We start from the raw sequence: 144,179 nt of genomic DNA on the forward strand, positions 1-144,179 counted from the left end.
GTGCGAATTTGTCATGCTATAGAATCAAAATCAAGTACTTCTGGTTGCTATGGTCTTGAAGTAGGTGGGTAAAGATATTCTACTTGCTAAGTTTGAACATGTCATTCTCTTTTTTTTTTCTCCTATTTTATCATCTATCGAACTTACATGCCAATGTGCCTCTCGATAATTGTAACTTGATTTTGTCTCTTCTAGTGACCTCACCCATTTTTTTTTTTAAAAAAAACGAGTCTACTTAGCCACACGTCTCCAATTCAAGGTTGTTTTTGGCTAACTACATTGTGTGCCTTCCACTAAGTGGTTAACCATTTCTACTATGTAATCAACTTTCATAGATTTTAACGTGGTATTGAAATCTAGTGGCCTAGTGAAAGGCACGTGGAAAAGAGAAGAGTCTCCTACTAACTTGTTAATCACTTTGGATTGGGTTGTAGTTTCACAAGGTTTAGCATGGCGTTGGTGCAACATGATATCAGTGCCAAATGGTTCAGTAAGCCTTGTTGTGAAAGAGCACTTTCTTAGATATATATCACCAATTTCAAGGATATCTTAGACCTTGAAATACAAGCTGTGGCCTCACTATGTGATTAATTATTTTGGATCATGGTGAGCTATCATCAGTTTTAACACAATCAAAATTTGTCAAATAGAAAGGATAACTTAAAGTTGCAAGTGAATTTTAAAGAGAACTCATTTCCAAGCCGGTAGATCTGTTTCATGATTAAAAGTGTGTTTTTCTCTATGTATAAGAAATAGAACTTCCGAGATGTGAAGTGATAGTGAAGAGATGCCATAATTGGGATTTAAAATAAGACGACCTTTGCACTTTGGATTTTTATCTATTTCATATTTCCAAATATGGAAAAAGTCAAATCAAATACGGGGCATTCTGGCATCGAGCTATTTTTCCGCAGGACCTCCCCTACAGTATCGTCACCGCAGTAGAGTTTAACCATCAAGTTCAGGATGGATTGGTGTAGTTCCTCTATGCCTAGGCCAATAGAATATTGAACCAAACCATGAACTTCCCAAATCTAGTTGTAAGCTGTTTTGTCAAGCCATTCTCAACTTGAATTGGCCAACTGATTTTTCAATTTGTGAAATGCCTTTATTTTAACTGTAGAAATATAAAGCTCAATAATAGCAGCTAAGCAATACAATACAATATTTTAAGATAAAAATAAAGGTTGTGTCTACAACTTTATATTTTAAACATTTTAGATATATAATAAAAAGTATATAATGGGGTAATCCCATGTCAACCTACATATTTCATCTTGTTTGGCCTAAATCTTAAATGAATAAAAATAAAATAAAATAAATGAATATAAAAAGTAAAGTAAGAAAACTCAAATAAGAAACTATAGGTGTATATATAATCAAACATTAAGCATGAATATAATTAATTTCAACTTGGCCAATGTGTTAAACATTTCTACATTCATATCAGCTACCATAAAATAGAAGTGTAACATATCAATACACATAGTCGCCACAAATGATGATCTAATGATGCACCTGATATATACAGTCAATAGATAGTGTACTTAGATTCATCAAAAAAAAAAAAAAGATAGTGTACTTACAGATAGGTGTAAAATATACAGTCTAGTCATAGACAATGTTGTTAACTTCAAGAAGGCTGAGGTGTTATGTATATAGTGAAGGATATAGTCAAACAGTGACAATTGTTAAAAAATTTTCTTTATACCTGTCATTGGCAGAAAGACTGGACACTCTAGGACTATTAAGCTAACACTATTGAAGATTGGGAGACAAAAGGTTTTAGATTTTGCGACTACATTACACATATTCGAAAGTAGAGATATTATACCTTGTTCTTTGCAAGGTCAACTTTGATAAGAAGCTGCCAATGAACAATATCTACTGCTCATTTGACAAAGTAAAAGAGGAAATTATGCAGATGAACAATACCTACAATTGCCAACGATGTGTGGACACTACATTCATGGATCAGGCCCTTGAGAACTGTGCAACAGGTTGCACCTGGCCACATGATGATTCCGGCATGACTTTATTGTCCTCCTCATCATCACGTTCTCTTCTCAAGGGAAAAGAGCTGTTGCACAGCTGATCAGAAGCTGCTTCACATCATTTCTGGGTCCATCAGTTTCTGGAGATTCTCACATTATAGCCAATCGAGGAGTTAATGGACTCTTAGGACAGTTCATGTCTGATGAAGGTGCTAGGCTACCGGTTCCTCCTGGTTTTCTATACCTTCGGACATTTCGGAACTTTCATGATACCCATTTTGTTAATGAGGTGATTTTCAAGCTGGTTATTGAGTGGGCACACAAACTAGCAAACGAATGGGCCTCTGGCGGGCCTGCTTGTCTGAAATCAGGTCGCACATCACTGGCTGCTGCTGCCTCAGGAGTACAAGAAGTGGCAACTCTAGGGGCTAGCCTGTTGTGCATTGCAGGTGGGGTGCAGATGGTTCAGATATTGTACGAAGAGACATTGCCAACCCTGCTTCTATCAACTAGTGAGGAAAAATTAGGTGGTGCCGGACCAGTATCTAACATTCTACAAGGGTATGCTATGGCCTATATGCTAATCTTATGTGGATCCTTTGTTTGGGGAAATGGGAACACGTCCCCAGCATACACATCAGTGTTCTCTTCAAGGCGAACCAGGGTGATCGGTATCCACATGGATTTTATTGCTGGAGCAGTGGGAGGCAACATAATTCTTGGCTGTGATCCAGCTACATGGAAAGCATACGTATCTTGCTTTGTCGGCTTGCTGGTGAAGTTTGCACCGGCATGGGTGGGAGGAGTGAAGCAGGAGACCCTGCAGAAGTTAGCCAGTGGCTTGAGGGGGTGGCATGAGTGTGACTTGGCTATATCATTGCTAGAGAGAGGTGGCCCTTCATCCATGGCGGCGGTGGTGGAATGGATGACGTAAAGTTCGAGTAGTTTTTGTATATTTTGTTAACAGATTGCCGGTGGTTGAAAACATCATGTTTGGATATCGTCTGCCATTCACTAGTAAGGCATTTGGAATTGGGTTCCTGTAGCTGGCAAAAGCGGCCACGGTGCCAGTGATCTGTGACAATGTTTTAACTTTTCTGATGGTGGTGTTGGGCTCGCAAGGATATGAAGGTCTCATATTCTTAAAGGTGTACATGGTTATAGAAATTCTGGATATATACATGAATACAACAATAATCAAGTTTTATTTCACTAAGTGATATGGATCATTATGTGTCATTGGATTCTATCCTACTATATTATCATCTATATTTAAATAAATTTTATTGTTATTAATAAAGTCTTTTTTATCTTGATGTCCAATGTTTAAAATAAATTGAATCCTTCTTAAATTAGGACATATGGTCAAAAAGAAATTTAAAAGGCAGCTGTATATTCTCACAATAAGACCACTTAACGTTGTATCCGATATTTTTTATTTTTGAAAAAAAAACTGTTTTACTAGCAGAAACATTGTCACATAAGTGGTCTTATTCTCAATAAGATCACTAACGGAAATTACAATATTCAATTTTCAGTATTTGTAAAGTGTAGCATCCGTCCTAGGCTTTTGGGGAAAAGGTTCAAACTTCTGTAGTGTTTATATTCATCAGGCATAAAAAAAAATCGACGACGAGAAAGAGAATCAAGAAAGAGAATCGATTCGTGCTGAGTGAGGGAAAGGGTGTTGGATCAAGACATAAGTTAGAAATAACTGAGATAAGAGTTTACTTGATGTTGCAGACTCAATTTACTTCAAATTCAAAGATTTATTCCCTGAAGAGAAGCGTTTACAAATTATTACCAAAGTAGGATTTAAGTATTGTTTGATATTCTGCAATGGCTTACATATCCTCCTTATATAGGATTAGAAATAGGAACCTCGGGTGCTTATTGGACCCCATCGACAAATTCTACTTTTTATCCTGATAAGAGGGAATCTTATGCGCTGTACAACACGACACACAAAAGTTATTCGGTGCTCTTACTATTGCACCTTTACAGCTAGAGCATTATTAGATGCTCATATTATTGCACCACCTTTACAGCTGGTCGTTAGGTGTTGCTACTACTAGGGGTTGTAGTGGTAAGGATCCACCACGTTCACACTTTGAAATTGTCCATCCTTCTGACAGCATCATTGAGCAAGTTTGCTGCTAGCTCAAGTTGGTGGTCCACTTGCAAAGTGGTTGCGGTCCAGTCGGACCACCAATTATCCTTAGTGCTTAGACTTTTACATTCTCGTAATTTGAGTGAATGGATGATCCGTAACTATGGAAGGGCATTTGTGGTTTGAACAGCTGCTTGTCTTTGTAGTTGGTGAAGCTATTCCCTGATGGCTTGATCACCCTCGAGGGTGATTGGCTATTGTCTCTGTAGAAGCCTCTATTATTGTTCAACCAAGTAGAGAGGTTGTCGAGTATCTTGATCATCTCCTGTTGGGCCTCCCCGTTGGGTTTTTACTGAACTTCCTCCAATGCTTGGGGTACTAGCTGCAGTCCTCCGAGGATCTGGGCTGGTCATTCTGAAATTAAGAGATAATTTATTAGTCTTGAAAGTGAATATGCTAATTGATTATCTCAGCCTTCTATGTGTTCAAACTGGATGGTAATGCCAATTCCAGTAATATAGTCCGTGAAGGCGAGTCACCGAACCCTAGAGGGTTTATTTGTAGCAGTCTTCCCGAAAAAGCTTATGATCGCCTAGCAGTCAGTTCTAATAATCATCTCCTTCTTATCTAAATAATATATTTTGAGACCTTCGAGGGAGTTCATGACAACATATATCTCTGCATCAATGGTAGATTTAATAGGAGAGCATTTGCCACTCGCGTATGCACACACCTTCTCTAAGTTTTTAGGGTCATATTTATACCTTTTCCATTTGCATACACTCCCCATCCTTCAAGGCATCTGCCTACTTCAACTATTATAAAACAAATCTTCAGGAGACACTTCTAAATCTGGCAGTTGTTTGACGGTCTCTTTAATTTTCTTTACTAAAGACCAATCCTGAAAATTCATCCTTTTGTCACCAGTAGGGCTGGTTTTTACGTAGAGAGGACTTAATAGTTTTCCAAGGTTAGGGATGTAGTTTCTAGCATAGTTAAGAATACCCAACCAGGAACGCATCCCTTGCTTTGTCATTAAATCTTCTTCCTTGAAATATGTGATTTTTGTAATAATGTGAGGCTGTAGCTTAATTTTTAGATTTCCTAGGACCGCACCTAGGAATTCTATTTCGGGAACAACAATTTTCATCTTAGTTGGGCTTAAAATAAACCTGTATTATTGGCATATGTTGAGCATAATTTTGAGATGCTTCGAGTGCTCTTATTCATTCTTGGAGAAGACTAAGATATCATCAATATAAACAACAATAAAATCACTTGTCCCCTTGAAACAATTATCCATCTTCCTCTGGAATATTGCGGGTGCATTTTTCAGCCCGAATAACATAACAAGTCATTCATATAACCATCAGGTACCCAGAAGGCGGTCCACTCAATGGATTATGGGTGCATTGCCACTTAGTGAAACCCGCTTTTTAAGTCAAATTTAGAGTAAATGGAACTACGGTTTACCTTTTGAGGTATAGTATTTATATATGGTAAGTTGTATTGATCTTTGTTTGTAAGATCATTTAGCCTCTTATAATTGAATATCATTCGTTCTTTTCCTTTTGTTTCCTTTCTACTATTATTCTTGAATTGACTATGATGGCAGTGGTTCGATGCCTGCTTGTACTTGGCCGGATTACTTCAAGCTTTAATAGTGACTGTATATGCTTTGAAAATGCTTCCTTCTGCTTGAGTGTGAGATGCTTTAACAACCTATCTTTGATGGTAAAATCTGGATTCTTAATATCTAGATAACATAGGATTTTATTCTTGGACCAGTGCTGAAGGGGGGGGGGGGGGGTTTCCCAATAAAACCTTGGTCCTTTTATTCTTTGAGTATTGACCCAAATTGTTCTGTAAAATTTTGAGAGGAGCTTCCAATCAAATAAGAAACAATTTCTTTGATTTTGATATACCCATCTTCTTCAAGGTCCAATTCTTCAATTGCTGCTGTAGTATTAATCGTGGGGAGTATATTTATAACAGTTAAATTTTTATAAAAGGTAACTACATTACCTTCTATACGAACTCCGCCGTTCATGGTTCGTATGAAATTACATCCTATAATCATCTAGATCTTGTCTCCTAATGTCATTGGAAATCTGTATGTATAGGGGATCCTGAAATTATTATCTCTTATTGCCATTCGCCCTTGTTTCATCTTGAACTTTATCTTTTGTTGGGAGTTTATACCACTAAAATGGACTATATATATATATATATATATATATATATATATATATATATATATATATATATATATATATATATATATATATATATATATAGTTTGCTGAAATTAGATGCACATAAAATGTGATGAAAAATTCAACAAAAAATTTAAAATATAAAAAGGAAATAATAGTCAAACATCCAAACTAAATCAAGGATTTTCCCTTCTGAAACTCATCAAAATTTTACCCAGCAAAATATTTCATCTTTTATCAGGGAAAGAAGATTCAAAGTTAAAAGTACTATCCAAATATCTTGGGCAGTATTAGTTAATAATAATATACCAGAGGAAGTAATCTCCGCTAAACTAATTAAATAAATTTGATTTACATTTAATTCCTTTTGTTACTGTCAGCTAACATTGCTAGTGTAAGTAATACTGTGACTGAATTACTTAATACCACTATGCTATTTTAACACGTAACAACTACATAAATATTACATGCTATAGTTACTGCATTATAATTACTTTGATAACTTTTGAAAATAAAAATATTTTTACAATAAAAAATATGATGAGAGTTTTTTAAAAAAAAAAAATAAATAAATGCCCTTTATGTGAAAATGGTAATTAAGGGTGCCTTTTGATTTTTACACGAAAGAAATTTAAAAAATGATCTAATAGCAAAAGTAAAAGTAAATGACAAATGAATTCAACTATCAAATGGAATAAGAAAAGTCTGGACAACAAACAACAAATTTTATTAATGATTTATCCAATGTAATAAATAAAAGGGGAGAAATAAAAAATTTACAAAATAAGGCTTCTTCCTAAAGGGAAATAAGATGAATAACGAGATTACCAAACTATCTATAGATTTAAAATTTTTAAAGATATTAACTCATAACATTAATAATTTTAAAAATCTTTCCATTTATTTATTATTGTAGCAGCAATCAAAAGACCTGATTAATTAGGCATAAGCTGAAGGGAGATGATGCGGTAATCACAGTCACAGAGTGGTGGACTGTGGACATCAGTGCAACAACATCATCATCCTCCTTAGTTACAACAACAAAAAAAAAAAAATTAATGGCCCATTTTTTCTTCTTAATGCAACTGCACATCCATCCACAAATTCATCAACTTTGATTTCCATGTGAAGAGCTGCCACCTTAAAATATTGAATGCAATAAGTTTGTAATATTAATCATGTGTAAAAGAGTAGTGATGTAATATTACCAACGTATTATAGATAGATCTCAATAAAAGGAATTTAATAAAAAATATGAAAAATGCTTAAAGCTTCGAATTCCCTGAACAACCATAACACTTGACCAGCAGACAGCTCTACTTAACCATCTAGAATAACAAATTTTGAAGCCGTAAGAGTTCAACATCTAGCTGACTAGCAGTCGTAATATTTAGTTGGAGGGGCTTACATTTACTTGTATGGCTGAGGAACGAAAGTGGTAACGTATTTCAGTTCATCCGCAATGCATTTTGCAGAACTTCGTTGGAACTAACATTTCAACTGGGTCAGAATGTTTTCTCGGACGCAACGAATCATAACCGAGGCATTTGAAATTTGATGTCGAGATTATTGCATACCAAAATTCAAGCACGAAATTCAGCAGGAGACCATTTGAGTTGGACAATAAATGAAAACAAACGAAACACTGGCGTTCTAACCAATTTTTAAAGACTAAAATCATCCTCCAATTCTCACTACCCTTCATGATCAAAATGCCAATGCATACACCATCATGAATTGAAATGGTATATGAAAGTCATAACAAAGTGACTGGAAGATGACATGGAATGGTGAAGCAGTGGTGGAGAAATGATGTCAAAGGAATGACTCCACAAGAACAGGTAGAAAAATAGACTAACGCAAGACAAAATATCAAGATTACCAGAACGGTTGGTGCATTGAATGAATTATACACTATTTTCATAAAATTCTTAACTAATGTTCATACCTGTCAACTGCTTTAGATCTGAAGCTCTGAATACCCTAGTTCTCCTAGGGCCTACCATTTTTAGAAGCCGCAACCGGAATTCCTTGCTCAATACACTGAAATTGAAATTGCCCAAATGAGTTTATAAATATGATTGATGGAGAATGAGGATAAAAAATATATAGTTTGAGAAAACATCATATATCTAGTCAATAAATATTTTTTCCCCAAATAATTGTTTATATGATCAGCTTTAGTATAGGCAGAGATACATCATCCTAAATTACTTCCTAGCATCAGATTGTGTCAAGATTTTATTAAATGTGTCTACTGATGTTATTGCAAGTACCAAAACAGGAAGAAAATCAATTGGCACATTAAAATGAACTAGAGTATCCAATAATCGAAATCACAACATAAGAGTCCATTAACTTTAGTCTATCAGTATCAGTCCATCCTAAAATGTGACATGTCAATTGGTTGTTTGATCTCTGTCAAAATTATGATGTGACTTCTACGTGGAATGTTGTCATATATGCAAAGTGACTATTTTAGATGTGGATGTGGGTGAAACTGGCCTTTTCGAAATTTTCTATTAGGTTTAAATTTGAAAATAGTTTTAATATTTAAATGGGTACTAGAAGTGATAAATCAATGTGGAAATCCATTTAATCCATGTAGGCATCCAAAACAGCAGTTTTGATAAGTTTACAACATCACCTTAGTTTTGATCAAAGAAAAAGAAAAAGAAAAATGAGCTCAAACCAAGCTTGAGACGGACAGTGTTCATACCTAGGACAGATAATGAAATTTTTTTTTTTAAAAAAATGCAGAAAATACCTGAAGAAGATAGCTATGGAGACGGTCCAGAGTTTGAGGGAATGTTGTCGCAGATATGTTCACGACTGTCATTCCCTAACATTGATAAAAAGCTAGCACAATTGAGTGGATAAACATGATTTACATTAGTCATAAATAATAAAGCCCAAGTACATATCTGTCAAAAAAATAAATAGAAACTAAATGATAGATGGTCATATTGATTCTTAGTCACTAGTCAACATCTAGTATTGTGGTCTAAATGATATCTGACTACACTGACATCTGTCAAAAAGGCCAAGTGCATCAAAAAAGGCATTCAATGTTACCAAAGATATGCACTATTACTACACGACCTATGTTCTTTTAGGTGGATCACTCCTTGAATGCACCACTTACTTTTCTCCTTCGTATCAACAACTGGAGGTAGACAAATGTCTTACAATGTCTCTTTACCAGTGTAGAAATAGAGAACAAGAAATCACAAATGAGAGCACAATAAAGAGAAAAAAAAAATGAGTTTAAGCACTTAGAACACACACGAGTTTTCAGGTTATCCGCTTTGTCTTCCAAAGCTACCATAAGCTCATATATATAACCACAGCTTCAAGTTTGAATTCATTCTGTGAAATCAACTTTTTTGGTGATCAACGGATTACACTTACCATCAGTTGACAATCGCTTGGTTAGTTGATTTTAACAACTAATAGTCACATTTGTCAAGTTTATCCGTAATTTGGCTTATTATCGTGAGCATCAATCAACTTGTGCTTTAGACCAATCAATTGATGGTCTAGCAGTCGATTGCTCTCAAAATTTGAAACTTGAGTCAACACCTAATCTCATCCTTTCATCCCTAATGTACATGTACACTCAAACTTTTCCTCTCTTAGAGTTTACCTGCATGCCAAGACTCTCCAAGACTCTATGACTCCCATGCCTAAAAAGCGACTTGCCTTGGAGACTTCATCGTTCCTAGCATTTGGTCTCCCTAAACTTGATGGGACTATGTCATACCTAGAATTTGGTCTCCATAAGTTGTTGAGACTTTTGCCTTGCCTAGCATTTAGTCTCCCTAACTGACTTTATAATTTGCCTAGCATCTAGTCTGCTGGGACTTCATATTGCCAAGTCTTTGGTCCCTAACCTATTTGTTGTTGGTGCATCGACCTCCAGAGTTTTGATGTTCGTTTGACAATATGTTTATTGATATATGGTCAACATTGAACAAGTAATTTGGTCAAGGTTGACTAAGTTAATAGAAGTCTTGCCAGGTCAATGTTGACCGAATGCTTGGCAAGAGAAAAGTCTAGGCATGACAAAGTTGATCGGATGTCTGACAAAGGTAAAATTCAAGCAGGTCAAGGTTGACTGGATGTACGACAAAGGGAAAGTTCACGCAGGTCGAGGATGACCAGATGCAAGGGAAAAACTCAAGCGGGTCAAGGATGACTAAATGCTTGGAAAAAGGAAAATCCTAGGAGAGTAAACACTAGGTAATGAGAAGTCTTAGGAGTGAACTGCAAGCAAGAGTGAGTAGTAGATTCGGGCGACCGAAATAAGGTTTCCGAGACTGCATGTCGATCGGACCAACATAGTTGGTTGACCGAAGTATAGTGTTGCTAATACTATTTTGCATTACTACTTTTGTCTATTGTGCTAATTTGATATGGCAGGAAAGTCTTAATGAATCAGGACGATCAGATACTAAAAAGAAAAGGTCCAAACATGTCAGTTGGACTAGATGTTTGATAAGGTAATTCCTATAGAGGGCGTGTCCCATTTGAAGCAAAGCATTTAGGCGATGATCCGACTCAGAAATCAACTCTGATTTTAAGTCGAGATCACACAATCTTACTGTTAGAATATATATGCATGGATATGACTGTTTTAACTCTATTTTGCAATATTATTATTGCTATATCACTAATTTTGATTTGCAAAAAAATAGAACCTTTAGTTGATTGAAGGGTTTGATTGACCAAACCTCCCATTAGAAGATAAGCACAAGTCCAAAAACAAAATCAAGGATCGGTCAACTGATAACGAGAATTAGTCGACCGAACCTATATGGAAACAGATGATCAGATAAGATCGGATCGGGTTGCCAAGGAAACCCTGACTATCAGTCAACCAATCAAGTAGATTATGCGACGATTTGATCTGATCGGATTAGACAAGCAAGGAAAGTTTGGGTTCAGTCGACCGATCTGGAGGTTCAATTGACAGGAAAAAGACTGGCGATGGCCAACATATAGAGTCAAAATCCTTAGGTCAACCATAAACTTCTAGACCCAGACACATGTATGTCTTCCTTCCTTGTAGTTAACAAGAGTGTCAAATTAAGGGGAAGAACCTATTGAAAGATTGATTTTTAAAAACAATTTTTCAAAATTTATTGTCAAAATTTATCTTCAAAATATCATCAACGATTTTGAACAAGGAATAAGTTGTGTTTTTCCCGAGGACCCCGCATGGCGGGAGCTTCGTGTATCGGACTACATATTTGTAAGAAGTTGTGTTCTTAAGAGTTCAAAATATTGTTATATAATATTTTAAAAATTATGATTGAAAATGATTTTGAAAAAGATGTCGGGAAATATCTTGAAAATTCGTTTAAAATTATTCTTTGAAAATTACTTTGGAAATTCTTTGAAAAACATATTTTGCAAATATATGTTTTCAACAAAGAATTTTTGAAAATATCTTGGAAATTATTTTTGAAAAAAGTTTTTCAAAATAACTTTGAAAATAAATTTGAAATAGATATTTTTTAAAGGTTATTGAAAGAGATTGAAAAGTTTATTGATGATTTTCAAGGAAAAAGATATAAACTTGAACGCATCTATCAAGAAGGTAAGAGAGATGCCTTTTTAACTAAGGATTACCTAATAAACATTATTGGTGCAAAACAAAGGAAGTCCTTAGGATTTAAGAAGTCGAAAAGTAGTTGATATTATTTTTTATGTATGACAAAGGGGGAGAAGAAGAGTTTAAATTAGAAACCTAATTATGTTAATTTTGCATAAGACTTGAAAAGTTGGGTTGAATAATTAGCCTAACTTAAACATATTATCAAATATTAAAAAGGGAAAAATTGTTGGTGGAGACGAACTCGAGAGTTTTGATGTTTGTTTAATAATATATTTATTGAGATACGGTCAATGTTGGCCAAGTAATTTGGTCAAGGTTGACCAAGTTAATAAGAAGTCTTGAGAGGTTAAGGTTGACCTAGGCAAGTGACATGAGTTGATCGGATGTCTGACAAAGGGAAAGTCTAGGTAAGTCAAGATGACCAGATGTCAAGCAAGGAAAAAGTACAAGCAGGTTAAGAATGACTAGATGCTTGGCAAAGGGAAAACTCTAGGGGAGTAAACCCTAGACAGTGAGAAGTTTTGGAGGAGTGAACTCCAAGCAAGAGTGATTAATAGGTTCGAGCGACCGAAACAAGGTTTCCGATCTACCACAAGTCAAACAGACGAGCATATTTAGTCGACCAAAGTATAGTGTTGCAAACAATATTTTTCATTACTACTTGGTGTTAGACACTAAACAAAAGAGGTCCAAATAAATTAGCTGATCGGATATTTGACAGGTAAGTAAGATAAGTTCTGAAAAGACCTTTCATATTGGAAGGCAATGAGGACATCCCATTTAGAACAAAACACTTAGCGATGGTCCAACTCCGAAACCAATTTGGATTTCTAAGTCGAGATCAGACAATTTTACTATCAAAATACAATATGCATGAATACAACTATTTTAATTTTGTTTTGCAAGACTATCATTATTGCTATATCACTAACTTTGTTTTGCAGAAAACCAGAGCCTTCAGTTAACCGAAGGGTTTGGTCGACCGATCATAAGAACATAAGCACAACTTGATATGATCCAAGTCCAAAAGGAAATAAAGGATCGGTCGACCAATAACGATGATTAGTCGACCAAACATATATGGAAACAGAGGATTAGATAAGATGGGATCGGGCTATGAAGGAAACCCTGATTATTAGTTAACCGATCAAGCGAATTACGCGATGATTTGATCTGATCGGATTTGACAAGGAAAGTTTGGGTTCAGTCAAGTCGATTGGAAAACTCAGAAATCAAGCATTGACTTGGTGGGGCAGTGGCCGAACATGGTGTTTGATCGACTGAACAAAGAATATAAAAGAAGCTCGAGATTTGTGGCTCAACATCAATTCAATCACGTTCTTCATTGTTCGACTCTGCGAATCAAAGCCCTACTCATCCGTGCTATGACTACCTCATGCTAATCACATGCTAAGGGCATGATTATATCAATAATCTCCCTCTCTGAATTTGATAATCAAAAGTTAATTTTGAAAAAAAAACAATCACAAAGCAAAACGATCACAACTCAAGAGGTAATCACAAAGTTAAGCAACACTTTACATGATTATAGTGTCTAAAACTCCTTGCTCCTTTTTTTTTCAATTATAGTGACGGTTTCTAATATCTCCCTTTATTACAATGATGGTTTTAACTTATAACTTTCACATCTCCCTCTTTGACACACATCAACAAGAACTTCACCTATACAAGGTGCCTCATGAATCATGATGCAAGGTGCCTTCCTTAAACGATTAAATCATGACACCCCCTTTGAGATAAGTCCAATGCTCAATCTTGAGCTTCAAATCTTATCATGGTGGGAGCCTCTCCCTAGAACAATCTTCCCCTCACATGTCCTTTACTTAGGGAACTCCCTTTCCTCAAGAAAATATTTCCCTCAACTTTGGGAGTTAATAACATAAGGAAGATTAGTGCTACAAATATCCTTCCTATATCCTATCAACATGTTCATATCAAACTCCTTGTTTTTTACCAAGCAATAAGTTGAGTGAAACTCAATCTTGTACCCAACATCACACAATTGGCTTACACTTAACAAATTGAATTTTAAGCCCATTACTAACAAAACCTTCTTAATGATGAAATTTGAAGTTAGTTTAATGCTATCTAGTTATACCTTGAGCTCCCCACTATTGCTATGATACATTCCCTTCTTTTTTTATGCTGGAAAGTGAACTTTCTTAAGTTTTTAGTCGTGTTTTAAACACCTGTTATCAACCAACCATTCATCTGAATGTTCTTTCATAGCATGTACCTATTTAAAAATGAAAGATGAAAGATTTTGGAACCATACATTGGGTCTAGAGGAGTTAACCAAAGATTGCTGAGGAAGCCAAGCCTTAACTACTCTAGTGTTTCTATAAATGGCTCAATGGCTCCCAGGTATTATGTCTAAATACTTGGACTGCAACATAACAATTCCAAACTAGCCTTCATCCCATCCTCTTGTAGTCTCAAGTGCATTTTCTTGAGTTCCTCAACTTTACTCTTGGTATCTACAGGTGGAGGATGAGGCTTTTTATTCCTTACAAGTTTTGAGTTCCTTTTGGAGCAACTTGATTTTCTCCTTGAACTTCGCTAATGAATTTGTTAGGCATGCAATAATCTCATAAAATCTATCTAGTTTGGGAGAGTTTACATGATCATCATCATCATCATCATCATCATCATCATCATCATCATCACTTGATGATAATCCTTACTTGCATGAAGAGGATGCCTCTCCACAAGATAAGGCCTCCTTGTTGTCATCACTTCAACTCTTCTATGCCATCATCTATCACCATGAAGGCTATGTGCCAAGTCACTTTGCATAACTCTTCTTCGCCTGAAAAGACCGATGAGGAAGAGTCACACTTTTAGTGTCATTCTAGTTAGTGTATCTCCAGGTACTTTAATTTATAGTGACCTTTCCTAATACATCCGAAGCAAATTACAAGAGACTTGAGTTTAGATATATCTTTCCTTTAAGGACCCTTGAACATTTTCTTTACATCCTTCTTGTCAAACTTCTTGCTCCTCATTATCCTTTTGACAAAGTGAGCCATTTCGCTTGACGATATGTCATCCTTATGATTTCATGTTTTGAGTTACATGAGACTATCTTCTTTTTTGCTTCTTGACATTATGCCTCTTCTTATTTGCAACCAAAGTCAAACCCTTCTCATTGGGAACAAGGTTAGCATGTTTATGAAGCTCAAATTCACAAAATAATTCATCTAATTTTACCGTTGAAAGGTCCTTAGACAATCCACAAGAATTTATCATGGATGACCACAAAGTTGTAGAGGGAAGACCTTCAACGTGTGCCTTATAGGGTCGTGGTTGTCTACATTTTCCCTTAGTGCATGGAGTCCATTTAAGATGTCCTCGATTATACCATAGAGGTGACTCCCCATTTCTCCTTTCATGGCACAATTCTACAATTGACTTAAAAATAAATCTTTTTTAACAATTTACGAGTCATGAGTATTTATGAAGCTTTATGAGCTTCTCCCAAGGTTCTTTGGTGCTCTTGAAGAGTCCTACTTTATTGAGTTGGTATGGTGCCAACCCACATTGCAAGGTTATGGTGACTTTCACATTGGCTTGCACCTCCTCCTTCAACTTCGTGGTTGATTTACTTGACTCACAACTTTTCTAATCTCATCGATAGGTATCTTAAAACCTTCATTTATACTAAATCAATTTTCTATGCCTATGATCAAAGATTGCTCTATCCTACCTTTCTAGTAGGCGAAGTTTATACCATTGAAAAATGGAGATATCCCTCTTGAGCTATCATCTCCTTAAAAATTTGCTCCTTTGGGCAGTCTGATACCAATTGTTTGACCGTCTAAAGAGTTATAGCTTCGAAATTAGATTTTTCTAGTGATGAGATTGTTGCTTTCTTACCATCAATCAATTGGCTAGCTGATTTTGACAACTAATGGTCACATCTGTCAACTTGACATTAGTAATTCGGCTAGTTACCATTGAGCATTAGTCAATTGGAGTTTTAGACAAGCTGATTGATAACCCAATAGTCAATTGATAAAACAACAGTTAACTGATGCTCCAGAATCAAAATAATTTTCTGTTTGATTTTTGAGCTTAGTCGATTGACCAATCAATTAACTGAATTCCCAAATAAGTAGTTAGTACTTTGATTCCAGCAGTTTCCAAGGCTAAGTCCATACCTAAGTCTAATCCCTTCATCCCTAGTTTAGATGTACACTCAATTCCTCAAAGAGTTTACCTGTGTGCAAAGAGGCTCTCCAAGCCTATGAAACTTGTCATGACTAGTATCTGATTTCCTAACCTACTTGAACTTGTCTAGCATCTGATCTTTCTGATGGATTTCATTTCTTGCCTAGTATTCAGTATCTTTGACCTACTTGACTTTATACCTTCCAAGCATCTCCCTATCCTACAAGACCTTCATATGCCAAGTCTTTGGTTCCTAAATTACTTTGGTTTTCCACACACCAAGTATCTAGTCCTTGTTGACCTAATTAGACTTCCGTCGTTGCACCTGCAGCACATGTCAAATTTCCTACACTTGTAGATACACATGAGATTAACAATATCTCTAATTTGAACTTTGTCCAAATATCAAAACCACATGTCAATCACATGCTTCGGACATGATTACTCCAACAGTAAGAAGTTGCAAGGTTGCATCTACCTTTTGTAAAGCAAAGTTTCCATGGCCAACACCTACATTTTGTGCAAAACTTCTCTTTATCCCTGATCTTCTTTTAAGGTTGGCATGCCTATTGGCACTAACATGCCTAATATATCTTCTTTCGGCTAAGGATTGAAACTATAGCTTGGAATGAGATTTCAAACCTCACTCTCAATTTGATAATTTGTTGTCATATGAAATTCAGTATGATATTTTGTGTTAACTGCAATTTTCAAAAGTCACATATTTATATATTCAAAATAACTGCATATGTTGCAAGACTCATGGCTTTATGTTCCCTAACTTGAAATCTAAGTTATGTTCTAAATAAATATGATTTATTGATTAACCCATATTGTGACAAAAAATTCCATATTTATTCATTGATAGGAATACAAAAAGTTTAAGAATTTATTTTTAAGGCATGGACTGTGGTTTGTGAAGTTCATATATTTTTGCTCTTATCTTATATAAATTAAGATCTCTCACTGAAAAAACATACATTACATTACTCAAAAGCTTCACTCAAAATCTCGTCATGCCTTATGGAGCAGTTGATAGACTAGTTCTTAATTGTTGATATAATAACATAACTAATAATTCAAGTAACATAACAGTAATGTTATTTTATATGGTAATAACATTTCGAATGTTAGTTTTGATAATTTATTATAAATATTAAAGATATTAAACAATTAAAAATCTTATTTATATAGTATAGTAACTCAAACTGTGTCTAATATCAATAAATAATTTTACTAGTTACATATTATCTGTTATTACAAATTTAATAAGATATGTTTATAATGATCTTATTATACTTTAAAATTTTGAATTTTAAAATATCCATAGTTATTTCTTTAAGCATAATAATTTAACATTACTCAATTACAACAATATTTTTACTATCAAAATATTTACCTTATATATTACGTAATTAAATACTATTGATTATAATAATCATTTCAATGATTTCTTGTAAAAGAATCAAATACTTATTCCATGGATAGTTATTCTTTACTTTATTCTAACAATTTATTATTGATTTCATCCTTCAAATGTGATCAGATCAATTGTACAAGCAAAAATGAGTCGAGCAGGTCGGGCAAGTCAAAGGAACCGATTGAACTAGATGGGTCAAGCATGCTAGAGGGAAAAACGTTGAGCAGTGGACTGTGACCCATCATGTAAGCAATTAGGACAAGTGAGCTAAGCACATTGGCTAGTCAAGGCAAGTTGTTCTAGGCGAGTATGCCAAGTGGGTTGGTTGAGCCAAACAGGCTAAGCAACTTAATTGGATTATTAGGTAAGCAAGTTAGAAGTAGTTACTCAGCATGTTGCAGGCAGTTGACTTGGACAAGGCAATCAATCAGATAAACCTATTGGGTTGGTCAAGGTACTTAGAGTCGATCGAGCTAGGTGAGCTACTTAGGCATAGTGCTAGTAAAACGAGTTAGTCAAATTATTTATGTTTGATTTTTTTTCATTGTAAAAATATATTCGTTGAAGGGGAGCCTTGGCGAAACGGTAAAGTAAAAATGTATTCGCTAATGTTCTACCAAGCAAACATAAGAATGTTGATTTCATATTTTATTCCATGAACCAAACTAAGGAATAGCTATTCTTATCTACCAAACTACGGAATAGCTATTTCTTATTGATTTTATTCATTAAAAATAACTATTTGTCTACTCCATTTAGGTAATCACTATGTATATATAAGACATTAAAAAAATTAGATTCATATTTTATTGTGTTATTCATTTAGTCATTTATTGCCATAGAAACTAGAAGTGCTTTTCATGGAAACATAGTAACAACAATATATATACACCACTCATTCAGAGACCCCAGTAGTTTCTTTTCCCAGATTTACACCAGTTAGAGTATTAATAAAGTTACGTACATAATCAAATAAGATATCATACAAGCATTTTTTGAAGATTCCTGTTATTTTCTTTTAACAAAATGGAGGATGATAGAAACAATTGACTGCAAATAAACTACTGAAAACAGGTTTACCTGTGACTCAAAAGAACAAAGGTAATCCTGAATGGTTTTCAAGTTGCTTATAAGCTTATTTTGGTCCTGCAAGACAAGTAGAATCAAAAGCTTTGTAATAACATAGTTCACTGTAAACTAGAAGCATACACGAAGTATTCAGCAAAGTTGGTTCATTTAAGTGATATCACATTGAACCATATCCTGATCATGCAATCCGTGTGGGTAGGATTTTGTTTCATAAACAGATCACAGATTTGCCTGTATATGTTTCCTTCTTATTAAATTTCATTGTCCTTCTTATTGATACATGAGATCCAACTACATATGCATCTTACCTTTGTTTCTATCATTCAAGAATGTTATTAACTTGGTAGATCAATGCCTATCCATTGATAAATACTTCAGATAAATAAAAATGGAGGCCACGGCTAATTATAAATTTCTACATAAACATGTTTATTAACCTACAGATAAATACATCAGACAAAAAACATGCTAATCATAAATTGCCTAGCAGATACCATGGCTTTTTAGAAAAAAGAATAAAAAGGAACTGTATTTTGGTGGAATTAAGCAACAATCCCACTTGACAGACACAATGTATACATTATTATGAATGCTACAATGCTTATAAAATATGCAAATCAAGGTTTAAAATTGTGAGCCTCTAGGACAGTTGAATGTGACTAGAGGAGGCGAATAAATGCTTCAATTTTGTTTGTCATTTGTTCTGAAATTTCAGTTGGCACAACGGAATAATAAAGAAATAACTCAAACACAAGAACACAAATTATTTGCGTGATTTCGAACCCTTAGTATCTACTCCATGGCCTATGAACCTTAACGGGGATCACTCTCAAAATCACCTTTAACTTTCTTCTTCTTGGAAGCCTTCTAGAGGTGCAGAAACCTCTTACAAATTTATCCAAGTTACAATAGCGCAAGCGAATACAAATGATAGAAAAAGTACAATACAAATGAAAGATTATAGAAATTTTTTGTCGGTGTTACTTTTTGAAAGTTTGGATGAACACTAGAACATTGGTTAGTTACTTCTCAAAGCCCTTGTAGAAGTTTTCACGAAACACTACTTGAGTACCCTTGAATGAATCCCTTAAAGCTCCTTTTATAAGGCTATTGTTGGGTCGACTGCTCACTTACCATCAGTCCACTAATGTGTTGTCAAGTCACCATTGCTGCAAAACTTTTCATAACAACTCAGTCCCAGCTCTCATCCTATGGTCTTCAGTTAGAAATCATCATAACACTTTGTTCATTTTTCCTTCTACCTTAGTCGATTGTGCAGTTGATCGCTCCAAATCAGTCGCTGGACAACAACAGTTCATTGTTCAAACCTTGAATCTGTCCAAAAACACAACCTTGTGTCTTCAAATTCATTAGCCGTCTATTAGCACTTTGATTCTAGCCACACTAAGTCTAAAATTATATCATATAGAGAGAACGTATATCTCTGGACTTCCTCATCTGCCTAATGCATGTCTTCCTTGACTTACTATGACTTCACTTCCTTAGACTCCTCATCTTTGATACTCCACACATGGTCTAGTATTCATTCAACCTTGGCCTACTAGGAATTCACCTTGCCTATCCTCAAGTCAACCTTGACCTGTCATGACTTCCATTACATGGAGACAATTCGCTAGACTTCCCTTGTCTAAAGCCCACTTTGAGATTTCAATCTTGTCTAACATCCGGTCAACCTTCACCTACTGGGACGGACTTCATTCCCAAACATTCAGTCTTCCTTGATCTACTTAGACTTCCATCACCTACCCAACATCCGGTCATAGAAAAAATTTCACCGCTAAGCATTCAATCTAATCCTCATCAACTTGCCTAGACTATGACTACCTAACATCCAATCATTGTTGATCTACTAGGTCGTCAATTGTTAGACATCTAATTCTACCTGACCTACTTATACTTCCTTTACTAGCATCTATTGAACTTCTCATTATCTATCAAACATCGAATCTACCTTGACCTATTTGAACTTTCTCTGCTAACACCTATTGAACTTCTCATCATGTGCCAGACATGATTATTCTATTGCTAACAACTACTAGACCTCCTAAATGCCAACTTCATATTGGACTTTCTCTTCTACCAACACTTGTTGAACTTTTACCAATGTCGATACCAACTAAACTTCCAAAATGTTAACTCCATATTGGACTTTCAACACTTGTCAAGTGCCCGATGGACTTTGACTTACTTAAGTTTCTCATATGCCAAAAGTGTGGTTGACCTTAATTCATTTGGACTTTTTTCATATTCAAATATATAGCCAACCTTGACCTATTTGATATAACATCTTCAACTTATCAAATATATTACTCAAATATCAAACACAAATCTCATGAATCTGACTATAGGCTAATTGCACCAATAGAGTTGTGGTGCACCTCTTAGTTCTATCATTGGTTTTAGATACTTTGTTAATTTTAACAAAATGACCTAGAGTTTTATAATGAAATAAAGTTTTAAACTTTTTCCATTCTTTTCCTCTTTTTAATCTAAGATTATCTCTATCAAGGTTCTACTCAAAGGCAATGTTAGAAAATGTTTATCTCTCTTTTCAGGAATTTCTATATAAGTTTTTTGGTTAGTGTTTTTGTTCACAAACATCTCTACAAAATGGTATAGCAAAATGAAAGATCCAAAATCTCATCAAGACCGCTCTTACTCTGACATATGCAAATCCCCGTTATTGATGCATGGATCTTATTCTCATTGGATGATATATTTCTAATCACATGTCATTCTTTACTCTTCATGGTCAAATTCCCTTGATTGTACTATTTGCATAAGATGTTATATATTCTCTTCAACTATGGGTATTTGGATGCACTTGCTGGATAAATTATCTTAACAATCCATCAAGTGTATTTTTCTTGATTATTGTTATTTTTAAAAAGGTTGTTATTGTAACTCTCCTAAGACAACATGCATTTATCATTCCTGATATGTCTTTTTGAGTCCACTCCTTTTTCCCCTCTACAACATCTCTACCTGATTCTACAAAAGAAATTTTCTTTGTTCCTACACCATTGTGCTTCTCAACCCTGCATATAGACCTCACCCTAAACTCTACTTCTGTTACTTGACTCCTTCCCTTACAGATATACTGTGGACGACCACAATGTGGAAATACTCTAGCATCTCCCTAAGGCTCTCCAACACTCTCTAGCCACCAATCATGATCTAATATCACCTTTCAATTTAGATATTCTCATTATTTTTATCAAACGTACTCGTAAGTGTTTATTTTCTCAGTCACTTTCTCATTTTATATCTTATGCATCATTACCACCAAAATACTCTATCTTTATATCTTTGTTATCTTCATAGTCAATATCTAGTAGCATATGGCTACATTCAAGTTGATGGTCTTGACTATATGGATACCTTGTATATAGTAAGAAAGAAAGATAGCTTTAGCCTATCTTTTCTTCTTACCAAGATTGTTGCAGATTAAGTGTTCTATCTCATTTCAGCTCATTGTTTATATGGATAACACTATCATCATGATGATTCTATCTAGATTGCAAAATTAAGTGATTACCTCAATCAAGATTATAATGTCAAGTACTTCCTGAGTGTACAGATTGTTTGCTCAAATGAAAGTATTTAGCTCTCACAACGCAAATGTACTAGTTATTCTAGGAGGCTAGCTTGCTAGGAACTAAACTAGTAAATAATCTCATGGATCCTTAGTACTAGGATAAGGAGAATCCCTAGATGATTTAGGAACCATGGAAGGTTAATAGAAAAATTAAATTATATCTCCATCACGAGGCCTAGCATCTCATTTGTTGTTAGTGTAATTAGTCAAATTTTGGAGAATCAATATCATGATCATTGGGTAGAAGCTATGAGAATCCTATATTACCTTAAAAGTGCTCTAGGAAAAGTTATCTTGTTTTGTAAAGGTTTTGGTCCCTGACCAGAATGATACAGTTTCGGTACCACATCGTATCATGCTGATATGATTTTGATATTTTTTAAATATAAAATATATTAACTAAAAATAAAAAATTTAATCTAAATATTTTAAAATAAAACAGATAAAATATTTTATATATATATATATATATATATATATATATATAATTGGATAATTTTATTAGGCTTTAATTATGCCTATCTAAATTATCCCAACCATAAGGTAGGAGTTGATTCAAATTAACCTAAGTTCCTAATTAAAAAAACCTTCTCCCTATCCTGTGGCGCCTCCAGGCCCACGCAATGCGTTCGGACGTGTCTGGACTCGTCGCCGACTAATGCAAGGCGTACGAAACGCGTCATCAGGCTCATGCAAGGTGTTCGGACCAATCGCCGAGCTTTCGGCGATGCATCCGCAAGGCCTCAGGGCATGGCAATACCGGAGGCGTGCTTGTGTCGTTGTCGGTTTGTGAGCGGAATGAAATATTTTGCCTATATCGGGCGAAACGACTCAAGATTTTAAACTATGCTCTGAGCTATATATACTATGTTATCCCATAGATAGATAATCTAGATTTGGATATTGTATGCTCATATGCAGCAAGATTGAACAAACAATTGTAGTAAAACTAAATATAAAGGTTGAATATGAGATTATAGCCCTAACTGTATGTGAACTACATCCATGTTGCCCTTGTAGAGCCAAAAATTTGTATTGCAACAATCAAAATGCTAAACACATAGCTTCAAACTCAATATTTCATAAGAGGACAACAGACATAAAGATTGATTGTCACTTTGTCAAAGAGAAAGAGCAATCAAATGAGGTCATCACCTTATTTGCGAGTATTGGTGATCAATGGACATATTGACTAAATCTCTAAAGGACTTATGGTTAGGGTTGAGTAAATTCATAATAAGTGGAGATTTTGTAATATATTCAAAGTTCTACACTAGTTTGAAGGGAAGTATAATGAACTAAGTTGTAAACAAATAAGACAAAGATTTAAAATCTCGAGCCATGACAACATTTTAGTATATATGACTTGAACAACACTTTGGTACCATGCCAATGTTCCGACATATGGTGGTAGTAGCAAATTAGAGGAGAAAGAGATGAAAAAAATGAGCACCACTATATGTCTCTCATCTAGCAAGATGCAATTTTGATACTGACATGATATCATCCATATGATGACACAATGCCACACTATAGACTACATGTGATAAGCAACATCGAATTTCAATAATTTATCAAAATAATATGTTTCAACAATACCACTTAGCACAATACGAGGTTTTAAACCATGGATAACACCGTAAGCGTTAATATGTAAAAAAGGGCAGTTCGGTGCACGAAGCTCCCGCTATGCGGGGTCTCGGGGAGGGGTAGAATAGGGCTACCTAGGATTGTTCAATAATTTTCTCTTCTTTATTAGTTGTTAATGGCTAAACAAGATTACAACTACATATTATATATATCCATAAGGTCAAACAAACTCTTCAAAAGTATAGATACTAGAATAATTTAAAATTTAAATCTATTAATTAAAAAAAAATCATTTTACGAGAGTAAAAATTTGTTTTAAGTTGCAATTTACAACCACTTATGTTATCTCCAAATTGATTTCTCTATAAAATCATTCAGAGGCTGCAAAAAAGTTTAAAATATTATGTCATGTTGGTCAATGTGACCACAAGAAATCATTAGCCAATAAACATGTAAAATAGATCAATCACGAGATTAACATGAAGGATGGTTCCTTGAATGGGCGAGCATTCCATGAGCTACCCATGATACAGTTTTTCATGAGGCTTTTGCAATGCATTCTCTGGCTTCCAAAAGACAAGGCATTCTTCCCCAACGCAGGTGAGGCATGTCTCCTAAAGTTTTTCCTGCAAGGCCTTAGCATAAGTGAGTCTTTTTCCACACATGCTAAGGAATTCTTTCTTTAACTTCAACAGGTTTCCTTATTTGTTCCTCACTTCTCTATTATCTACCGATTCCATGTGACAGCATGCCAACACAATACTAAACACGATAATTTCCAACTAATGGAATACCTTGACAACTCAAAATCTTGCCTAGAGTTAAATTCAGAACAAGCTTACATACACATTGTTCAGTTTGTGGGAGTGTTTAAGGGAGTCTTGATTGTATATATATGTAGTAGAGGGAATATTATATAAATGCTTCCCTACATATAAGGTGAATTGAGTAATTATTGAGATGTATAGTGAATAGTTTGACCCCACCTAGTGGGATAAGGCTTGGTTGTTGTTGTTGTTGTTGTTGTTGTATAGTGAATAGTTTGAATTTTGGAAGAAACATACAAATCATTCCACAACATGGGGCATGCAATTTCATTTACCTTGACTATGCATTTATCTTGAAATGTTCTAGTGCCTACCCATTCCTCTAAAAGAGCCTGCAATACATCCAAAAGAGGTAGTACGTTAGAACATCTATTTTCTTTTAGAAATACAACTGAAACTAGGACTAAAATGGATGCAATGCATGGGTTTAAACTATTTAATTATGTAAACTGTAGACAGAAGATCTATTTGAAGAAAAAGATAGAACTGCATTAAGTTATGGAAGTAACATATACAATAATTCCACTGACAGAGTAAACAAGGTAACAAGTAGAATATTCAATTTCAATAACTAACCCTTTTGAGGTTTGAACAACTGACAATTTGTGCTTCTAGGGTCCTAGTTGTTGGAATATGTGCTACTCAAGAATGGAAGTAGCTTTGCATAGAACTTCCAAATGAAACAGATTATCTAAATTTTCTGATTCTATGACAAGTCACCTTGACATCTTTACCATGATAGTGTTTCTGATTACTTGTATGATTTTCTTTTCCATTATGCTATGTAACCAGCCCTATAAAATAGAAGTTCAGCCCACTACCAAATGTAATAGACTATTTTTTTTAACCTTTGTTTTCTTCAATTACAATTCAGAAAACGACTTGTTATTGTACATTAAGCAATCTTAAACAAAACAATAATAACTGAGATAGAACTCCTAGAAATATAAATAGAAAAAGTAAGTGAAAATCAACAACTTGTGTCTTATAGCTAAATTCATTTTTTCACTCGACAAAAATTGAGTAAGATTACAAATTAATAAATTCCAAAATTGAAAGACAATCAATAATTGCAAAATCTATGCACCTATTTATTCCATTAATGACTGATGGATTACCAAAGGACAAAAACAAATCAAAAATTGATATAGGAAATCATTGATTGCTAAACCTACGCACCTATTTTGAATTTTTTAAGGAAATGTAGCACATCAGTGACTTAACAGATTACAAAATATTTTTTTCTTTTGAATCAAAACCTTTAATATTTAACTGTTTCAACTAAAACAAGCCATTTTTATTCTGTAATAAAAAATCACCATACATAGAAATTTTAATTGATTATTTTGTTTCTTTAAAAATAATCAATTAATGTTACATGTATTATGGTGAAAAAATATTGAGTTAGTGTTGTTATAAATTTACAAGTAGCTTTGTTGAAATTAAAAATTCAGATTCATTAAAACATCAAAAGTTTGTATTACATTTATCAATTCTCACTCAAAAATTTAAAGAATGTCAGATCCATTTCATTTTTCATATCAAGTGAATGTATTTAACTAAAAGCTATCTTAAAATGATTGCACATAGAAAAGCAACTTAATTTCTCCAGAGAGAAAAACGTGAAAATGCCTCCCCAAAAAATCCTTATGCTTCTGCATAAGCAAGATATTGCACCTAATTGGCACTTGCTTAATAAATTGAGAACTAAAAATAATACGGTCACTAATTAGTCGACTGCTCCATGCCATCAGTATTGATAGATATTGGCCATCGACCTTTTGTTTAGATCGTTAGTGTAGGTGTCTTGATCGTCGTTTTCTAATTATTTATTCAATTGATTGAGCACCAAGGAGACTCAGTCTACTGCATACCGAAGCAGATTCACTTTGTTTTTGTTTGGACATGAGTTGACTCCTTAGTTGACTACAATACATTTGATTGAAAACAACTTTGATGGATGATTTGACTGCAATCATTTCTAAGATTAAGTTAATCTCATTCTTCCCCCCAATGTGCATATACCCTAAAACTTTTCTTACTCGTAGAGTTTACTTTTGTGCCCAGAGACTTCGTGCCTCTAGGATTTCATCTTGTTACCTAACATCTAGTTGTCTTCCTGATCTATTGGAACTTCATCTTGTTGCCTAGCATGACCTATTAGGACTTCATCTTGTTGTTTAGCATCAGATCTTCCTCACCTATTGGAACCTCATTTTGTTAAATATCTGGTCCTCACCCTACTCGAGCTTCCATTATTGCAACTGCAACATAAGCCAAACTTCTTGCGCCTACACACTTGACACACATATGAGATCAACAATTATTTATCTAATTCAAATTTTTCTCAAACATCAAAACCACATGCAAATCACATGCTTAGGGAAAAAGAAAAAGGAGGGAGAGTCATCAAAGATGATGTCTCTCTTGACTTCGAGCGGTGGGAAATGGTCATGTAACAAGGAGAGGAAAAAGGAAACCTAGAGAAAGTGAGAGAGAGAAAAAGAAGCCTACCAAAGGAGGGGAGGTGGCAAGATGGGTGTAGTGGTTGCACAAAGAGGGGGAGAAGAGAGATAAGAAAGAGAGTGATCGTGTGAGCGGTTAGAGAGAAAATCACATGGGGAGAGAAAGATTAAGATTTATATAACTCTCAGCTTTTTAAAGATTCTATTAATTTAAACCAACACAATTAAGTATACTATCCCATAAATAAATTTGGTTAAACCCTAAAGTGACCAAACCAAATCCAAATTGATCTGATTTGAACTCACATGACCAAATCATAGTGTCTACATGATAAATTTCCTTCAAACCCAACTTGTCTTCAATTAGACCTCCAAAAGTTCAATTCAACTTATCTCGTCGGCAATAAATTTTAATTTTGAAATGAAAAAATTAAATATAACAAAATTCAATATCTAAAATATATTTCAAAAAAAGGTAACCAAACCATATGGTCATGACACAATATAATACTACGATACTTAACTATATAAATTTAGTCATAGAGTGAAACTTCAAAAAAGTTAGAAATTTTAAACTCTGGCTTCAATGTTTCAATGTTTTTCCACACAATTTTGCAGCATAAGTCTTATATTCGGGATTTGGATTTGTGGGATAAGGTGGAAGTAGATAGAGAAATAGCACCTTTGCTAAGTTAATTCTTGCTTAGATCAGGAAACAACAGACGAAGAATAAAAAAATCTCTATTGTGTTTATAAGGTAATTTTCACATGATTCATGGCACATGAAACCAAGGTTTAAAATTTCGACCCGTGCCGAGGTTTCGGTTCTGGACCAGAACGATACAGTTTCGGTACCGTATCGTGTCGTGTCGACATAGTTTCGGTATTTTTTAAATATAAAATATATTAATTAAAAACTAAAATATTTTTAAAAATAAACAAGATAAAAAATAATCTTTTAAAAAAGGAAAAGATATGAAAATAGATAAATAAATAAATAAAAATTTTATTATAATCTTTAAATTAAAATAAATGAAATATAAAATTAATTAGATAATTTTATTAGGATTTAATAAAATCTCTTTAGATTATCTCTACCATAACTAGGAGTTGATTAAAAAAAATAACCTAAGTTTAATTAAAAAAAAATCTAAAATCCAACACCACTCATGAACCCGCATGACTTCGTTGCTGTCGTGGGATTGCGCGACCAGCCATGGCCGCGGGGACTGCATGACTCCTTCGACGCGACCACGTTAGTCGTGCGACCCCTCTGTAGTGACCGCAAGGTCGCACAATGCCTCCACGGTGGCAGTGGAAGGGTTATGTGACCTCTTTGCTACTGTTGCAGGGTCGAGCGACCCCTCTGCTATGACCACAGGGTCGCGCAACACGTCGCACCTGTCGTGGGTCTAGTGCTGGGGTCGTGCCAGTGCCGGTTGCCAAGCGGAATGAGACGTTTCACCCGTTTCGACCGTTTCGGCACGACACTTTAAACCATGCATGAAACAACAAAGGAAGCATGGAATTTGATTGAAGCAGAATATCATGGAAGTGAAAAGTCAAGACAAATACAAAGGGCAAAAATCAAAAGAGCACCCCTTTCTATTGGAATCGTCAAAAGGGTGCCCCTTTTCATTAATCATCAAAACAACACCCATCTATTTTTTGTTAGCCAAATTACCCCTCTTTGTAGAAGCTATGCTTATAGTTGCTACAATATGTTGACCACCTGTGCACACGCTGTAATAGCTATTAACCATAGTTGTTGCAATGTTGTAATAGCCATATGCCCATAGTTGCTACAATATGTTGACCCTCTATGCACACGTTGTAATAGCTATTAACCATAGTTGTTGCAATGTTGTAATAGCCATGGTTTCGGAATTTGGGTTTATGATCGAAACGATACGGTTTAGATATCGTATCATACCGATATGGTTTCGGTATTTTTAAAATATAAAATATATTAATTTAAAATAACATTTTAATTTAAATATTAAAAATAAATTTTATATATATATATATAAACCTGTTTAGATTATCCTGTTATAATTAGGAGTTAATTGAAATTATTAACTTAAGTTAAACTTAAACATTTTAATCATCCCACAATGGGTGGTGGGCATCTCCGTCGTGACCGACCAAGGTTGTCGTACGTTCACAACAGCCTCCGCAACCCCGCGGAGGTTGTTGTAGGTTTGTGGCTGTAGGACCGTTGGGCCGGCTAGAGGGGTTGGTAAATAACCTGTCAATTAAAAACAAACAACCCTTCCTCGAACGATTAAGCTAACACTTGTAAAATGAATTAAGCAGATAAATAAAAGCATAAAAGAAGAAAACGAGGCACCAGATGTTTACTTGGTTACAACCGATGTGGTTGTTAATCCAAGGAAGATTAAGCTCAAAAACTCCTTCAGGCGGAGAAGCCTCTTACAGCGTTTAGACACAGAAAACAGAAGCTTAACTACAACTAAAGCATACAAGTGTTTGGAAATAGAATGATCGTGGTTGTTGAAAAGCTTACGGACCAAGGCTATATTTATAGCCTTGGTGGCGCCGAGATGGGTTCCCTACAGGGATAAAATTTATCCCAGTTGGATGGCTCGATCACGTAGAGTCTGTCAATCCCCCAGGCCAAAAGTCAACCAGTTGACTTTTGGTCCGAGCTCTCTTCTCTGGTTCACTCGCCTCGGTCTTTCGCTTCGGCTCCGCTTGCTTGGGTGATCTCGACATCCGAATAGGGCTCACCCGAACCCATCTTCCGGTCTTCTCGAGCGTGCTTCCTCGGCTTCTCGTCCCTCGGAATTACCGCGTGTCCCTCTCCACCAGCGTACTCATCCGCAGACTTAGTCCCTCGATCGCACCTCGTGCCGACCTTCGCTAGCGTCTCTTGCTCCCCGAGCAATCTTCCTCTTGGCTTTCGTACCTCGGAACCACCGCACTTCCTTCTCGTCCGGTGTACTCTTCCATGACACCTCGTCCCTCGGACGCATCTTGAATCCTTCTCGCTATTGCGTCTTCCGCCGAGTACTGCTCCTAGCTCCTGCGCACACAAGGTTAAATACAATGCAGGACCTAACTTAACTTGTTGATCACACCAAAATAACCTTGGGGTTCCAACAATCTCCCCCTTTTTGGTGTGATCAACCCAAGTTAAGCTAGGGTCAACAATATATATGAAATTAAACAGTTTATTGCAATAACATGCAACATGATAGAAAAAATTAAATTTCAAACATTTTAATTTTCAATTTCTTCTACCTCCCCCTAGACTTATACTCTCCCTTCTCCCCCTTTGATCACAATAAAAATAGGGTACAAACGAAATCTAAGGGTTGACATTAAAAAAAATTTTGAAACTATATTTCAATAATTTTCAGGGAAATATTTCTAAGTCAAGACAAATTTCTAAGTCATTCGACATCAAGATTAAGAAGTTTCTAAACAGAAAGCTTTATGCAAGAAAATTTCAGAGAATTAATAACATAAAAAGAAATTTTCTATGCATTTATTTATTTATATATTTTATGCTTTAATCAGAAGGTTTAAATTTCCATTTTAATTTATCAGAAATTCTTAAGTCATACTTTTTCAGATTTAAAGCAAAAAATATTAAACATACAACAATTTGTATCATGTTAATTTCTATTATTTTTTGAATTTCAAGTTCACAAAAATATTTCAATAGCATTGATTCTAACTTGATGAAATTTTTCGATGCTATAAAAAATTCTTTCGACAATGTGTAAAATTCGTTTGAAAGAATATTTTGTAATTTGCCAGAATTTTTTAACAATAAGAATTTGCCGGAATCTATTAATAATAGATTTCTTAATCCGAAAATATTTTTCGATGAATCAATTTCTAATTCATAAAACTTTTTCAATATAGTAATTTGTAATTCCAAATTTTTAGGACCAGAAAAAGTTTTCGATAATATTTCTAAGTTGCATAATTCTTTCGAAAAACTTCTTTGTGATTCACAAAAGTTTTTTAGCAAAGTTTCCAACTTGCAAAATTCTTTTGTTAAGATATTTTGAAATTCGAAGAACTCTTTCGATAATATTTCAAATTTGCAGGATAAGTTTGACAATTGATTTTCTAATATAAAACACTCTTTCGATGATTCGCAAAAATTTTCAGGCAATTCTTCGATTGAATCATTCAATTGATCAGAGGTTCGAGTCCATACCTAACTTACCTTGTCAGTAATTGATTCTCCCCCTATCGAGTTGCTTTCTTCCGAAGATTCTCCCCTTTCATTGATCTCGGGATGTACTTCGGCTGTTGTAGTACTTACCTCGATTTCGGACTCTTCTGTCGGTGGCTCGGTGTCTATTGAGGTGTCAGCATCTGAAGGTTCTTCGTAGAGCTGCAAGAACTTTTCCCAAAGTTCTTTTGCGCTTTCATAATCTGCGACTTTTTTGAAATCTTCCTTTGGTATTACATTCAGAAGATAATATTTTGCCCGCTCATTTGCCATAGACTCCTCACATTGCTTTTCGTTCTAGAGGCGTAGATCGAGTCTTTCTCCGTTCGTGTTCTTTGGTTCTTCATAACCAAATTTCATTATTAAAGAAATACCAGAATCTGAGTTAAGGTATACCTCCATGTTTTGTTTCCAGATGGAAAACTCCCCCTCGAATGCAGGTGGGTAGTCGCTAGCTCCGGCCATCGTTTTTGTTGCGTCAGACGGCGGTTAGTCCTTCTGAGGCGTACTCGGCTCTGATACCACTTGTAGGACCGTTGGGCCGGCTAGAGGGGTTGGTAAATATCCTGTCAAATAAAAAAACAAACCTTCCTCGAGCGATTAAGCTAACACTTGTAAAATGAATTAAGCAGATAAATTAAAAGCATAAAAAAAGAGGCACGGGATGTTTACTTGATTACAACCGATGTGGTTGTTAATCCAAGGAAGATTAAGCTCAAAAACTCCTTCAGCGGAGAAGCCTCTTACAGCGTTGAAGCGTAGAAACGAAGCTTAACTACAACTAAAGCATACAAGTGTTTGGAAATAGAATGATCGTGATTGTTGAAAGCTTCGGACCAAAGCTATATTTATAGCCTTGGTGGGGGCGCTGATGGGTTGCGCCGGGGATAAAATTTATCCCCAGCGGTTGGATCGAGTCAGCTCGATCCTGTGAAAGTCCTTCCGGCGCCGGATGGTTCCGGCGCCGGATGGTTCCGGCGCCCGGACAGCTCCGGCGCCCGGATAGTTCGGCGCCGGAGCCATAAGTCAACCAGTTGACTTTTGGTCCGTGCTCTCTTCTGGTTCACTCGCCTCGGTCCGGGTCTTTCGCTCCGCTTGCTTGGGTGATCTCGACATCGGAATAGGGCTCACCCAACCCATCTTCCGGTCTTCTCGGGCGTGCTTCCTCCGGTCGTCCCTCGGAATTACCGCGTGTCCTTCTCGTCCACTAGATCCGCAGACTTCGTCCCTCGATCGCACTCGTGCCGACCTTCTCGCTCTCTTGCTCCCCGAGCGATCTTCCGCTCCGGCTTCGTACCTCGGAACCACCGCGCACTTCCTTCTCGTCCGTCGTACTCTTCCGACACCTCGTCCCTCGGACGCATCATCCTTCTCGCGTCTTCCGCTCGAGTACCTGTGCTCCTAAGCTCCTGCACACTTAGACACAAGGTTAAATACAATGCAGGACCTAACTTAACTTGTTGATCACACCAAAATAACCTTGGGGTTCCAACAGTGGCTGCCTTCACGACCCTGTTGGATCGCAACAACCTCCGCGAGCCTCCGCTACCTCACGGAGGTCTTCGCGACGACCTCTGCGAGCCTCTGCAACCTAGCAGTGGGCGTTGCAATCCTGTGGCGATCTCCATGGGGTCATGAAGGCTGTTATGATCTCGCGATGACTTTTGCGGGGTCGTCGAGGCCACTGTGAACCCACGACGACCTCTGTGGGATCGCAGAGGTTTTCGCAGGTTTGCGACAGCCTCTGCGACCTCGTGGAGGTCGCTGTGGGTTCATGACGATCACGACATGCCTCCGCGACCCCACGAAGGCACACGGGCCAGTGTTAAGCGGCATCGGCAGGCGGTCGACAGCGGGCTGCCGACGGCGAGCGACGGACGGCGGACGACGGAGGACGGACGACGAACGACAGATGACGGATGATGAACGGTGTAGTAAATTTCAGTTTCGCCTGGCATGGAATGGTATTTTAAACCATGGTAACACTATGATTTATAACTGCTATAACATGTGCACAAGTGAGGTCCTATTATACTAAGTCAATACTAGTAACTCCTAGCAATTATGAATCATAGCTACTACAATGTGTAGCAGCTGCAATTCATAATTACTACAACATGTGCATAGGTGTTCGTCAATATCATGTTATATCAACTACTAATTCATAGCTACTACAACATGTGTACATTTTTTGGTCAATAGAATGTTGTAGCAACCATGAATTATAACTACTACAACATGTGCGTAGGTGATGATTCAATTTCCATGCATTCCAACCGGCCCAATAAGGAGAGGTAATTTGGGTATCAAAAATGCGGTGAGGCGCCCTTTTGACGATTCCAATAAAAAGTAGTTCCCTTTTGATTTTTGTCCAACTACAAAAGTGTGAAATCTGAGAAGAGAGTCTAAAGTTCTAAAGATATCTGAACTAGTAATACTCGAACAATATTCTGATAATCATGAAGATTATGAATCAGTTAAGATTCATAGAGAAGAGATTTTAGAGAAAAGAATTATCAAAAAGGTTTTGATTAGTTTGTAGAGGCTTGAGCAAAAAATTTCTTCCTAGGAAGATTCCAAGGATTTATATAGATAAATTTATTAGAACTTATCCTTACAAGTTGTAGAACAAAGAAGCTTAAGGAGCAAAGTGTTAAAGGTGCTGTTGTGAATGTAGAGAGAGAAAGGGGCATGTTAAAGATGGTGAGAAAGAGTTGTTTTTGAGCGAAAAGAACGTTGAAAGTATGATGAACTTTGACCAGAAATCAATATCAACTAGACCATCCAACATATATCGATAATCATAAGTTTTATTTGGTCTGTCATCCATATATCATTCTGGTTGATATTGACTCTTAATAGGTATAATGTCATATTCATCATCCTAGGTCGCATACGGTTCACATTGTGGAGTTGAGGAAATATATGTTTCACTACCATCTAGTGCATCTCCAATATTTTTTGCTTCCATGAATAGTTACACTACTCTAGACATCACTATCATCATTTTAAACTTCTCACTGAATTGTAGTATTTAAAAGTGACAATGTTTCATTAGTTTCATCAAATTGTTGTGCATTGATTGCATAGAGTGGACTATGACCAATTTTAAATTTGTCATTTCTCTAGTTAACTAGTTTTGTAGAATAAATTTGAAACATTCTTTTTCTTTGTTTATAACCTTTGAATGTGTTTAAAGTTGAGATGTTTGAGAATGTCTAGGCTATGATCTAAAAATCAAAATTCTCGATTAAAAGTTGCATCATTATCATCTTCCTCACTAGCATCTCGTCTAACTTGCACTTCTTCAGTCTATTGTGTAAGGAATTAAGATGATCGTGATGCATTTCCTGCTTCATCAAGTAATGGATCAACCCCAACAATGCTCCACAAATCTATTATTGGATCGTCCTTATTCTAGACAAAGGCAATATCAAATGGGTTTACATCATAGGAATCTTATTCTCCCTATTCCTCTGGTGAAATCTAGACCATATTTTCAAAACTATGATAAGAGACCTTTTCCAAGCTATGATTAAAGAGATGATTTCGCATTTCAATATGAATAAGTGAGAAAGTGTACCCATTTTTTCATAACCACTACTAAGTTTTTTCATAACCACTAGATGATGTCATCTGCAAGAGATACTGTAACTGTTTTCAAGTTGAGAACTGATTTTCCACATTGTAATCACTACTCAATTATAACATACATAAGTGAATACTCTTCTATTATTCTACACAAGCAGTTAATGACAATTAAGAAATTATTCTATATTTTACAACATCTAACTTATATCTATAAGAAACACAAAAAGATCACCACAAGAGTCATGTCTTTCAAGATAATAGATGCTCATTATTAGTCTTACTAGCTAATTCTATTACACTCCTCAAAACCATTAGTAGCTCATCATTTATAGCTAAGCTATATTCATACTAATGTTGATTAAGATACTTGCCTAAAATAGTCAAAAACATATATTATTAATCAATATTAAAGTTTTTTATTATTGAAAAATTCCATATTGTTAAATAAATAACTTGTCGCATTTAGTTCTCTTCTTCGAGTATTCTTTTGTTGCTTAGAACTAAGTGGTAGACACTGTCAATTTACAACTTCTTGTCCATGTTGACCTTGCACCTAATAACATAGAAAGACTTCATTGTCATAAACATCTCTATAATGTAATCTCACATGTAGCAAATATAATGATGTTCAATGGTTTCTACCCTTAGCAGTGCTTGATTAGTGAGAGACTTCTCAATCCTCAAAAATAAATATGACCTTTAGTTCAACCTTTTTTTTTAGAACAATAACTTTAATGGAATTAAATGAATTGCAAACCTAATTGCTCTCACTTGTAGAATCTCTCTGCCAATAAATTTTTATATTAAACCATGAAACATAAAGATGGCTATAGAAAATTTTGTCAACAATTACCTCTTCATTATCTTCTTCACCATATTGAAACATATCAAGTTTACCAATGTTTGTCACCATTAAAAGAATATCGTGTGTTATGCATATTGTCCAAAACAATGTTGTTGGATGTTCTTTCTCTATTAGCTTTTTGGCTTGCTTAAAGTTGGCACCATTCACTTTTACCACCTACACTACATGCTCTACAATTGTCTCGAATTACATTATCCATTATGTGATATAGGTAAAATATATCATGACATTCTGCAATCAGATCAATATATTTGTGAAATATCATTCCTCTTCAATATAGAAGAAAGTTGATTATGCCCATTTGCATTAATCTTGTCCATTTAGTGTGTATCAACATGAACCCATATAGGCCTCGGTATTACATTTTAAGACTGTCTCAATCCTCTCCACTAATTTGTCCAGACATAGACCAATAATTTTATATGGAATTGCGGGTTGGATACCAGGATCAAACTTTTAAATGTTGGATGCCATGCTATCTAATACATATGGTTTACTACATTAGGTAATATTTGATTAAAGTGAAAAAATTTGACAATACTTTAAATGATGGATTTCATCTCCTTTGTGTACACCATCAAAATTTTAATGTGCTTGGTAGCTTCCTAGTGTGCTTGGTTGTTAGTCTAGGAAGGCTATTTGATCAACATGAGTAGTATTTGCTTTTACACCTTTGTCCTATGTAAGGTTTAAAATTACCAATGTTAGCTTGTGATAAGGGAACACAAACATTTGCACAACCACTTCTATTAGCCATAGGCCACTTTGCGATTGCCCCGGGACAGGGTGTCATGGTTAAACCCTCAGTGATAGATCAGAGATCTAGAGTTTGAGACTCGGTTGTGGTGTATTATTAAGAATTTTTCTCCTTAATGGGTAGCAGACTTGAGAATACTGCCTGTCAGGATAAGCCTCCATGTGCATTTTCCCGATTTACCCTGGCGGTCGGTGGAAAACTTCAGGTCAGTCGCCCAAATTTCGATGTTACTTGACCTGGTTAATCATCTTCGCCTTTTGCCACACCTTTTGCCACACGAGGTCACTTTGCGATTAACACCAGTTGTGACACAAACACAACCATGACATATTTTTACTCATAGTTATATTCAGTTCAGGGGCATGAATAGATGCTAAAATTTTGAGTAATTTGCAATATTAGTTCTACCACCTTAAAATTATAAACAAGTTTTGCAAATGCTCATTTATCAATCCCTTCATGTTATTGTTGTCCATATTTGATTTTTTTTTTTTGGCATGAAGTTCCTCCTTAATTGCATGAAGGGGAGACTTGGCGCAATCATAAAGTTATTGCCGTATGATCTAGAGGTCACGAGTTCAAGTCTCGGAAATAGCCTTATACAAAGTATTGCGTACAATAGATCCTTCTTCGAGATCCGCATTAGCAGGAACTTTGTGCACCAGGTTGCATTTTTTTTCCTCCTTAATTGCATGACTTATTTCCTGAGGAACTTTTGGACACTTTCAAATATTCAGATATCCACCAACAAACCAACAAGTTGTTACTTTAGTCATGTGATCCCACCATCATGTTAAATTATATTAGTGTAAACACTACCAATCGAACCAATACTCAAGTAGATGTGCATGCCTCCAATCTAAATCCGATTGTTAATTTGATAACATTTGGCTACCAATAAATCATTAAAAAAAAATATATTATTAAAATAATAAAATCACAACAAGTAAACACATTGATAGAATATTCATTTGATACAAAATTAATTAATTAATACACATTAATATTTAAAATACAGAATTATCTAATTAATAATTAACTAATACATTAACTAATTAACCTCTTCACCCCTTCATACATCAATTAATCAATAACTAATTAATTGATACATTATTTATTAAACTATATAATTAAATTTTATTTTAATTAGTTAATCATATGTATTTTTAATCAATATGTATAATATATAGTATTAATATAGTACTTGTTATAAAAATATATACTACAATATTACATATCATATATGTGTATTATATTTATATAAAATTATAATATAAAAGTTGTGCACGAATAATACACCTTAGCGAATTGCAAATAGGGATTGTGATTTGCGATTTCACAAAAGCCTAGTTTGCAACTGTAGCCCTCTTTATGACTCATTGTCACCAACTCAACAAGCCAACAAGCTGGCAACCGCTCTAATCCAATTTTTCTTACCTTAATTCATTACCCACGCTGAAGTCGCCATATTTTAATCCACTTAAAGCCTTCACTCATAGCTTCTTTAATTTTTCTCCATAGGCTTTTTTCCTTTTAAATTTTAAGTTATTTATAGCCTCTCAATCTCTTCTTTCCTCTTCCCCATGATTGGCAGCATCCTTCCTCACTTCATTAGTTGAATCTGGATGAATTTTGATTTTCATCCATGCCAATTGAGAAAAAGTCCATAACTATTTGATCCTACTTGACACAGGCAATATTGTTCCATCACGAGCAGGACTGTAGTTTAACCTTGTGTCACCCAATGCTACATTTCGTCCTTTACCTAGAACAAAACATTTTGGTCGTGTTGAGCAGCATGACACGATTTTAATCTATAGGCAATGTACCAATGATAGAGAGGCAAGATTGAAGAGGTAGAGGAAGGAGAGGAGGGCATTGGCACTAAATGCATAGAATAGCAACTTAAAGAGTGTAGTCAAATAATGACACAAGGGTGGAGACGCAAAACATCGTGTGGATGACAAAGCAGAGGGCACGAGAAAGGAAGCGAATGACATGACATGTGATGTAGATCACTTAGTTGAGTTGTCATTCTGTTGTGTCAAATAACACTGAATAAAGGAAATTTTAGCAAGTGATAAGTTCATTAGTGGTGTCTGAACTCTGAAGCATATAATGGATTTCACAACTTTGGAAGTTTATAAAGAATTTTGAAAAAAACACATAAATTAAGTGATAAATTTAGAAATTAACCATTTAAAATATTAGTCAGATTCACTTGGTTGTTCTCCTTCACACAGATTCAAGAACCAATCTTGATTCAGAACACAATAGTGTAGCGCCCCAACTAATCTTTTCAAGAGTAATATGATAAATTATGTGATATTGGCGTGCCTATCCTACAGTAGAAAATATCAAACTAATGGAATCTAAAATAAGTTGAATCTAGGAGCTAAGATCACAAACAAGCAACTACATTGTCATAATACTTCACCAAAAATTTCTGAAAGGATACCATCAATCAACAAAGAAAATGTAAAAAGAAAACTAATAGTTAATTTATTATAATTAAATCACGTTCAGAAGAGCTCCAAAGTTTGTATAAGCAGAGCTTAGACACAAAAAAAAAGGTGTAATGTTTCTATAACAAAGACAAAAAAATTAACTCAAGAGAAGCTACATGATGAATATTTCCCAAAACACATTCAACCGCTGTATTTAGTACCTTTGGCAACCAAACCTCTATATATTAACTCAAAAATACTAGTTTGAGCTTACACGTTCTTGCAAGTAGATATGTAAAATAAAGTATTTGTGAGATTGTATGTGCATTACAACGTACTGCAGTCTAATTAATTATGTATTAACAGAGAGAATTTAAGAGACCTGAAGAAAATTCAATGTAAGAAAACAATCAACAGTAGAATAGGAGGAAACCTCCTCATGATATAACCAGATTGTCAAAAGTCTTTTGTTCTAACTATTTATGGTCGGCTGAATAAATCTTATCCGCCATTGAGTTGCAAAGCAATATCACTAGTAATATTCATATTTATATTATTTTTTATTACGATTGAGCAATGTTTTTATTGATCTCAATCTAACTTTAACGCTTCAAGTTTAATAGGTCCAATTCTTCTAACTTTAGTATCTGGTTGATCATTTTGAATATGTTCAAATCACTTCAAGCTATTTTTTTCTCATTTCAATTCCCATGATGCAACTATGAAAACTAAAATTTCAATATGTGACCAATGACACAAAGAAAGGGGGGAAAAACCTTGTGATCAAACTCAGCCATCTTTAAAACTATTGGAATAATTATTGGATCACTGCCTGATTTTTCAGGTTTCAAGGTGTTGTCAATTTGCAACTTCAAGTCCTTATGAGCATCACCTGAAAAAAAAAATAGCATTAGCAAAATCAAGAAAATGAAAATAGGGGTAGGAATTTTCTGTTGTCTTTTATTTCATCATTACTTCTATAAAAAAATAACTTTATTTACACAAAATTGGACACCTTGTGTCAGTTAGAGTAGATCAAAGTTACCTAGAGATTCAGAAGAAATGTCAGCACCCAAAGTAGGTCTTGAATCATTAGCGTCTTTAAGCTCAGAAGTGCCTCTCTCATCCATAGTTACTTCCGTCTCTGGGACAGTCAAAGTATTCTCAGTATCATCTACAGATGCAGAACAGCTCTCATCAATGACATTTTCTGGACTACTTTCCACTATTTTTGTGGTGTCCACCAAATTTCCTGACACTACATCTTTTGGATTGGAATCTTTGTTTTCCTCTTCCATTAAATAAATACTTGGGTCCAAATGTATACCCTGGAAAAATTAGAAAAATATGGAATGTAATCTGCAGTAACGGAGGGGAACAAAGTCAATAATAATAAAGAGAAATTCTGCCTCTTGACTGTACAGAAAAACCATTCTGGCATTTATTAAATAGGTGCACTAATTTTTTTAATCGTTGTATGAGCACACTCTTTGGCATGCCCTTTTATTTTTCCAGTATTGCTCACTCAAGATGGTTGGGCACTGACATTGCCCTGCCTCCCACCCTTGCTTTGATTCCATTTCAACCATAGAAAATGAGCACTGAAAAAAGAAAACCAATCACCTCAAAAGAATTTCGACATCTCTCTCCACCTCTCTTCCCAGTTCCCCCACATTCCCCCTCATTGAAGATCGCATCATACAGTTTGATCACACATGGCAAGGGGCACACACTATAGATGATAGATGTTAATTCAGAAAAGGAATTTTGAACTGATTGTTGTTATAAAGAGAACTAATATATTATATTTAACAGACTCAACACAACTATAATTAAAAATGACAATATGGTACTAAACTGATACAGCGCTGGACAATCTCACGCAAAGAATCTCACAGAGAAAATTATATTAAACTGAACTATAAATCTTATCCTACTAAATATAATAAGCATGGTTTTCTCGTTACAATAAGTTAGAACTACTGTAGCTTCATCTTTACTTTATTTCTCAAAAAATCAATGTCTTTATAACCTTTTTTAAATGTTTTTTCAAATAGTAAAGAATAATTGTATCTTCTTTATACTTCTTGAGTGACTAAGTATTATCTCCATTGCACCTTCTTTCTTTAGAGTCATTTCTTCCAATGGATAGGTAATGTTATTGATCATAGCTCTAATATAGTCCTGGTACATGGGAATACTAATATCGAGGATGAAAGCACAAATATTGAAGGAGTGTACCAATGACAAAGTAAATGTACAATGATAGAAGCTCAAATGTCCCCAGTACCTCCAATTTGACATATTCTCTAATTTGACAATTGAAGTAATTTTCAATAAGAATTAGAAGAACAAAATGAAACTTCAAGAGATTCTAAAACAGTAATTATGGGAATTGTCCAAGAGGATAACTTATTGTATCACTAAGGCTTTTATAAAAATTATTCCTCAATACAATTTTTTTCCTGCAATCAATATGTCTTTCATATCAACTCAGTAGAAAATCCAAGAAATTGAAAAGTAGTGTGCAAGTAAATCAACTTAGTTAACGAGGTTGGAGTCTTGAATAACTATAAAAGGACAAGTGCCTATTAAAGTTCAATTGAATATTAATTATAAGATTGAAGTCTTACGTTCTTATGCCATTATTCTATTTTTTTTTGTTCAGTTTCTACTTTTGGTCTCTTAGGGCAACATAAGCAAGTTATAATTTATAAGTCTAAGTTTCAATTAGTAGCATTTTGATCAATCTCTAAAGGAGATTAAACAAAGATTCTCCTAAGATTGAATCATTAAGGTGTCATCAAAGTGATCTACTTAGGTCAAGTCGTATGGTCTCATTCAAGGTATAAAATTTTGAGTTGTATAAGAGTTTTGAGTGTCAAGTAGAATGATACAGTTTTGGTATTGTATCTTGTCATACCAATTTCATATTTAATTGAATTATTAATGGTAACAAACAACTTTTGTTATAATTAATTATTTACTTAATAATTAATTAAATTTCTAACATCATGTATTTCTCTTTTGACCATATTTGTTAATTAATTTAATAACTTTGGCATTCAAGATTAAATATGTTTGTAAAAAATTAAATTTTAATTTTTAGTTTTATGTATATTTCTTTTGTTTCATAATGATTTACACTACTAATCTATATAACTTTTGAAGGTACAACACTAAATTAATGTGTACCTTCATATAATTCAATCAGTTGTTCTCATAATTCTTTTGCACTTCTAAATGATCCCACTTCATTCAATTGCTCCCATGAAAGTTCACAATGAAGTGTGAGAGTGACTTTGGAGTTTGCTTATTTTTCATTTCGACTTCCACTTGTCAAAGTCGATGGGACTCTAAATTCGTTGGCGGGAAGCACGAACCCTTCTTGACGATAATCTAATCCTCGAACTCTATCATAAGTACATATTATATACGAGTTTTCCAAAGAAAAATTTATCTCATAAAAATAAAAAAGTCCATTGGTATTGAATCCCTCTTGCATTGTCATATATAATTTTTCAAGTGGCTTTATTGGCAATAAATCCTTTGAGAGTGGTTGAACTCTAATATCAAATTTAGAAGGTATAGAAGTGTCAGCAATGAATTGTTTGAGAGTAACTAACTCATATAAAATGTAGGATTCTATTTGGCGAATAGGATAAGGTGAATTGCAGCTTGTCTACTCTGCTTGCTAGCAATGCTAAACACCATCATAGCTTATATAGTACTCATCTTCTTCTCCCTTATCTCTCTTTTTGTCACAACTAGTCTCTTCTCCTTCCCTCTCCTTTATTGTCCCCTTCGATCTCTCTGCTCCCTTGTTTGCCATTGTGCCACGCTCTCCCTCTCTCTTTTGCCATTCCATTGCGTGCCAAAGGTGTTGATGTAATCTCGCAAGTCAATCAACAGTCGTGTGTCAATCAAGCAAAATGGTAGATTTTGCACATGCCAAATGGAATGGCTCAACACCAAAAATTATGATTCAATTACAACAACAACAACAACCAAGCTTTATCCCACTAGATGAGGTTAGTTATATGGATCCTTTTATGTCATTGAGCTCCTATCTCCTATTATATCATCATCTATACTTAAATAAATTTCATCTTATTTTATCATTGCTAACCAAGTCTTTTTTGGTCTTCCTCTTCCTCGTTTGATATGCGTGTTTGTCATAGTTTCACATCGCCTAACTGGAGCATTTATTGGTCGTCTAAGTACATGCTCGTATCATCTTAAACGTGTCTCTTGAAGCTTTCCCTCAACAGGTGCAACTCTGACTTTCTCTCTAATGCTCTCATTTCTTATTCTATCTATCATTGTATATCCATACATCCACCTTAACATCCTCATCTCTGCAACTCTTATCTTCTGCTCATGTGCTTGAATCATAACCCAACATTCAGCTCCATATAACATAGCAGGTCTAACTGCGATTTTGTAGAACCTTCCTTTAAGTTTTAGAGGTATTTACGATCACATAAAACACCCAGCGCTCTTCTTCATTTCAACCATCCTGCTTGTATTTTATGTAAAACATCTCTCAATCCCTCCATCCTTTTACAAAAATGATCCTAAATATCTAAAGCTCACGGGTCTAGACTACTCGTCATCTCCTATATTAACTATTATCTCATTATGTCTAATACTGCTAAACTTAAATTCCATATATTCTGTCTTTATTTTACTAAGCTTAAAACCTTTCCCTTCTAATATTTCCCACCAAGATTCTAGTTTAGCATTTACTCCTTCATATGCTTCATCTACTAAAACAATATCATCTGCAAATAACCTCCACCACGGTACTGTGACTTGAATGTGTGCAATGAGTTCGTCCATATTTAGGGTAAAAAGATAGAGACTTAGAGCTGATTTTTAATGTGATATTATTTTTATTGGAAATACTTTAATTACTTTGCCTGAAGTCTTTACTTTGGTCGTTATATTCTTGTACATATCATTAATTAGTTCAACATATATGTTACGATAACATCTCTCTTTTCTAGAATTCTCCATATAATTTCCCTTGAGACTATATCATAAGATTTTTGAAGGGGAGCCTTGGCGTAACAGTAAAATTGGCGGGAGCTTCGAGCACTGGGCTGCCCTTTTTACTCTATCATAAGATTTTTCTAAGTCAATGAATACCATATATAGATCTTGTTTTTGCTCCCGATATTTTTCAATGAATTGTGTAAGAGGATGTATAGCTTCTATTGTTGATCTTCCAAGCATAAACTCAAATTGATTTTCGGTCCTCGTGATCTCCTTCCTTAATCTATTTTCTATTACTTTTTCTCAAAATTTCATGTTATGACTCATTAGTTTAATACCCCTATAGTTTACACAATTTTGTACATCTCCCTTGTTCTTATATAAGAGAACTCGAGTACTTATCCTCCATTGATCAGGTATTCTTTCATTTTAAATATCATGTTAAATAATTTTGTAAATCATTCAGTACCTTGTTTCCCTAGGCATTTTCATACCTCTATTGGAATATCATATAGTCCAATGACTTTTCCATTGTGCATCCCATTTAAAGCTTGTTCTACATCAAAAGATTGAATTCTATAATAAAAATTTAAATTTCTATACTCATTTGACCTACTTAAATTACCTAAGTTTAGTTGGTCACCTAAACTTTTATGAAAGAGTTGATAAAAATACCTCTTCCACTGTTCTTTTATTTATTCATCGTTTACTAGTACCCTATTACATTCATCTTTAATATATTTTATTTGGATAAGATCTCTTGTGTTTAAGGATGTAAATGAACCAAGCCGCTCGCGAGCTATTCGAAGCTCGATTCGATAAAAGCTCGTTTGAGCTCGTTTAATGAGGCTCGTTAAGATAAACAAACCAAGCTCAAGCTTCGCAATATTCGGCTCGTTAGCTCGTAAACACGTTCGTTAAGCTCATTAAGCAACTTTTAAATAAAAAAATAATAGTTTTGATATTGAATTTATAGATTTTACACTCTACTTATGAAAAATATAGACAAATATATTAAATTTATTTATTAGAATAAAATTATAAATTTTAATAATAATATTATAATTTTCTCTAAATATATAATTTAGTTTTTAATGAATATTTAAATTTATTATTTATATTTATTAAGCTCGTTTAGGCTCGATAAAAGCTCGAATAAGCTTGTGAGCCATGAATATATTCGTTAAATAAATCTCGAGCTCGGCTCGATTATAAACGAGCCAAGCTCAAACATTCAAGAGTTCAGCTCGGCTCGGCTCGATTACACCCCTACTTGTGTTCGTTCTCTCACTCTAGCTATTCTATAAATGTCTCTTTCCCCTTCTTTTGTATTCAATTTTTAATATAATCATTCAAAAGTTTTATTATTTGTTTCATTCACTACTCTCTTAGCTTCTTTCTTGGCTATTATATATCTTTTTAAGTTTTCCTCATCCTTACAAGTTACAAATATATAATTCCTTATAAGTTATTCATTTTTCCTTCACTTTCTCTTGTACTTTCTCATTCCACTACCAAGATTCCTTACTTTGTAGTGCATGTTCCTTTAAATCACCGAGTACACTCTTAGCTACTATTTTCAACTTTGATATCATCTTATCTCTGTTGTATTAGAGTCACTGTATATTTCACCGAATGCTTGTACTCTTACCTTCTCCTTAAATATATTTTGTTTCCTATCCCTTAACATTCATCATTTAATTCTAAGAATCGTATATATTTTCTTTCTATTGATACTATGTTTAAGGCGCATATCCAACATTACTAACCTATGTTGGATAGTTAAACTTTCTCTAGGGATGACCTTGCAATCTTTACAAATCTTTTTATCCTTCTTCCTAACCATAAGAAAGTTAATTTGTGATTTATTATTTCCACTTTTGAACGTGACTAAGTGTTCTTTTCTTTTCTTAAAAAAATGTATTAGCTAATATTAGGTCATATGCTATCGCAAAATTTAATATAGTTTTCCCTTCCTCATTTCTCGTTCCAAACCCATAACCCCATGTACCCTCTCATATTCCTCATTTTTCACTCCGACATACGTATTTAGATCACCTCCTATTAAAATCATTTCATTTGGCGGAATGTTTTGTAATACTTCATCTAAGTCATCCCAAAACTTTGATTTGGTAGGCTCATCTAATCCTACTTATGATGCATATACACTATTTATGTTTATAGTTTTTATCGCCACTATTATCTTAAGGGCTATAGTTCTATCTCCTTTTTAAAAAACTACTCCAACAACTTCATTTTTAACGAACTATCTACAATAATACCCACTCCATTTCTTGCTTTACTCTTTCCTGTGTATTATAACTTAAAACCCGAGTTCTCTATTAGCTTTACTTTCCCACCAACCCATTTTGTCTCTTGTACACACAAAATACTAATTCTTCTCCTAATTATCGTATCTACTACCTCCATTGATTTACCATTGAGGGTTCCTATATTCCATATTCCAAATCTTAGATTATTAGTTTTCCAATCATATTTGTTCTAATCTAACCTATGGTGTAAGAACTCTTGCCTATTTAACATTACACCCAAGTTTTTATAGAGATGTAGCGGTCTTTGTCAATACGTTTGCAAACTCTTACATATTTAGCATTACATCCGAGTTCTGAAGATGTAGCGGTCCTTGCCAAGACGTTACAATCGAACCCTGCAATGTGTTCCTTTTGGAGAACAACCTAGCATTAGCACAATAGTTTAATAGATCCATTCATTAAATATTTGCTATAGTTTTAACACTGGCTGATAGCCTAACACAATCCTTTTCCTTTATCCGAGCTTAGGACAAGCCATGGCCGTTTTGTCATGGGCGGAATTATATGGTTCAATTAATTGCTCTTTTGATATTAAGAGAAGAGTAGCTTGATTGAATAACAAGATCAAGTTGTAGGACCCTTGACCAAGTGTCAAGGTTACAGAATTTATAAACTAACACTAGAATAAGAGGACTGCAATCAAATGGGAAACCAATGTTAGGCTGCAGCATTAGCAAACAAGTGTCAGAGTGCAAATCTACCACTAAGGCTAAAGGGATTATTGATGAATTTAATAGTTGTGTGCAAGGTGACCAAACCACAAAGATTATGAATGGATCGACAAGGTCTACATAAGTCAAATTGATCATTCAAGCTACAGTAGAGACGATAGCAAAGACTTCATTCTATTTATTCAAAGTCATGTCACTTCAATTAAACATAATTCAGTCCCATCCCCATACCTACCGAACTAAGAAAATTAAGTTGAAGGAAAATTTGACAAGGAACACGCAAGACATTTAGATAACGAACAACCAAGGTAAGCTTATACTATTAATGTCAAAATACATGGTAATATTAAAAGCATGTCAGATGGTCAAATGAAAGACAAGAAATAAAGCGCGCTACTCCTCTACCTCTTTGCTCTTAGCCTGAAGAGCCAACTTCGCTAAAGTCTTAACTTTCAGATCCTCACCATCAATAAATTAAAACATTTCCCCTTGTAAGATGTCAACCCCACTGACTTCTTGTACTTCAAGGATGTGGGTAGAAAATATGTTGTCCAAATAGTGGTCTGAACCATAGGATCTTATGATCCTACAATCTTGACTAACCTAAATGATCCAAATCCCAAGTAGGATCTGGGATAAGATTTAACCATGTTATAGTTTGATTCAATGCCTACTTACTAGTCCTATAAAGGAACTTAGTACAGACAACTTGATTGGAATATATTAATTTTAAGGATTTAGTATAGCAAATGATTTTTTGATTCATATCATTTAAGGAAGTTTTAAATAATATAAGATTCATATTGACTCTTAAGAAGAAAAATTCATTTTAATTATTGTTATTATCTATCTTAGAATTATGATCTATTAGAAATTGTTGCTTACTATATAAAGATGGAACACAAAATTATATTATGTTTTTAATATATTTATTATGAGTAATTTATATATGACATATAAAATTATAATGATAATGCTTAAATTATGAACTATATATTGAAAAGCAATATATATGATAAGTTATAAATATCAAATATAGTTTTAAAAGATTATTATTAAGTTGTAGCATCTTACTATCCTTTGCATTCCTAAGTAGGATCTCAATCAATCCTAACAACCATTGTACGGAAGATTGTAGGCAAGGAAAAGAGTAACACAGATGAAATTGGAGAGCTCCACCTGGCCAACTTGAGTAAGCCCTCAAAGAATTGATTTGAATCTTTGTGTTTTTTAACGGGCAAGTCCATCTCTTTGAGATGTTTTATGTGTGTTATAATAGTTCGTCATGGGAGGTGGCTAAATCATCAATTATTTTGCTATGCAGTTGGACTTGTTGTCGCCGGAAGGGATTTCTTCTCCTTATTCAATAGCAATATTTATCCAACATCAACTGATCAACCTATCTAAAACATTGACAGTGAATTTGATGGAATACCTTTTAAGACAGAAGTGACTTCTTAGATTAGAATCCAAAAGACAATTAATACATCTTGCTAAAAATACAAGAGAGATACTTTGTCTCCCCTAAAAGAACAACCCACTAGTAGTGGAGCAACAAAAATGATTCGTGATACTAAGCGGCATAGACAGAATTTACTGTCAGCCTCCCTACTGGCCAGCACCAACACTAGGCATTGCCGTGAAGCCGTCGTGACCTCACAATGGGTAACCTCACGATGGCTCGCCTAGCTGTAGGGGTTTTCTATTTTATTTTAGTTTTTCTTTTTTTCTTTCTGAAGGGGAACCTTGGTGCAACGGTAAAGTTGTTGCTTTGTGACCAAAAGATCATGGGTTCGAATCCTGAAAACAGCCTCTTGCAAAAAGCAGGGTAAGGCTGCGTACAGTAAATCCTTTCCCAGACCCTACATGGCAGGAGGTTCATGCATCGGACTGCCCTTTTTCTTTTTTTCTTTCTTGTTTATTAAGTTTAGTTTAGTTTTGGGAATATTTTTATCTTTTTAGGTTTATAGATTTAGGGTTTTAGGGAAATTAATTTATTTTCTTCTTTTCATTTTTTTATTGAAGGGGAGCCTTGGCACAACGGTAAAGTTGTTGCTTTGTGACCAAAAAGTTACGGGTTCGAAACCTGAAAATAGCCTCTTGCATAAAAAGCAGGATAAGACTGCGTACAATGGATTCTTCCCCGGGACCTCACATAACGGGAGCTTTGTGCACCGGGCTGCCTTTTTTTAAAATTTTTTTATTTTTTATAATTAATTCTTTTTCTTCTTCTTCTAGTAATTTCTTTTCCTCTTCCGTTTATTTCCTTTTCTCCTTCCTAAAAAAGATGAAAATGGAGATGAATTATTAGGAAAAGCATCTATAATAATCAAATATTAATAAAAATATTTTAAATTAATATTTTTATATTTAAAAAATTATTGCATGACATGATACGATACCGAAATCATATTGTTCTGATCATAAATTGAAACTCCGATATGGTTTGAAATTTTAAATCTTGGCAACAAATATTGCAATTTAAGAATCTATCAGCAAGTGGGCAGATTTAGCATCCAAAGCTCTAAGCCAATGCCTTTGATGTATTGGAAAGCATACAGTATTGAGGACGAATCAAAGGTGACTTGGATATTGGCAAAAAATTATTGCATTGACTTTTCTCGAGAGACAAGAATCAATATCAAGGAATTTTCTTCTTCTTCCATGCAAGAGAGGGGCATTATGCCCCTATTAATTAATCAAAAATCAATAGTGAAATGTAAATAATGACTCTCATTGTTGCCCAGTGAAACAGGCAGTATCAATGAAAAAAAAATAACAAAGTGAAGTTATAAATTAGTCAGCACGTAATATACGATTTAGAATTTCATGTTTTAAAGGAAGTGTCAAAAACTAACGTACTTCAATTATGATAGGCTTCCCATCTTTCATTGCCTTCTTCAAGTCACCAGCCAAGCCTGACAGAATAGTAGTCTGTTACAATCTAATGATCAAGAGGGAAAGACTTCAATAGCATGAAAAGGCAATCTATTTTGAGTAAGTTGTGTGCTTCAGAGATTAGAATAGGAATGTTAATAATTCTTGACTAGGAATCATTTTGTAGCTACCTTTCCTAACAATCCTGCATTCTCTACAGAACTCTGTTATTAGCTCTTCAGGTGAATTAAAATCACGAGCCCAAACTGGTGTGGAAGTCAATGGGGCACTGAAAAGAAGTATTAAAAGATTAATTTCTAATTCTTAAAGCACAAAGTGGATACACGTACAACTCTGAAGCATTTCATTAGAAGTTAATCAAAGATAAAATTAGACAACAAGATAAGATGAAAAAAATCCAATCCACAAGCTCAAATGGCAAAGTTACTAAAGAGGATGCCAACAATTTAGAAGGTGTATAGTTCTCTTGTTTTTCTTGTTTATGTTACAAAATCATGTACTTTTAGCGAGTGAAAAGACATCATATATACTATGAGTAAACAAATAGTATTACATGTTTAATGTTGAAAATGGACCTAAACATTAAGTCACAAATGTTTGTACTGTTAATGACATAACACTGTTACTAGTAGTATTAATATAGTAGACTTTTGAACTCGTCTTGTAAGTTTTGAATCATACATAGTGCCACCTAGATGTGTGACATCAATACCAAAATAGCAACAATTTGTAAATAACATCTATATTTTTCATGTGTTTTCACTTATTGGGGAGTTGCAGGTTGACATAGAAAGAAGTTGAGGTGGATTCATTTCTGTTCTTTTTTATCATTAGGCACGGTTTAAAAGTATGGTTGTGTTAATTGGAAAGAAAAAATAAATAATGTTTTTTGGGGGGAGTTGCATGTTGACATTAGTAGAATTTAAGATGGGAATCATTTTTGTTGTTATCATTGGGCACACTCTAAAATATCACTTTGTTCTGGTTGACATGGATGGAACATTTTGTCCCATTAAACAACAAATAGAGTGCGTCAAGAACACCGGAACTGAAAGAAAGCACCACGTTCCTTTCCTTTCATCTTCAAGACCAGGAAGCCTGCACATTCTACATCACAATCCCTCATGTTCAGTAACAACAAAAAAAGTTAAGCACCACTTTGGAAGAACAATTCATCAGATTTCATCCGATGTAACATGGCTGAGAAGCGAACCAAGAGACATGATACTAGTGAGTAAACCCTGCCCTAGAGAAGAGAAGCGGTGGTGACCTACCTCACATTGAGGCTCTAGCTTTGTCTCATGTTGAGGTGAAATGTGTCTAGGCAGACTTCTAACATGTATGCTTCTTTCTTCTCCTCATACTTCCTCCTCCCCCTCCCCCTTCCTCTTCTACATCTTGGTTTCTCCCTTTGCCTAATTGGTGCCACCAGCACTGCATGGTCAGTTTAGCACAATCTCATTCTTACTAGGAACTGATACCCCGCTCGACATGAAATTTCAAATCTTGTAATTGGGTTGCTCCGGATTGGTGGTCTTAAAGAAAGGCTACATACAAAAAAAAAAAAGTTGAATTGTCCTACAAGTATGAAGATTTGAAACTAAGCTTTTGGTGGTGGCATGGAAGATGATAAATTTTGGGACACGATGTAGAACATTGAAGAGAGGATGTAATGGAAATGGAAGGTAAAGCTGGTGGGTAGCAGTTAAGGGACCAAGTGCTCTTAGATGGAAATTTTATTAGAATGACCATCAGTTTAGGGGGACAAGGAAAGCCTGAAGATTGAATAAGTCAATGAAAAAGTGAAAGGCTCAGTATCGACCCCAAGACTCTTGAACAATCATTGTATCCAAGAAGGATACACTTAAGGCAACATGAAAAATAAGTCAATAAGAGTATCCGCAAGTTTTATAGGTTGCTAATAATTCTACATCATTCTCAAAATGAAGAGCAACAAGTAGTTGTGTAAATGATCTCAAAATGTCTATATAAATTCTGGGCCAAGAAGAGGCTTGTAGCAGCCATGTAAAGCATAATGTTCCTCAGCAATGTCTCAAAGTTGAAAAAAAAACACATGAGTGTAACTAAAGTAGAGCACCTGAGGGAACTAGTGTCTCCACCAACTATCTCAAGGCTTTGCATGCATCAACCAGCAATCTCATAAAAGACAAGAAAGTCGTGGAGAACTAAATGTTTAATGACCAACAAACAGATGAAAACAATACTGGGTTATCTCTTTTATCAACTCAACTCTACAATAACACACTCTTAAAACTTGGTCTAAATTTTTACTCTACAACTCAACTCAACTCTACAATAATATTTTAATTTACATAAGTAGCATTCTAAAAAAGATTAAACTGAAGACAGAAGTGATAAATCAACTAGTAAGAGAGAATTGGCTCAAAGGGAAGGAAATAGTAGTATCAATTTGAGAAACCAATAGCATCAATAATTTGGACAATCATCCCTAGCACAATCCAATTATGGTTGTGAACAATTGTGTTTGTCCCAACCACTTGAGGTCAGCTGCATAATCCATTAATTAGACTATATGCACAACGCTATTATTAGTAATATACAAATCAATTAAATTTTATTTTCTTATTATATTAAAACTTTCATGGGATGGTGCATAGATGTTGGGCCATCTGATCATTCAAGTCATGGTTTGAACTTCATTCTGTGTTGGTCAAAAAGACAAATTTAGTTCCGCTACCAACCAACATGTGGAAAAGCACGGTAAAAAATTCAAGTTCCACCTACCACCAACAAGTGGGAAAAGCACGGGCGAAAATTTTAGTTCAGCCTACCGACTAGCATGTGGAAAAGCACAATCCATAAAATCACTCCCCTGCAAACCATCAGTGGCGTACAAACCTTAAATGCAAACCCTTCTAGCAATGTTGACAAAGGTGCAGCTCCTTATCATTTACAAAAGACAAAATGCAAGTCTAGCAAGGATGAAACTTGTGTGTGGAAGTCACTAGAAACGAAAGTCTTGTGATGCACTTTTTGTTGCAAGATCTAGTGACCTCCATAGATTTGGATCAATGACAGTGAAATATGAGTCTCGTAGACAAGAAAGTGTTGCTATTAAGAGATCAAGTGTGTGGTTCAGGATACAACATCATTGAGACGAAAGTTTCTTGACATCACTGTTCATTGCAAGATCAAGCAACATAAAAGTCAGGCTTCATCCCAATCTCTTCCTGATCTGTGAGATACATGAGTTCCTCAACTCCACTGGTAATCTTCTTCCTCCTATACTTCCACTTCTCCTCTTTGGTGTTCAGCACACCCTCTAGCACCGAGACTTAGCGCACACAGCATCCCTCATGCCTATTGGGGACTGAAACTCAAGATCAACTCAAGAATTTAAACCTTGATTCAGCCAAGGGATTTCCTTCATATTCACCCGAACATTTTGGCATTCAACTTTACAAAAGGAATAATTAAGGGCATCCATAGTTGTGGGAGCTCTCCAAGAGCTCCCTCAATGCCACATCAGCACCATGTCAAAAGTAAAAAACCTTGCACACCTCTCCACTATAAAGAAATCTCGCACCAACTTCTTTATGGGTCCCACATTTTCTCAAAAAAAAATATTTTAAAAAGGCAAGGAGCGGCTCCCTACAGGAATGAGGGTGCTCCCTCCCACTAGAGCCACGTAGACAATGGGCACTCCCAATTATGGATGCTCTAAATAAAGGAGAGTTCATGAGATGGTGCCTAGATGATTACATCACTTTCCATCTCTATTTTTCTTTATACTAAGTTCACAATAGAATCTATCTATAGTCCATATATTGCATGTAAATACTCTTCCAAAACTCAAAACTAGTGGTGCATAGATATTTCTCATTATATTTTTCTTATAATATTCATGGAAAAATTTACCATCAAGATAGTCTTAAGTTTGAGGAAATAAAATGTTTTATTGTTTTCAATAAAGATACCTATTATATAAAATCCTAAAGTAAACCTACTACATCTAATAATTTAAATCTCAAGCAATGATGATGAAATGACTTAGCTATTTATGTTGAATGAAATCAAAGTGAAAACCTAGTAGTGTTGATCTTTTAACATCTATAATTGACTAAGCTAGGGAAGGAGAAGCAAACTTGTACCTCGATAGCGGAGAGCAATGGACGAGAAGCAAAGAAGAAGAGGTAGGAGAAGAGATCATGACATGGTCCTTGAGCCTTTTCCATCGTCATCCTAAGTGGATTGATTGGCAAATATTCAAGGTTAGGGTGGTCAAGACTCCAAATTCATGCACAAGAGGGGGGAGCAAGTGTCGAAAGTTGTGTGACTATCAATTGAAAAATAACTTTTACATCATTAGAATTATTTGACTAATATTAATTTATAAATTACTCATCATATTTTAATATTAATTAACATATAAAATATAGTTAGTTACTAAATATTATATTTAGTTTACAAGAGAAAGTTTAGAAATAACTATTGGAAGGAGATGATAGTACCAACATTGACGGTGAATATATAGTGCACCTTTCTTTTCGATTCTTGAAAATTTCAAAATTTAAATGCAATTGGTAAATTTGAGTATGCACATGTGCGATTAATATATAAAAATTGTAAATATATAGCACAAATAAATAAAAAATAATCACAATGCTAATAAATAGGTATAAAATGATTTAGAGAACATACTCTTACTCCATAACTTGTCAAGTGCCCCTCAATATTCACTAATTTACCCCTTTAAATGAAGCATTGGGTAAGCCTCCACAAGTGAGTATGATATAGTGCTAGTGTTGAGATAATGTTTCTCGCTTGTGATTAGGTTTGATTATGGTGTTTTGATGATTTGACAATATGCTTGAATTAGGTGTATTCAGGTGATTATTTGACAATATTTATTTGACCAAGATTTAAAATCTCGAGTCGTATAGGAGTTTTGGACTTTGGCTTATAAGATTTCAGTACCATATCATGCCATATTTGTACGGTTCCGATACTTATTTGATTAAATTATTAATAATAACATAATTAATTCCCCTTAATAAATGTATTTTTAATTAAAATTTTAATATAACTAATTATTTAGCTCATAAATCATTATATTGTTAATATATGTTGATTCTTTTGTTTATTAGTTTGATCATCTCAAATTTAAAAATTAGAAATGCCCATAAATTTAGTTTTAATTTTAAGCTTTAGTTATATTTCATATTTCTTTCATTCCATAAGAATTTATAAGTATAATTTATTAAATTTTTGTAGGTAAAATACAAAAACAAATGAGATCTTCTCGAGCCCAACAAAAACTTCAACATACTTTACTTTTAAATTCTGGAAAATTAAAGCATTTTCATATTTGAAAGCATAGTCTCAGTGCTTTTGTGTTGATTATGTAATTTTATTTGAAATGAATTGATATTTGCATGAATTTATTTAATTGTGTTTAAAAAAATTTTATGAACATTTAATATAGCATTAATATCACTTTTTATAATTTTGTTTGATAAACCCTAAATAAAAAAGTGTACGATGCAATGAAATAAATTAAAACTTTATCATTTAATTTTAATTTGATTTTGTTTCTTCATATAACTATAACTATTAGGTGAATGAAAAAAAAGATTCAAAATTTATAAATTTTAGGATGTAAAATATTATATTTAAAGTTTTTAAAATTAAATATATGAAACTTGATTTGAACTCGACTCGATTAAATTTGAATATTTTAGGTTTAAATTTAAAAAAAAATCATATTCAAATTTGAAAATTGTTGTTTTTAAAAAAATAATTTTATTTGACAACTCCACACCAATTGTGATTGTAGTGTATCTTAAATGGTATCTCAATAAAATAAATTAAAATATTTTAAAATATTTATTTAATTAAATTAAATATTTTTTATTTAATTAAAATGGCGTATTGAACTCTAATTATTTGTTGATGTTTGAATTAAAGTTAAGAGAAGGTATAAGGAGGATAAAAAATTTGAGATTTAATCAAAGTGGCAAGTCATATCCTAATTATTTTTTATCATTTGTCCACATAATCTATATGGGTATTTACAGAAGTTTAATAACTAACTAATTAAGTTTAATAACTAACAAAAAATTTTCCTATTTAATTTTTTATATTTTAAATTATTTTTTAAAGAAATAAATAACTAATTAAGTTAAAGAAAAGTAATATGTTATATTTTATAGGCAAGTGGAAGTTGTTTTAGGATTAAATTTTATAACAACTATGATGATTACGATCAAATGAGTTTGAACCAAATTGGATTTAGATTTATTTTAGTCTATTTAAAACTAAACTAAATTAACATATAAGAAAGTTTGGTTCAGTCTTAATTAGATTTGGTTAGTTTTATTTTTATAAGGTTAGGAATAACATAATTATTTAATTAGGTACACACCTTGTTGCCTACCACCCGAGTGGGCAAACCGCCCATCGCTTGGAGTGGTCATTGTGCCCACCGCTTGCAACCGACCATCACATCTGCTTTCCATTGTGTCTCTCTCCCGTAAATTTTTCCTCCTCTTCTCATTCTCTTTGATCTTTCTTTTCTTGAGTTGATCGAGCTTGGGCGATCAACTTGGTTAATTGATTGGGGAGCCAATTTGTAGTGCTGAAAAAAATGATTTTTATGTTATTTAATTGATTTTAAGGTCATCATATATATATATAGGGGTCCGAATAACTAATATATTAAGGGGCTGCTTGGTTCAATAAGGGGAATGAGAATGGGAATGGGAATGATATTAGTGGGGAATGATAATGAGTATCATTAATTTAATGGGGTTGCTTGGTTTAGCAAGGGGAATGAGTATCATTAGTAATGGGAGGCTTTTTCAAGGAATGAGTTTCAAATCACTGGTTTTAGTGGGGGATGAATGATTGCTAACAAATAAGGAATGAAACCCTTGTGAAAAAATGAAGCCCTCAAACCAAGCACCTATATTTCATTCCTTTCCCATTCCCCATTTATCAAACCCTCTAAACAAGCAGCCCCTAAGTAATTAATTAATGGACCCAACCCAATTAACTAGTCAACTAACCTTCCTTACCTTTTTAAATATATTTTATTGAGAAAAGATTTCCCGCTCAAATTATTATCGCCGCCCCTCCCTCTTCCCCCTACCCTTAGCAATCCTAAGGGAAATTGAGGAAGAACGATGTTGGATCACCTCACATCATTCTCCTACGTCAAACGCTCGATATTTTTTCACCCACAAAACGCTAAGGCAAAATTTTTAACATTATTTCCTGCACTATATGGATCATATTATGTATGTTTTGATGTTTGATACATATTTTATTATTAACGAATATGTTTTTCAATTGTTACGACAATTTGACGAAGTTCTAATGACTTTTTGATTAGAAAATGTTAATGTTGGAATTTTCGAGATTTGCTGCTGCCATAGGGACATTGGAAGGGGGTTTGAGGGGCTGAGAAGGTGGGCTTATGTCGAGGTAAAAGGTTGTTGTCAAGGGGGGAGGATTGCGTTGTTTTTTACGGAAGTTCTATCGACTTTTGGCTGGAATTTTAATGCTGGAAATTTTGAAAATCTGTTGCTGCATTGGGGATGCTAGAAGGGATTGAGGGCTAAGAGGGGGTGCTGCTATGTCAAGGAAAAAAGAGGCTGGTGTCAATGGGGGAGGGTTGTGTTGTTTTGACTGAAGTTCTATCAACTTTTGACTTGAATTTTGATGCTGAAAATTTCAAAAATCTGCTACTGCCTTGGGATGCTGGAAGGGGTTAAGGGGCTGAGAGGGAGTGTTGCCAGGTCAAGGAACAAGGGGTTGGAATCAAGGGGAGAAAGGAGGGTGGATGGCTACGTCGAAGGGGGGCTGTGTCAGGTTGGATTTTTTTTTTTAACCCAACCCGAACCCGATTCAACCCAAAACACCTAAAACCCCCGACCAACCCGATCAACCCGAACCCGACCCATATAACCCGAAAATCCGATTCAAAACGACTTTTTTGGGATATTTTCCCTATAATTCTTCACTTTTATCTCAATACTCCATCATTATCATACAAACATGATATTAATATACATAAAAACATCTAAATTTTTAAAATAAAATTTGATTTAACCCCAAACCCCACAAAACCCTATATTTAAGTCAACCCATCAACGGGCTGTGCGAATAAGGGCTCAATGAAGAGGGTTCGGTCAGCCGGGGGTGTAGGGGCTGGGAAGGTGCGTGAGGGCGTGTGGCAGTGTTCCCTAAAACAACATCGGTATTTATAGTATTTTTGTTTAATATTCATGTCTAAGCACTTTTAATTCTTTTATCATAACTTTTAGTAAGGTTTTCAATGCATGAAAAATTAACTATATGTTTTAGCATGCAAAGTAAAATTGTCTTATTTTTTTTTATATGGCTGTCAATGCATGAAAGGTAAGCTATTTTTCTTGTTAATGAATATGGCAATGTGACGAGTAAAGGAGTCCGGCTTAGAGGATACTGAAATTCTTTATCAAATATGAGGAAAAAGGAGTTGTGGGATCCGGCTTAGAAGATACTGGAATCCTTACCCAAGGCAAGTGGAACTCGGCTTAGAGGATATCAGAAAACCCTACCAAACCTAGTACTATGGTAAGGATTCGGCTTAGATGATACCGGAAACCTTAACAAAGCTTGTGAAAATCGACTTAGAGGATACCGAGGAACACTACTGAACCTAGTACTAGGGTAAATGTTTGACCACATTCAATGATATGAACTCACTTAAATATTTTGATGTTGAAAGTTAAGATTTGATATTATTTTATTAAAGTTTGAAGGTCCATGGTACTAAAGATCAACGAGGTTTAAATTTAAAATGTTCAAGGTATTTTCTTTTATATATATAAGCATGTGATTGTATGTTTAATTCTTGCTATAAAATGTTTGAACTTACTGAGTCTTTAGACTCACTAGATTCATATGGCGCAGGCAACAACGAGATGAAGGGTCTTGATGGATGAGCTAGCTCACACTAGGCAGTGCACACGTGGGGGGGCCTTGTCCTTTCTTCTATTTGTTTATATTATTGTTTTTTTTTTTAGTTGGGATGTTGAGGTCCTTTTATGAGTCGATGATGTAATTGCTGGTAGATATCTAGGATTCCTTATTTTAGTTGGTTGAACATTCGGATCTTTAAGTTTTCTTTTATTCACATGGTTGATTCTGATGTCCAAATAGTTTTAACTGCTTTCTAGTTGAACCTATTTAAGATGCACCACATCGGAGTGGACTTATTTAAATAAGTTTTAGGAGAAAGGTTTTGTACAACGTGTTTTGAAAGTAATAAGAGGATAAAGTTTTAGGTTGTTTCACAATTACAACATAAAACTCCAAGATGGTCATCAAGTTTGATAAAGGAATTGAAGACATGTGAATTGCTTATGATGTTTTAACCTTAGGTTTATTAATAAGCATAGACTATATTGATACTGTAATGGCTAAGGAAAAGCTTAGACTTCCTAATGCTTTGTTTTAGTTGAAGCCTCGCGGCATTAGGGGTGTTCCCATGTCATATTTATTGACGGCTCAAATCTCAAACCTTAGATCAACCTACAATTAGCTATAAATATAGGGGATTTGCCCAAATAGTGCAAATTGATTAAAAATTATTGAGTCAATTAAAGTAGGTCTTACAAAGAGATAGCAGTTGATTAAATGCAAAGTTTGGACAATAGAATCTTTTTGTTTAACAATAGGATTCCAGTTAAATGTGTATTTGATGATATGCATCAAATGCGTAGAGTACCATAAGATTTAGAGATTGAGTTAATCAACTTTGGGTGATAGACTTGATTAATCAAGTATGGAGTCAGTTGAGACCATGGTTCAAAATCTCAAATTGAAGCTTCGATCGTTAACTAGAATGATATTGTTTTGATTTTGTGCCAATGTTTTGATACATGGTCTGGTAATGGATTGGAGTTGAAGAAGGAGATAGAGTATATGATTTTAAATCTTGTACTATGTCAAGGCAAAATAGTTGAAACATAATATTCCGGTAAATTATTGAAACTCAATATCACTAAGCATAGTCCTTTCTTTGCTTTATCTCTTTCCGCCTTCAACCTAATTGTCACTGATACCATGCATTGAAAACAATAGTATCTTTCAAGTAAAAATTAAAATTATGACATGGCTTGAGATTTTAAACCTTAATGCTGAGTCGTATCAAGTTTCCATGATCTAAAACGAAATGGTAAGTATGAAATTTCAAACCATGGTCGAGACTTAAAATAGAAGATGGTCATCAATCTTGATAAAGGAACCCAATATTCCTTGTGATATTGTAATCTTAGATTTCTTTTTGGATCTCGATTGTATCGATGTTGTGATGGCCAAGGTAAAATTAGACAATCTAGAGCTTTCTTTTTCTTGAACGCTTATGACTTTAAGTTGTTCGCAATTTATGATGTTATTGTTCCTGAGTTGTCTTTGCTAACAACTTTGGACTCAAATTCTAGATCAACTTATAACAAACTAAAAGATGATCAAAAGAAATTGTCTAGACAGTGTCGGCTCTAATTTGATTCAATCTAATGTAGTAGACTAGTCGACAGAGTAGGTCAATCAGCTAGAGTAGGTTAGCCGCCAACAATAGGCTTGTCAACTAGAACAAAAGTTGACAATGACTAAAGGGTTTAGACAACAAAAGATTTTTTTTGTTTGAGCTCCAATCATTTGGATGACTTTTTCAATTAACTAAAACAATGACAAACAAGTATTAAGTTGACTCAAAATGTTATCATTAGTTATAATATTTAAATTTTGAATTACTAGTAGACTAGACCATATTTCCAATCAACTAAAGATCTCTATTTAGTTTTTCTACCATATCTCATTCAAGCCTTAAAGACATTTTGGGTACTAAGACTTAATGTTTTATATTCTCATTTATCATTCTAAATAGAGATCAAGTACCCAAAGCATATCCAAGAACTTAGATAAAAAATGTAAGAAAATCTCATCAGTGATTTATCCTTGGAGGTTATAGTTACTATTGTAGAGACGTTTAACATTTTGATTCGATACTGTATCGTGTCATGTCAATGTGGATTCAATACTTTTTTTTTCTTTTTAAATCTAAGTGTATAAATTAAAAGATTATTTTCATTAATATTCGTATGCTATAAATGCTCATTATTACTAATAAGTTCATACTTAGGTGTTTTCTATTAAATTCATGCTTCAAGATTACCTCATGAGCTCTTTTGTGTCTATTTAAATTTTTGTAAAATATATATTTTTATTATTATTGCAATGTAAGTCTTAATCACTTATAATTTTATTACAAAGGAATTGAGTCCAACAACTTGCATCTAGAATGGTCAAAGAAATTTGGTCTCTATTGCTTATGTTAATCATTTATCTGAATATTTTAAATTCAAATTATTCATGAAATTTAAAGTGTCTTCTAAATTTCATTTAAGATTGAAAATAAAATTAGATATCCTATTGTATAAGTAAAGGGATCAAGGGATTATTTCTTTATGGATTAGTGTTTACTCTATATGCTTTTTGTTTTTTTTTTTATTTTAAAAAATCAATTTCTATGTTATACTCTATATAAAATTTTAAGTGTTAAAGAACTTAAAATTGTTAGTTAAAAGCAAATAAACATATCTATTTTTTCTAAAAAGAATTAATACATCACTATCCCAAATTAAAAAATCAACCCCATAATTTTCTAACACCCAAATTAAATCATCATCCTAAGAAATGCAATATTGATGTTGATTTCTCCATGTACCCATCAACGTATCTTAATTCACACTGGAATTTAGACATAAATTTATAACACTGGAATCGGACTGGATAAGGATACACATAAATGTCCCAATATCTCATATCACAATATGCATGAGTTATGACCCATCGAACAGAATTAATCTCAACAAGTTCTCTTTCATATCTTTATAAACATGAGTTTTACTTTTGTTTGTCACCTTTATATCAGTGTAGATTCTAACTCTTAATAACTTGCGTCATGATCAACATCTTGAATTGTATACTGATGTGCGTAAATGTTATGATGGTTTATGCATGTTTTTATGCACATTCACTTCCTTTATACGTACATATTCTTTGTATGATCTCATCTTTTATCATGTATTCATCATATATACTCTTTTGTACGGATATCTGCTGTTTATTTGATTTTGTGTTGACAGGGACAACTTTCGGAGTGAAAACAACGTTTGTCAACGCACCGAAGCGAGCAAGAGAACACGGTCGTGCAACCCTTGCACGGTCGTGCGGCCAAACAGAAGAGAAGAAGTGCACGGCCGTGCAACCCTTGCACAGCCATGCGGCCAATCCAGAGGCGGATCAGAACACGGTCGTGCCCCCCCATGACCGAGGCCAAGCAGCACACGGTCGTGCAACCCTGCACGGCCGTGTCCCCATAAGCCGAGACCCAGCATCACACGGTCGTGCCAATCGGCACGGCCCTGCAGCGCATCCAGAGCCAAGAAATGGCACGGCCGTGCCGCCGCGCCGCGCCCTAGCCTATAAAAGGGATTTTAACCCTTTTTCCGAGGAGAGAGCCGGGAGGCGAGCCATCAAGAGGAGAATCATTCTGGTGTCGTTCCACGCCGTCCAGAACATCGATCCAGCGACCTTTCATCACCACATCAACTCCAGAAGCAAAGGATTGCATCCGAAGATCACTCATCGTCATTGGATAAGCATACTTCTTCTTTCTGTCTTTGATTTTGAGGATTGTATGTTTAGATTTACTATGTCTTCGGGTTTTTCTCCCGCGTCTATGGAGTAGAGTCCTTGTTCTAGGATGAGGGAGTAATTGTGGATTGGTTATGATGTAAGACTCATATTACACTTATATTCATTGGAAGATTTCGCTTGCTTTGTTTCAACTACTCAATCTTTGTCGTGTTGATTGATTATATAGGAATTGCCAACCTCGTAGAGGGAATACCTTAGATCGTACACCCGAGGGGCCCTAGTGACAAGGGTAACCCGTTCACGGACATCTAGGGTACTTTCCTTGAAAGGAGAGGCGACGCCTCCACAAGAAAGTAAGAGACCAAACTAAACTTCTTAATTCTATCCTTGATAACGTCAATAAGAGTCGTGTCCTTGTGATCTACCGAGGCGCCCTAGTCACAAGGGTTAACCGTAACAGGATTTTATAGGGATCGTCTTTGTTTGGCGCTCAAGGATAGTTGCTTTAGCTTCCGGCGAATGCATGCCGATAGACAATGAGTATAGGACAGTATGAGACACATCAATACCACCACAATGAAACCGAACTCCTAGAACTCTTCATTAACCAGGTTGATTTTCTTCTCGTTGCTAATTATCTTTCCCCGCTTTCTAATCTCTTTTCCTAGATTACTTAGAACCATCGATAATATAGCTAATCCTAAGTATGCCATCACCAGTGTTTATAACCAGTGCATGTGGGTTCGACAATATTTTATATTACTGAAGACGAATCCGTGCACTTACGGAATCGTAACAATTTTTTGACGCCGTTGTCGGGGACTGCGTCTATAACATTGGTGATAGTCATACTAGATTATACTAGACTTTGTTTTCTTTTCCTGCATCTTTCCTTTAGTTTGCATTCTTGTTTTTCTTTACTTTCTGCATTTTTATTAAAAACACCAAAATAAAATTATTTCATTTTTTTTCCTTTACTATAGTTCATATTTTATTTTTGTATGCGAAGAGCTAATCTTTCAAGACAGCTCCTACCGTTTGATCCAGAGATTGATAGGACTTTCCTGAGGAGAAGAAACCTGCAGAAGGCATTTCAAGCAGCACAAGAATCTTCAAAGATGGTTGATAAATTGTCAAAGGATTATGCAACACCTTATGCACGAGGGGTTCGGTCTAGCATCACTCGACCGCCAATCGAAGCTAACAACTTTGAGATCAAGCTGCAGTAATTCACATGGTTCAGCAGAATCAATTCGGAGGAGGACCACATGATGATCCAAACCATCACTTGGAGCTTTTCTACGAGATTTGCGGCATCATGAAAGTGAACGGAGTCCCTCCATTAGCAGTAAGGTTATTGCTTTTCAGATTCTCCCTGAAAGACAGAGCCAAGCAGTGGCTAAATTCCCTTTCAGCAAATAGCATTACATCTTGGGAGCAATGTGAGCAGAAATTCCTGGACAAATTCTATCCACCGAGCAAAACTGCCCACATGAGGAACTTGATTGCAAGCTTCAAACAGGTAGACTCAGAATCATTAATTGAAGCCTGGGACAGATGCAAGAGTATGTTGAGACAGTGCCCCCATCATAGCCTTGAGAAATGGTTGGTTCTGCACACCTTCTACAATGAAATCAACTATCACACGAAGGTATCCCTCGATTCTGCAGCAGGAGGAGCACTAATGAACAAGAGCCTTGATGAAGCTGAAGAGATCATAGAGAATGTGGCACAGAATCACCATCAGTGGGCATCAGAAAGATCTGGTGGTTCTTTCTCAGGGAACCTAATAAAAGCGTCAGGGAAATTCGACGTAGATGCAGTCACTCTTATGTCTGCAAAGCTGGACGCTCTGACCAAGAAGTTTGAGGCCATGGGAAACAACAACAACACGGCCAATGCGATAGTTTGTGTTTGCGAAACTTGCGGAAGTACTGATCATGCTCAAGATACTTGCCCCCTAGGGCCAATACAAGCATAGATAAACCAACTTGAGCAGTGTGATGCAATAGTCAGCTACAACCAAAGGCAAAATAATTCGTACTCCAATACATACAATCCAGGTTGGAGGAATCACCCAAACTTCTCATACCGGAACAATCGGGATCAAGGGCCAGTAAAACAAAACTATAAACCTGGACAACAAAGCTATCAATCTGGACAACAGAGCTACTCACCTGGGTAGCAAAACTACTCAACTGGACAACAAACTTTTCAACAACAACCTTCACAATTGTCCAGAATTGAAAAGATGCTTGAAGAAGCTCTCTCAGAGCAAAAGGAGATGAAGAATGAGATTAAGTTGTTAACTCAAAGAATGAAAAATTCTGAGAAGCATCAAAAGATGCAAGACAGCCAGATAGTCCAATCCATCTCAAGAGCACAGTGAACATTTCTAGGGAAGCCGGATATAAATCCAGTGGAACATTGCAACCGAATTGAGCTGAGGAGCGGACGTATTGTGGGAGACCCCCAAATTATTACTCAGAGGGAACCTGACTCAGAGAAGGAGCCCTCTCTCCTAATGCCCAATCAAACTCAAAACAGGGATGGAGAGGAGACTACTAAAAAGGTTGAAGAAACTCTGCAAGTTCCCCCACAGAATCAGACGATTCCTTTCCCTCAGAAACTGATAACCTCCCAGAAGGATGAAGAGTTCAACCAATTCCTGAAGAAGATCAAGGAAATTTTCATAGAAGTACTACTGATAGATGCACTGCACCAAATGCCGAAGTTCACAAAGTTCTTAAAGGGTATTTTATCTAACAGGAAGCAGAAGGGCGACTTCGAGACCGTAGCATTAACAGAGAATTGCAACGCTCTCCTTATGGGAAATTCTCCACCAAAGCTTCAGGATCAAGCAAGTTTGTCCATGTCATGCAAAATTGGTTCTGAACTCATACCGAGAACTTTCTGCGACTTGGGGCCAGCGTTAGCCTACTTCCGTACTCTTTATGTAAGAAGCTGGGCCTCCAGAACATTAAACTGACCACTATGACACTGCAATTAGCTGACCATTCATGCAGATACCAATGGGAATAGTGGAAGACGTGCCAGTAGAAGTGGGTGGATGTGTATAGTTCCCACATATTTCATTATCTTGGATATGGAGGAAGATCCCAAGATACCGATCATCCTTGTAAGACCATTCCTTGCCACAGCTGGAGCCATCATCGATGTAAAAAGTCACAGATTATCCTTGGAGATCGGCAAAGAAAAGATCGAGTTTGATTTATCTGATTCCTCCATCTGTAACCCCTCTTCTCAGGGCAATTCTAGCAAGATCAACATACACAAAATCGAGGAGTGCAGTTTCCATCAGAGTTCCCCTCCGGCGAGCAACAAGAAATACATTTGTCCTGCACGAGCGAAACTGAAGGCGCAGACTGGAGCATTAACCCTAGGAGAAGAGCTGTGCTTCCACGAGTTTAGTCTGCATTAACTGAAACGGGGTCGAGCTAAAGACCTAAAACAAGCGCTTCTTGGGAGGCAACCCAAGGATTTTTTTTTCCTTTCATTATAGTTCGTTGTTGTAGTTTGGTGAGTTTAGTGGAGCATTTTTAATGTTTCTTTATTTTTTGGATATTCGTTTTCAGGATGTGCAGAACCTCCACGAGCTGGTCGTGAGCATTTCATGGGCGTGGAGGCGTCAAAGGAACCGAAAGAGCGAAGGGCAAGTCACCGTGAGCTTAAAGGAGTCGGCCGTGTGATCCCACACGGTCGTGCGAAGCCAACAGAAGGATGAAGGCCACGGGTCGTGTAACCTTGCACGACCATCTGGCCTATACAGAGGAAGGAAGGACACAGGCCGTGCCACACGGCACGGCCGTACGAGACTGCCAGATAAAGAGATGACTAGGGTCGTGCCGATTGGCACAGCCGTGAGATTTGTCCAGAGAAGAGGAAGGACTGGGCCGTGCCAACTAGCACGGCCGTGCGGCCTTGGCTGAAGGGAGAACAGAGGAGGTCGCGGTCGTGCAGAGCCCTACCTAACCCGGCCGTGTCTGTAAGACACGACCATGCTCCTACCCGTGTGCGCCACCCACCCCTCCAAAAAACCCTTTTTCTATCTCCTTCTCTCTCAAAAGCCTTCTCCTCTCTACTACACCTCATCAAACCCTGATTTCCCACCTCTAGAGCTCACTTTTGCTTAGATCCACATCTAGATCTAACACTTCTTCAAGCCACAATTCCGAAAAGAGAGAAAAATCTTCCCTATTTTCCCTTCTTTCTCCTCCTCTTCCATCCTCAAGACCCATCCACAAGAAATTCCTCAAAACCTTGCACCATGTCGCAGATCTTGAAAAGACTTCGTCGAGAAAGCGGTGGATCTGGCGAAGGAGATGCACCGGGAGGCGACAAAGGCAAAGGGAAGACTTCTACTTCAAAAGGCAAAGGAAAAAAGGGTGGCACACGACGAAGGTAACAAAAATGAGTTTAATATTATTTTTAGAAATCATGAACAAAAAGCTAGATATGATATCCTTGTCGTTAGGAAAATCACATGCACCAAATATATGGATACCATTACTATGGACATGTTAGGAATTAGGGATGATGTACATTGGATGATAAGCTCTTTAGACTGAAATGATATTATGTACGCTCATGCACCGACTTACCCCCACCTAGTGCTTGAATTTTGAGTTCACTTGATGTTAAATTTTCTTCTGAAGATGACTACGTAGGGGTCATAACTTTTAGGATGATGAATAATGAAGTTCGGTGGACTTTTAGTGATTTCAATAATTGTTTTGGTTTACCCATTGGTGGTGCCCGAGAATTTGATGATGAAATTAGATGGAATGAATTTTGGACGTCGATAATCGGATCAAAAGACCCTTATGAACCCTCTAGAGCCAAGGCATCCCACATGCAAAACCCGACCTTTAGATACCTTCACCGAGTGATGAGCAAAACGATCTTTGGTTGAGGAGAGAGTGATGGGGTGGTTAGAAAGATAGAACTCTATTCTCTTTGGGCGATGTTGAATAAAGTTGATTTTGATTCAGGATTTCATTTTTGCAAACTTTATCGAGGGCAGCTAAGGCATCTTCGGGGATGATAGTGTTTGGTGAATTGATCACCCAAGAAGCATTCAATCTGGGTTGTGCACTTGATGGATTAGAGGTGATTCATGGTAATGACAAGATCGACATCGATTCTTGTCTTGCTATGAAGATGATTTGTCGGGATGAGAATGAGTTTGCTTTCCCTAGAACCAATGGTTTTCCATTACCCCTTCCTTGCCCCGAGCGCATTTCAGTTCGCGACCCCGCGAGTTGGGTGATTACTGATTTACACACCGAAATTGTACCCTTCATTGTAGAAGAATCCGAGTACCATCAAGAGCCCTCGTCATCAGGACTCCTGCAGCCTTCCGGATATCTAGAACCTCCTAGACACTCTTTTGCATATGGCACGGGATCCTCTAGGTTTGATTTTTCTGACTTACGTACCTCTTTAGACTCCCTTCATGAGAAGCAAAATACCCAACAATGATTGTTGGAGGGTCATTTCAAGTTATCTGACGACCAGTTTAGAGAGGTACAGGATCATTTTCGGTTCACTAGGGAGTTCTATAGTCAGGTGACAGGGTTTGTTCAGGACAACGACGTTGACCAGGAAAGAATGAGAAATTTTATGGATGATATGGATATCACTAGACAACAAGTGGATGCCCTATATCAATATCATCAACACCTTGGCCATCTTCCTGATATGCCTAGATTTCCCCCGACACACATCGGGAACCCCCTTATCCCCCACCCCCGCCACTGTACTGATTTCATTGGGACGATGAAAAGTCTAAGTCTGGGTGTTGTGTCTTTCTGCACAACCTGAGTCGAGTCGAGTTTTCTTTTCTTTTTGCATTTTATTTTGTTTTGCATATTTTATTTTATTAGTCTGTTTTGTTTATTTGCATTTTTCTAGTCTCATGTTTTTATTTGCATCTCATTCGCACTTTGCTTTGTTTAGTTGAGAACATCAAATCTTCTACTTTTTTGCTATTTGTCTGATAGCAAAATGACTATCATTTTCTTAGTTTATGAGTTGTCAAGATAGGATTAGTATGTTTGGTGTATCTCCTTTTTCTATCTCTAGTAGCATGAAATAAGCTAAGTATTATACGGAGTTTAGTATAAGTTTTTGGCCTAACCTTAAGGATCTTATTTACACTACACTTAAGTACTTGAGCTTGAATAGTAGAAATACTTTTGGAATACTTATGATTCATCCAAATTGTTTAGTACTGTTGTTCCCATGGGGATTTCTTATTTACATTTTGATTACTGGATGACCTCGGATCATGGAAGCTCATTTGGAAAAATCTAAATCCCAACATATGCATCCCGCATGTGTGATTAGTGCTACACAGCACCAAAAAAAAATGGGATAAAAAACAGTTGTCGTAAGTGGAAACTAACAATTCACTCCTTTGAGACCGAGTTAGGTTACTGGGAAAATGAATGTTATGTTTCTCTTGATTCCGAGTAGCATCCTTTGAGACCTTGTGTAACTTAAGAAAAACGAACCAAGTGTGTGGCAGGTAAGAACCTATCACCGGGAACATTAGGAACTCAATTGTATGACAACTTAACTAGGACAAAAAATTGAAACTTGAAGAGTTTGAGCTACTTATTGCATCGAGCACAAAGAACTTATGCTTAGGCCATACTTAGGTAACTCCACAATCATGTTTATCAATGAAACTAGTTGATAGAGTTAGGCGAATGCACAAGGGATTATGAAACTCTGTCATGCGCTCATGAACATAGTTTGTAGCGTTTTGCTTGAGGACAAGCAAAGGTTCAAGTCTGGGGGTGTGATGTGCGTAAATGAAAATGATGGTTTATGCATGTTTTTACACACATTCACTTGCTTTATACGTGCATATTCTTTGTATGATCGCCTCTTTTATCATGTATTCATCATATATACTCTTTTGTACAGATATCTGCTCTTTGTTTGATTTTTTGTTGACATGGACAACTTTCGGAGCGAAAAAAGCGTTTGTCAACGCACTGGAGCGAGCCAGAGAACACGGTCATGCAACCCTTGCACGGTCGTGCGGCCAAACAGAAGAGAAGAAGTGCACAATCGTGTAACCCTTGCACGGTCGTGCGGCCAATCCAGAGGCGGATCAAAACACGGTCGTGCAACCCTGCACGGCCATGCCCCCCATGACCAAGGCCAAGCAACACACGATCGTGCAACCCTGCACGGCCGTGTCCCCAGAAGTCGAGCCCCAGCATCACACGGTCGTGCCAATCGGCACGGCTGTTTAGCGCATCCAGAGCCAAGAAATAGCGCGGTCGTGCTGCCACGCCGCGCCCTGGCCTATAAAAGGGGTTTTAACCCTTTTTCCGAGGAGAGAGTCGGGAGGCGAGCCATCAAGAGGAGAATCACTCTAGTGTCGTTCCACGCCGTCCAGAACATCGATACAGCGACCTTTCATCACCACATCAACTTCAGAAGCAAAGGATTGGATCCGAAGATCACTCATCGTCATTGGATAAGCATACTTCTTCTTTCTCTCTTTGTTTTTGAGGATTGTATGTTTAGATTTACTATGTCTTCGGGTTTTTCTCCAGCGTCTATGGAGTAGAGTCCTTGTTCTAGGATGAGGGAGTAATTGTGGATTGGTTATAATGTAAGACTCATATTACACTTATATTCATTGGATGATTTCGCTTGCTTTGTTTCAACTACTCAATTTTTGTCTTGTTGATTGATTGTATAGGAATTGCCAACCTCGTAGAGGGAATACCTTAGATCGTACACCCGGGGGCCCTAGTGACAGGGGTAACCCGTTCACGGACATCTAGGGTACTTTCCTTAAAAGGAGAGGCGACGCCTCCACAAGAAAGTAAGAGACCAAACTAAGCTTCTTAATTCTATCCTTGATAACGTCAATAAGAGTCGTGTCCTTGTGATCTACCAAGGCGCCCTAGTGACAGGGGTTAACCGTAACAAGATTTCACAGGGATCGTCTTTGTTTGGCGCTCAAGGATAGTTGCTTTAGCTTCCGACGAATGCATGTCGATGGGCAATGAGTATAGGACAGTATGAGACACATCAATACCACCACAATGAAACCGAACTCCTAGAATTCTTCATTAACCAGGTTGATTTTCTTCTCGTTGCTAATTCTCATTCCCCGCTTTCTAATTTCTTTTCCTAGATTACTTACAATCATCGATAGTGTAGCTAATCCTAAGTGTGCCATCACTAGTGTTTATAACCAGTAATGTGGGTTCGACAATCTTTTATATTACTGACGACGAATCCGTGCACTTGCGGAATCGTAACATATACCTTACTCACATGTCTAAGGCTCAGGAGTTAGTATTAAGAGAATATAAGTTTCACAGCCATAAGCATATCAGTATTATCATTTCTTCAATTAGTAGTTACACTTTTGTCGATATTCATCATCATTTCAATCTTTTCATTGGATTGTAGGGTTAGAAGGCAATGATGTTACATCAGTCTTATTATCTGTTCTTTCTCATCACTTACATTGAGTGGATTTTAACCGATCCTCAGCTAACTCCTTCCCTTAAAAGCAAGAGTTTTGCCTATTCCCTTTCTTTTTAGTGGAAATTGCAAAAGTTTTCTTTAATTACCTTTAGTTGTGTTTAGAGTTGGGATGTTTAAAAACATTTGGATCGAGATCTAGACAAATAAAAGTTCCAAATCAAAATTTTCATCATCATCTCCTTGCCACTATCTCCTCTATCTTGTACTTTTTAGATTTGTTGGTAAAGGAATGAGATGGTCATAGTGGATCATCATATTTATCAATGGATTCTCAATCTCGACAACACTTCAACCATTCCTTCTATCAAATCTACATCATTGGACTATTGCTTCTTCCTTTTATTTTGTAACGACCCTTAGTTGAAAACGAGTATTATAATGAACGTAGACCATTTTTTCCAAATGACAATAAGAGAGATAATTTTGCAATTTTGTATGAATAAAGAGAAAGTTGACCAATTTCTCTTGAGGATGCATCTATGAGAGAATCCATACCATAATTTATTTTAAAATTTCAAGCTAATTATCTACATTGTAACCACCATTCAACTATAAGATAAATGGTTGAACGACTAGTAATAAGTTATTTTATATTTACATGACAACGCAAAAAGGATCTCCAAAAGAGTTTTATTTGGTGTAATGTCCAAATTACACTTTTAAGCGTTATTAGGAGATTATCATTTATGGCTAGATTATATCGATATTGATGTTAAATTGAGATACAACAACAACAACCAAATCTTATCTCACTAGATGAGGTCGCCTATTTACGTCATTGAGCTCTATCTCCTACTATATCATCATCTATATTTAAATAAATTTTATCTTATTTTATTGTTGTTAATCAAGTCTTTTTTAGTCTTCCTCTTTCTCGTTTTTACCGTTCCGCCGGACGGCCGAAATCGGCACAGGTGTCCCCATCTCGGCAACGCTGGAGGAGACGCGGGACGCCTCCGGTGGCGTGAAGCCTTCTGCGTCACCGAAAGCGTCCGGCAACCCTGCCGGTGCCGCTGGACGCATTCGGTGACCCTTTCAACGACGCCGGACGTATCTGGTGACCCTTCCTGCGCAGCCGGATGCCCCCCGTGAGGATGTGGGCGATCTCGCGTCCACGATTTTTTTCTTTTTCAATAATTAATTATTTTATTTAATTAATTTAAACAATTCCTAAGGATATGTGATATTCCAAAGAGATTTTTATAAATCCTAATTAAATTTTTCTAATAAAATATATGAAAAATATATTTAAAATTAAAATAAATTTTATTAATTAATATTTTGAAAAATATGATTTTTAAATTTATTTAAAAGTTAAAAAATATATATAATAATTTTTATTTATATTTTAATATATTTTTATTATTTTAAATTTCATTTAATTTTTTTAAAAAAATTTAAAAATTCTAAAAAAAATTGAAAAAATTCTAATAAATTATATTTTTTACTCTGATATTTTTTATTTTAAATTTTTTTACTTGATATTTTTTTACTATTTAAAATATATATAATTTAATTAATAATTAATTAAATGAATAAATAGTTAATTTATATAATTATTATATATAAAATAATACCTTGTATTAATTTATATACTTATTATTATAGATAGATTCATTTTAATTTGAATTAAAACTATTTTTAATTATTTTTTCTAATAGTATTAAATTATTCAATAATTGAGAGCTTATAATAAATCAATATATAACCTATTTTTATATACACCATAAACATATTTATTTTATAACTACTATATATAACTAAAAAAATACCGAAACTATATCGGCACGATACAATGTCGAAATCGTATCGTTCTGATCTGAGACTGAAAAATCGGCACGGGTCGAAATTTTAAACCTTGATCTAAGTGCATGTCCATACCATCTTAAATGTGTCTCTGAGTTTTCCCTCAATAGATGCAACTCCGACTTTCTCTCTAATGCTGTCATTTCTTATTATGTTCATCATCATATGTCCACACATCCACCTTAACACTTTTATCTTTACAACTCGCATTTTTTGTGCATGTGCTCAAGTCATAGCCCAATATTCAACTTCATACAACATAACAGGTCTAATCGTGATTTTGTAGAACTTTCCTTTAAATTTTAGATGTTAAATTGAGATAATAACCTAAAATAATTAAACAAATATAATTATCAATAATCAGCATTAAAATTTTCTTATTATTAAAAAGAATATACCTACCAACCAAACATTTTTCCCATTTGGTTATTCTATCTTGCAATAATTGTATTAATATAATGTTGATACTTAATTAGCCTCTTGATTTTCTATTTTTCTTCATAAAATAAGTGGTAGACAATTTGTAGCTTCTTGTCCATATAGACTTTATATAGAAGAAAGGTTCTGATATAAGAATATCTACAATGTAATATAAAAATCTAGTAGATATAATAAATTTTTGTGCCCTTACCTTTAGTGATGTTAATCCTCAGAAGTGACTATATCCTTCTATCCTAGAATGACTTTAACAAGAGAAGATGAGTGCAAACTATTTCCTCACAATCATAGAATCTCATTGTCAAAAATTTCCTTAATTTCTTTAGTCAAATGACGATTATAACGCAATTTTGTTAATATTTACCCTTTTTCACTTATCGAGTCTCTCATTGCCCATCAAATAGTTTTTAAAACAATGTTGGATGTTTTTGATTTAATAGCTCTCCAGCCCTAAAGTTGACATCATTGTTTATGATCATATGCACTGTATTTTTTACCCTATTTCATAAACTACACTATCCATCGAGAGATATTTGTAAGAGATCATGATATGATACTCTGTTTTTGATATTTTGTAGTTACATCAACAAACTTATGAAATATCAAGTTTCTATTACAGCATAATAGAAAGTTGATAATATTCATTCGCATAGGTATTGTCTAGCTAATGCATATCAAAGTTACCATATAGGCTAGATCGCTCATGATAGTATTCATGTCTTGATCTCCTCCACTTATTTGTCCAAGTACGAGCTAATAATTTTATGCATGATTAGAGTTTCGATATAGGACTAATCTTTTGGGTGTTAAACATCATGTTATGTATTGTTTATTCACGGTAAACTCAATTAAAAGGAAAAAATTTAGTAATACTTAAACCAATTCATTTCTTCTCTCTTGTGTAGGCGTCATAGTCTAATTCTTAACTTGGTTTAGAAATATCATCATATCAATATCAGCAATATCAATTAAATGGCTTCATCCTTTATAAGGAAAGAAATAACGAATAGCACCTTATGATATGGTAGCATGAATACTTTCACTCCTCTCCAATGTTGGTGCAATGGTTAAGTCATTTCAACTAGTACCAGTTGACTTAATTTCACAAGCACCAACTTTATCACCATTATATTGCATATGTTGCTCACCCTCAAAATATGAGGCACGAAAAGTTACTAGAAATTCTTGATCATTTCAAATATCATCACCATGACTTTCAACTTTATCATAGATGCGTTGACAAGTTCTGAAAAGGTTGTATACTAAAATTTTCATGTTTGTAATTGAAATCTTTTTTTAGCATCAAGTTCCTCCATTGCATGACGAATTTCTTAAGGGATTTTTGAACACTAAAAAACATACAAATATCCGCCGACAACATGTTGTCTCAGATGTATGACCTTATCACCACGTCTAATCATATTATAATGTTAAATACTATCAATGAATGGATCCTATAATCGACATGTATCTTAATCTAGATCATTAGGCTTGGTGTCATTTGTCTAGCTACACATGAAATTTTTGTTAAATGTTTGTTACTCTTATAAATATGGAGGTCAATAAAACTAAGATTGAACACAAGTATATTAGGTGGATGTCAACACAACATTGTCATTATTTTTTAGACTCATTATACATAGATGTTTGAATATGCAAACATATTTTTTATTATTAAAATATACACTTATCTCTTAAAATTTTTACAAAAGTAATTTATAGAAAATAAATTTTTAAAAATGAAATAATTCTCAAAACTATCTGAAATTTTTCAAAAATAATCCTAAAATTATTTAAAGAGTTCAAGGATAATCTTTAAATTATACATCATTTTTTAAAGTTATTTGAGGGGTTAGAGTTATTTTTAAAATATATTTAAAAGTTCCTAATTTCTTGAAATAGATATTTAAAATATTTAAAATTATCTTTTGAAAAATAATTAAGCCTGTCATGACCGATCTCAAGCCAGATGAGAAAGGATGAGAGTTGCATCAAACCTTAAAATTGAATATGATGACGGGTACTAAAAGAAGTATTTGGAATAAATTGTGACGGATAACTAAGTGATAATTTAAAGACTAGCATTTTGCACAAGGGTCATGGATGGCAATGACATTTTACATGAAAAAAAATGAAGCTAAAAACAACTTTAATGGATGGAAATCTTGCTGGGTAGTGAATGGAAATAGAAATAATTAGAACAATCACACTTTGAATAGTTAAAATGAGTAGAGATTGATAGACGGAATTAGTAATGTGTAATTAAGGTAAGAACTGGGCTAGTGGGTAGTATGCTATTGTCAAAATATGAATAGCAAGTCTATGTTATTCTTATAAAGATGAAGCTTCTACTTTATGCAACTATTTAATATGCTTGGACAAATACATCTGTACTTTATATGCTTGAACAAATGCATCAGCTTAAGAGGCAAGTGTCGACTTAAACCATAATGCACCTTAATAGAGTAAAACAGAAAAATAGGCTTAGGTAACATATGGTGCCTGTGTTTCAGCATCACTAGATAAACAGAATAGCAGGAGCACTTGAAGATTTCAGGCATTGAAAATCTTTGATCAAATAAATTGTACAAAATACCAAATAGATAGACTCACTCTGTTGATGTGCGCAAAAGTTCATACACCATTTCTGTCTGCATAAAACACGTTATAATATAAATTGCTATTTGATAACTCCAAAGAATAAATATCAAACTAGTCATGAGCAAATAACCTGCAAGACATTTGGTAAATTGAGTCTTTGAGCAAGTTGTGTTGCAATCGTGGACTTTCCAGTACAAGCAGTTCCACATACAAGAATGACCAATGGTACTCTTTGGTGATGAAACCTAAAAGAACAACCAACAAAAATAAAAAGAAAGCTTGAAATCACTTACAGTAGTCAAAGGACAAAAAAGTGAGCAAATCAAAAACAAAAATCCCAAGAAAAAGGAATTTTTCTGTAATGAGGATAGTAGTACGGGATCAAACAAGATAATCCTTAAAAGTGAAGAATTATAATGCCTTTTTAATTAAAAAGGCTAAATCAATTTGTTTAGAGCATCCACACCAGCTTCCCTATCTAAAATGCATAATTCAGGGTAAAAAAGTTACTTTATTAAATTTAAATATCCACTTTTCAATGTACCATATATCAACTTCCAATTTCTTCTCTCTCCTCTATAATATTTAGGGAATGAAATTCATTCCCTAAATTTAGATAAGTATTGTTCATAAATACATAATTTAAGGAATGGTTAGGACAGCTGATGCAAAGGTTTTTTAGCTACCCTATCTAAAATTTAAGGTAAAATTTTTAAATAGGGTATCTGATGTGGATGCTCTTAGGTACTTAATGTTGTTGTTGTTATTATACTTCTATTGTTTGCCGCATATTCATAATGTATTATTCCCATGCAAAATACTGCAACAGAAAGCATCTGGCTAAGCACTAAAAGAAATTCCTAAAAATTGCAACACAAAATGTAAACCTACATTTTCTTAGCCCAGACAAATTAATTGACACACTTATAGAACATACAATTTATGATAATATAGTAAGTTTAACGAGTTCTGATCATCATTACCTCTTAAAGGTTAAATTTTAAGAAGCCATAACCCTCAACTGTGGATTATGGTTGGATAGCTGGATTAGCTAATTGAAAAAGGGAGAATGCTAACATTCTCAGGATATGCTGGAAGTATAATGAAGCTTGTCGTTTGTGGATAGAACTGAAATGGTTTTTCAAGAGATGGTCAACTGTTGAGTATCAGCTGGAACTTCAGTGATGGCTGGTGTTCCTGTGGTTTGCACTAATTTTGCTTTCATATTGTTGTTGTGAGCTGCTCTAGTAGAGTTTTCATTATGCAGTAAGGTTGAGATGGTGGTAGCATACAGATATATTTGAAGTAAGAAATCTTGAACCATGAAAGAGGTTCGGCCTTTGACCAAGATTGTACCAATTCAGTCCAGTGTCATAGTCAAAATGCATAGCCTTAGTTCATCGTATATATAACTAGGGTATTGTATAAACACTAGTTAAATGATTGTATTTTAAAAAATTTATGAGACAATATATGGTATAAAGTGTTAATCCAATCATCCCTAAGACATAAGTGGTTAGGTTTGACATTGAGTTTTGATATTAATATGTGTTTAAGTAGTGCAGAAACTTAGCAGGGCATAAATGAAGCTTGGAAAACTGGTGATTCAATGAGGTCGAGTGTTGATGATGACAGTCAATGTCAAGGCAACACACTTAGTAGGTTGGAGGTCGATTGGAGGATGGAGAAGCTTGCATAAGGCAACCGAGCAATGTAGAATGAGAAGCACTAAGGTGGTGTTAGAGCAATGTGTGCATGGTTTAAGGTTCGATAGAGTTCGGAGAAGAAAAATAAAGGGCATCCAAGGAACAACAAAAAGAGGAACATCAAGGCACAATGTTAATAATACAACAACAACCAAGCCTTTTCCCACTAGGTGGGGTCGGCTGTATGAATCCTTTTACGCCATTGAGCCCTATCTCCTATTATATTATCATCTATATTTAAATAAATTTTATCTTGTTTTATTGTTGCTAACCAAGTCTTTTTTTGTCGTCCTCTTCCTCGTTTGATATGCATGTTTATCATGGTTTCACATCGCCTAACTGGAGCATTTATTGGTCGTTTAAGTACATGTCCGTACCATCTTAAACGTGTCTCTCGGAGTTTGTCCTCAATAGATGCAACTCCGATTTTCTCTCTAATGCTCTCATTCCTTATTTTGTCTACTTCGTATGTCCATACATCCACCTTAACATCCTCATCTCTGCAACTCTCATCTTATGCTCATGTATGAGTTATTTGACATTCACTCCATATAACATAGCGAGTCTAGCTATGGTTTTATGAACCTTTTAAGTTTAAGAGGTACTTCGATATTCAAACAAACACTTGACTCCCTCGTTTCACCCGTCAACATATTACATGTAAGACATCTCTCTCGATCCCTCCGTCGTTTTGCAAAAATACAATTACAAAATAGTTTAATTAAATTTTTCTAATAAAATATATGAAAAATATATTTAAAATTAAAATAAATTTTATTAATTAATATTTTGAAAATATGATTTTAAATTTATTTAAAAGTTAAAAAATATATATAATAATTTTTATTTATATTTTAATATATTTTTATTATTTTAAATTTCATTTAATTTTTTTAAAAAAATTTAAAAATTCTAAAAAAAATTGAAAAAATTCTAATAAATTATATTTTTTACTCTGATATTTTTTATTTTAAATTTTTTTACTTGATATTTTTTTACTATTTAAAATATATATAATTTAATTAATAATTAATTAAATGAATAAATAGTTAATTTATATAATTATTATATATAAAATAATACCTTGTATTAATTTATATACTTATTATTATAGATAGATTCATTTTAATTTGAATTAAAACTATTTTTAATTATTTTTTCTAATAGTATTAAATTATTCAATAATTGAGAGCTTATAATAAATCAATATATAACCTATTTTTATATACACCATAAACATATTTATTTTATAACTACTATATATAACTAAAAAAATACCGAAACTATATCGGCACGATACAATGTCGAAATCGTATCGTTCTGATCTGAGACTGAAAAATCGGCACGGGTCGAAATTTTAAACCTTGATCTAAGTGCATGTCCATACCATCTTAAATGTGTCTCTGAGTTTTCCCTCAATAGATGCAACTCCGACTTTCTCTCTAATGCTGTCATTTCTTATTATGTTCATCATCATATGTCCACACATCCACCTTAACACTTTTATCTTTACAACTCGCATTTTTTGTGCATGTGCTCAAGTCATAGCCCAATATTCAACTTCATACAACATAACAGGTCTAATCGTGATTTTGTAGAACTTTCCTTTAAATTTTAGATGTTAAATTGAGATAATAACCTAAAATAATTAAACAAATATAATTATCAATAATCAGCATTAAAATTTTCTTATTATTAAAAAGAATATACCTACCAACCAAACATTTTTCCCATTTGGTTATTCTATCTTGCAATAATTGTATTAATATAATGTTGATACTTAATTAGCCTCTTGATTTTCTATTTTTCTTCATAAAATAAGTGGTAGACAATTTGTAGCTTCTTGTCCATATAGACTTTATATAGAAGAAAGGTTCTGATATAAGAATATCTACAATGTAATATAAAAATCTAGTAGATATAATAAATTTTTGTGCCCTTACCTTTAGTGATGTTAATCCTCAGAAGTGACTATATCCTTCTATCCTAGAATGACTTTAACAAGAGAAGATGAGTGCAAACTATTTCCTCACAATCATAGAATCTCATTGTCAAAAATTTCCTTAATTTCTTTAGTCAAATGACGATTATAACGCAATTTTGTTAATATTTACCCTTTTTCACTTATCGAGTCTCTCATTGCCCATCAAATAGTTTTTAAAACAATGTTGGATGTTTTTGATTTAATAGCTCTCCAGCCCTAAAGTTGACATCATTGTTTATGATCATATGCACTGTATTTTTTACCCTATTTCATAAACTACACTATCCATCGAGAGATATTTGTAAGAGATCATGATATGATACTCTGTTTTTGATATTTTGTAGTTACATCAACAAACTTATGAAATATCAAGTTTCTATTACAGCATAATAGAAAGTTGATAATATTCATTCGCATAGGTATTGTCTAGCTAATGCATATCAAAGTTACCATATAGGCTAGATCGCTCATGATAGTATTCATGTCTTGATCTCCTCCACTTATTTGTCCAAGTACGAGCTAATAATTTTATGCATGATTAGAGTTTCGATATAGGACTAATCTTTTGGGTGTTAAACATCATGTTATGTATTGTTTATTCACGGTAAACTCAATTAAAAGGAAAAAATTTAGTAATACTTAAACCAATTCATTTCTTCTCTCTTGTGTAGGCGTCATAGTCTAATTCTTAACTTGGTTTAGAAATATCATCATATCAATATCAGCAATATCAATTAAATGGCTTCATCCTTTATAAGGAAAGAAATAACGAATAGCACCTTATGATATGGTAGCATGAATACTTTCACTCCTCTCCAATGTTGGTGCAATGGTTAAGTCATTTCAACTAGTACCAGTTGACTTAATTTCACAAGCACCAACTTTATCACCATTATATTGCATATGTTGCTCACCCTCAAAATATGAGGCACGAAAAGTTACTAGAAATTCTTGATCATTTCAAATATCATCACCATGACTTTCAACTTTATCATAGATGCGTTGACAAGTTCTGAAAAGGTTGTATACTAAAATTTTCATGTTTGTAATTGAAATCTTTTTTTAGCATCAAGTTCCTCCATTGCATGACGAATTTCTTAAGGGATTTTTGAACACTAAAAAACATACAAATATCCGCCGACAACATGTTGTCTCAGATGTATGACCTTATCACCACGTCTAATCATATTATAATGTTAAATACTATCAATGAATGGATCCTATAATCGACATGTATCTTAATCTAGATCATTAGGCTTGGTGTCATTTGTCTAGCTACACATGAAATTTTTGTTAAATGTTTGTTACTCTTATAAATATGGAGGTCAATAAAACTAAGATTGAACACAAGTATATTAGGTGGATGTCAACACAACATTGTCATTATTTTTTAGACTCATTATACATAGATGTTTGAATATGCAAACATATTTTTTATTATTAAAATATACACTTATCTCTTAAAATTTTTACAAAAGTAATTTATAGAAAATAAATTTTTAAAAATGAAATAATTCTCAAAACTATCTGAAATTTTTCAAAAATAATCCTAAAATTATTTAAAGAGTTCAAGGATAATCTTTAAATTATACATCATTTTTTAAAGTTATTTGAGGGGTTAGAGTTATTTTTAAAATATATTTAAAAGTTCCTAATTTCTTGAAATAGATATTTAAAATATTTAAAATTATCTTTTGAAAAATAATTAAGCCTGTCATGACCGATCTCAAGCCAGATGAGAAAGGATGAGAGTTGCATCAAACCTTAAAATTGAATATGATGACGGGTACTAAAAGAAGTATTTGGAATAAATTGTGACGGATAACTAAGTGATAATTTAAAGACTAGCATTTTGCACAAGGGTCATGGATGGCAATGACATTTTACATGAAAAAAAATGAAGCTAAAAACAACTTTAATGGATGGAAATCTTGCTGGGTAGTGAATGGAAATAGAAATAATTAGAACAATCACACTTTGAATAGTTAAAATGAGTAGAGATTGATAGACGGAATTAGTAATGTGTAATTAAGGTAAGAACTGGGCTAGTGGGTAGTATGCTATTGTCAAAATATGAATAGCAAGTCTATGTTATTCTTATAAAGATGAAGCTTCTACTTTATGCAACTATTTAATATGCTTGGACAAATACATCTGTACTTTATATGCTTGAACAAATGCATCAGCTTAAGAGGCAAGTGTCGACTTAAACCATAATGCACCTTAATAGAGTAAAACAGAAAAATAGGCTTAGGTAACATATGGTGCCTGTGTTTCAGCATCACTAGATAAACAGAATAGCAGGAGCACTTGAAGATTTCAGGCATTGAAAATCTTTGATCAAATAAATTGTACAAAATACCAAATAGATAGACTCACTCTGTTGATGTGCGCAAAAGTTCATACACCATTTCTGTCTGCATAAAACACGTTATAATATAAATTGCTATTTGATAACTCCAAAGAATAAATATCAAACTAGTCATGAGCAAATAACCTGCAAGACATTTGGTAAATTGAGTCTTTGAGCAAGTTGTGTTGCAATCGTGGACTTTCCAGTACAAGCAGTTCCACATACAAGAATGACCAATGGTACTCTTTGGTGATGAAACCTAAAAGAACAACCAACAAAAATAAAAAGAAAGCTTGAAATCACTTACAGTAGTCAAAGGACAAAAAAGTGAGCAAATCAAAAACAAAAATCCCAAGAAAAAGGAATTTTTCTGTAATGAGGATAGTAGTACGGGATCAAACAAGATAATCCTTAAAAGTGAAGAATTATAATGCCTTTTTAATTAAAAAGGCTAAATCAATTTGTTTAGAGCATCCACACCAGCTTCCCTATCTAAAATGCATAATTCAGGGTAAAAAAGTTACTTTATTAAATTTAAATATCCACTTTTCAATGTACCATATATCAACTTCCAATTTCTTCTCTCTCCTCTATAATATTTAGGGAATGAAATTCATTCCCTAAATTTAGATAAGTATTGTTCATAAATACATAATTTAAGGAATGGTTAGGACAGCTGATGCAAAGGTTTTTTAGCTACCCTATCTAAAATTTAAGGTAAAATTTTTAAATAGGGTATCTGATGTGGATGCTCTTAGGTACTTAATGTTGTTGTTGTTATTATACTTCTATTGTTTGCCGCATATTCATAATGTATTATTCCCATGCAAAATACTGCAACAGAAAGCATCTGGCTAAGCACTAAAAGAAATTCCTAAAAATTGCAACACAAAATGTAAACCTACATTTTCTTAGCCCAGACAAATTAATTGACACACTTATAGAACATACAATTTATGATAATATAGTAAGTTTAACGAGTTCTGATCATCATTACCTCTTAAAGGTTAAATTTTAAGAAGCCATAACCCTCAACTGTGGATTATGGTTGGATAGCTGGATTAGCTAATTGAAAAAGGGAGAATGCTAACATTCTCAGGATATGCTGGAAGTATAATGAAGCTTGTCGTTTGTGGATAGAACTGAAATGGTTTTTCAAGAGATGGTCAACTGTTGAGTATCAGCTGGAACTTCAGTGATGGCTGGTGTTCCTGTGGTTTGCACTAATTTTGCTTTCATATTGTTGTTGTGAGCTGCTCTAGTAGAGTTTTCATTATGCAGTAAGGTTGAGATGGTGGTAGCATACAGATATATTTGAAGTAAGAAATCTTGAACCATGAAAGAGGTTCGGCCTTTGACCAAGATTGTACCAATTCAGTCCAGTGTCATAGTCAAAATGCATAGCCTTAGTTCATCGTATATATAACTAGGGTATTGTATAAACACTAGTTAAATGATTGTATTTTAAAAAATTTATGAGACAATATATGGTATAAAGTGTTAATCCAATCATCCCTAAGACATAAGTGGTTAGGTTTGACATTGAGTTTTGATATTAATATGTGTTTAAGTAGTGCAGAAACTTAGCAGGGCATAAATGAAGCTTGGAAAACTGGTGATTCAATGAGGTCGAGTGTTGATGATGACAGTCAATGTCAAGGCAACACACTTAGTAGGTTGGAGGTCGATTGGAGGATGGAGAAGCTTGCATAAGGCAACCGAGCAATGTAGAATGAGAAGCACTAAGGTGGTGTTAGAGCAATGTGTGCATGGTTTAAGGTTCGATAGAGTTCGGAGAAGAAAAATAAAGGGCATCCAAGGAACAACAAAAAGAGGAACATCAAGGCACAATGTTAATAATACAACAACAACCAAGCCTTTTCCCACTAGGTGGGGTCGGCTGTATGAATCCTTTTACGCCATTGAGCCCTATCTCCTATTATATTATCATCTATATTTAAATAAATTTTATCTTGTTTTATTGTTGCTAACCAAGTCTTTTTTTGTCGTCCTCTTCCTCGTTTGATATGCATGTTTATCATGGTTTCACATCGCCTAACTGGAGCATTTATTGGTCGTCTAAGTACATGTCCGTACCATCTTAAACGTGTCTCTCGGAGTTTGTCCTCAATAGATGCAACTCTGACTTTCTCTCTAATGCTCTCATTCCTTATTTTGTCCATCTTCGTATGTCCACACATCCACCTTAACATCCTCATCTCTGCAACTCTCATCTTATGCTCATGTGCTCGAGTCATAGCCCAACATTCAGCTCCATATAACATAGCAGGTCTAACTGCGGTTTTATAGAACTTACCTTTAAGTTTAAGAGGTACTTTACGGTCACATAAAACACCCAACGCTCCCCTCCATTTCACCCATCCTGCTTGTATTATATGTAAGACATCTCTCTCAGTCCCTCCATCATTTTGTAAAAATGATCCTAAATATTTAAATCTCTCGATTCTGGGCAACTCGTCCTCTCCTATCTTAACAATTGTTTCATTACTTCTAATATTGCTAAACTTAAATTCCATATATTCTGTCTTTAATCTACTAAGCTTAAAACCTTTCCCTTCTAGTGTTTCCCTCCAAGATTCAAGCTTAGCATTTACTCCTTCACGTGTCTCATCTACCAAAATAATATCATCTGCAAATAACATGCACCACGGTACTGTGTCTTGAATGTGCGCAGTGAGTTCGTCCATAATTAGTGTAAAAAGATAGAGACTTAGGGTTGATCTTGATGTAACCCTATCTTTATTGAAAATGTTTCAGTTACTCCGCCTGAAATCTTTACTCTGATTGTTACATCCTCATACATATCCTTAATTAATTCAATATATGTTACGCTAACACCTCTCTTTTCTAAAATTCTCCATATAATTTCTCTTGGGACTCTATCATAAGCTTTTTCTAAGTCAATGAATATCATGTGTAGATCTTGTTTTTGCTCCTGATATTTTTCAATTAATTGTCTGGAGATGTATAGCTTCTATTGTTGACCTTCCAAGCATGAACCCAAATTGATTTTCTGTCATTGTGGTCTCCTTCCTTAATCTTTTTTCTATTACTTTTTCCCAAAGTTTCATAGTATGACTCATTAGTTTAATACCCCTATAGTTTGCACAATTTTGTATGTCTCCCTTGTTCTTATATAAGGGAACTAGAATACTAATCCTCCATTGATCAGACATTCTTTTCGTTTTCAATATCATGTTAAATAATTTTGTAAGTCATTCAATACCTTGTTTCCCTAAGCACTTCCATACCTCTATCGGAAGGTTCAACGGCTTTTCCATTGTGCATCTCATTTAAAGTTTGTTTTACTTCTTAAGTTTGAATTCTACGATAAAAATTAAAATTTCTAAACTTATTTGACCTAATTAAATTACCTAAGTTAAGTTGGTCACCTAAATTTTCATTAAAAAGTTGATGAAAATACCTCTCCCACCGCTCTTTTATTTCTCCATCATTTACTAATATCTTATTACATTCATCTTTAATACATTTTATTTGGCTAAGATCTCTTGTTTTCCTTTCTCTCACTTTAGCTATTCTATAAATATCTCTTTCCCCTTCTTTTGTATCCAATTTTTGATATAAGCATTCAAAAGTTTCATTTTTTGCTTCACTCACTACTTTCTTAGCTTCTTTCTTGGCTATTGTACATTTTTTTAAGTTTTCCTCGTTCTTACAAATATATGATTCCTTATAAGCTATTCGTTTTTCCTTCACTTTCTCTTGTACTTTCTCATTCAACCACCAAGATTCTTTACTTAGTGGTGCATGTCCCTTTGACTCACCGAGTACACTCTTAGCTACTATTTTCAACTTTGATACTATCTTATCCCATGTTGTATTAGAGTCATCGTATATTTCACCTAATGCTTGTACTTCTACCTTCTCCTTAAATATATTTTGTTTCCCATCCTTTAACTTCCATCACTTAATTCTAGGAATTGTATATATTTTCTTTCTATTGATACTATGTTTGAGGCGTATATCCAATACTACTACCCTATGTTGGGTAGTTAAGCTTTCTCCAGGGATGACTTTGCAATCTTTACAAATCTTTCTATCCTTCTTCCTAACCATAAGAAAGTCAATTTGCAATTTATTATTCCCACTTTTGAATGTGACTAACTGTTCTTCTCTTTTCTTAAAAAACGTATTAGCTAATATAAGGTCATATGCTATCGCAAAATCTAATATAGTTTTCCCTTCCTCATTCCTCGTTCCAAACCCATAACTTCCATGTACTCTCTCATATTCCTCATTTTTCACTCCGACATGCCCATTTAGATCACCTCCTATTAAAATCATTTCATTTGGTGGAATATTTTATAATATTTCATCTAAGTCCTCCCAAAACCTTAATTTGGTAGCTTCATCTAATGCTACTTGTGGTGCATATACGCTAATTATGTTCATAGTTTCTTTCGCCACTATTATCTTAAGGGCTATAATTCTATCCTCTTTTCTAACTACTCCTACAACTTTATCCTTTAACAAACTATCTACAATGATATTCACTCCATTTCTTGCTTTACTCTTTCCAATGTACCATAACTTAAAACCCGAGTTCTCTATCATCTTTGCCTTCTCGCCTATCCATTTTGTCTCTTGTACACACAAAATACTAATTTTTCTCCTAATCATCATATCTACTACCTCCATTGATTTACCAGTGAGAGTTCCTATATTCCATGTTCCAAATCTTAGATTATTAGTTTTCCTATCATATTTGTTCTTATCTAACCTATGGTGTGAGAATTTTTGCCTATTCAACACTACACCCAAGTTCTCATGGAGATGTAGCGGTCTTTGCTGAGACGTTACAGTCGGCCCCTGTAACGTGAACTCTTGCATATTTATCACTACACCTGAGTTCTGAAGATGTAGCGGTCCTTGCCGAGACGTTACAGTCGGACCCTACAACGCGTTCCTTCCGAGGAACAACCTAGCATTAACACAATAGTTTAATGGATTCATTCATTGAATATTTGCCATAGTTTGACGCTGGCTGGCAACCTAACGCAACCCTCCTCCTTTATCTGGGCTTGGGACCGGCCATGACCGGTCATCATGGGCAACGTTAATAATAGCCAGAAATAATGTGAACTATATAGATGAAGCGTGAAGAATAGCACATGTAATGAGACAAAAATTCAATGCATCCCAGGGACGAGTAACCTGATGCGAGATAACCTTGGTGGCGAAGTCAAGATAAGCTTTGGTATGTCAATTGTAAGAGTCAAAAGAATATATCCTTGGAAGAGGTGGGAGTGAGTAGATCTCAACTTAGATGACACTCGATTATTAAAATAATCATAATCAGAATTCCAAAACAGTTCACTTGGTAAGCAAAATCAAACTTGGTAAGCTAAGTCAACTAAGGAGTCGACTTAAGCTAATTAGTCAACAAATAGAATGTTTTATGTTTGTGGTTGAGTCTACCCAATAGTTGATTGATCAGTGGTCACATGACACGTTAAGCCGAGTGATGCTACAATAAGAATGCTAGAATGAGATGTTGATATGATAAAGTTATGGTGCAATGATCGAATGGCCTAAAGTTACAATAGCATGACTTTATACTAGCTAATATGTATTTTTAAAAAAAAAAAAAAATATTTAGTTATGTTCACAGGTGGGAATAATAAGTCGCAAATTAATTTTTTTATGATTAAGAATAAAAATAAAAAAAAATGTAAAGATTTAAGTCATCCCAATATATGTTAGTAGTGTTGAATGTATACCTTAAGGATAGTATCAATAGAATGTGCACGAATCCTAAAATTAAGTGGTGGAATTAAATGATTGAAAGTAAAACATATTTTAGGAGAGGGTAGAATCACAAGAAATACATGACGACTCGAATACAATATGGAATAAGATGACATTAAAATTAAAAATAGCAGTCAAGTGTACTCAGTGAGTTAAAGGGGTGTGCATCACCAAGTAAAGAATTTTAATGGTGGAATGAGAAAGTATTAGAAAAAATGAATAATATTTGTAATAACAAAAAAACTTTAAAAAAATTACAATAGCTAAGAAAAAGGCTAAAAATGCAATGAATGAAGCAAAGAATTAAACTTTTGGATGCTTATATCGAAAATTAAGTAGACATTTAACAAATAGGTAAAGCGAGAGAGAAGAAGACGAGATCTCATCTAGATAAGATGTATTGAAGATGAATGCAATAGAGTATTATTAAATGATGATAAAATAAAAAAAATGACAGAAGAAGTATTTTCATCAATTTTTTAATTAAGTTTAAGTTATCAATTTAACTTAAGTAATTTAAATAGGTCAAATGAATATAAAATTTTAAATTTTTAATATAGAATTCAAACTTTAGAACTAGATCAAGCTTTAAATGGGCACAATAAAAAAATTATTTGGACTAGATGATATTCCGATAGAAATATAGAAATGTCTAGAAACAAAGTATTGAATGTCTTACAAAGTTATTCAATCAAATATTATGAATGAAAAAATGCATCATCGGTAGAGGAGGGTAATTATTCTAGTTCTCTTATATAAGAACAAAGAGACTTACAAAATTATATAAACTATAGAGGTATTAAATTAATTAGTCATACCATAAAATATTGAAAAAGAATAATAGAAAAAAACTAAGGAGACAACGATGATCGAAAATCGATAGTTTTTGATAGAATCTGAAAATTATACGGAGAATTTTAGAAAAAAGAGGTGTTAGCATAACGTATATTGAACTTATTAAGGATATGTATAAGAATATAATAACAAAAGTGAAGACTTCAGGCATTTTAATCAAAACGTTTCCCATAAAGATAGTCACATCAAAGATCAGCTCTAAGTTCCTATCTTTTTACATTAATTATGAACAAACTCACACATCCAATATACAATACCATAGTAAATGTTATTTGCATATGCAATTGTTTTGATAAATAAGACACTTAAAATTTAATTTTGACTGGAAACACTAGAAGTGAAAAGGTTTTAAACTTACTAGAGTAAAGATAAAATATATGCAATTTAATTTTAGCAATATTTAACATAATGAGACAATTGTTAAGATAAGAGTTGACGAACTAAGATTTTTAAATATTTAGGAACATTTTTACAAAAGAAAAAAATAGAAGGATTGAGAGGGACGTTTTACATAGAATACAAGCAGAATTGTTGAAATGAAAAAAAAAGTCAGATATTTTTTGTGATCGTAAAATACCTCTAAGACTTAAAAAAAAGTTTTGCAAAATAATAGTTAGACTATGTTATATGGAGCTGAATGTTGTACTATAACTCAAACACATGAGTAGAAGATGAGAGTTACAAAGATGAGAATGTTAAGATGATGTGCAAATGCACAAATACGAAATAAAAATATTAGAGAAAAAGTTGGGGTTGTACATTTAAGATAATACGGACATATACTAAGACCAATAAATACTCCAGTTTGGCTGAAACTATGATAAATATGCACATCAAATGAGGAAAATAAAAAAAGACTTTGGTAGCAATAATAAAGCAAGATAAAATTTATTTAAATATAAATAATGATATAATATGGGGATAGAGCGCAATGGTGTAAAAGGATCCAGATCCCACCTAGTGGGATGAGGTTTGGTTGTTATTATCGTATATAAATATATAGTACACATATATGACATATACACTTTTGTAAGTTATAATACTATTATGAGATTATATATATATATGACTTTTGTCGATGTAATCATGCCCCATGTGTTTGGTTAAGAATAAGTTTTGATGTGTTGGTCAAAGTGTTTAAGTTAGTTTTACCTTTGTTTTTAATTTGTATAGTCATGGAGGGACTTGTAGAATACATACAGAGACTTAGTGCTTCTAAGATTGGTAATTGGCTCGATGACTCACGGTGCAATGAAGATTAGAGAAACATGATATCGACATTTAAGGGATCATCGAACAAGAAGCATTACAATGATAACTTTGGAAGATAACTATGTCGGTAAAGAGTGAAGAATGGCATATAGAATGAGTTGAGGCTCCGTGCATCCAAGTTACTTGAGAACAATTGGGAGATAACTTCAATGGCAAAAGTTCAATTTTTATTTGAATTATGAGAGTCAAGCAATAATATTTTAGATTAGGATAGCTCTTGACTTATGTGACAATAACTTGTGTAAGGATAGAACTGTTAGATTGTTTGGAATTAATGATCTAGTCAATTGGAAAGTGCTCCCATTTGACTAGTGAACTGAGCCAACTAAGAAGTTGACTGAGGCTTAATGACTTGCAAATAGAACATTTTTATTAAAAACTTTAAGTCAACTAGATGAGTTGAGTCGACAAGGCAATCAACTAAATTCCTAACAAATTAAAAAAAAATCATTGATCAAATTGAGGAAAAGTTGCATTCGTAAATGATAGATCGGATAAAGTCAGACAATCAACTGAAGTTAGCATCAATCAACTCAAGTTGTCATTGGATTACAGAACTCTCTTGTAAGAGATTTCTCTACCTTCGAAAGGTCCAAGAAAGAGAAATGATAGTGAGGGTATTTGGGAGTGACTCATCTCAGAGTCATAAGTCATAAAGTAGTAGAGTAGGAACTAGGAACAAGAGTTTTAAACCACATTATATCGGTTTAATAGCATTGTAATGTATGTTTCTTATTTTCCTTGTGACTATCTGTGTCTCATTGACCTACTAAAACGTATTTATAGGTCAAGTATTATTCGCTCCATCTAACCATTCGATCACCATCCTTCAATTCCTAACAATTCTTATTATAGCAATTTTAATTAAAATGATTATACAACCACCAACAACAACTACAACAACCAAAGTCTTATCCCACTAGGTGAGGTCGGTTATATGAATCCTTTTATGCCATAGAGCTCTAGCTCCTACTATATTATCATCTATACTTAAATAAATTTTATCTTATTTTATTATTGCTAACTAAGTCTTTTTCGGTCTTCCTTTTCTTCGTTTGATATGCGTATTTATCATAGTTTCACATCGCCAAACTAGAACATTTATTGGTCATCTAAGTACATGCCCGTATCATCTTAAACGTGTTTCTCGGAGTTTTCTCTTAATAGATGCAACTCCGACTTTCTCTCTAATGCTCTCATTTCTTATTCTATCAATTCTCGTATGTCCACACATCCACCTTAACATCCTCATCTCTGAAACTCTTATCTTCTGCTCATGTGCTCGAGTCATAGCTTAACATTCAGTTTCATATAACAAAGCAAGTCTAACTGCGGTCTTGTAGAACTTTCCTTTAAGTTTTAAAGGTACTTTATGATCACATAAAGCACTTGGCGCTCTCCTCTATTTCAACCATCCTGCTTATATTCTATATAAGACATCTCTCTCAATCCCTCCATCATTTTGCAAAAATGATCCTAAATATCTAAAGCTCTCGATTCCAGGCAACTCGTCATCTCCTATCTTAACAATTGTCTCATTATGTCTAATATTGCTAAACTTAAATTCCATATATTGTCTTTATTCTACTAAGACTAAAATATTTTTATTGTCCCTTCATGAATTTAAACCACTACTACTAATACTTTTTCTTTTAATTGCATTACTGATATTTTGTATAATAAAAGTAGGATTAGAAGAAGAAACTTTAGATTTTATTAATGCATCAAAACACATAACTAACATTTCATGCAAAATATTTAATTTAAATCTAGAATCTAAAATAAATACAACTAAATAAATATCTAATATAATAAAGAAAACCATTTTGCCTTTATTATTAACACTCAAGAAGATAAAAATTCATTCATCGTATATTCATTTAAAATTAAAGCTATATTATAAAAATTCATTACAATTAATAAGAAGTATGATAATAAATACCAGATATCCGATTGCATTAATAAATACTTTTAAAATTTTATAAATACTACATATATTCTATTGGTGTGAAAATAAATATACATTGGTATTATTAACATTTTTTGCAAAAAATAAACACAATAATTTTCAATATAAAAATGAATCTTGTAATAATTTATATGTTAAATTCTAACATATTGGTAGATCATATGGAAATTTTTTAAGTCTCATTCTATTGAATTTACAAATTTTATCCTATTATTCCATTATATTAAGAGGCGACCATAAATAAGAAATAACAAATTTAATTAGTCTAAGTTGATTTTCTAAAGTTCTTAATTGATCTTACATGCATAAATTTAAAACATGACATACATCGAATATAAAACTATAAACCATCAATAGCAAATTGACATACAATTTTAATTTCTTCAATATTTGCAATATTAGAATTAACATCATCAAATGATATTGAAAATATATTATGAATGGTATGTACTTTATTAAATAATTTCATGTGTTAGTAAACCTTTTTAGATTCATTATGAATTGTCCAATGGCAAGTCACCCATATATGAATGAGTTTTTAAAGACTATTTAAAATATCATAACATAATGATATCTTATTATTTAATTTACTAAAATTTTCAATTAAATCTTTTACCTTGCCTCATTTCGAACTTCTCGTCGGATTACAATGTTAGAAGGTAATAATATTTCATCACTGTCATCATGTTCTTGCTCATCAATTACATCAATGGATTTTTTCTAATTCTTAATTGACCCCTTCTCGTAAAAGCAGGAGGTTTGTCATTTTCTTTCTTTAGTAAAAATTGTAAGAGTTTTACCTTTGCTTTTACTTTTATCTATGGACTTTGGATGGGTTTGAGGTTGGGATGTTTGAGAATGTCTAGACCGAGATCCATAAAATCAAAATTCTTGATCAAAAGCTTCATCATCTTCTTTCTCACAGATATCTCCTTAGATTGTATTTTTTCAATCTGTTGAGTAAGAAATTGAGATGGTCATGGTGGGTCTCCTGCTTCATCATATAATGGATTCTCAGCCTCAACAGTGCTCCACCAATCCATCATTGGATCATTCTCAGTTTGGACAAATCCAATATCAAATGGATCTACATCACCATACTCTTGTTCTTCATTCTTTTCTGTTATTGCTCTTAGTTGAAAACGCATATTATAATGAACGTAGACCATCTTCTCCAAGCAACGATAAGAAAGACGATTTTGTTATTTTGTATGAATGAGGAAGAAAGTTGACCAATTTCTTTCACAACTACTTGAAGATGTTGTATGTGAGAGAATTCGTACTGTAATCTTTTTCAAATTTGGAGATAATCCTCCATATTGTAACAACCACTCAACTGTAAGATAAATAGTATTTTTTTTTAGTATTTATATTTATTGACAATAATTAGTAATAATTTTTTACTATATTTACCTACATTTTATATCTGCATGACACAGCAATAAGATCGCTAAAAGAACAATATGCCTCTCGAAATAATCGACTTTCATTAATAGTCTCAGCAATTGATTCTCTATTTGTATATAATCTTGATATTACATGTCTGAGGGTCACTAATAAATTATCATTTGTGTTAAGATTATAACGGTATTGATATATCGGATTGAAATAATAACCTATAATAATTAAACATACATAATTATTAATAACAATATTAAAAATTCTTTATCATTAAAAAATACGTACAGGCCAAATGAATAGATTTTTTCATTTGATCATCCCATCTTGTAATGATTATCAATGTAATGTTGATACTTGGTCAATGATTGTAGACGCCTTTTAACTTCCTCTTTTGCTTCATGAATTAGGTGGTAAACGTTGCCCGTTTATGGCTTCTTGTCCATATCGACTTTACCTAGAACAACGTACACTGGTTTTACTGCTATAAGAATATCTACGATCTAGTCCCAAAATCTGACAGATATAATAATTTTTTGCACCTCCTTACCTTCAGTCGTGTTAGAATATTGAGATGCTTCTCAATCCTTAGAAGAGAACATGATCTTCAATCCGATTTTTTTCTAATTCAACGATTTTAACATGAAAAAGTGAGTAGCAAATTTTCCCAAATAAACCTAATGATGATTATAGAGAAATTTTTGTTAAAGATTGACCTTTTTTCACTACTTTCTTCACTATATCGAGCTTACTAATATCTGTCATCATCAAATCGATACAGTGTGCTGCACAAGGTGTTCCAAATAATATTTGATACTTTTGCTCCAATACCTCTCCAACCCTCTTAAAGTTGACACCATTATCTGTAATCACTTGTACTATATGTTCTGCACCTATCTCTTAAACTACACTATCCATCAAACGATATATGTAGGGTGCATCATGATAGTCTGTAGTTACATCAATAGATTTATGAAATATTATCTTTCTATTATAGTATAATAGAAAGTTGATAATGCTCATCCCTGTAGGTCCTGTTCAACCATCACATATTAACGTAACCCCATATAAGCTCCATTGCTTCTTGCATGATAGGATTCAAGTCTTGATCTCCTCCACTTGTTCATCTAAATATGGACTGATAATTTTATATGCAATCGGAGGTTGAATACCGGGACCAAATTTTTGGATGTTGGGCACCATGTTATGTAATATGTGTTGTTTGCTGCATTTGGGGGAATATGATTAAAATGAAAAAATTTAGCAATACTTTTACGATTGATTTCTTCTTCTCTTTTGAATATGCATCATCAATCCTAGTATGTTTGCTAGCATGGCTTGGGAATGCTAGTGGATCAATATCAATAATATCAACTAAACGCCTTCGTCCATAGAAGGAAAAAAAAATGACCAATATCACCTTGTGTTGAAATAATACGAATACTTGCACTCCTTCCTAATGTTGCTGCAATGGTTAAGCCACTTCCACTAGCCACTTCTATGTCGCATATTTTACTCATAGTCATATTGAGTTCGAGACACACTGAGAGCTGCTAAAAAGTCTTCGTCATTTGGAACTTCACCACGATCTTCAAATTCATCATAGGTTGGTTCTTTAGAGTTTCAACTATCAACAAGTTCACGTTGTCGTTGTTTATACTTTAATACTTTTTTGCCATCAAGTTCCTCTTTCATTGCACGACGAACTTCTTGAGAAACTTTTAGACAATTAGAAACATCTAGATATCCACCAGCAAGATGTTGTTTTAGGCGTGTGACCCCACTGTCACGTCCAATCATATCGCAATACAAACATTGCCAATAGAATCGATTTTCTAATCGACGTGCATGTCTCCAAGCTGGATCATAAGATTGTTGTTTTGGTGTCATTACCTATGCATTATAAAAAATTAAGAATAATACGTATTTTCAGGTAATGGTCATCATTTTATAACGTCATGAATGAATTTATCATTGTAAACTAACAAATTAAGTATATAAACTATAAAGAGCAACTTCTTGAAATTTGAAACAATCTCCTAAGAATATTATTTCAACTTTCTCAATTTAGAATGATCAGAATTGTACAAAATTATAAGTGTTTTATTAGGAATCATAAACTTGACAGTATACCTTTATCAAAACTATCAAAATAAAGGACATATAATATTACCTAGACAAATCAAGTAAAAAGCATTCTAAGACAAATATATATGACAAAGAAACATTCTAACACAAAAATATATATTTAATATGTCAAGGAAGCAATAATCTTAAAAGTAAAAAAGTTAAATATGTTAATATTTATGGATCCAAATTTCAAATTAATTCTAAAATAAAAAAATATTATCTATAATAAATATATAAATTAACACAAAGATGTTACTTTACATATAATAATTATACAAATTAATTATTTATTCATTTAATTAGTTATTATATTAAATAATATAAATTTAAAATAGTAAATAAATATCAATTAAATAGTAAAATAGTAAAAAAATATAAAATAATAAAATATCAGAATATAAATTTAATTTATTAGAATATTAGAATATAAATCTGAATTATTATATTTTTTAAAATTTTAAATTAAATTGAATTTTTAAATGAAATTTTAAATAATAAAAAAAATATTAGAATATAAATCTGAATTTTTATAATTTTTTTTATTTTTAAATGAAATTTAAAATAATAAAAAATATTAAAATATAAATCAGATTTATTATAATTTTAAAAAAAATAAATACAATCTAAAACATTGAAAAAATTTTAAAATTTTAATTAAAATTTTAATTTTAAATATATTTTTTATATATTTCATTAAGATAATTTAATTAGGATTTATAAAAGCATGTTTGGAATATCACGCATACCTTGGGAATTTTTTAAATTAATTAAATTTAAAATATAATTATCTCACGGCAGCAGCAGATCGCGGGGTCCAGCGGCGCCAAACGCATTGCGAGATGCCTCCAGCGCCACCGAAGGCGTCCGACGAAGATTCTAGCGTCGTCGGAGGAGTCCAACAACTATCCCGACGTCGCCGGAGACGTCCCGTGGCACCGTCAGCGCCGAAAGTGTCGTGGTATACTTCCGGTGCCTCCGGAAGCGTCCAGCAAAGCTTCTGAATCCACCGGAAGCATCCAACGACTCTGCACCGCCTGCGACACATCCGAGATAGGGACGTCGGGCAATAGGGGAAATCACACCTCCGGAGTGTCACCGCTCTCATTACTCGCCTCGCCGCTGCTCGCCTCGTCGCTACTTCCCTCGCTGCTATTGATCGATCACTCTCTAGTGCCTCTTTATAGATTTTTTTTACCTTCTAACGCTACGCAATTAATTGATCGTGACAAAGGAATGGATTTAATTCCTTCTATCACGGAATTAATCAATCGCGACTGAAGGAATCGCATTCCATCTGTCGCGCGATTAATCGATCGAGACAGAAGGAATCGATTCAATTCCATCTGTTGCTCAATTAATCGATCGCAACAGCGCGCGTGCTGTCATAGATGCGCGCGTGATGCACGCTGAAATAATCGGGCTAGGTGCCGATTTTGCCGAGGTGCGGAACGATAAAAACCGTCTGTACTGCCCGGCATGGAACGACATTCTTTTCCTTGGCTAGTACTATGATTAAGCCATTAAACATGAGATCTAAATACCAATTAAGGCATGAACAAAATCAACTAGCGGAACCACACAAGAACTTGGATAAAATTGATGAAGTAAAGGGAGAAACATCTCTAGAAAATAAAACCCTACTCATAGGAAAAACCCTCATAAAGAATCCAATAAAAATTTATTTATTCAAACATTGTAACCCCTTTTGTAAAATGGCAGTAAACTCATTCTTCAAAAAATCAAAAAACAACTCATTTTATCCTAATACAAAATATAATTGACTTTTCTAAAAGACTTGAACTTTTTAAAATTACCTAAATATTTTTCTAGAAATATAACAAACTATAAAATTTTAAATAACTTAGACAATTTCAAAATTTCCAATACATTGTCTTGATCAATTGTTAAAAATTTGTCCTCGTGCAATCTCTAAGGCCACATTCTACAAGTGCAAATCATGATTGCAATTATGCGTCTAGCTAGTGTTTCTCTTGAACTTCAGTGCTCTTTGATTTTCACCAATTTCAGTGCTATGTTTGGATGTTCCCCATTTGAGTGAGTTGTTTCTTTGCTACTATTTGATTTCTTCACATGACCCTTGAGTTTGTTTCTTCCCTTCTAAATTCCTTCATCCAGCAGCTACAATCTTGTAGCCTATCTTCTTCACTGTGGTTTTTTTTTTATCAAATTTTGTATAGAGATTCTAACAGATCAAATTCTTTGGCTCATATTTGATTTGCTAATAAATTCTTAATCTCTGCAAATTGGTATTGGTCCTCTAAACCTCCTTTTCAATCCTCTTGTTACCTATCTTCCTAGAGTTGTTGCTACATCCTATAGCTTTCATTCCTCAAGCACATTCAGTTAACCATCCAATGCTAGGAACAGAACCTATGAAGGTTGTTGGTCAAATCACTCTTATGCCAACTTTACCACTTTCTTTGGTTCTCTATTTTCCTAGATTTTCCAGTTGCTTTGGCAATTGATTATGTTTCTCTTTAGGATGTCAGAACACTGGAATGATAATTGGTAAGAGCATATAATTCTGAAAGGTTGCGTCAGTTGACAGAATCTCCACATTCATCTGTTATAGTTGCTGACTCAGGTCCTCTACAAATATATAGTCAAGTCACCTAAGGCATCTTAGTCTGCAAGATGTAGAGAATATATTTCCTAGTTTATCATGGCTACAAAGTTTTGAGTGTGATTATATTACCAAGGTTAACTTTCAATCCTGTTCTCTAGTCAAGTTAGAGAACATGCTCATGTACCTTTTCCCTAGTCCACTAATGCTTGGGGTCCTAATTGTGTCCCTTCAAAGTTTCATTTTAGGTATTTTGTCAACTTTATTGAAGAGTACTCATGCATGATGTTACTCCTTTTAATGAAATAACAGTCTCAAGTTTTCATTATTGTCACTTTCTTCTCTACTGGGATCAAAACACAATTTGTAACCCAACATGAGAAATAGCATGCCGTTGCAGCTTCGCCGCTAGCTTTCAAACTTTCCTCTAATCAAATATTCTCTGTCAACATCTTGTTCTCAAACATCTAATAGAATTGTGTCGCAGAGATTAACAATAGGCATCGTGTTGAGACTGCAAGAACCTTAATACTTCAAATTGCATGACTACTTCATGATAAGTCCTTTTTTCTATTTTTCTTCCCTTGCAATAAACCATACAATATTTCATCATGCCTATTTGGATGAACTTGCTTTGTTTCATATGTTGTCCTCAAGGAATTATAATCTATCGTATTTTCTTTCCAGATGTTCTAGGTTACAAAAGAGCTGCCAATGTTATTCTCCAAAGTTACATTCGTGCTTTTGTTTCAGCTAAGGTAACATTCTCTGAGTCTATCCTTTTTCTCAGGCTCACCTAATACATCTGAGATGATAGCTGAGGTGTTCCCCATGCCCACACCTTTGTATATTCCATCATATTCTGTTATATGAATAGCAATATAAAATTTGGAATTACAAAAGAAAGACAAAAGAGAGACGGTTTCATTGCAGTAGCTCAGAGCAAGATCCCATATGTGATTCTTTATAAGAATTGAACTAGAATGCCTACAGTCCACTTAACAATGCCAAGACTTACCTAGTCATCATTTTATATCGGTTTATGTACTCTTCTCCATAATTTCTTCGCTCCATGAGCTGCATGTGGATATACAAATAAGATTGAAACTCATAACCCAAAAAATTCCTGAATGATAGAGTTTTGAAAAGAGGATATAAAAAAACAAATTAGTAGCTCACTGTTAAAGAAAGCTTATATCACTGATGTTCAATTAAACTTCAAGTTAGAAACTGTAATTCAGCTCTAGGACGGTACATCATTCAGTGGCCTGATTTTTATTCTTCAGTAAAAACAAAGAATCTAGTAGTGGGAGCCGAGAAGATATTACATATATTTTACTAGTTTAAAGGTTTCACACAAAGAAGAATTAATTGGATAAATATAATGTGGGGACATTAAATGGGAAAACTAAGAAAATTTAGTCTCTTGATTTAACTAATACGATTTTTCTGGGTTTTACAAATAAATAGAAGGAAGATGATACCTTGAAAAGATTGGCTTCCAGGTCAGACTGTGATCTGCAAACATAGCATGGTTAAGTTAAAATATACAAAGTGACACTGATTTGAAGAGTCATCTCTAAAGGATGAACTTGAAGCAATAATTTTAGGAAGCAAAAAAACAATACAGATGCAACCATGGTTTAAAGTTTACTTAGCACTGGCTAGTCCAACCACAAGAGTGTAACTAAACCAGTCACCCAACACCTTGATGAAATGAGACAAAGTTCCTGCTAATGGGGATGGTCAGTGGTCCATTCTGCTGCCTGCAAATGTTGCTCTGGAGTTCACTCTCAATGGCTTATTTTATTTCCCCCGCAGCCATATGACTCCTGATACCCTTTTCTCCCACTCATACTCTGATTTTTTATCCATCCACACGAAATTCCTAGTCATTCAAAGTGGATGAGAAGGCTAAATGGAGACGAGCTCATATAATTTTTGCTTCATTCAACATGAAGACGAGTAACGAGGGATCAGTGGCATACAAGCAGGGATAACATTCCACTTCTCAAGGAGTGGAGGAGGAAGATACTGAAAACATAAAAATGGAGATGAGGATGCAACTCCCAAGCAGGAGATGTAAACATGCACTAGATGTTCACAACTGTTCAATGGCAGCCTCAAAAGCAACATTAGTAGCCGCAGTTCCATCCAAGTCTTCGAGCAAAGGTAAAACTATAGGGGGAGCGCCTAACAAATGCCAAGTCGGAAAAGCAGGGGGAAAACATGAACGGTTGTTGAACCTCTCTATGCAATTAATGAAATGAGCAATTACCCAAATTGGGCTCCTAACGTTCAGAGATATGCTGAGATCAGGCCTCATTACTCCAAAATATCAAAATAAAAAAAAAAATCCCAGTTACTGAACCAAAATGCACTCTACTATGCATTAAGTTGTCTCACAAATCAGCTAGATTCTTGAATTAGGTTATTTAGTTAAATCACTTGATTGAAAATGAGGCAAATGCCCATTTAATTTTAGATGATATTTTTTTTAGTTCTGCAAATGTGAAATTAATTAATTTTGTCCATCATATTGTTCAATAAAACAATTAAATGGTTGTTGCGCTAGGACAAAATACCCCCGTGATTTACTTGCTTTTATATTTTGTAATGGGGGGCCGGCGATACTAGGCCACTTAGGGTGAGCGATATCACCTTTTGCTTTATGTAAAATAACTAAATGAATTGAAACAAATTAATCACTTCCTAAGTTTTAAAAAAAACACACATTAGACATTAAATTAATTTGGTGCTTTCCTCTATTTTTAATGAATATTTCACCCAATCAAACTATTTCACCAAATAACTATACAATTATTTGATACAACAACACAACTTGATGGGTTGAAATAATTGAACAAGAAAATTTAAAAAGGAGGCAAATACATTTTATTTTATAGTTAAATATTTCTTAAAATTTAAAAATTCATAAATTAATCAAATTTGATTCTATGGGTGGTAAACGATCATAATAGATTGAAATCGGCAAAATTAAATTATTTTCCCTTTTTAAAAACAAATGCCACTTAGTTAGATAGACATTTATCTATTTGATTTTCCATTAAGGATGTGACCAAGGTTGTCAAATTAAGATTTGTATAGTGAATTATTTTGGATAAGAATTCAATTATGAAACTAAGGTTCAACTAAAATTATTATATTTTTAAAAATTTTCACTTGGTTAAAATAATTTTTAGCTTTAAATGCACTGAAAATAATGTAAAATGATTGATAGAATGAGTACCTGATTTTGCTACTCATAGGACACATATCTTTGCCTCTCTGTATTATGTTTTTATTCTCTTTTTATTAATATGAGCTGTAATCATTTTTTAAGTTCAATGTAATGCACCAAAAGAAAATTTAATCCTTAGAATTCTTTAGATACAAAATCCATATTTTGAAGTTGGAATTCTATAAATTCTAAGTTCTAAGTGATCTATGTAGCATTAGGCTTTGAAGAGAGTAAAATGCAATTAGAAAAAAAAAATGATTAACCAGGCTGGGTAACGTCGAGCCTGTGGTGAACAGCCCGGTCCCACGGAAGTTTTCCACCAGCCACCAGGGTAAATCGGGAAGCGCACGTGGCGGCCAGCCCAGAAGCCCAGCATCCTTTGATTACACCTCCCATTTGGAGGAAAAATTTCTGCAAATACGCCGTAGTTGGAGTTCAAACCACAGGTGCCTGGGAGACAACCTGGATGTCCTACCACGGCATCATGGCCCCAGGGACAATAAAATGCAATTAGAAAGAAAATATTTGAGATTGAGTGAGATTATTTATTCATTTATGATAATCTACTATTTCAAAATGCTACTCTCGAATCTTGGCGAGAAATGTTATAAGTGAAAGATTTTAGGCTTAGTACAGCAAAAACAGAATAATGAATTTAAGTTTAGAAATCTTTGATGTAATGCCACAATTATTAAGATAGAAGATGATAAATTGTGTAACTAAGAGTTTTAAGTATTTAGGATCATTTTTGTAAAAAGATAGAGGAATTGAGAGGGACGCCTTACATAGAATATAAGTAGGATGGTCGAAATAGAAAAAAGTTTAAGATGTTCTTTATGATCGTAAAATACCTCTAAGATTTAAAGGAAAATTTTACAAAATGGCGGTTAGACTTGCTTGTTATATGGGATGCATGTTGGGTTATCAATCGAGCACATGAACAAGAGATGAGAGTTATAGAGATAAAGATATTAAGGTGAATGTGCGGACATACAAAAATGGACAGGATAAGAAATAAAGATATTAGAAAGTTAGGTTGCTCTTACTAAAACTCTGGGAGACACGAGATACACATTTATGGTGGTACGGACATGTACTTAGATGGACAATAAATATTCTAATTAGGCAATGTGAATATATGAGAAATGTGCACATCAAACGAGGAAGACCAAAAAAGACTTAGTTAGCAACCAATAAAATAAAATATAATTTATTTAAATATAAATGATAATATAGTAGTGAATAGAGCCTAATGGCATAGAAGGATCCATATAGCCGACCCCACTGAGTTGGTTGTTGTATTATAGTTAATTTTCTTTTCCGTAAAAATAAAAATCATTGCATCATGAAATTATTGCTAAATTAATATTCCTCTTACATTGTGATAAAAATCAATATCCTTATATTAGCATCCACTTTATAGATTAACTAAGGTCATCTCATATTTCTTAAGAGAAACACATGTAAAATCTCACCATCAGCGTGGAGAAACCATTAACAACCAACATCAAATCTAACAAAAGTTGTATTAATATTTTTAAAATAGTGAAATAATTCACAAAATACGAAGTTTCATGGGACTTTTAAACACAAAATATAAAAAAATCTATTAGAGCTTCAACTTTCAACATTTAAATTCTTCTCTAATCACAATAAAGCCACTTATACAATGTTTATTAAATATTAAATTAATATATTAATAATCAAAATACAAAATAATTAATAATTAATTGATATGTTAATTAATTAATGATAAATTTATTAACATATTAATTAATTAATACATTGCTATCTTTTGCCAAATTAAATCATCTGCAAGACCTAAAAGCTCATGAAATCCCCACAAGCCACCATACCTTTGTTCTTCTCCACCAGTACTACTAGATTTAAGTTTGCTATAAATCTTCCTCCAACGTTCATAGCCTTCAACAACGTCAACCGAACCAATGTGCATTCTCTCCTTAATTGCTAGACCTTTCATAGCTTATTCTCCTCTCCTCTTGTCTTTATCTCCTCGAGATTAAAAAAAAATATTTTAATCTTCATGAGTTGAAGTTGGATGGATTCATGTGGTTTTGATGTTGACCAAGACAAACAAACATACCATTTTACCTTGCTTGGCTTGAACAACGCATTGTGGCATGGTGGTACATTGATTTTCATGTCTTGATCTTCCAACATAACAAAATGTTTTGGCAGTACTGGATGGCATGGCTCAATATTTTAAAAATTGATTCTAATAGTAGTTTGTGTCACTTGCTAGCTTAAATGTTAGTCAAATTTTCAATATAGAAGAATAATTAACTTCGTTTGGTATTTACACCTCTATTCTTGTTTGTTAACTTTCCCACAGGTTGTCCTCTTTCATTCTCAGAATCCTTAGTCGCCACTCTCATCTTGAATAATCCATTTTCAGGCATTTGATACACAACACAACTACAATGTTTCTTCCTTGTGATAACTTCTAGTTCTTATTCAAAGTTTCTGCCTTGTGATAGCTTATAGTTCTTATTCAATGTTCCAACCAAAGAAAAAAAGATAGTTGATGAATCAAAGGGTCAGTTCTTTGAAGACAATTTACTGCAGCTCATTAAGAGTTAATGTTCTTTGTTTATTTTTCAATTTTATTTTATTTGCAAAAAAATGTTTTATTTTCTTTGGGTGATTCTAGTAATCATAGTGTATTTTTTGCATGATTCTCTATTTTTTATCATTCAATTAATTGTACAACTCTGTTTTGGAGATTCTTCTCTCTCGTGTGAAATTGTCAAATAAAGCACACAACCTCATGAGGATATTGGCTAAGGTATATGGAATTATCCTTACACTGCATCAAGTCTCATGAAATCACCGGTGGACGAAGATGAACATTGCTCAACTTCCATCAATCAGAAAGATGTGCCATGTTTACTATCACTTCTTTCAGGGAAAGTGAAAACCCAAATAAATGCATGGAATCAAGATTGTGAGGTAGATTAGATATTGAAAGTAGATTTTGAGTTAAAACAACCTCAAGGACCACCTTTTAAGTTAAACAAGTTAATCTTTACCTATACAATTATAATTATTTTCCTAAAGAGAGAGTGAACATGGCTTCCAAGGGCTAGGGATGTTCATAGGAAAGCTCAGTTTAGAAATTAATTTAAAATTCTACTCAAAAATTTTTGGCACAAACATAAAAACTTAAACAATCCCATAGACAAGAATATCCAAAAAATTCCAAAACCCAACCACATGGGATTTTTTCCAAAAATTCAAGTTTCAAGTACACGTTTTTCCCATACCCCATACTTGAACAGTCAGTGCATCAATCAAGCTTGCCCCAAACACAATCCAACATGCTTACACACCTAGTTTCAGAATGTTCAAATAGTCCATAGTCAAATACCATATAAAAATCTTGGGAAAATGTCAATTGAACATAAATATGCTTGCAGGATTATGAGGCATCCTTTTGTTACCAGAATTACTTCCCACATTCCAGCACAACCACAAAGTTGAAGCTAAATCAGAATATCGAAAGAAATCTTTGTTTTTCTGCGCTCTCTCCCACAATCCCAGCCTACCCTTAATAGGGTAAGCAAGACCTCCACTTCCCTTTATTGATGCCCTCCCTCTTGTTCAGTCTTCTTACTTAACTCCCACAACTCCTCTCCTCTTCCCTTTCAACACCAAACTGTATCATGTCTTGGTACTACTCTGATATGTTCATACATTAATCCAGTCACGTATCCAATATAAATATGTCAAGTTGAAACCTTAGAAGGCACATAAGGTCCATACCAAGCATAAACAAGGCCACCTATCATGACATATAGAGGGGCGAGACATTCCATGGCGTGAAAAAACTAAAATTGCAGTAAACATTCATGTTTAAGTACTTTGACTATAAAAGAGAGTGCAGATCATGCATATTGATGAATGGATAAGCACAACATACACATCGAGAAGGCTATTATCCACGAGTAGCTTTTTGAGTTCAAGTGCAATTTTGATAGCCACATGATTAGGAATCTGAAAAGCAGAAAGTGATAGCAAATAGTTTAAATAATCAAACTCTGAAATACGCTAAAAAATAAAACACTAACATATAGATATCCATGGAATAAATATATTGAAACAATTTTACTCAATGTATGAATTGTGTGATCTAGTAAGTTATGGAGAAGAGTAAAGGAAAAATAAGAAACTTATCCCAAACCTTGCATTGACTTGATGATGAAAGATTTCAACATTATAACTTATACACTAATTCATACAAAAGAGAGCAAATTCTCGTATAAGTGCTCAGAGAAGTTGATTTATGTTCAGTAAGACATGTGACTATGCATGCACACTTCCAAGAAAGATGCACAAAAGCCCAAATTAGATTGACTTGATGTCACGTTTGTACAACATGAGGTCACAATTTCTTGCGCATTCAAAGCAAAGAATCCACTCATAAATGAGCTATGGGCTAAGAAAGTTGTTTTTCTAAGTGGATGCAATATCAATTTACCAAGAAGAAAACTTTTTGTTTTATCAGAGTACATAAGATACAGCAACAACAAACAACCCTTATCCCATTAAATGGGGTCGGCTATATGGATCATTTTACATCATGGATTTAATCTCCTATTATATTATCTATATTTAAATAAATTTTATTGCTAAGCAAGTTTTTTTAATCTTCCTCTTTCTCATTTAATGTGCATATTTGTCATAATTTCACATCGCGTAACTAGAATATTTATTGGTCGTTTAAGTACATGCTCGTACCATCTTACATGTGAATTTTAGAGTTTTCTTTCAATAGATGCAATTCCGACTTTCTCTCTATTATCTTGTCTATCCTTGTATGTCCACACATACACTTTAACATCCTCATCTGTGCAACTCTCATCTTCTATTCATGTGCTCGAGTCATAGCTTGACATTCAGCTCCATATAACATAACAGGTCTACTCGCCGTTTTATAGAACTTCCCTTTAAGTTTTAAAGGTACTTTACGATCACATAGAACACCTGACGCTATCCTCCATTTCAACCATCCTGCTTGTATTCTATATAAGACGTCTCTTAATCCCTCTATCCTTTTGCAAAAATGATCATAAATACTTAAAACTCTCACAACTTGTCCTATCCTATAATAATTGTCTCATTACATCTAATATTACTAAACTTAAATTCTATATATTATGTCTTTTACTCTAATAAGCCTAAATATTTCACTTCCAGTGTTTAGGGCCAAGATTCGAGTTTATCATTTACTCATTCACATGTCTCATCTAACAAAATAATATCATCTACAAACAACATGCACCATGGTACCGTGTTTTAGATGTTTCCAATGAGTTCGTCCATAATTAGTGTAAAAAGATAGGGACTTAGAGTTGATAAGCCTATTTTTATGGAAACGTTTGGTTAATCTGCCTAGAGTCTTCACTCTTGTCATTATATCCTCATACATATTCTTAATTAGTTTAATATATGCTACACTAACACATCTCTTTTCTAGAATTCTTCATTTAAGTTCTTTTGAAACTTTATCATAAGCTTTTTCTAGGTACCAAATATCATGTGTAGATTTTCCTTTTATTCATGATACTTTTCAATTAGTTGTCTAAAAAGATATGTAGCTTCTATTGTCGACCTTCCAAGCATAAATCCAAATTAATTTTCAGTCATCATGGTCTTCTTCTTTAATCTTTTTGCTATTACTTTTTTTAAATTTCATTTAACTCATTAATTTAATACCCCTATCGTTGCACAATTTTGTACACCTTCTTTGTTCTTATATAAGGAAACTAGAGTACTTATTCTTCATTGATCAAGTATTTTTTCATTTTCAAGTTAAATAACTTTATAAATGTTTAAATACTTTGTCTTCCTAGGCACTTCCATACCTCAATCAAAAATGTCCAACTACTTTTCTATTTTATATCTCATTTAAAACTTATTCTATTTTTTGAAGTTTGAATTATATGATAAAAATTTAAAATTTTATACCCATTTGACCTACTAAAATTACGTAAGTTAAGTTGATCACCTAAACTTCCATTTTAATTAATAAAGCGCATCCGGTTAGAGATGATAATTTCCTCCAAAGATCCGATATCAGACCCGAATGGAGAAGGATATGAAGGGACTATCAATATATGATATCCGACCCGAATAACCAATTAAATAATATATATATATATATATATATATATATATATATATTAAAGAAAAATTTATTTTTCCAAAACTCATTAACTATTTTTGTTGATGCTAGGAGTAGACTATATAGATGTTTAATCTTTTTTTTTTAATTATATTTTATTTTTTTAGCATGATGTAAACTCTAATATGCTTTTGTTTAATGATGATAGTTGGATGGAAACAAGAAAAAAAGTTATTAGTATTGTTAGGGCCAAAAGAATTCACATATTTCCACAATGATATCATATTGTCTAGCCTAAGCCCTCATGATTTTATTTTTGGGCTCTGCTCAAAATGTCTCATACCAATGGAGATATCTTTATCTTTTAAACACATGATCTTTTCATGTCTTTCCAATATGAGACTTTTATTGCAATCCCAATAATCTTCCTCTCAAACGAAGGACTACCCTTATTCTCATGGTCCGAGCCTTCTTGCAAGCATTTAGTCACTCTTGACCTGTTCGGGCCTCCCCTCAAGCATCTAGATCCGATTACTCTTGACCTACTCCAGGCCTCCCCGCAAGCATCCGATCACTCTTGACTTGCTCCGAGCCTGCCCACAAACATTTGGTCACTCTTGACCTGTTCCAAGCCTCCCCTCAAGCATCCTCATCCGGTTACTTTTGACCTGCTTCGGTCTCCTCGTAAGTATCTAATCACTCTTGACATACTCGTGACCTTCCCACAAACATTCGGCCACTCTTAATCTGCTCTGGGCCTCCCCACGAGCATCCGATCACTCTTGACCTGCTTCGAGCCTCCCCTCAAATTCGTTCAAGGCCACCCCACATGACATTCGGTCTGGACCATAGCTTTGATACCACTTGTTAGGGCCAAAAGAATTCACATATCTCCACAATGATATAATATTATCCACTTTTGGCCTAAACCCTCATGTTTTTATTTTTGGGCTCTACCGAAAAGGCTTCATATCAATGGACATAACTTCATCTTTTTAAACCGATGATATTTTCCATGTCTTTCCAATGTGGGACTTTGATTATAGTTCCAACAAGTATAGAAGATATTCGATCCTTTAATGAGTATTGGTATGAGTATGGATATCCGGTACTCGATGAGTATGAGGACGGAGGCTATAAAATCCAACCCGAATCCAACCCATTGCCATTCCTACATCCGTTGATATTTTTAATATTTGAACTTTGGAGCATAGTGTCAAAGTGTTTCTTTTGTACATAAAAATAAGTTTTAAGCATCATCAGAATTCTTTCTTATAATTAACATTGCCCATCCTACTTGGCAGTGAAAAATAATTAACACCTTCCGAGTTTTCCGTTCATGAAACTAATCCCACTGCCGCAGACAAAAAGCCTCAAAGCCAAGAAAGAAAAAATTAGAAAAGGGGTAATACCTTGGTAACGGTTAGCATTCTGCTGAGAAGAAATCTGGAGAGGACGTAGTAGTGATCGGCATTGTCACCGAGCCATACTTTCACCTGGCCAGCATCAATCATCGATCAAATTACAAGATCAAGTATTCAAATTCTAGGTGCTAGAAGCCATCTTAAACTGTGATTCCTTCCAGGTGAGGATAAACCAACCTTGACGAAGTCGTACTTGGAGGAAGCGTTTCGGGACGGCAATCGGGCGGGTGGGTGGGAGGCGGTCTTACCTTTCTTCTCGTCGGACGGCTCGTCCTCAACCGACGACGTGGGGGGAGGAACCGAGAGTGAGACGGAGCATACGGACTTTCCCTTGGTGGACTGGATCTCAGATGTCGCCATGCCGCTCTACGCTTTACCGCCTCGGGGACGTCGTGCAACAAACGGCAAACCATCCCTCCCTTCCACTGAAAAGAATACAATCGAATCCGTTCTCTCTAGTCCGAGTTGTTTCGTCGAACCGAACCACGGATTGAGCCGACTGACTTAGGTGTGCCAATATAAATAAAACTTGGAAAATTTAACTGCCAAGTTTTTCACTGCCAAGTTTTAGTGATCCGGCAATTTAACTTTCATAATTACTTAAATTGTATATCATATTTTTTATTTGATTAAATTATATATATATATATATATATATAAAAGTAATTAGTTTTTCTTATAGCATTAGCAATATCTAAACCTCCTAATCTTGATCAATTGTGCAACACGGAAGAGAACACTTCATGCCAAAACTTTTAACCTTGAAATCTTCTTAGCTTATTTCTTTATTTTAAGATTATCATGATCTATCTTTTTTCCTTGTGCATTTACTCTTATACGAATTAGGATGGATGAAGCTAGAAAATGATATGGGATGTGACAGTCCTGTTGAAAAGGAGTAACATCCTCTCCTTTGGCTTGGATCAGCTGTCTGATGTTAAGATTTTTAGGTTGACTAGATTGGGATTCAAGTTGATCGAGAAAAGATGATCATCCCTTAGGCCGAGTGAATTAAGAAATTTATTATCTTAAGGGTGATCAAATCTTAGGACGGCCAAGATTAAGGTCGGTCAATCGTACATATTGGCCGGAATAACTAACTCATTTTATAACAAACCAACTATAAAAGGTAGCATGCACGTGTATCTATTCAGTCTTAAAGTTGGACGAATATGTATACTCTGTTCTAAATTTAGTCTTTATTAAGTCATCAATAAATTTTGAACAAAAGTGACGGAGACTTAGGCGTATCATATTTTCTCCAAAGTGGAACTCATGTTTCTAGCGACTTTGAGTGTCAAGGTGGATAGCCGAACACCACTCACTGCTCAACTCCCCTTGCTTAACATCCCGTAGCTCGGCCACCAGTCCATCGCCAGTGGTTTCCGAGTGGTCTCTGGCCACCCATCTCATCCAAACTATAATCTGGATGGAAAGATAAATCCAAGAAAAAATCATAACTAATTACAACCAAATCATAATCACAATTCAACTATAATTATATTATGGATCTGTTGGATATAATTATCTCTATTGGGTGGGCTTATTTGTAAGTTACACACGTGAATACGATCCAACCCCTTTAAAGTGATCTAACTTATGTCTAGTAGATTTCGGGTAATTGGATGTAGATCTCATATATGTAGAACCTATAGTCTCGCATCTGTTATCATCTATTTGCTGATAATAGATGTTTAGTATATAAGGATTTATAGTCCCACATCTATTATCATCGATGGGCTGATAATAGATGTGCACTATATAATAGGTTGGTCCCCAGAGGATTAGGGTAATCTTGAGACGTCTCTTCGTTCCCCATTGACGAAGAGAATCCAACATCGTCACCCCTAACTCCTCCGGAAGGCCAACCTTCTTCTCCTTCTTCTTCCGCAGGATTGTTGGATCGACGAGCTCTGCCAGAACTATGATAATTCCATTGCATTCAGGTTTTTTGTAATTACAGTATTTATTTCCTTATGTCATGTTCTCAATAAAACGAAGATTCATGCTCATATGTTCTTGTTTTTTCCTATTTGAATTCTTACTTTGATTGTCTAGAATTCATGCCGCTTAGGTTTTAGAGAACTTTCAAGATCATCCTTTGATCCATAAAAATTTGGTCAATTTATGGACCATATCCTTTGATACATAAAAAATTGACTAAAGGATTCTTACTTAAAATTCAAACTTACGTAGTTTCGACACAAAGTTATTAATGGTCTTAAGCACGTCAGATTCTTTACAAATAGGACCCATGTTCTGTAAGGATTCTTCTTAGTTAAATCGTGCCCACCAACTTTAGTTTTAGAACTGTTTTTAGTCTGCTATGAGATTTTTTTTAACAAAAGAAAAATCAACCTTGAATAATCTTGGTATCAGGTCACTTGATGGGCTAGGGATTATTATAATTACTCTAAATGAAGACTTAGCATTCCTAGATTTCTGCAAAGCGTTGTCAATATCACCAACCTTGATTCCAAACTCTATTTAGAATCTCATAATTCTAAAAAACTTCCAATCTTTAGTGGTTTTAACACAAAGTTATTAATGGACTTAGGAACAGATTCACTCAAAGTTAAGACATATATATATATATATATATTAAGTACAACTGAAGACTGATTTTTTAATTTGTAATTTTAAGAATTAGATGATCCACTATATGAATTTATCAATTTTGATAGATCCTACCATTAAACAGATAGGGTTTATCATAATTCATCAATTAAAAATAGTCGATCATCTTCTGATCCACAACTTATGGATTAGAGGATTTTACTTGTTATCAACCTTGCTTCCAAATCCTATTTAAACTCCTGTGACTTTCTACAAAAAATTCTGACCTGGAGTAACCTTGACGCATACTCAATGATGGACTTAGATTTTTGATGCAATTACACCCCAAGTTTTACCTATTAGTTATGATGTCAGATTAGGGACGGACTTTCATAGAGTTGGGGGAGGGATTGAACTTAATGTAACAAATTATATATTATTTTTTTTAAAAAAAAATTATATATATATAATAAAAAAAACATTGCATTATATTGTTCAACTAAGCTATATCCTACAAAATTTTAAATATAAAATTCATGTATAATATAATTTATATTTATATTTTTAGTTAAATCTGGTCTAATATAAAGTGTCTGATAAGAAAATCATTCTTTATTTTATTATAAAATGTTGAAAAGACACTTAGCCTCTGATTACTTAGAGGTAAGGAAACTAAAATAAGAGAAAAGTTCCTTCTAGAAAATTTTTTATTATTTACTTGATTAAAAATTTAAAGCGGATGGAAATTGTATTCCTTCGGCAGATATATTTTTGAGGGAAATTTATCCCGTCCAAATCGGACGGAAAGACAAAGGAAAGAAAAGTAAATAAAATAAAATCACATAAATATCCCTAACCTTTCCTTTTCTCTTCCACCATATTTGCGATTCTGCCTCCTCACCCACATAACGGCGATTTATGCCTCCACACCCAATGGCGATTTCTGCCTCCACACCCAACGACGCCTCCGCTAAATCGCCTATTTCTTCTTCCTTCTCACCCGCAGACTCTTCGTCCTCACCTGTCGACTCCTCCTCCGGTCCGTCTTTTTCTCTTCCGAGACTGTTGCAGTTGCTCCGACATTATTGTAAGTGCTCTTCTTCTACGATTGCTTAGCCAATGCTTTGTGTTGAGTTTTCCTTCTTTGTGATTGTAGTAAGTTTGATTTTACTCATTTCTTCTTCCTTCTCACCTGCGGACTCTTCTTCTTCCTCCTCACCCATCGACTCCTTTGTCGATCCCTCTTCTTCTCTTCCGAGATTGCTACAGTTGCTCCAACATTGTTGCTAAGATTGATTCACAACTATTGTAAGTGCTCTTCTTCTATGATTGCTTAGCGACTGATTTGTGTTGAGTTTTGCTTCTTGTGATTACAGTAAGTTTGATCTTACTCATTTATATCTTCCTGCTTTGTATTGAGTTTTTCTTCTTGTGATTGCAGTAAGTTTGCTCTATCTTCTTGTTGAGTTACTCATTTCTATCTTCGTTTTGATCTTACCAGTAATTAGAAAACTCTAATTAGAGGAAATATAATTTTCCTAATTTCTATAACTCTTATTAGATGAAATAAAACTCTAATTTCTACTTAATTTTAATTTCTATCTTTGTTTTTTATTTTTATCTTTATTTTACTGATTTCTATCGTTTAGATGAAATATAACGTTTTTTATAGCAACCTTGTTGAATTTATTATAATAGTCTATTTTTATTATTTATCTTTCAATAAATTTGATAAGATGGAGTGGGATAATGGTGAAGGAAATTATCCGAATGTTAATGATTGTTATGAGGAGAATAATGATACTCTAGATGAGAGTTCGGATGATGAAGTTTTCATAAATAGAAATTGTTTAGTTATTCTTGGGATGATGTTGAAGAATATTAATAAGTATGTAGATAAAGGTCTAATGGAGAATAATGAGCAAAAAGATGATGTAAGACGTATTTTGTTGCACAACCTTATGACATCTAATGAGGTATGTCGTAGCATTCTTAGGGTAAGTGTGGATGGCTTTGTTCACTTGTGTGAACTATTAAAGCACAACACAAGGGTAAAAGCCAATAGGAATTCAAGTATTGAAGAGAAGGTTGCTAAGTTTTTATATTTGCTTGGTCATGACGTCAAACATCGAGAGTTGAGTTTTTTTTTTCGTCGAAGTACAAGGACTATTAATAATCATTTTCATGAAGTCTTAAAAGCCATTATTGGACTTCATGCTGAATTTATAAAGCAACCAGATGGTTCTGAAATCCCTTCGCTTATACAGAGTAACAGTAGATTCTACCCTTACTTCAAGGTAACACTCATTTTGATCATTTTGAATTTTAGAAGGTTGTAAGGTACTTTGTAGCTAAATATGCTCATTGTCTCCTAATTGTAGCATTGTGTTGGTGCATTAGATGGAACTCATATACGTGTTAAGGTATCTGATGAAGATGCACCTAGATATCGAGTAAGAAAGGATTGGCCAACTACAAATGTGTTGGCGGCATGCTCCTTCGACCTGAAGTTCACATATATTTTATCTGGGTGGGAAGGAACTTCATCTGATTCTCGAATCGTCAAAAATGCTCTATCTAGACGTGATAAATTATTAATTCCTCATGGTATTTAATTTACAATTAATGTTCATTGGTGGGCAATGTTTGGAAGTAAATATGATTAAACTATATCCTTTGTTTGTTGTAGGTAAATACTATTTAGTTGATTCTGGATTTATGTTGAAGAGGGGTTTAATTACCCCTTATCAAGGAATTCGTTATCACTTAAAGGAATACTCGAGATGTGGCCCTACAAATGCAAAAGAGTTATTCAATCTTAGACATGCATCTCTTCGCAATGCAATCGAGAGAGCTTTTGGGGTTCTAAAGAAGAGGTTTCCCATTATTGCTAGCGGAACATAACCTCACTATGAAATTAACATTCGCACAGACATTATCTTAGCATGTTGTATTCTTCATAATTTATTAATGGGTGTGGATCCAGATGAGAGGTTGATTAGTGAAGTGGATCATGAATTAAGTGTAAATTATGACAATGAAGTGAGTTGCAATGAGAGACAAGATGATGACTGGAGTCAAGGGAATATGATCAGGGATAACATAGCTAATGTTATGTGGTCGGATTATAATAATAACTAAAGAAGATTTATTTGGTTTTATTAAGAAAATTATGAGAGCGGTTTTATGTAGCATACTAATTAATAATGCTTGATTTGAACAATGTGATAATTTGAACATGCTATTGGTAAATCTTAATACTGGATGTTCTATTATTGAATATGAATTTTTATGCATTGATTATGTTTGTTAATCCAATATTATACAGTTGAATGTTACTAGTTTATAATTATGAATAAGATTTAATTTTTTTTCATGGTCACATGTGAATTTGATGCAGGTATTGAGTAGAAATGAGTTCTACAGTCGAACAAGTCAAAAAGGATATGATTAAGTGGACTGATGAAATGGATAAAATTTTTATAGATGTTATGTTAGATCAACAACTTAATGGCAACTGAGTAGGTAGCACTTTCACGTCTACTACATACACAGAAATGGTTGTCATTTGTCGTGAGAAGACTAAAATTCTATTGACAAAGGACCATTTGAAGAATAGAATGAAAACATTGAAGATTAACTTTAATTCATGTTACGATTTGTTTAAAAATGCAAGTAGAGCTCAATGACATGCTGAGAGTAAGAGGTTTGAGGCCGAGGAAGAAGTTTGGAAGTAACTTATTGATGTAAGTATTAATAGTAGATATTTCATTTTATATTTTGTCAGTTTATATAACCATTATGTTTATGATTAATTTTATTTTTATCTAGGCTAATCCATCAATTAAGAAGTGGAGATATACCCCTGCACCTCATTATGAGAAGTTGTTTGAGTTATTTGCTTATGACAGAGCAAATGGTCAAGGAGCTTCCACTGCCGTCGAAAGAAATGTTGAAATTATTCAAGAGGAAGAACAAAGAGATGATATACATGTGAGTTCTAAAGTAGACCTTGATAGTTCACCATTTGTCGAAGGATTAAAGAAGAGAAAAATTACATCTGTTGATGCTTATGGCAATAAGAAAAGTTCAGCCCTCGACTCAAGTATCAAGGAAGTGGTTGCTGCAATTGATCATTCAAGTTCAGTTATCGAGAATAAGTCATTTCGTCAACAAAAGTTAAATGAGAAACTCTATAAAGATTTAGTTTCTGTTAGTGCTCCAGATGAAAATATACTTGATGTTTATCTATTCCTAGGAGAGAATAAGGAGAAAATGATGCTTGTTATGAGATGTCCAGTGCAGAAGAGACTTGCTCTTCTGAAGAAGATGTTTTCTTTCTAATTTTGAATTGTGTTGTTTGAATAATTGCAATCTGCAAGATTTGGATAGGTATTGAGAGTATAGGGTTATATAGGTTTATTAGTAATTATTAGCATATGAAAGTCAATTTAATTTTTTAGTTGATAATAATTTTGTAATAATTATGGATTATTTCTAGGTAATGTTTATTGTTGATAATTTTTTATTTGAATATATGATAATGGTATAAGTTTTTTGATTTTAATATATGATAGCATTCTTACGACATCTAACTTTATCTTGATCAATATTTTATTCCACTTCTATGTAATATTTTCCTCACACTTTATTCTACTTATATGTAGTGTTTTTCTATTTCTTTCATAGAAACTTTTTATCAGGTTAAAAATATATTATTTGAATTCACAATTATAAGACAATATATAAAAAATTTAAAATAAATATAAAAACATTGGATTTTGAGAGCATAATTATAAATACGTTTTATATTTTTTTTAGTTAATTTTATATTTTTATCTAAAAATAGGAAAAAATAAAAAGGGTGTTTTGGGTAATATATTATTTAATTTTCTTTCTTTTATTATAGTAGACGAGGTATTGAATTCTTCTCATTCTTCTTCCCCAATTGTAGTAAATAAGCACATCAAATAAAAAAATTATTTTCTTTTCCCTAAAATTTTTTTTCCACTATAGATTCATTTCTTTTCTTAATTCACACCTTGAAGTAAACAAAGCATTAGGGTCGCCTTGACTTCCCTGCTTATTGTAATTATTGGAAAAACACTTTGTAATGAATGTAAAAATACTTAACGCAAAAACAATATGAATGAATCTAATTAAAAATGATCCATTATGTCTTGTTTGATTTTATTTTTTAAAAATTGTTCCGAAAAAAAATAATTTTTATATATTAGGATGACTTTTTCAAAAAGATGATGAATGATTTTCTCATTTATAATTTTTATTTTATTTCAAAGTTATTTTCAATTTATCTTTTAAAATTTTAAAATAATTTCTTTATTTTCTATTTCCTCTATTGATTACTAATATAATTAAATAATTTATTTTAATAATATATTGTGTATATTTATTCTCTGCCATGTTAATTTTCTATTAAAATATTTAAAATTTGTGTGATCGAATGCTAGCTATGGTTTAAGTCATCTAAGATTAATTAGACTCGTTAAAAAAACTTAAATTTTGTTATATAACTAATTGTTAAAGTTATTAAAATTAATTTTAATCCGTACAATCCATTAATATTTTCAGATAGTGGGTATTAATTTCAAATCGTCCATTACAATTTTAACACAAGGCTATTTTGAAGAAAAATAATATATATATATATATATATATACAATTATATAAAATGACTAATTTAGACAGTTTACTTGCCCTAAACAGTTTGCCAAATCGCTGCTAAATTACCCCATTTTCATCATTCGACATGGAGATTTTTCGATCTCATTCTGTATGAATCATATATTTTCTCTTTTAGATCCGTTTACCATCTCATTTCCTTAGCGAGAGAAATCGATGGGAGATTCCCATTCTGCCGTCCTTGAGATGGAATTAATACAGCATCGAGAATTTAGGGGAGTTACTCGTGAGAGAAGGATCTTAAAATAGGGCTGGGCTATAGCTTAGGATAACCCTGTAATAGATCCGTCTCTGTTGGATAGTGTTTAAGTTAAGACAAAATTACGTAGTCTCACATGAATATTAAATAAGCCAACTAAACAACAATAATGAAGTCTAAGAAGATGATTTTTTTATAAAAGAGGGAGTCCTAGCAAAATGCAAAATGATAAAGTCTAAGAAGATTGTATCGGTTATTATCTCTAATGGATAGGTTTAATTATAAGTTATGCATGTGAGTATAAACCAAACTCATTAAAGTGATCTAACTTAAAGTTATTGAGTTTCGATTGTTAGATGTATATTTTGTATGTGTAGAACCTATAATTCCGTATCTATTATCATTTATGAATTGATAATAGATGTCTACTATATAGGGTTGGTTTTCAACAGTTTAGGGTATCATCTTGACACAACTTATTGGTCTATTGCGGCTGACAAGAGGGGAGGAGTGCATTGACTCAAAATAAAAATGAACATTTCTCGCTCTTTATAACTTGATTAAAACTAACACTTGTATAAAAAGAATTAACAAATTAATTAAGAAGAAGAAAGAGACACATAAGAATTACTTGGTTTGCAATTAGTGGATTGCTATTCTAAGACGTTGAAAACTTACTATCAAAATCTCCTTCAGACGGAGAAGCCTCTTATCACGTTGACAGCTCATACGATAGTAGAATAGACAAAGAAATTGATTACAAGTGATGTTCTTTAGCTACTGAGATCAGAGCTGTATTTATAGCTCTGATTGGGATGTTTGGAAGGGTTCTAGGTGCATGAACGTGGATATAATTTTATCCACATCGTACTAGATCACAACAAGTGGCTTTGCGATAAATTTTCTAGTCCGGGTTGAACCAGCTCGACCAGGGCGTGAGCTCGGGGCACCCAGGGTCCGGCCAGTCCTGTCTCCTAGACCAGTCCGGGTGTCCGGACCAAAGTCAACTTCTGGTTGACTTATTGTCTAGGTCTTTCGCTCCAACTCCACTCATTTGGGTGATTTTGATCATTCAGAATAAGGCTCATCCGAGTCCATTTTTCGGCCTTCTCGAACAACCTTCTGCTCCGGCTTCTCGTCCCTCGGAAATATCATGCACTCCCTTCTCGTCCACCAGCGTACTCTTCCACAGTACCTCGTCCCTAGGACGCACCAAGTCCGTCGACTTTCTCCCATGTCGTCCTTCTCGCTAGCTACGTCTTTTACTCAACTTCCTATGCTCATAAGCTCCTACACACTTAGACACAAGAATCAAACCACAACTGGATCAAACTTGACCTGATTGATCATATAAAAACTCCCACAGGGTACTTACAATCTCTCCCTTTTTGATGTGAGCAATCCCAAGTTAAGTTAGAGTAAATAAAAGCCAATTAATAGAAAGATAGCAAGTACATTTGAAAAAAAATTACAAAAATCAAAATGTACCTTCCCCATATACCCTTTGATCACATTAAAAATGAGGTGTGTCATGAAAATAACTTAAATTAAAATTAAAATCAAGTATAAGAGATAAAAATAAAGTAATTATCATAAAAAATCATTAAGTTTAAAGTTCAAAAATCTAAATTTTTATAATTTATAAACTATTTTTAGAAAAAATAATTTAGAAAAATACTTTGAATCATAGAAAAATTCTGAAATTTTTTATAGCGGTAAAATAGACATAATCAAGGCTGTAAAAAATTTTTACTAAATTATCAAATTGATTTAAAAAATTTCTACACAATGATTTATTTTTGAAAAAAAATCTTAAAAATAGTTTTTAAGCTCAAAAAAAATTTGAAAAAAATTCCGAGTATGAGTAATTGCAAGTAGCTTTGTAAAGAAAATAAATTTTCAAAAAATAACTCTTTTAAAGAATTTTTAATATTAAAATTTTGTATTTTGATAAATAATTTATAGAAAATTTGCCAATGGTCATAAAATTCAGAAAAATTGTCTTAGATGGAGAAAACAATAAAGTTTTAAAGAAAATTAACTTTACAAATGATAACACTATGAAATATTTTTAAAATTAAAAAATATGTTTTTTAAAAAAGAAATCGTAGAAAAATAATGTAATGGTTAAAAAATTTTCTCTAAATGGGAAATGAAATCCTCTTTCACAAAAAAAATTAAATTCTAATTAATTTTTAACAGAAATTATATAAAGAAATTTATTTGAAAATATCAAAAAAACTTTAATTCAATTAAAAATTAGGGCATGCGAAAAAAGTTAATTTAGGCGTGATTTTGAAATCCAATATAAATTTCTTCCAACAGAATTAATAAAAAATTTTTAGGGATATACTTTAATAATAAATTTCTAATTTAACCCTTATAATATCTAAAATATCAATTTAGTCCATTATAATTTCTAATTTGTTGAATATGTGAGCTTGAAATTTTTTTAAACTTTTCTATTTCTACCTTCAATTTTTATTTTCAATTTTTAACTTATCGAAATCTTCTAGTCGACAAGATGTTATTAAGATTATTTTTAACTCATCATTTTCTTTTTTAAATTTCTCATTTTCTATTTCTAGTTTACAGACATTTTTTTGACAACATTTTTATAAATTTAAATAACTGGTCAGGAAGTAGAGATCGTACCTGACTTACTTTGTCAATTTTTGATGCTCCCCCTGTAAAGCTGCTTTCCTCTGACATTGCTCCCCCTTCATTGATGCTCTTGATGCTCATCTCGAAAGAGCTCACTTTGTCTTCTTCTCCTTGATGACTTGCCATCAGTGCAAGTCAGCGTGTGCTTCGATCTCTGACTTTGACGACGTTTTGTCCCACGTCGCTTTTAGATTTTTATGCTTTGTCTAGATTGGCTTTTTGTTCTTTTTCTTGTTATTTAACTTTGAGCAGTTGTCTTTAACATGTCCTTCTTCGTCACAGTGGTAGCATCTTATCTTTCTTTTCCTTCTTTTACCCTGTACTTGATTAAACTTATTAGTACAGTGGTAGTCTAGGATCGGGGAAACCTAGACCCTGCCTACAGGTACTGTAGACCAGAGGCCTTCTGACGACTTGGTCAATATAGAAGACAGCTCATCACACTCCCCCTCCGGGTCATGATGACTTGGTCAGCATTTCAGCCACATCATTCTAGTCATTCCGTCATCTCAACTTTCAGACGGGATCATATTTGGTGTCGTCTGTGGAAATCTCAGTCTGATTTAGAATGTGAAGACGAATAATGCCAGGAAACTCTTGGCCATAGCCACGGTCCTGAGGAATTTCGATGAACATATTATATTCTCCCCTCACTCTACGGATATTCGAGAGTCGAGAAATTGAGTCAGATCCTCAGACGGTCAACAAGTCAGTTTTTATATTATATTATATTTTTCATTTAGACAGTAGGCTCCGGTATTGCTTTCTGATCCGAATCTAGGGGCCTTATTCTCTGACCAGGGACTAGGGGCTCAGCTCCTCGATCAGACTTTGCACCCTCCACCTATGGTTCTCTGCACCCTCTTACTGATATAAGCTCTACAACCTCCACCATGGGGCTCTGCATCATCTTACTGATATAGGTTTTGCAACCTTCACCCATGGGGCTCTGTACTTTTTTATAGCTTCAAGCTCTGTAACTTCCATCCATGGGGCTTTGCACCCTTTTATGGATTCAAGTTTTGTAACCTCCACCCATGGGGCTCTGCGCCCTTTTATGGCTTCAGGCTCTGCAACCTCCACTCATGGGGCTCTGCACCCTCTTACTAATATAGACTTACAACCTCCACCCATGGGGCTCTGATGTACCCTTTTACAACTTCAGGCTCTGCAACCTCCACTCATGGGGCTCTGCCCTCTTACTGATATAGGCTCTGTAACCTCCATCCATGCGGCTCTGCACCCTTCTACAGCTTCAAGCTCTACAACCTCTACTCATGGGGCTCTACACCTTCTTACTGCTACAAGATTCGAAGCCTCCACATAAGGGGCTTTTCTTCCTACTATGGCTACGGGCTCTGATCCCTTGTATGACTATGGGTATCTCTCCCTTTGACGATCAAAGCTCACATTATTCTCTCCCTAACTCTGTGGACATTTGGGGGTCAAGAGATCGACACTATTTTTCTCCTCGACTCTACGAGTATTTTGGAGTTGAGGGACTCAGTTAGATCCTTAGTCGATTAGTAGGCTATTTTTCTATTATATTCCCCTTCACTCTATGGGTATTCGAGAGTCGAGGGACCGAATTAGATCCTCAGCAGATCAGTAGGTTATTTTTCTATTATATTCCCCCTTACTCCATGGGTATTCGGAAGTTGAGATACCGAGTCAGATCCTAGTCGATCAACAGGTTAGTTTTTATATTATATTTCCTCTTTCAATCACAGGATTTATTATGGCTCCCCGATTGGTGACTAGGGGCCTTACTATCTAATCATGGATTAGGGGCCCAACTCCCCGATTAGATGTGCTACGGGCTCTGCTCCTTTATATTGTTGTGTTGTGTGCTCCGCTTCCACTAACATCAGGGCCCAACCTCTCCTATTCGGTGTTGAGCAGTCTCCACTGATCTCGAACTAGTTTATTGTTGCCTCCATCTCCCTCGTTCGGGGTCGAGCAGTCTCCACTAGTCTCGGACCAGCTTATTGATGCCACTATCTCCCCGTTCAAGGTTGAGCAGTCTCCACTAGTCTCGGACCATCTTATTGATGCCTCCATCTCCCCTGTTCAGGGTTGAGCAGTCTCCACAGGTCTCGGACCAGCTTATTGATGACTCCATCTCCCTTATTCAGGGTCGAGCAGTCTTCACTGGTCCCAAACCAACTTATTAAAGCCTCTATCTCTCTCATTCGAGGTCGAACAGTCTCTACTGGTCTCAGACCAACTTATTGAAACCTCCATCTCCCTTATTTGGGGTTGAGTAGTCTCTGTTGGAGTAATCCCAATGGTCCGCGGGACCATGTGTTTTGGTATTTAGGCAAAGGGTTTAAGTTAAGTTCACCCTTGTATTTGATATGTGTACTTGAGTTGTGCAGGACTGCAGGATACACATGTGACTCAGGTTGATGGCTTCGGGTCCGGTGAAGGATGGAGCATCCGAGGGACCGTGGACAAGGCAGCGAGGACAAGGGCCGAGGGAAGCGACTTCAAGGTATACGCGAAGGATGACATTGGGGACGAGCCGCGGGCTTGTATGCATCCGAGGGACGAGAGCCAAAGGAAGTAGGCTTGAAGGCAAGAGGTCAAGGCTGCAAAGAAGCGTCAAGTGAATCATAAGGGTGAGGGTACGAGTGCACGAGAGATTGTACTCGGAGTAAAATCCTAGTTTTAGGGTTTTACTGTAGTGTTACTATAGCAGTCGACTGCTAAAACATGCAGTTGACTGGCGCAGTCGACTAGGTGCAAACAGAATGGTTCTGTTCGTTCGGTCAGTGTGGAGCAGTCGACTGCTAGTTTTAGCAGTCGACTGGTATCGAGCCGTTGAGATGTAACGGTCGAATTTCCACAGAGGGCAGTCGACTACATGTTTTGGCAGTCGACTGGCAGGCGGGGTTTTCCAACCCGTGGCCTATATAACCAAACATTGGTAGCTTGGTTGAGGTTGACGAAATTAGACTTGGTTAAGGTCTAATTAATAGTCTACAAGTGCTCAAGAGTTTCCCTTGTGTCCAAGAGGTCTTGGTGAGTTTATGGTGAGGTTTCTCCACCCACAAGGGGTTTGAGCTAGCCGGAGATCTTCCGGGGAGTAATCCACCGATGGATAGGGATCGTCCACCTTACGGACACGCCGTGGAGTAGGAGCTTTATCTCTGAACCACGTAAATGATCGTGTAACTTGGTTTGCATTTCTTGTCTTGTATTTTGTTTAGCTTGTTTATTTTTGTATTATTCCGCTGCACAAGCTAACAGCGTAGGAAGCGAACGATTTGGGGGCGCCGTCTATCCAACCCCCTTCAAGCCGGTCGTCCGATCCCCAACAAGTGGTATCAGAGCAAGGACGCTATCCGTTGGACTAACCGCCAAAGAAGCACAAGATGACTAGCTTGATAGAACCGCCAAAGCTTGAAGGTAGAGGCTTATGGGACATCACGTATTGGATGATGAAGATGGAGGTGTTCTTCAATGCGGATTGGGACACCATGATGGTGGTAAAGGAACCGTTCGAAGTCCCGAAGAACAAGAAGGGAAAGAAGCTCCGACCACGACATTGGACGGAGGAGCATACCACACGATCAAAGGCAAACGACAATGTAATATCTATATTAATTGATATTTTGCCTAATGACGTAATGAGCCTTGTAGGTAAATACGAGAATGCTCACGATTTGTGGAGCAAGATAAAGAAGGCTCAATGGGTAGAACCTATGCCTACACAAGAAGAAGAAAAATCCGAAGAAATGGATGAAGAAGCTCAAGTAGAGAAGGATCAATCGGATGTGGAGACCAATTCAACATCAAAAGAAGAAGAGGAAGTGAATTTGGTCATATTTGAGGAAAAGGATGAAGAAAGGTCATCCACAAGTGTGGATGAGGAAGATATAGTATCTACATCCTCAAAGGTTGAAGAAGAATCCAAGACAAGTGAAGAAGAAGAAGAAGAAGTCTTGGAAATCAACCTAGCAAGCACCTCCACAGTGAAGTCAAAGGACCATATCACTTGCTTCGGGTGCAATGAGAAGGGACACTACAAGAGTAGATGTCCTATGGGTAAGAAGAAGGTAGCTCCTAAACTCAATTCAATTTATTTTGAATCTAATTTGAGTTGTAGGAAGAAGAAGGAGAAAAAGCACATAGTGTGCTTCACGTGTGGTGAGCGGGGTCATTACCACACCAAATGCCCAAAGAAGAAAGAGATCAAAAAGTTGGCGCATTTGAAGAAGGAAGAGAAGAAGAAGAAAAGCTCAAGTCAAGGGGGAGCTTCAAGGGTAAGGGAGGTATACCCTAACTTGAAGGTTAATTCAAATTTAAATTCTTATACTCCCATGCATGTTAAAAATAAGTGTTATTATTTATCCATGCAAAATTTTGGATTTAGATATCATGATAGGAATAGGGTAAATGTCGATTATAACCCTAGGAGATCTATACATGATAAACCTAGACACGTTAAATTCTCATTACCTAGGGAGAAGAAGGTAATGGAGAACCTAGGCATTAATCCCAAGAAGGGGAGACATATGTCTAGAAAGGGTAGGTCTAGGAATGAACATGGTGGACATGTTGACTCTAGGTTTAGGAACCTAGAAAGAGAAAATCAAGCTTTGAAGGAAAAGCTTGATCGTTTGGAGAAAACCCTAGAAAGATTCAATGTTGGATCTAAGGGGTTAGGTATGGTGTTGGGTAGCCAAAGAACCAACAATGATAGATCGGGTTTGGGATACCGATCTAGTGTCTCCAAGGCTAAGGGAAAGTCTTATGCTAGGATTGCATATGACTATAGCAAGGAGAAGCCAATAAATGGCAAGGGAAAGTCATTTAAAGGTAAGGAAAAATTAATCAAGGACAAAGTGTCCAAGGTTAAGAAAGTTAGGTTTATAGGTCAAGTGTCACCGGAGGTGCACCGATGTGGCCTAGCCATTGTGGATGAGTCACCTAGGGAGGTGGCTATGGCTAAGAGCTCTAGGGGGAGCTTAAAGAGTCAACTTGGGACCCATGGCCAATGGATCTCAAGTGGATTTTACTTGAGAGTCTAGACAAACCATGGAATGTGCCAAATAGTTTGGAGATGGACTTGAGTCTCAAACCTAGGGTTTTGGCACAATTGAGTTGTGTTTCATGCTTGAAAATATGACATTGGGGTCATATAGTATAATAATTGATTTTGGATGTATAGATGCCATATAAACCAATGCTAGGGATGTATTGTGGGTTAGTATGGGCAAATACATCAAGAGGAAGCCAAAACTAGGACTTTAGGTCAAAGTTCAATTGAACTTTTTAGCTAATTTTGTGTTTTGTGTCAATCTTGGGATTGGTGATAAATATATTTTTATATATATTTTTCCCAAGTAGATATTGATAAAATAGACCTCTCCACAAAATTTGAGGATTTTTGGAGGTCTGTGGAATTTCTGGCGCATTTCTGAAGTTGGCGAGAAAAGGTTGATTTTTTTCATGAATAGTGTACCAGTCGACTGGTACAGTTACCAGTCGACTGGTAACAGTAGATTTGAGCACAGAATGTCTCTGTAAACTCGTTTTCATGGGGGCAGTCGACTGGTACTTCTTGCAGTCGACTGATACCAGTCTGAAAGTGTTTTCAACACTAGATTTTGACCTGGTCAGCTCGTATAGATGTATGGGATCCATGGGGGATAAATACTTAAGGTAAATTGGATGATAAATTTTCAACAATTGGGATATTGTTCGAAAGCTTTTTGGATGTTAGGCAAAGGGAGAGAAGTAAAGTTTAGTTAGGAAAATCTTAGTGCCTTTGCGTAGGGGGAGTCGTGGGATAGGTTCTTAAAAATCTCTGTGGGAAATTCCTAGCTCAATGGGAAGCATAGGTGTAGGGGGAGCCTTGGGATAGGTTCCAATGCATGATGCATTGTTTCAACATTGTAAGTCCAAGTGTGTAGTCTTGACATCGTAAGTTCATTCGGCGTTGTAAGTCCAAGTGTGTAGCCTTGGCATCGTAAGTCCATTCGACATTGTAAGTCCAAGTGTGTAGCCTTGGCATCGTAAGTCCATTTGTTTTAGCATGTTTATTTGCTATATGTTTTTCCTAACTTAAACGTATTGTCAAACACCAAAAAGGGGGAGATTGTTGGAGCAATCCCAATGGTCCGCGGGACCATGTGTTTTGGTGTTTGGGCAAAGGGTTTAAGTTAGGTTCACCCTTATATTTGATATGTGTACTTGAGTTGTGCAGGACTACAGGATACACATGTGACTCAGATTGATGGCTTCGGGTCCGGTGAAGGATGGAGCATCCGAGGGACCGTGGACAAGGCAGCGAGGACAAGGGCCGAGGGAAGCGACTTCGAGGCATACGCGAAGGATGACATTGGGGACGAGCCGTGGGCTTGTATGCATCTGAGGGACGAGAGCCAAAGGAAGTAGGCTTGAAGGCAAGAGGTCAAAGCTGCAAAGGAAGAGTCAAATGAGTCGTAAGGGTGAGGGTACGAGTGCACGAGAGATTATACTCGGAGTAAAATCCTAGTTTTAGGGTTTTACTGTAGCGTTACTGTAGCAGTACTGTAGCAGTCGACTGCTAAAACATGCAGTCGACTGGCGCAGTCGACTAGGTGCGAACAGAATGGTTCTGTTCGTTCGATCAGTGTGGAGCAGTCGACTGCTAGTTTTAGCAGTCGACTGGTATTGAGCCGTTGGGATGTAACGGTCGAATTTCCACAGAGGGCAGTCGACTGCATGTTTTGGCAGTCGACTGGCAGGCGGGGTTTTTCAACCCATGGCCTATATAACCAAGCATTGGAAGCTTGGTTGAGGTTGACGAAATTAGACTTCGTTAAGGTCTAATTAGTAGTCTACAAGTGCTCAAGAGTTTCCCTTGTGTCCAAGAGGTCTTGGTGAGTTTGTGGTGAGGTTTCTCCACCCACAAGGAGGTTTGAGCTAGCCGAAGATCTTCTGGGGAGTAATCCACTGACAGATAAGGATCGTCCACCTTACGGACACGCCGTGGAGTAGGAGCTTTATCTCCGAACCACGTAAATGATCGTGCAGCTTGGTTTGCATTTCTTGTCTTGTATTTTGTTTAGCTTGTTTATTTTTGTATTATTCTGCTGCGCAAGCTAACAACATAGGAAACGAACGATTTGGGGGCGCCGTCTATCCAACCCCCCTTCAAGCCGACCGTCCGATCCCCAATAGTCTACACTGATCTCGGACCAACTTATTAAAGCCTCTATCTCTCTCATTCATTTAATATAAGGTTTTATTGTAGTTTGACACATATCCTATCCCATTTCATTTGCATATATCTTATATTTTCATCTACTCATGCTTCATTATAACACTTTTCTAGTTCGGGAAGCTACTCTTATTTATTTTCTTTGATAGGGTGTAAAAATAAGCGAAAATGGAGTTCAAAGATCAATTCATGAGAGCATTCCAATTGCCATGGTTGTGGTCACAGTTATGGCCATCTAGCATGGTCGTGGCATAGTCGTGGCCATCTAGCATAGCCATTCCAGAATTTCATATTCTCCACAGCACCTATCATGGATAACCCATGCCAGCCAACACGGTCATGCCGGTCGACACGACCATGCCATCGCCCAAAAATAGCCACAACGCTTGACACGGGCAAACCATGCCTATGGGCATAGCTATCTTGGGCGGCTTAAAATTAGGTATAAAATCTGACTTAGATTTGAAACGAGGGGGGCTCAATTGGGGAGTTGCCCAAGGGCCCTAAGAAAACATCAGAGAATGAATATGAGGGATATTCGATGCCTTAATGACTATATTTCATATTGGAGAGCATCCAGAGACGATCCTATACATCAAGACTAAGCTTTTATTCCCTTTTCTAAATTATCTTAATTGTAACTTGTTTGAATGATGATCTCTAGTTATAACTCTGAATTTATTGACTATACTATTGATTCGAGGATTAGAGATTAGTCATTTTGATATGTAAATACTATGTTGTTGAAATTATTGAGTTTGAACGTTTCTTATTCAATGATATATGTGTTTGTGGTCCGAGCCTACAATGTACACATAATCTTAATGACAAAAGCACAAGATTCATATTTCATGAGGTCCTAGGATAAATCGAAAGATGAACACAATCCTTTGACTCATAGAAATCCGAGATATGGAGAGTCACCTACAAAAATAGATTGGTTTGTCATAAGGAGCAATAGATTATCATAAATCTTAGTTGATTAGTTCCAATTCATCGCCATGCAATAAGAAAAGGTAACTCAGGGTTGTAGAATCATGTGGCAGGCATGCCCTTAAAAAAGCAATCTCTCAACTCCATCACTCTAAAAGTAGAAGATGAAATGGAATTGATACACTGGTGTAGTCCCAAAAGGACATATCAGATACCATCGGTGTAATATATCTAATATATATATCAGGAGATAAAAACTAAACTGATTAAAATTTTATCTAATAGAATTTATAGAAGAAAATATAGATAAAATAATTAATAATAAATAAATAAATAAATAAATATAAAAGAGTATATATGAATTATAGGGATTTATTAAGATTTTTTTATGAATTTTTATTAAGTCGTTTTAGATTTTATGGGGATAAATGGATAAGAGAAAAGTTTGTTTAGAAGTACTCTATTTAAAGTGGAAGTTGATTGAATCAATTTCCATCAGTTTGATTTCTTAAACTTAAGTTTATTTTTCTCTTCCAAAACGCTTTGAGGCCACCTCCTCTCCATGCACCACCGAAGTCGCGGCTCCTAACCCTACCAATGGAATGTCATCGTTGATTTCTCTAGCCATCGAGAGCATCCCTGCTGCGTTGTGAACATCAACAACTGCCTATCGCTACATCAGTCACAGCCGCTGCTGAACATGGATACCATATAGTGATACACTTAGACTAGTTACTTAATGCATGTCTATGCATTTGAACAACCCATTAGATCATATAGTGGTTTTGAGTTATCGCAGGTAGATCATAGCAAATAGCTAAATATCCTTCTTAACTCCTTGCTAGTTGTTTGGGCTTGTGACGATATGCTACTGAGATCATATCATAGTGTAGCTAACAAAATTTACTCTTGGAGGTGACTGTAATTGCTTACGTATCATTTTTGATTGGTGCACTTATACATTCTATCTGCTCACAGGACCATTTGTGGTAGAGCATTCTCCCGTAAATAATGACCTGATTGCCTATGGGACCATCCATAGTAGAGCGTTCTCCCACCAGTCAGTGATAGGGGAGCTAGATAGCTATTTCATCCTGTCCACCCACGAGATCATCCGTAGTAGGGCATTCTTTGATGGACAGTGACTAGTTATTTATCCTGACTGCCTACTGGACCATCTGTGGTAGAGCGTTTCTCCTGTAGTAGCACTTGCTATATGTCGATCATGTATTTGTTCGTGCAAGTTTGGATGTACTGTATGTACTCCTAATTTGTTGAATATTTTTGGTTAAGCAGGTTGGTGTAGTGTTATGTATTGGTTATGTTTTTGGTTAGCAAGTGAGTATATTGGGACACTGACATTAGTTAGTAAGTATTTTACCTAAGACTGTATCTTTTAATCTCCCTATATATATAATATCAGGCAATATCTTTTTATACTCATTGAGTTGTTGTACTCAATATCCCTTATTTTTTCTTTAACTTTCAGGTTAGCAGATAGATAATATGATGTATCACTCAGAGATTTTGGCTGCCAATCTCACTTGAGTTCGGATTTTTATTTGAGTTGTTAGTTTACGTTCTACTGCCTGTAGTTTGGTTTTCTTTTCGTATCGAATGATTATGTTGTTGGTTATGCTTTTGGTTAGTTTAATATGTTCACATGTGCATGCATATATACACACATTGGCATTTGTTTTTGGTTGATTTTATATTGCATTGGTGTGTTATTTTGTTTAATCTGAGTTTGATATTATATTTCTTATATTGTCATTATAGGGTACCATCCAGTTTGGCAGACAAGTATACCCTCGGATGAGACTAATAGAATCCTACTTACTAGAACTTTTGTTGTAGTTTTTATTGCCTCAGGATGACTACCGTAAGTAGAAGAGTGTCAATGGTGAAGGATATCACAAATCTCCTTGTTTAGAACACATCTCCTATGGATGTCATCTGCACATCCTTTATGTAAGAACGATTCATCCCAGATAAAATATTCCACATCCGAGAGGAATTTTCTCCTTCGTTTATAGGTGTGCTCTAGGGGTAAGATCCCACATACTAGTAAGTTCACTAGGTTTGTGTACCATGGAGCATCTGAACTTCTAACAACTAAAAGTTGCTCATCAAGAAAAGAATCATTAAACAGTAAGCCATTACCCTTCCTGTCTTTATCATACTAGTTCAATCAAAAAAGATGGTACACTATCAGATTTTTGAGCCTCTTTTATCCTTGATCTCTAGATCAAACTCTTGAAGCAATAATATCTATCAAATGAGTTAGGGCTTTGTATCTTTTCTATTCAATAAATACTTTATTGTAGCATGATATGTGTAAACTATCACTTTTGATCTCACCAAATATGACCTGGATTTGTCAAATGCAAATACCATAGCTAGCAATTCATTGTCTATAGTGGCATAGTTTACTTAGACATCATCTAGACTCTTTCTTGCATAATGTATGACATATAGCTTCCCGTCTTTCCTCTTCCCTAACACAGCTCCAATCACAAAATCACTAGTATCACACATAATTTTAAGAGGAAGATTCCAATCTAGAGCTTGCATCATTGGGGTTGTCACTTGAGCTTTCTTTATCCTGTGAGAAGCTTCCCAACATTCTAGGTTAAAATTAAAATTAGCATTTTCAAAAGTAAATTAGTCAAGGGCTTGAAAATTTTAGAGAAGTCTTTTATGAACCATCGATAGAATCAAGCATGCCCAAGAAAACTCCTCATTCCCTTCACATTTATTGGAGGAAACAACCTCTTGATAACTTCAATTTTTTATTTTATCAATCTCAATGCCTCGTTTAGAAATCATATTTCTCAAAACTATCCCTTCTTTGACCATAAAATGACACTTCTCCCAATTTCAAACCAAGTTAACATCTTCACATCTTTGCAAGACTTTAGAAAGATTTGCCAAATATGAATTGAAACTGGTACCATATATAAAAAAGTCGTTCATAAAAACCTCCATTATATATTCAATAAAGTATAATAAGATAGCCATCATGCATCATTGGAATATAGTTGGGGCATTACAAAGGCCAAAGGGCATTCTTCTATAAGCAAACATATCATATGGACAAGTAAATGTAGTCTTTTCTTGGTCATGAATTAGAATTTGGTAGAAACTTGAATATCCATCCAAGTAGCAATAGTGTGAGTATTTGGTCAATCGTTCTAACATTTGATTGATAAAAGGTAAGGATAAGTGGTCTTGTATAGTTTTTTATTCAATTTTCTATAATCAATGCACATTTACCACCTTGTGCGTATTCTAGTGAAATTAACTCATTATTCTCATTCTTTACTACTGACATTCCCCCTTTATTTAGAACCACATAAACTAGACTCATCCATTCTTTATCTAAACTTGGGTAGATCACTCTTGCATTTAATAATTTCAATACCTCTTTCATATTTGTATTCAACCATCTTTAAGGTTTTACTAAAGATTTATAATCATTCTTTCCAAAATTCTATGTATGCACAAGGATGGGTTAATGTCTTTTATGTATTCAACGGTGTATTTCAAGACTTTCCTATGCAATCTAAGCTCCCCAAGTAACTTCTGAGTTTCTGATTCATTCAAATCAACATTCACAATCACAGAGTATGTGGAACTTGGCCAGAGAAATTCATACCTAAGGTTCGAAGGAAGTGGCTTCAGTTCTACAAGAAGAAGTTTTACCTTAGTTTCTCCATTTTGTCCATGTTTATAACTTTTAGAATTCTCTTCAACCATGAATAAATCTGGATTTCTATCCATCCACCACGAGCAGTCAAGATCTCCCTCATCTCCATATGCATCATCATTTGATACCTCATTTCCTTTTTTTTTTCTTGTACAACTCTATGTAACACTTCTACACTACAAGTATTCACTTTAGATGGTAATTTAATAGCCTTAGATAGATCAAATTTAACTTTCTGTCTCCCAATCATCAATGAGAGTCGATGGTTCTTGACATCAATAATGACACCAGTAGTATCTAGAAAAGGTCTCCCTAATATGAGGGGATATGCATATCTTCTTTCATGTCCAACACCATAAAATCTGTAGGCATGACGTAATCTCCGATCTTTACTAGTACATCCTCAATTATTCCTATAGGATGCCAGATTGAATAGTCCACCAACTATAAGGACACATTCGTGGATTCCAATTTAGTAAGTCCAATTCTTTTGTATAATGTATGTGGTATAAGACTCACACTAGATTCAAGATCACAAATTCCTCTATCGATGCTGATGATACTAATAGTACAAGATATCGAAAAACTTTTAGGATCTTTTAATTTGGGTAGCAACCCATTCTGTATTAAAGTGTTGCACTCTTTAGATAACGTCATTGTAACGACCCGACCCTCCTGGCCCATTTGGCGACCCTCGGGTCGTCGATCGTCGGCCCTTATGTCGTCGGCCCATTTGACGACCTCTCATGTCGTCGACCGACGACCCTTTGGCCGTGCCGTTACTCATTTGCCTCCCCCAGGATTCGAACTCTAAACCTCCAGGCTTAAGTATTAGAGTTTATAAATCCTGGTAACCAAGTGAGATCATCTCACTTGGTTACCAGGATTTATAAACTCTAATACTTAAGCCTGGAGGTTTAGAGTTCGAATCCTGGGGGAGGCGAAAATCCATTGACCAGGGGTGGAAAGTCCTAGTGAGTAACGACACGACCAAAGGGTCGTCGGTCGACGACATTAGAGGCCGCCAAATGGGCCGACGACATAAGGGCCGACGGTCGACGACCCGAGGGTCGCCAAATGGGCCGCCAAATAGGCCAAGAGGGCCGGGTCGTTACAATATCAAGATTCATAAACTCTAATACTTAAGCCTGGAGGTTTAGAGTTCGAATCCTTGGGGAGGCGAAAATCCACTGCCAGGGGTGGAAAGTCCTAGTGAGTAACGGCATGGCCAAGGGTCGTCGGTCGATGACATTAGAGGTCGCCAAATGGGTCGACGACATAAGGGTCGATGGTTGACGACCCGAGGGTCGCCAAATGGGCCGCCAAATGGGCCAAGAGGGCCGGGTCGTTACAATAAAAGGCGTCTTTTTATTGGAAAGTCCTAGTGAGTAACGGCACGGCCAAGGGTCGTCGGTCGATGACATTAGAGGTCGCCAAATGGGCCGACGACATAAGGGCCGACGGTCGACGACCCAAGGGTCGCCAAATGGGCCGCCAAATGGGCCGCCAAATGGGCCAAGAGGGCTGGGTCGTTACAGTCATAGTGCTTTGTCCTCCAATTTCCTTTTCAGAGACCATGTATCTTTTAGGAACTTCATATAACTCTGCATTTATGGCAACTTATTTGTTGAAGATGCCTCAGTATCAAGTTTCTTCCTAACTTCTAGGACCCTATCCTTTTTACCATATGTCTTGCCCAACATTATCTCGGATAGGTTGAGGTGTTCATATGAGCATTTCGATGAAAATTTTATCCCCTTGGACACTAGCCTCTCAACTCTTTCCTTTATCTCGTTGATGTTCTGATTCATAACCTCAACATTTCTCTTTATTTATTCCAAATTACTTTCTGGATTGGTTCTATGCATGACTACACATTGTGCTGATGTATCAATATCATCTTCATTAGAGGGACTCTTTCTTATACCCTCTCCCCCCCCCCCTCCCACCCCCGTTTAGATTTGATGTTACATTCTCAATAAGCAAATAAGCATCTTTTACATTTTTTCCTTATTAAAGAAGCCTTTGCTGGCAAATCTAGTAAAATCCTTATTACATTGAATATCCCCATGTAGAATAGATGAATTATGAACCATTCTTCTAGACCATGATGGAGGCACTACAATAACAATCCCTTGAGTCTTTCCCAAGCCTTAAACAATGATTCTCCTTCTGTCTGTTTAAACTCTATGATTTGGCTTCTTAATTTTATTATTTAGTTGGTGGAAAATATTTATTAAAAAAGTACATCTCCATCGATCCCTAAGTTGTGACACTACTTGATGGAAGTAAGTATAACCAATTACTAGCTTTGCTTGTTAAAAAAAAGGTAGTCTGGTACACAAAGCTCCCGTCATGCGGGGTCCCAAGGAATGATCCATTATACGCAACCTTACCCTACTTTTTGTAAGAGACTGCTTTCAGGATTTAAACCTGTGACCTTTTGGTCACATGACAACAACTTTACCGTTGCACCAAGGCTCCCCTTCACTAGCTTTGCTTGTTAAAGAGAAATTAAATATCATTAATCTAATTGCATCTTTAGAAACATCATCCCACTTTACTGTATCACAACATATTAAAAAATGGTTCAAATGTTGATATAGATCTTCTGAAAGTGTGTCCCTAAATTGTTATTGCTGGATAATAAGATTCAAATCTAGGCTTAGTTTGAAATATCTAGTTTCAATTAGGGGCCTAACAATACACGATCTAGAGGGCTAAGAGAGAGGTGCAACAAAGTCTATAAGAAGTCTAGCCCTATCGACCATCCTCATTGTGCCGACTTGATTTCCAATATATTTCATATTTAAAATCTATTGAAAAGAGAAAAAAATAATGCTAAGAAAAATGTAAAAAAAAATGCAAATAAAACTAGGAAGTAAAACAGTGTAGTCCAATTAGTTTGCAATTCAATTAATATTAACCAAAACTAATTTCTGGCAACATCGTTAAAAATTTGATGTGGTGTGATCCGGATATAGGGAATGGCATGGGATTAATTAAGGAGAAGGAGGAGGGCTTTTTTGTCATTTGGCCTTTAGATTTTGTGGGCTTAAAAGAGCACGAACCGTGCTCTTAAAGGAGGGGGGGGGGGGGATTCTGTTCGTGAGGAGGGGGAAGGATCCGCCGCCAGAGAGAGAGAGGAGGAGCGTTCCTCTATCGCCGCCACCCTCAGTCAGCACTGCCTTCGGCCTCCTCGCCGGCTGACGCTGCCAAGGGACCGGACTTCCGCCTCTCCTTCTCCCTCTCCCGCGGCCACAGCCGTCGCCGGCAGCCACCGCTGCCCTCTCCCGCGGCCATAGCCGCCGCCGGCAGCCACCGCTGCCCTCTCTCGTGGCCATAGCCACTGCCGGCAGCCATCGCTGCCCTCTCCCGCGGTCATAGCCATCGTCGACAGCCGCAATAGCCCCCTCGCGCGTCTACTGCCGTTGTCTTTAGTAGATATCGTCACCTTCCAGGTAGCCACAGCTTGGTACTATTTGGGTAATTCCGGCCATCGCGCCGAGGTATTTTACTTTTTGTATCATTATCATCATTGTGGGTTATTGGGCTTATCCGGCCTGCGTGCCGAGCTCCGGCCCGCGAGTTGTTGTGGTATTCCGGCCTACGTGCCATCTTTTGGATCCATGCCGCACTGGATTCCGAGTTATCGCCCGCGGATTCGGCTGCCCTACCGACTTGCATTCATCCACCTCACCGGAACCAGCTCACCGCTCCATCCGAGGGCGCCTCCCTGGGCCAGGGTACGTTCTCGTACCTTTTCTGCATTCAGTTAATTATGCTGTCATTAGTATTCGGTTGCTCATATGTCTGTGGAATTCGCCTCGAGCACCGAGGTACCAGAGACCGGGGGAACCCGGTCGCTGGATACAGGTATAGTTGACTGGAGGAGGACTTCAGACGACTTGGTCAACGCAGCGGACAGCTCATCGACCGGGTCATGGGGATGCGGTCAACATTCCAGACACGTCATACCGGCAGGTTCGTTTTCTCAGCTTCCAGACAGGATCAAAATGGCGCCGTCTGTGGGAACGCGCCTGATTTGGAACGTGAAGATGGGCGATGTCGGATAGTTCTGACATCCTCATGACCAAGAATACGAGCTGGACGCTCGAGTTAGGAGTTTCCCGGGCCGTTCGGCTGGGAAGGATTACCCGAAGACCCCGAGCCGTTTGGCCGGGCTGCGTATGGGATACGAGCGATGCTTGAAATAGAAGATCCCGAGCCGTTCGGTCGGGAAGGATATCCCGAAGACCCCAGGCCGCTCGGCCGGGCTGCATATAGAATATAAGCAGCGTTCGACGACGAAGGCCCGAGCCGTTCGGCCAGGTACATTTTAGCTGAGTACTACCTCAGGGAGCGAAGGCCTGAGCCGTTCGGCCAGGTACATTTTAGCTGAGTACTACCTCAGGGAGCGAAGGCCTGAGCCGCTCGGCCAGGTACATTTTAGCTGAGTACTACCTCAGGGAGCGAAGGCCTGAGCCGCTCGGCCAGGTACATTTTAGCTGAGTACTACCTCAGGGAGCGAAGGCCTGAGCGAAGGCCTGAGCCGCTCGGCCAGGTACATTTTCGCTCCCTGAGCCGCTCGGCCAGGTACATTTTAGCTGAGTACTACCTCAGGGAGCGAAGGCCTGAGCCGCTCGGCCAGGTACATTTTAGCTGAGTACTACCTCAGGGAGCGATGGCCTGAGCCGTTCGGCCAGGTACATTTTAGCTGAGTACTACCTCAGGGAGCGAAGGCCTGAGCCGCTCGGCCAGGTACATTTTAGCTGAGTACTACCTCAGGGAGCGAAGGCCTGAGCCGCTCGGCCAGGTACATTTTAGCCGAGACTACCTCGGGGAGGATTATATACGAGCCAAGCGCTCGACGACGAAGGCCCGAGCCGTTCGGCCGGGTGTGTAGTCTCACTTGGAGACCGACGAGCACCGTCGTTAAAAATCGAGAGTCGGGCCGGTGATTATAAACCTCCCGGCTGAAGACCTCTGCACAGACCAGCATATCATATATTCTATCTCCCCCGTTCGGGGTCGAGTTATCATCGAAGGCCCCCGAGCTGATCGGCCGGGAGGTTTATATCCGAGCCACAGGCTCGAGGACCGAAGGCCCCCGAGCCGTTCGGCCGAAAGGTTATTATCCGAGCCAAGCGCTCGAAGCCGAAGGCCCCCGAGCCGTTCGGCCGGGAGGACCAGTATACCGGACCAGTATATCATACATCTATCTCCCCCGTTTGGGGCCGAGTAGCCGTCGCGAGCATCTATCTCCCCCGTTCGGGGTTGAGCAGTCCTCGCGGCCCGGCATCTATCTGACCGATCGACGTCACCGCGGTCGCACGCGCGGCATCGTCCGCCCGGCATCTATCTGACCGATCGACGTCACCACGGTCGCACGCGCGGCATCGTCCGCCCGGCATCTATCTGACCGATCGACGTCACCACGGTCGCACGCGCGACATCGTCCACCCGGCATCTATCTGACCTATCGACGTCACCACGGTCGCACGCGCGGCATCGTCCGCCCGGCATCTATCTGACCGATCGGCGTCACCATGGTCGCACGCGCGGCATCGTCCGCCCGGCATCTATCTGACCGATCGACGTCACCACGGTCGCACGCGCGGCATCGTCCGCCCGGCATCTATCTGACCGATCGACGTCACCACGGTCGCACGCGCGGCATCGTCCGCCCGGCATCTATCCATCCGATCGGCATCGTCCGCCCGGCATCTATCTGACCGATCGACGTCACCGCGGTCGCACGCGGTCGCGTCTATACATCCGATCGGCAGCATTACGATCGTTCGCACGACAGCATTCGTCCGGCATCTATCCATCCGATCGGCATCATTCCGATCGCTCGTTTAGCATTGCCAGCTCCTCGCTACTCGACTGCTGGACCAGCATTTTATGTTCGCTCGTTGACCATTCTAGATGCTGCTCATTCAGCACGTCAGGCCAGCATTTCATGATCGACTGATCGTCATTTTCTCTGTCGCTCGTTCGGCGTTGTCCGCTCGCCGTCTACTCACTCGATCGACATCTTTCCGATCATCTGTTCGGCCACATCGACGTCACCGCAGTCGCACGCGCGGCATCGTCCGTCCGGCGTCTTACATCCGATCGGCAGCATTACGATCGTTCGCTCAGCATCTTCCGCTCAGCGTCTATCCACCCGATCGACATCACTTCGATCGTCCGGTCGGTATCTTCGTGGCTGCGCACTCGGCATTGGACTGATTACAGACTTGGTCCGCTCTGTATCGTTACCATCTCCTGCGACACCATTATTATAGCGACCGCTCGAGCGACATTATATTATTGGTTCAGCGATTTGGCTTTGACATCAAGAGTGGTTCAAATCTTTGCAATAGACTGTCCAGTCAGTCGGACTCACGCCTCCTTCGACTAGACTTGAAGGGGAGGCTTGTGATCCGGATATAGGGAATGGCATGGGATTAATTAAGGAGAAGGAGGAGGGATTTTTTGTCATTTGGCCTTTAGGTTTTGTGGGCTTAAAAGAGCACGAACCGTGCTCTTAAAGGAAGGGGGGGGATTCTGTTCGTGAGGAGGGGGAAGGATCCGCCGCCAGAGAGAGAGAGGAGGAGCGTTCCTCTATCGCTGCCACCCGCAGTCAGCACTGCCTTCGGCCTCCTCGCCGGCTGACGCTGCCAAGGGACCAGACTTCCGCCTCTCCTTCTCCCTCTCCCGCGGCCACAGCCGTCGCCGGCAGCCACCGCTGCCCTCTCCCGCGGCCATAGCCGCCGCCGGCAGCCACCGCTGCCCTCTCCCGCGGCCACAGCCGCCGCCGGCAGCCACCGCTGCCCTCTCCCGCGGCCACAGCCGCCGTTGTCTTTAGTAGATATCGTCACCTTCCAGGTAGCCACAGCTTGGTACTATTTGGGTAATTCCGGCCATCGCGCCGAGGTATTTTACTTTTTGTATCATTATCATCATTGTGGGTTATTGGGCTTATCCGGCCTGCGTGCCGAGCTCCGGCCTGCGAGTTGTTGTGGTATTCCGGCCTACGTGCCATCTTTTGGATCCATGCCGCACTGGATTCCGAGTTATCGCCCGCGGATTCGGCTGCCCTACCGACTTGCATTCATCCACCTCACCGGAACCAGCTCACCGCTCCATCCGAGGGCGCCCTCCTGGGCCAGGGTACGTTCTCGTACCTTTTCTGCATTCAGTTAATTATGCTGTCATTAGTATTCGGTTGCTCATATGTCTGTGGAATTCGCCTCGAGCACCGAGGTACCAGAGACCGGGGGAACCCGGTCGCTGGATACAGGTATAGTTGACTGGAGGAGGACTTCAGACGACTTGGTCAACGCAGCGGACAGCTCATCGACCGGGTCATGGGGATGCGGTCAACATTCCAGACACGTCATACCGGCAGGTTCGTTTTCTCAGCTTCCAGACAGGATCATGGTGCAAATCGCAAGTGCATAGTTATCGTTAAATAATACAATAAAGAATCTAGAGGGATTGGTGGCTAAATACTAGTATAATAAACAAATATAACTGTCTAAACTAATTATGGAGTTTGAGTTGTTAAAGAGCAAGAGACCTAAAGTAAAAAAAAAAATAGAGAACATGGTGAGGGAAGAGTATTGAATGAGATGAGAGAAGAGAAAAGAGCGTGATATGAGAGAATTCAAAGAGAAAACGATTCTAGGATTTCAGTTTCATCGTAATAATTGTAAACGCATAATCTAAATTTGGTTTTTTATCCTCAATGGTTGTTTATGTAGGTAGACTATCCTATTGTCACACCCTGAGGGTATACTTATCGGCCAAATCAGACAGTATCCCCTAGTGACAATATGAGGAATACGATATTGAACTCAGATCAAGCAAAATAACACACCAATGCAATATAAAATCAACCATAAATCAATGTCAATTTGTATATGTATTCATGCATATGTGAACATATTAAACTAACTAAAAGCATAATCAATGACATTAACATTTGATACAAAAAGAAAACCAAACTACAAGCAGCGGAACGTAAACCAACATCTCAAACAGAAATCCAAACTCAAGTGGGACGGACAATCAGGACCTCTGTGCAACACAACACATCATCTATCTGCTAACCTGAAAGTCAAAGAAAAAGTAATAGGTAGTAAGTACAACAACTTAATGGGTATAAAAAGATAGTACATGATACCATATATATAAGAAGATTAAAGGATAATATAAGATAAAATACTTACCAACGTAAGCATCCCAATATAATCACTTGCAATTAAATACTATTACTTTTACCGTTAAGTTTAAATTTAAAATTTATTTAATTCGCTTTTTCCATAAATTTCCTTTTACCTAAAGAGAAGCAAGGAACAATAATTAGCATTTACCTAAAAGACATTATATACATAATATCAATTTTATATATTATAGTTGGAAGACATGGGGTAAAAAACAAAAGGTAGATCTAAGGGGTGAATATCATTCGTGCTGATTAATATAAAGACAATCACTCTAATTGAAAGGTCATATGCAATATTTGTATTAAAAAATAATAATAATAAGGCAACACAAGCATATCACAATGCAAATTTAGACGTTTAACTTAGTTCGACATCACCGAATTCAACTCTTATTTCAAACCTATAAAGCTTAAGTGGGTTCACTCTCAAAATTCTCTATATTTTCTCTTTCATGTAAGAATTAGAGAGGGAGAAATCTCTTACAAGTCTATCAAAGATAGCACAAAAAATTTAGTGAATGCACAATGAGTGTATCAAAGGTTGATGCTGAGTTGGTGTCCCATTTCGAAAAGTGGCTAGGGACTTAGGAACATTATATCAAACTGGATTTTCGCAAGCTACACATAGGGTCAGTTCTCACTGTGGACTATAAGGTGAGCAATTATGCACCCTATGATGACAGAGATGTTTCATAAGACGCTCTTTGACATTGGCATTGATCGATCCCCTAGACCCTATGGCTATGGTGTGAAGTTCTTCAAATCAACGTGGGAAACGGTTGGTCTTGATCTGCATTAGGCTATACTAGAATTTTTACTAATGGTTGCTTGTTGAAATGATGGAGCCATGCACTTATTGTATTGGTTCCACTATAAGAAAATTGGGATTCAGATATCGATTTTTAAAATAGAATTAAAATTTGATTTAAATTTTAATAATTCAGAAATGGATTCTCCTAAGTCTGCACATGCCTCAAATGTTGATGTGTGTAGATTATGCATATTTCTAGTCATTATTTGTCTTATATTTGCTTGTATTTTATGAGCATGATTTACATTTACATACCCTATTTTATTATGATTTCATTATTTTTACTCTTTTAGTTTGGAGATATGCTCTTTTCTTATTTTAATTGATGGGACACATATTTGGAGCAAAATGAAGCATATTGGACATTAGAGTGAGATATGAAGACAAGAGACATGCACTGGTCATGTCCCAAGACACGGGGGAGTCTTATAGGAGAAATTGATTGAAGAATGAAGGTGAAAGAGGAATCTTAGAAATCAACAAAGGTTGATCGTGCCTCACGGGCACAGTTGCGCCTCCATTATTCTTTCAACAGAGTTTTCACATGGTTCGATTGTGCCTTGTCCACAGAATTAAAGCCTCCAACCGCACGTATCATGTTTCAGTTATGCCTTTTGGCATGAGCATGCCTTTTCCTGGAGATGTTCAACACGTCCACCATGGTTCAGTAGTACAAAAAGGCACGGTAGTGCCTCAACTCCCAGAATTGGCTGAAACCGACACAGCGTGGCCATACCAAAAAGGCACGATCGTGTTGCGTCATTAAGTGTGTTAGTGTAAGCCCTAAAAGCTAATTAAGAGTTGATTGACTTAGGGCATATTGTATCATATTTCATTAATAAAAGATAAATTTTTTGTTATTATATTTACTTCAGATCTGTACCAGATGAATAAGTATAATAATGTTCTAGGGTAGTAGGTTCTAGTCTATAGCATATCAATTGGTTGAATTGATAGTGGACGCCTATAGATATATATAAACACTACTCTTAACTATTCTTAGTCAAGCATTAATATGCAAGAATAATATTAACACATTGAAACTAGCATGTAGGTCAATTGATGACTTAATCTCACAAGTCATAGATATGAGATATCAAATTGATACATGAGTATATATTAGAAAATATGTACTTAATTAACCCGCCATGAGAATATTTTATGGATTATTATATGAGTGGTATCAACATTCTCAAGTGACTATTGGTATGAATAGTCTTTAGACCTGAAGTCACTACGGTTCCCTATATAAGGAGTTATGTACTTTGGTATCGGCAAACGCTACCTGTAACAAAGTGGACTATAAATCTTAGGAGATATCCTTAGACCTGAAGTCACTACGGTTTACACTTTAAATTTCAGTAGGGTGCTTTCCCCTTTCTATATCTTGGCATTCCGTTGATTGTCGAAAAACTTTGCACAAGCAACTATTGCCCCTTGATTAATATGGTGGTTGGTCGGCAAACCTCATGGACACGACAAACACTTTCTTATGTTGGCAAGTAGGAGTTGGAGAAAATGATGTTACAAGGCGTGGTGTATTTCTGGCTCTCGATTTTGCAAGTTTTGTGTGGTATTACCAATAAGCTATATATATTCAATATGTCTCTCATTAGTCAAGACACCCAAGCATCCCCCATCTCCTAGGAAACAATGTGTCTGCCTAAGGATTAAGGAGGTTATGGTGTTAGAGTCTTAGAGATTTTCATACATAGAATTCAACTTTACTTATCTATGTATTATAGAACATTCAATAAAAAAAGACTCATTGTGGGTTTAGTGGATTCATCATCAATATATGCGGCAAGCAGACTTATGGGCATGCCCAGCTAAGGCCTCCAACTCACTTATCGTCAAGCATTTGCTGTAGATCTGGGACATCATCAGAGTGCATTCCAAATTGCCAAAATGAGTTATTGTTCTTCTTGTGGATTGGTATGTGTAGGAGAAGAATGATCCTTCCATAACATATGATTTCTTCCGCCCTAATGGTAGTGCAAAGGCGTGAAACAAGGTTGTTTGTGTTGGTGCAATCAACACTAATGATCAAACTCAGCTTGAAACCTCATGCCTAAGCACAAGTTTACTTTTTGGCTTCTTACACAGGGTTGACACAGAGCAAAATATAGCCAATCATTTGTGATTTGTAAAACTTATCTGTTTTGTCAAGGGGCAGACGTGACTCTTGATCATACCTTCTTTAGGTGCCCAATCCACAATGTTCTATGGGGTAAAGTATGGACATGTTGAATATACTATAAGACATGAGCACCTCAAAAAGAAATCTACAAGTTTTCAAATGATATTTTTTTTTACAACTAGCCAACTCACCAAGGCAAGATTTTTGGCGATGTCATGCATGATCTATCTTATTTAGCAAGCTTGGAATTGTTGTAATTTTGAGGGTGATGGTATTGAGCATAGATAGGATGTTCATTAATATCCAAATGCTTGTATTTCGATCATGGAACTCCTAATTTGTATATTTTGTTCTTGATTATGTAATATATTTACCTCCCCCCCCCCCCCAAAAAAAATGATAGCACAAAAAAGTTTATAACAAAAATTCTAGGGTTAGTAAGAAAGCATAATATTGATAGACTTTGGGTTGCTTCTTCAACCCTTAAATAGCCTTCTCCTCAAAATGAAAATTTATATAACTTGCTAAGTTTTCATCAATTGAATATAAATGTGCCACTTATCGAATCGCCTTGACTTATTTTGGTTAACCATCATTGTTTCCTTTGATGTTTGCTTCATCCAAGGCTTACCAATTAACTGATCTTAGCCACTAGTTGACCCGTCAATTGACTAATCACTAAAAAGCCTTTCCTTTGTTTATGTTTGATTCGAATTCCTTAGATTACTCAACCATCACTTGACTAAAAGACTCCTTTAATCAACCAGTGGATTAACTATAAAATAATGATTGAGTTAGCCTATATTAAGATCTACACTTAATAAAGTATATTTCTCTCAACTCATAGATCATCGTATAATTTTCCCTACAACTAGGCCTTCTCCCATCAAACTTCTCGTCCCTCAGATGTACCAAACTCTCAGCTCAATTCTCTAGTCTACCTTAAAAAAATTTCCTTAAGCTTCTTGTTGCTTCGATGATCCAAGTCCACAACTCATGCTTCATGCTATCCTTCATGCTCAACTTTTTTGGAATTGTTGTGAGGTAGAAGGGGGTGAATATGTCATTTTATGTTGATGGATTGCACAATGGATAATCAAAGCAAATCGATGCACCATAGCACGAACAAGATCGATTTACTCGCTTCATAGCCTTCCAAGATTGTTACATCCAAGGGCTAGTCCTA

General features: G+C 35.4%; 3 protein-coding genes and 1 non-coding gene across 5 annotated transcripts; 2 read left to right on the plus strand and 2 right to left on the minus strand.

Moving 5' to 3' along the window:
• The first annotated feature begins 2,086 nt into the window (after positions 1 to 2,086).
• LOC121981466 (mediator of RNA polymerase II transcription subunit 33B-like) lies at positions 2,087 to 3,210 on the plus strand. The gene has a single exon (XM_042533997.1). It carries the CDS (start codon positions 2,191 to 2,193, stop codon positions 2,926 to 2,928), a length of 738 nt encoding a protein of 245 aa, XP_042389931.1. The 5' UTR covers positions 2,087 to 2,190; the 3' UTR covers positions 2,929 to 3,210.
• Positions 3,211 to 7,202: 3,992 nt separating this feature from the next.
• On the minus strand, positions 7,203 to 76,243 carry LOC121981468. Of its 2 annotated transcripts, none has more exons than XM_042533999.1 (11): positions 76,127 to 76,243; positions 76,009 to 76,046; positions 50,085 to 50,182; positions 49,879 to 49,934; positions 40,060 to 40,342; positions 39,791 to 39,906; positions 24,952 to 25,008; positions 18,632 to 18,697; positions 9,088 to 9,162; positions 8,269 to 8,363; positions 7,203 to 7,453 (listed from the first exon to the last, which is right to left on the minus strand). In XM_042533999.1, exons 2-10 carry the CDS (start codon positions 76,038 to 76,040, stop codon positions 8,313 to 8,315), a joined length of 834 nt encoding a protein of 277 aa, XP_042389933.1. In that variant the 5' UTR covers positions 76,041 to 76,046; positions 76,127 to 76,243; the 3' UTR covers positions 7,203 to 7,453; positions 8,269 to 8,312. The 2 variants fall into 2 exon arrangements, with proteins under 2 accessions (XP_042389933.1, XP_042389932.1); XM_042533998.1 differs by having other exon boundaries at positions 7,203 to 7,460.
• Positions 76,244 to 81,897: 5,654 nt separating this feature from the next.
• LOC121981469 lies at positions 81,898 to 109,295 on the minus strand. The gene is made up of 7 exons (XM_042534000.1): positions 109,025 to 109,295; positions 108,836 to 108,919; positions 105,219 to 105,292; positions 99,522 to 99,555; positions 99,056 to 99,114; positions 82,184 to 82,298; positions 81,898 to 82,103 (listed from the first exon to the last, which is right to left on the minus strand). Exons 1-7 carry the CDS (start codon positions 109,205 to 109,207, stop codon positions 82,062 to 82,064), a joined length of 591 nt encoding a protein of 196 aa, XP_042389934.1. The 5' UTR covers positions 109,208 to 109,295; the 3' UTR covers positions 81,898 to 82,061.
• Positions 109,296 to 133,926: 24,631 nt separating this feature from the next.
• On the plus strand, positions 133,927 to 134,033 carry LOC121983566. The gene has a single exon (XR_006112603.1). It is a non-coding gene; the product is annotated as a small nucleolar RNA R71 (small nucleolar RNA).
• Positions 134,034 to 144,179: the final 10,146 nt, after the last annotated feature.

Source organism: Zingiber officinale, chromosome 5A, assembly GCF_018446385.1.
Source record: "Zingiber officinale cultivar Zhangliang chromosome 5A, Zo_v1.1, whole genome shotgun sequence".
Taxonomy (NCBI): domain Eukaryota; kingdom Viridiplantae; phylum Streptophyta; class Magnoliopsida; order Zingiberales; family Zingiberaceae; genus Zingiber; species Zingiber officinale.

Bases quoted from the DNA above. Each gene is read 5' to 3' on its own strand.
- LOC121981469 (XM_042534000.1), bottom strand. From the start codon at position 109,207: ATGGCGACATCTGAGATCCAGTCCACCAAGGGAAAGTCCGTATGCTCC. The intron at 108,920-109,024 runs GTTGGTTTATCC...GATGCTGGCCAG, and splicing joins CCAAGTACGACTTCGTCAAG to GTGAAAGTATGGCTCGGTGA. The intron at 82,299-99,055 runs GTAAGTCTTGGC...TTGTTCTTTTAG, and splicing joins CGATATAAAATGATGACTAG to GTTTCATCACCAAAGAGTAC.
- LOC121981468 (XM_042533999.1), bottom strand. From the start codon at position 76,040: ATGGTGTATGAACTTTTGCGCACATCAACAGA. The intron at 50,183-76,008 runs GTGAGTCTATCT...ACTTCTTTTCAG, and splicing joins CTTTTGCGCACATCAACAGA to TGCCCCATTGACTTCCACAC. The intron at 25,009-39,790 runs GTTTTTCCCCCC...GATGTATTGCAG, and splicing joins TGGCTGAGTTTGATCACAAG to GCTCTTTTAGAGGAATGGGT.
- LOC121981466 (XM_042533997.1), top strand. From the start codon at position 2,191: ATGTCTGATGAAGGTGCTAGGCTACCGGTTCCTCCTGGTTTTCTATAC.